Source organism: Polypterus senegalus, chromosome 12 (genome assembly GCF_016835505.1).
Source record: "Polypterus senegalus isolate Bchr_013 chromosome 12, ASM1683550v1, whole genome shotgun sequence".
NCBI classification, from domain to species: domain Eukaryota; kingdom Metazoa; phylum Chordata; class Cladistia; order Polypteriformes; family Polypteridae; genus Polypterus; species Polypterus senegalus.
This window is the reverse complement of record NC_053165.1, coordinates 145,912,900-146,057,078: the sequence shown is the minus strand read 5'-3', so window position 1 is coordinate 146,057,078 and position 144,179 is coordinate 145,912,900. Positions and strand designations below refer to the sequence as shown.

At 39.2% G+C, this 144,179-nt stretch overlaps 1 protein-coding gene across 2 annotated transcripts; it reads right to left on the bottom strand.

Annotated features, from left to right (window-relative positions):
* Positions 1-65,858: 65,858 nt before the first annotated feature.
* aldh1a2 (aldehyde dehydrogenase 1 family, member A2) lies at positions 65,859-134,705 on the bottom strand. 2 transcript variants are annotated; one of them, XM_039770230.1, is made up of 13 exons: positions 134,600-134,705; positions 102,961-103,065; positions 101,434-101,574; positions 100,191-100,320; positions 93,290-93,351; positions 88,201-88,329; positions 87,907-88,020; positions 79,356-79,458; positions 74,899-75,083; positions 72,242-72,406; positions 71,062-71,219; positions 68,585-68,659; positions 65,859-66,594 (listed from the first exon to the last, which is right to left on the bottom strand). In XM_039770230.1, exons 3-13 carry the CDS (start codon positions 101,506-101,508, stop codon positions 66,522-66,524), a joined length of 1,269 nt encoding a protein of 422 aa, XP_039626164.1. In that variant the 5' UTR covers positions 101,509-101,574; positions 102,961-103,065; positions 134,600-134,705; the 3' UTR covers positions 65,859-66,521. The 2 variants fall into 2 exon arrangements, with proteins under 2 accessions (XP_039626164.1, XP_039626163.1); XM_039770229.1 differs by lacking the exon at positions 134,600-134,705 and adding an exon at positions 133,652-134,098.
* Positions 134,706-144,179: the final 9,474 nt, after the last annotated feature.

Here is a 144,179-nt window from a genome sequence, read left to right as displayed (position 1 = left end):
AAACTCATCCACCTTTGCCAACTCTACTCCTTACTTCCTCACCATTCCACTGACCTCCCTCTCATTTACACACATGTATTCTGTCTTGTTCATTCCTCTCCTCTCTAGAGCATATCTCCACCTCTCCAGGGTCTCCTCAACCTGCTCCCTACTATCGCTACAGATCACAATGTCATCAGAAACATCATAGTCCACGCGGACTCCTGTCTAATCTCGTTTGTCAACCTGTCCCTCACCATTGCAAATAAGAAAGGGTTCAGAGCAGATCCCTGATGTAATCCCACCCCCAGCTTGAATGCAACTACTACCGCAGACCTTACCACTGTCACACCTCCCTCGTACATATCCTGTACAACTCTTACATACTTCTCTGCCACTCCCGACTTCCTCATACAATACCACAACTCCTCTCGAGGCACCCTGTCATATGCTTTCTCCAGGTCCACAAAGGCACGATGCAACTCCTTCTGACCTTCTCTATACTTCTCTATCAATACCCTCAGAGCAAACATTGCATCTGTGGTGCTCTTTCTTGGCATGAAACCATACTGCTGCTCACTAATCATCACCTCACTTCTTAACCTAGCTTCCACTACTCTTTCCCATAACTTCATGCTGCGGCTCATCAATTTTATCCTCCTGTAGTTACTACAGTCCTGCACATCCCCCTTATTCGTAAATACTGTAGCTGCACCAGTACACTTCTTCTTCAGTCCTCAGGCATCCTCTCACTTTCCAAGATTCCATTAAACAATCTGGTTAAAAACTCCACTGCCATCTCTCCTAAACACCTCCATGCTTCCACAGGTATGTCATCTGGACCAACGGCCTTTCCATTCTTCATCCTCTTCATAGCTGTCCTTACTTCCTCCTTGCTAATCCGTTGCACTTCCTGATTCACTATCTCCACATCATCCAACCTCTTCTCTCTCTCGTTCTCTTCATTCATCAGCCTCACAAAGTACTCTTTTCATCTGCTCAACACATTCTCCTCGCTTGTGAGTACGTTTCCATCTTATTCTTTATTACCCTAACCTGCTGCACATCTTTCCCAGCTTGGTCCCTCTGTCTAGCCAATCGGTACAGGTCCTTTTCTCCCTCCTTAGTGTCCAACCTATCTTACCACTCATCATACACCTTTTCTTTAGCCTTCGCCATCTCTCTCTTCACCTTGCCTTATCTCCTTGTACTCTTGTCTACTTTCTGCATCTCTCTGACTATCCCACTTCTTCTTTGCCATCCTCTTCCTCTGTATACTCTCCTGTATTTCCTCATTCCACCACCAGGTTTCCTTTTCCTCCTTCCTCTGTCCAGATGTCACGCCAAGCACCCTTCTTGCTGTCACCCTTACTACATCTGCTGTAGTTTCCCAACTGTCTGGTAACTCTTCACTACCAACCAGTGCTTGTCTCACCTCCGCCCTAAACTCAATCTTGCAGTCTTCCTTTTTCAACTTCCACCATTTGATCCTTGGCTCTGCCCTCACTCTCTTCCTCTTCTTGATCTCCAACGTCATCCTACAGACCACCATCCTATGCTGCTTAACTACACTTTCCCCTGCCACCACTTTGCAGTCTTCAATCTCCTTCAGATTGACTCTTCTGCATAGGATGTAATCTACCTGTGTGCATCTTCCTCCACTCTTGTATGTAACCGTATGTTCCTCCCTCTTCTTAAAATATGTATTCACCACAGCCATGTCCATCCTTTTGGCAAAATCCACTATCCTCTGACCTTCTTCATTTCTCTCCTTGACACCATACCTACCCATCACCTCCTCGTCTCTTCTGTTCCTTTCACTAACATGTCTATTGAAATCTGCTCCAATCACCATTTTCTGTCCCTTGGATACACTGTTCATCACTTCATCCAACTCACTCCAAAGATCTTCTTTCTCATCCATTGCACACCCAAATTGCAGGGCATATGCACTAACAACATTCATCATCACACCTCCAATTTCCAGCTTCATAATCATTACTCTGTCTGACACTCTTTTCACCACCAAAACATTCTTGACATACTGTTCCTTCAGAATAACTCCTACTCCATTTCTCCTCCTACCCACACCATGATAGAACAATTTGAATCCACCTCCAATCCACCTGGCCTTACTCCCCTTCCATTTAGTCTCTTGCACACACAATATATCAGCCTTCCTTCTCTCCATCATATCTGCTAACTCAATCCCCTTACTAGTCATACTGCCAACATTCACAATTCCTACCCTCAGTTCCACTCTCTTTACTTTCCTCCTCACCTCCTGCCTCCGGACATGTCTCCCCCCTCTTCTTCTTCGGCCAACAGTAGCCCAATTTCCGCCAGCACCCTGTTAGCTAAAAGTACTGGTGGCGGTCGTTGTTAACCCGGGGCTCAACCGATCAGGTATGGAAATTTGTATTGTTGTCCGCATATTGATTTGGCAAAATTACACACCGGATGCCTTTCCTGACGTAACCCTCCCCATTTATCCAGGCTTGGGACTGGCACGAAGAAACACACTGGTTTGTGCATCCCCTGTCGCTGGGTTAGATTCATAGATGTACACAAATCATTATTAAGAAGTTAGAATTTAACCACACTAGATGTAGTAATTATTGTGTAAATATTAGATATAAATAGACAGGCATCCTATAATACTTGGTAACTCCTTGTTGTTTAAGTACATTTATACTCTATTTCAGAACTCTTTAATATAAAATACTTTCAAGTAGTTTTATAAACAATGTTTTATGTTTCATTGTCATTTTCAATGTTTCAAAGCACTTTGAGCTACTTTTTTATGAAAATGTGCTATATAAATAAATGTTGTTGTTGTTGTTATGAGTAGCAGCTCATACATGTTTTGAACATTGAATGAGCTGATAATCTACACAGTATCCATCCATCCATTACCAAATCCTCATCACCCTGTTCATTCCTGCAAGAACCAGAGCTCATCCCAGCATTAGTGGACAACAGGCAGAGACCAGCCCATGATGGGATGTCAGTCTAATTCATGAAACAGTCACCATCACTCCCACATTCATTCATATGGGTCCAGCTTCTGATCAGCAGTTGTCCCAATATAAATGTCTTCAGGATCTAACATGACACCTGGAGTAGATTGAGGAGGGGAGGGGGTTAACAGGACACAGCAGTAGGGTTCAAATTAACAAATAGTAATTTCAAGGGATAACTTTTACTGGGTCATCACATTTTTTCTGCTCAGTCTGCTGCATCTGAAGGTCGATCAAGTCCATTCTTTCACTCCTTTGCATCCTGTGCATACTAACATTCCTGTTTTTTTTCTGAATGATGCAATCTTTAATTGTCAATATATAAAATACTGTCATCTTTGCCTGTAGGAGCAGTTGATCAGAACACATAAAGGGGAAGCTTCGAGTTGTCAATTTACTGAACATTGCACTAAACTGGTTTTATACTTACTATATTACATGTAAAAATATTAATTCTGTGACAGTGAAATACAGCTCCTCTTCTTGGGTTTACTTATCAAGATAAATTATTTCCTGATATGATGTCAGAAGAGTGACCATAGCATTGCTTTTACCAAGAACACAGGATAGAGCCAAACCCTCAAGCATTAAGTTAACAAGGCTGGTGTTTAACCGACTAGTTTTCTGGCAGAAACATACTCCCTAGAGCAGTTGTAACAGACTGCCTGAGAGAAAGAACGAAAGAAAGACAGAAAGAAAGACTTCAAGAGACACTTGGGCACGTGTTTTAAACACAAGATGCTAGATCTGCTAGGCAGCAGCACTAATTTCAACACACCATATAGGAAACAGTAACACTTGTTTACAAAAGCTGGTGATACACTCAGAAAAGTTCTATCTGGGTCTATGTTGGTTTTCAGAGAGAGTATTGTTTTCACTGTCATGCCAGACATACAGGTTACTGGGTAATTTGAAACTGATCCAAGGTGAGCAAGTATACTTGTATGAGTGAGAGTGTTTTGAAATTGACTGGCCTATTCAAGTTGGATGTCTGTCTTACACCTTTTATTGCTGGATTCCAGCTGTCTGTAATAAAAAAGTAAATTCAGAAAAAGGATGGTGATAAATTCTGGTAGGAGATGGTAAGGGCTACACAAACATAATCCTTCTTTTCACATAATAGAGCGGCAAAGTAAATATTAACATTATTTTTGTCCAAGTCACTTCACTGTATTTTCCACACTACATGGTGTTTGGACAAGTCTCTCATTTCTCTATGTTGAAAAATCTAGGATCACAGAATATTTATCAAGTAAAGAATGTCTTACATTAACCTGCACTCTTAACATATGGAATTAAAACCCTTCACACATAATGAATCATCTCTTTCTAAACATTTCAATGTTGCCTTTCAACTACTGGACTATGATTTATAATATGCTCTGTTCAAGTGCAGTGGACTGGTGTTGATTTCTTTTAGATTGTCAGGTGTCTGGAAGGAAAAATAAAAAGGAGCAAAGAAATAGCAATCCACCAAAAAGTAAATGCTGATACACCCCTAAAGGTGCTATTTTTATGCAGTTTAAGAAAAATGTCACATTGAAATTATACACCCACCATCTGTTACAAATCCAATCTATTTTAGGGTGACTGGGGTTATGACGTCCATAACCAGGTCGCATCACATGCAAAGCAGGAACCAACTCAATACCATACTTATTACATAGCACACTCATGTACACAAATGAGTGTGCTATGTTTGTCTCAAAGTAAACTAAATATCACATATTGAGGAGATTGGGCAACATGCACAGTGCACACAGACAGTGACAATGCCATGATTTGAATTTCAGACTTGGGAGTTATGAAGTACTAGTCCTAATCACATGCCACTGAGGTTACAGCACTGGATATAAACACATGCTATTTGTCCATTATATAAAACTTTTCATGTTATAAATCAGGTTTTAGGTGCATGTGGTGGTGAAGAATGAAAGTCATATGAGACACGTTGAGTCAGAAACACATTACTAAGTTGTTTCTGCCAGTTGTGATAATGTGATATTATTTTTTCTTAACTAATGTCCGTATTTTTATTGTTATCCATCCATGTTTCTTTTAAGCCCACTTATTCAAAGCAGGGTCATGGGGAAGCTGGATGTTATCCCAGCCAGCGTTGGGTGCAATACACAGGCAATCCATTGGAAGGGCACCAACCCATCACCAGCAAACACACAGCAGGTGGCCAATTTACCATTGCCAGTCCACCTAATTTGCATGTCTCTGGACTGTGGGTGGAAAGCAGAGCACCCAGAGGAATCTCAAACGGGCACAGGGAGAACATGCAAACACCACGCAAGGAGAGCTTGTGAGCTGAATCCCAGTCTTCTTGTTATGAGGCAGCTACACTACCATTTGTGTATTTCTTTTCATGAACGGTGCCATTTTGGATCTATACTCAGTTAAATATCTCAACTAGTACAAGGTATTGGAATTGTTTGTATGTGAATGAGAATGAAGGGTGTACTCAAACTAGTAATTTGTTCCGTGCCCGAGCACATTTGTCTGCAGGTAACCCCCCACCCCCAAAGTCTAGTTCGTTTGGCTAGTGTGATCGTTCCAAGCTTGGGACAGCAGTAAAGTGCCCTGGCCAGCTTGGATGAGGTATGCCCAGGCACAGTTCAGTAGGATTTTGGGAACAGTGTGATCACTAAATGTGCCAGAGCATGGGACGCCGATATGATGTCAATGATGCGACAAGTCTTATTACTAGGTAAGTATTGCAATTCTCATTTCATTCGATACCATTTGAGTTAAAAACAGGTTCTTACTTTCACCTTACAAATGAACGTGAATGCCAAAAGGGACTCAGCTCTGTTGGGCCCTTGAGCAAGGCCCTTAACCTGCAATTGCTGAGAGCTTTGCGTAGTGAAAAAAGTGCCATATAAATGCAAAGAATTATTATTATTATTATTAATTGGCAAGAAAAGCTGCAAATGCTTCCCTTGACATCATTTACCTCTGTAAAAATCTTCAAGTATATGCAGCATTAACAGCAAAACATTGCACTGCACACTCAATCTGTAAGAGAGTAGAACATTATCCTGCCCTACACGACTCTAGAAAAACACAGAATAAGAAAAATAATTTTGACCTGTATTCTGTCACTCCATGTTCAGATCTTGTTTTGGCTTTACACTAAGTCGCATAGTGATAATGAAAGCGTGCCCGGGCCCAAAAAGTTAAATCACAGCGTAAGTGCAGGCCAGTGGGACGGGGGAAGCAATTGTGCTCAGGCACAGTATAGAACAAACGCGCCTAGTATGAGTACATCCTGAGAGACAGTTTCTTATTTCCAGTGTTAACCAGACAGCACTTCGAACAGAACTGTTTAGTTGTGAACAGACATACAGTGTGAAGGTGGTAGAAATGGAGCCTCAACCACTAGAAGTCCTCACTCTATACACCTTGATGTTTCTGTATTGTTCATCATATGTGCATGGAGCATTTTTATGAGACCTGCAAAAACTTTAATGAATCTGCTTTAGGTGCTTTGACATCACTATATTACTTCCTTAACAACTTTTTTCTGACTTTAGCAAATGTGAAAATATCACTCTGAAAAATTAAAAATGCCCAAGGGTTATACGTGCCCTGATGGTATTACTTGATATTTTTGCTGAATGTGATAGATTCACTTCCATGCCTGCAAAAACTTCCACTTGTATGACTTTTTTAATGCAAATTGAGTTTGCATCTTCAATGTCAGTTTGCAACTTTTCTCACACAACTTCACTATGAATGATAACAAAAGATGGCTGTACATTCTGCCCACTTTAGCACTTTCTCTGCTTTTTTTCTGCCTCATGGACAAATGCTAGCTTGATCCAAAGTGCTCCACTGTATCTTTCTCCTGACCTTGCCTTTAGTGTTATTGATAAGCTGTGTGTTTTTCTTGGCCTCTGCTGCTTGCTCATAGTTAAACTTTAACTATTTGCTGCCATTAAGCACAGGTGAGCTCAATCTGCAGACTCAGTATATTCATACACACAGATAACCTGTCTTTTCTTTACAAGAATTATTTACTTAATGAAAAGGAAACTGTTCAGATTACTGATTTTGAGTTGTGTATCTATCTTCTATATTAAATAATAGATGAAATTCATTAATATATGTCTCATATGGCATAACCTGTCTTCTTGTAGGCCTAGAGAATTCCTACTACCCTACCTATCATCCGTCACTGTCCTTCTAAAACATTACTTTCATAAAGCAGAAGGCAGGCACCTTCTCTTGGGTGTGTTCAAGTATCATGGGAAATGTCAAAAATGCTGTCCTTCTAGGGCGCATATCACTAGGGAAATTTACTTGCAGGAATCCAGACTAAGCCCTCTTTTAACACATATATAGAACTCAAAATTCAGTTTGATTTATTCTTATGAGATACAACTAATTGCAATACTAGGTCGGCAGAAGACTTGGGTGTGTGGCTTAAGAATGGATTAAAAAATGTTAAGTAGCATTTGTATGATATTCAGCTTCCTTTGATCTTGGCTTAAAATGAAGAGTTATAGTGATAAGCAGACTTGGCAACAGATTCAGGGTGAAATCACAGTCTTATGCGATGTAGGTTCCATTCTCTTATTATTATGTGTGGGGTCTCATAGGCACAATATAAGTGCCACCACCTTTAAGGCAGCACGCTGTTACTAGTCTCTGTTTACATTATATAGCAAAAAGCTGAAGGAGGCAAGCATCTGTCCTAGATACTGCTCATCTTGAAAGGAACACAACATGTGTTCATCTGGTCTTCTGCCATAAGGAGAAACTGGATATATTAATGTAGTAATAAAATATACTTCACATACATCTTTTAATTTTATTGTGTTGAGGGAATCTAATTCCTTGGACCTTGCTAGATATAAATTAAACCCACATTATTTAGTAAATTGTCATGTACACAGTGGTGTTGGCAGGAGAACCAGACTGCAGAGTAAATGCTTAATGTGGCACATCTAGAGAGTGAAAGAACTAGCCAAGATGATGCAATAAAGTATTTCAAGTGTCTCTAGTTGAAGAACATGCCTAGGAAAGGTGGTTGAAATGTATTGATGAAAACTGCTCATGATTTGTACCTGTTAGAAAATATTTAACACATACTTATTGTTTCAATCTGTCTCAGTACACAAGCCTGGCATCACACAGGGATTTTTAAAGAAAAACGGTCAGGGGCAGATCACACCTAACTGCTGTGGGCCCACTACATGATTCAATTCAGTCCAATTCTCTTCAGTTTATTTTTCTATAGCACTCTTCACTGAGTGCTAGGACAGGGTACTGTGACAGGTTCGCAGGTAAAATGAAAATACAAACTTTACTAGTTGCATAGTAAATACATAAAGACATGAAGTAGCATAAAACTGATTAACATAATGGAGCCCAGCACTATCTTTATTTTAATTAATTGCTGAAGTGTGGCTGGTTAACAGTAGCCAAGAGGAATGGAAAAACTCCAGTTAGCAGCAGCCCTGGAGAAAATAAACCTCTGGAGGATCCACTGTCAATTGCAAGAGAGAAAATCAAAGACAAAGTCAGACACAGTCAGAGTCCTGGTGAACTCAGCCAACCAACCACCCACCCTCTTCTGGACATTCTGTAATAGAGTCAATGCTGGGCCATCTAATCTGAAGGAAGAATTGTTCTGTCTGTTGATTCCAGGGCTCTCAGTATCTCAGGTGTATTTTCCTTAAGTAAGAAAATACCATGGCAGTTGCAGGATGGCAAACAGTAACACAGAATAGAGGAGGGTTACCAACAATTCATAATTATTTTAATGCTTATACTGTATTTTTGTACAAATGACTAGCAAACAGAGATACATTATGCACAAGTAATCAGCTGTTTTTATGAGGGTATGTGATACTAAAGTAGCGAGTCTACAACCTTCATTTAAAAGCTGAGACTAAAGGGGTTTAAGCAGACAGATCATTGCACAGCTTTGTGACCCTGTAATGAAAGACTCAACCTTCTACTCTTATTTTATTAATCACTGAAATTCTATTAATCCCTCAGACTGTTGCAATCTTAATATGTGCTCTGGTTTGTAATAATTAGTTCGGATAAGTAAGCAGGGTCTGATGATTTTAAAATTAGCTCTAAGCTTAACTGGAAGCCAGTGTAATAACTTAGAAACTGAAGTTCTGTGGTCACACTTTCTAGTTTTTGTAATGATTCTTGATGCAGCAGTTTGAATTAACTGAGAGCTGAACAATTTGAACAGATAATAAACTGCCCTGTAGGGGACATATAGATCATCCATCCATCCATCCATTATCCAACCCGCTATATCCTAACTACAGGGTCACAGGGGTCTGCTGGAGCCAATCCCAGTCAACGCAGGGCACAAGGTAGGAAAGAAACTCCGTGCAGGGTGCCAGCCCACCGCAGGGCGCACACACACACACACCCACCCACACACCAAGCACACGCTAGGGACAATTTAGAATCACCAATGTACCTAACCTGCATATCTTTGGACTGTGGGAGGAAACAGGAGTACCTGGAGGAAACCCACACAGACACGGGGAGAACATGCAAACTCCACGGAGGGAGGACCCAGGAAGCAAACCGGGTCTCCTAACTGCGAGGCAGCAGCGCTACCCACTGCCATATAGAGCAGCAGGTTATAAATAGTTTATGTAAAGCTAAAAAAGCATTCAAAATAAAGTCCTTTCACATTTCCGATTAGAGAAACACCATTTGCCACCAGGGGCTCCCATGAAAGAGCAGCTGTGTGTCTCTAAAATGGTGTTCTTTTCTCTGTGAATTGACCACATTAGTTTCTACATATCTGTGCACCTTAAGGCAACAAAGCAGGTGGCTTTGTACAAAGGTCATCTCATTCTCACTAAAACATCCATATTGTTGTTTATCAGTGGCTAGTAATTTAAAGAAAAGGAGAACTAACTTCCAAACTTGTAACACGAATTTCACTTTGTCTGCCATTCACTTTCTTACATGTCTGCTGTTTTACAAGGTAGTCTCCCTCAGTAAATTATTAATTTAAGTGCCATTATGAAGCAACATAAAAGTCAAAAACATGGTACAGTTTAAACTTTAGGCTGTTACCAGTAAGTACTATATAAGTACTTAACTAGATGGACATGATGTAATGTTCCTAACTCTCTGGTTATTCTAGTACCTTTGACTACTTCATATTACAGTTTTTCTCAAATGCTAAAACACATTTCACAAACGTTTCCTCCATGTTCCCCAATGTCTAAACACAACACCTTTTTCTAAAGCTACATAAACACAACCACACCTTCTCACTTCAAAACTCAAACTTTCACACCAAAAGAGCAGCTCGAAGCTTTCAAAAATGTAAACACTATACACATCATTACACACTACAGCAAAACAATTGAAAACACAATGCTCAATTTGTGAGAAGGTTCTTTGTTTCATAACTGCCAATGCATATTTTTAGAAACTTTACAGTAACGGATCTTCTTAGATCTCTGCAGAAGATTAGGCATTTAGATTTGTGAGTTTCATATGAAGAGTATAAATCTATAGAAAATTCTGCATGTACACTACTGTAACACAACTCGATGCAAAAACAGAATCTATTGCACACAACAGTACTCTTAAAAACATGATCAGGGTGTGAAGTTTTTTTATTTACTTTATTCACACCACAATCACTGTGCGGCATCATGTCGCTGAGTTGCATCGGGCCACATCACCTCATCCACATCGCAGGCTATATTGTCTCTTGCCAGGCACTGCGGGAAAAACGCCCTGGAATGGCGAATCCATCCTTGGAAGGCCTCCACTGGGATGTCAACACAGGCCAGCTCCATTGCCCTTAGGAGGTTCTCTCTAGTGTATGGTTGTCTGTCATAAGCCTTCCATCTCCACGATGAGAAGAACTCCTCTATAGGGTTCAGGAAAGGGGAGTAGGGTGGCAGACAGACATTTAAAAAGTGGTTACTGTTGGTGGTGAACCACTCTCTGATTTGGTTTGTTCTGTGGAAGCGGACATTGCCCCAAATGATCACATAAATGTGATGTGTGGGCCCAGGATGGTGTTGTTAGCGGTCCAGGAGGATGTCTTTTAGCTCCTCTAGGAAGGTGAGGAGACGTTGGGTGTTGTAAGACCCAAGGACAGCATGCCGGTGGACAAGCCCCTCCGAACCCATGGCCGCACAAAGAGTAGTATTACCCCCCCGTTGGCCAGGAACCTCAGTGATGGCTCTTTGGCCAATGATGTTACGGCCTCTTTGCCTTCGTTTCTGCAGGTTGAAGCCAGCCTCATCCAGGAAGAGGTACTCATGAGGTCTGGCCATCGCGTCCAACTGTAATATCCTCTGTGAAAATGTGAAAGTGCACAGGTGTTCAGAACAACAGTCAATCAGGTAGCACAGTATTGTCCAGAAGTAATGTAGGCCACTGAGCAACACAGTATGTCCACTAACTGTACTGTGAACATGGATGTATACTTAGTTGCACATACTTGTAACGTAGGTCTTTGTGTCGCGCAGAGTTGCACTCAAAGGGAACCCTATAGACCTGTTTTCCTCCGCATCTTTTAGCCAGAGAACTCGGTCTATTGTGGCCAAGCTGACATCATCAATGCTCTCAAAGTTGACATTATCGGCAATGACTTTGTCTCTTATCTCCCGGTGTCTGATGAGGTTGTTCTCACGAACCATATCCACAATGAGGGTTTCTTATGCAGCTGTAAATATGGCAACCCTCCCACCTCTATGTGGCATTCTTTCAACTCTAAAGAAAGAAACATGTGTTGTCAATTGACATGTTTTACAATAACTGATTTGAAACCAATAGACTACTTTCACAGGCTTGTAAAACTGTATTGTGACAAAGAAAGCAATAGAGTACAATACCTGTTGTGTTGTCTGAATGCCCTGATAATGGTGGCCACAGTGAACCTACTCAGGTTTGGACGGACTCTTAGTTCTGCTTCAGCCATTGTCATGCCATGGACAATGACATGGTCAATAACTGTTGCTTGCATCTCATCCGTAATGATGGTGCGAGGTTGTCTTGCTTTCCCTCCTGGACCTTCTCCTTTCCCTTGTTGGCCTCCTCCTCTTCCTCGTTGGCCTGCTCCTCTTCCTCCTCTGATTTGAACTCCTCTTGCTCGTTGGCCTGCTCCTCCTCTGATTTGAACTCCTCTTCCTCGTTGGCCTGCTCCTCTTCTTCCATGGCCAGCTCTTCTCCCTCCTCTGACTCGAATTCCTCTTCCCCTGACTCTGCCTTCATCCATTGTGTTTGTTTGGAATCTTCAGCAAACTGTGCACTCTGAACTTGCTTTTATACATGCGGTCACAGCATTAGCAACAAGTGTCTTCAATTTTGAGTCGTTGTGTGTAATGAATGATGCCAGGTGTGTTCATTGTGTTCAAATATTGTTGACTGTGGCAAGCATTTTGCATCACATGAGCTTTCATTTGAGAATATGAGCAGAGTTCTTTTGCAACTTGTGTTTTAGCAAGGAAAAATGTGTTTAGATTTGTGAGAACGGAGGATTGTGTTCTGTGAATTGTGTCTTCATGTGAAATGTGTTTATGATATTGGAGAATGATGGCTAGATTTAGTAAATGTGTTTAGACAACTGGTCATTTGGTTTAGAGGATTGGCTTTTGTGTTTTAGCATTTGAGAAAAACTGTAATGTTTTCCCATTTTTGCTCCCTTTTGGTGGATAAAGGAATATTTTTTTAAATCAACTTGTGGCAGAATGGCTAGCACTGCTTCCTCATAGATCTAGCATCATTGGTTTGAATCCTGTGCCTGATCATTATCTGTAAGGATTTGCAACATTCTCCCAGTGTTTTTTTTTACATTTTCTTCTGACTCCACTGTTTTTTCTCCCTCACCCAAAAAGACATGGTGGATTGGCTGATTGATGATTTCTGATTTATTGATATGTGTCAGTAGACTCTCTGGTGGACTGGTGATCTGTCTAGGGTTAGTTCTTAAGCCCTGCATCCTTAACTTGAGATTATAATGTATGTTAGATGGAAGTTTATAATTGTTTGTGTACTTATTAGTTCCATGTTAATTTCTAATTAAACTTTAAAGGCAATAAAAATAATTAGGTTTTATTGAAAGAGGTAAATAAACATTTAGATATGAAAAACACTTTTTTATCTGGATTCCCTGTCCTAGGTAAAGTGGGTTCAATAATAATGGATGGAATTTGGATATAAAACAAATATTAACAAAGCAGCACAGTTGAAAAGAGGAATTTAACCTGATGAAGAGATAAGTAGGCATACTGAAAACAAAGATGTTACAGCCCTCCGGGGACTGGATGTGATGCAATCCATCCATCCATCCATTATCCAACCCTCTATATCCTAACTTCAGGGTCACGGGGGTCTGCTGGAGCCAATCCCAGCCAACACAGGGCCCAAGGCAGGAAACAGACCCTGGGCAGGGCGCCAACCCACCACAGATATGATGCAATACTAAGGGAAAAACATTACTCTGTCTATAGAAGATGCTGGGTGTCATGAATATACGGTGTTGTACACAGCTTCTTCTTTGAAAGATGACTTAATGTGACAGCAAAGAGAAAGTCTAATTGACTGGTGGTTATGTTGAGACATAGAAAGCAAAATGCTACTTTGTATAGGTTAAACAAGCTTCTCAAAGAAATCTTTAGGAAAGATTTTAAAGACACCTGTCAACAACCATGGAATATGTAATTAATTGGATTATATATGGATGACCCACTACTATCTGCCTAACAAAACCAGCATCCAGATTAAGACCACCACAGGTCCCTGGGTGTCCAAGCTTAAATAGTCCCCATGACCTCACCTCACTACCCCCATCAGGCTCACACATTATGAACATCACATATGCCAACGATAGATAGATGTTTGACTCCCTCAATCCAATTTTGAATGGCAGGGAGCTAGAGATAATGTACGGAAAATCACATATTTATTCGTATATCCTTGTACTGAGTTCTGCCTTCAACATATTTCTGAATAGTCCTTAGGGAGTGTTTGTAATGCCATGGGTCCTACTAATTTGATCTGACGCAGAACATACATGCTTATGACTTCATCTGATGTAAAACAGAGCCATAACAGCTACATTCTTGCACATTAAGGGGATGACTGAGAATTTAAAAAATGTCATTCTGAATTGCTGTACTTCAGCCACGCTGTTCAGAAGCAAAATCATCCTTTACAAGAAGTGACAAAGAAAACAGGAATGGTGTGTGCAGTATTAATACAAAAAGAAATATGACTGCAATGAATTGCGGTATTGAGTGGTGAGTTGAATCTAACAGAGAACTGTGAAACCTAAAAGGAGGTGGTGCACTCAGAAAATAAAAAAGGAAATTAAATCCCTGAGGAAATAAGGCTCACAAGACCAGAGGCACTGGTTTGTGGAGCTTTCATCAGAGTGATTAAACCATGTAAGGTTGAGAGGTTGAATTTCTTTTGATTTAATTGGTGAAATTGTGTGAGGTGAATTGCAGCTTCTCTTTACTTTTTTTCTTACAACAGTCTCGTCAATCTTGTACAAATATATCTAGAAATGTCAGTGGAGGTTTATATGTATATACAATGTAATGTACAAGTGAAACATTATTGCCATGCAGTACCTTTGCATAGAGGTTGTCTTGGTGTAAATTTAAATAATTTTAAATAATAATAGTAACATATATTTTACACAATATATACTCTATATATGTATATCAAATATAGGACACATTACACTGGAAATACTGCAAGTTATGCATCAGTATTTTTAACATAGCACATGCAGCAGTATTCATAAACCTGCATACTTCAGGATTGCTGGGACGAGGAGCCACAGTATATATGAAAGTACTCTATTCTGTATATATTACCCAATACTGCAGAAGCATCAACATTCTTGTTTATGTGTATATCTGTACAGTATGCAGTATACACATTTTTGTTGAGGGGAGGACTTGTAATAAGTTGTTGCTGAAATTCGGTGGGTTTCTACTTTCTAGTTCAAAAAAAAGAAGCTTCCATTAAAGTAAGTTCAGGGTAGGTTATCTCAAAACCAGACATTACTACAGCACCAAATTTGAGAAGTCGCCTTTAGTGGAAAAAACAAAATGTAGGCAGAATGTGGACCATGGCAGGAAGAAAACATGCCTATTAGATACTGATACTTTAAGCCATACTCCTATAGTGACACCTGGATTTGTTATAACTGTCTCCCTACTGGTAAAGATATTAACAGTTAATGCAGAAGCAAGATGTAGCAATTTTTGGTATAGAAAGAAATGCATTTAGGTGAGAGAACAGATAGTGTATATATGATGTGTTTGAAAGCCACCAAATAGATGGACATCTCCAAATTTTAGAGAGGTCAAATCATATTTACAATAGTAAGGTCTGAGATAAATAATTGATTGTTTTAATTCTTCTTTTACTGTAGGAAGCTTCAGGTAATTTAATGAAAGCTCTTACTTTGTACGTTTTTCATATGTTATACATTAGTGTAAAATGCAAAGTAACACCAAGGAACAAAATCAACAACATGCATATGCAGTATTCATTGGACCACTATCAGTTGTGCTTAATCCAGTTTAGAGTTGTGGGTAATGCAGCTTATCCTAGAAATAAAAAAATAATGCACTAACGCACCAACCCATTGCAGAGCCCATTCAAATAAGATGCATACACTCACTTTTACCAATTTAGAGTAACCATTTCACGTATCACACAACCTTTGTGATGTAAAAATAATAATAATTTATTACATTTATATAGCGCTTTTCTCACTACTTAAAGTGCTTAACGTGGGAAACTGGGATATCCAGAGAAAAAAATAATGTAAACAAAGGGAGAATGTGCAAACTACAAACAGACCATGAGTGGGCTGAAATTCAAAACCTGGATTCTAAAGGTGTAAAGAAGTAACATTATCTACTGTGCCATTGTCTTATCCACTGAGCATATATATTATTGTATATTTCCAACTGTCTTTATCAAAAGTGACTTACAAGGTAAAGATACATTACAATTGATTTACACATACTGTACATTTTGCACCGGCTGATTAAGTGACTTGCTAAACATAAAACAGTGAATCAAAAGAAGGTGTTGTATAGAATATGTACATTATTATTCATTATACAAAGTCACAGTCTCACATGTGTACTGGGTAATAATTACTGTTTCATTCGTCCAATTTGTAAACCAGCATTATCTAGAACAGGATCATAATAGTTATATATTTATTATATATACATATACTGTAAATGTAATTATATAAATATCTACTGTATGTATAAAATGGGATTTGAAAGCTTTATTTTTTAAAGCTACATATCTGGTCAGTAAATGTTTCTTTGCAGTTCATAATGCTATATGACATTACAAATTAGCACTAATGCAATAAAAATAACAAGAATGTTCTGAATATTCAAAATAAGTGGCCTTTCTTCAATTGCAATACTGAATCATTTCACTTTCTTACACTGCTGTTTAATGTTTTTGAATAGCCATGTGGTAATTTCTTTCAAGTGTCTGGCAGGATTGGTCATAGCTCTCCTGTTGAGTTTGTTTTTTTTTTGTTCTTTTCTCTGTCCTGGTGATCCTACACAGAATAGAGTGTGCAGAAGCCTGTATTCTGATGTGATCAATCTATAAAGGCTCCATCTCCACACTTAGAAGGGGGTCTAAATTATGTCTGCAATGTATTGGGTCATTAACATACTAAAAAGATGAAGTTCTTAGTCAATATGTCATTTTCTTAAAGGTAGAGTATGATGCATCAAAATCATTTTAAATTTTTCTCAACAGTCATTATTCTATTGATTTTGATTAAACCACTTACAGCGTGGGATGAAATGAAACCCCAACCCTTGACTAGGATAGCAGTCAGGCAGCAATGTGTTCTTCTGAAATACTGATGTGCTTGTGACCCAAACAATTTCACTTTGTATTCATTGATTTATGACCTTTTGCATGCTGAAATCTAATTTGCTTTGTTGCCTGTCTGTAAGTATGGCTTCTTAGCTGCATTCATTGGATTTCTTTCTGTGCCTTCAGGAACCTATCTTTTGAATACCATTCATCAGATTAGGACAGCTTTTTTGGGTATGTCATTGCATATTCTACCTTCAGCTTAGCTAATTTTTTCAAATTTCTATATTTAAATTTTGAATGGCACATCCTGAAAATCAAGTTTATCAATATACCTAGTTATTTGTTAAATTGCACCACAAGCCCACTTGCCTCATCTTATCCCTACTTTATTAATTTCAATCAGGTGTGCAACTGGTGGAATTTAACATATACATGGAATGACTGGAGTGCCTTGAGAGAAAGTTTCAGAATCAAACCTCAGAAAATATCAAAACAATTTTGGAAAACATAAGCAATTGGTGTATACATGAATTACATGAATATTATACCATATACTGTATAAATCTATATATATATATATATGTCTAATAATATTTATGGTTCTATATATACATACTGTATATATGGAAGGATATTATTTCATGTCATATTTAATGTCAGGATTCCAGAATGTGATACCAGTTTGATTCCCAGTTATGTCTATATCTGAGTGTGTATGCTTTCCCACTGTCTTTATTGGTTGTTGTTTGGGTATTTCTGTTTTCCCCTGCATCCCAAGTATGTGCAGAAGAGATTATTTGGAATTTCTAAATTGGCCTGATATAAGTGTGTGTGGCTTGTATAAAACAATATGCCCTGTAGTGAACTAATTGCCTTTTATTTTAAGCAAATTTCCTGTGTTACAAATGGCTGAAAAGTCCTGTAACATGTTAATCACACTTATTATTAAACATGAAAGTATGCTTTTATAGAATTAGTGATAGTGAGTATAAAACAGAAGCAAAGGACATTCATTTTATTGTATATAAAGAAATTGTGTATGGTAGTGTAGTATCTAAGGCTGTTTCCTGCCTTGTGCATGCTGGAATAGGCTGCTTGCACTCACAATCCTTACCTGGATTAAACAGACTAGAAAACAAATGAAAGAAAATTAATAATATCTCATTCCATTACTCAGAAACTACATGGAAAGTCTTGCTTATAATAAATGTACTGACCAATTAAACACTTTAGTGCGTAATTAATTAACTAACTGGTGTACTGTATGTGTATACATTGTATATGTGTGTATGCATATACTTTGAAAGATGCATATACATTTTTATACTTGTCTGTAAGTATACTGTATAATACATATGTATGTATGGAGAACATTTGCAGTGTTTTCATAAAAATTCTCTTCCAGTCCCTTTATGATTTCATCAGTAAGACAGGACCTAATTGAGTCACTTTCGCACAGCTCAGCTATACAAGCACAGTGCTGTCATCACCTGCGGTTACAGGGCTCAACCACATCTGGCTTCTATTACCATTAGACAAGGTGCTTTTTTTGGTACTTTAATCTCTGGTGCATTTTTCTTAAGTAAACTAGAAGAACAAATTATCATGTGAGCTGTGCTGAGTAAAAGTGATTTCAAACGTCAGTAAGATTACAGTGCATTTTCTCCAAAGGACTTTTCATTATTTTTTGCTGCTTTGAAGGATTTGCAGTTTACAAAAATACATTGAATGTAGTATCAAGAAATATATATATATATGTATATAATTATTAAGAGTGAAAATTTTTAAATTAATTGTGATAGTATGCTAATTATAGAAATCTCTAAAGAAGACTTTAGAACTGAAATGTTTACTTATGCTTTGCTGTTGATTTTCATTGATCACCACAGCCACAGATCTAGACTAGTCAACTATATTGAAAAGTTGTTATCCAGATACACACAAAAATCAAAGTTGTTCATTCCATAACTCAAAGTTTTACTGAGGTGTACAAGTCTGAAATATATGGTGTACACTTAGCCTGGGGACGTGCTTATCCCCACTCTGCTGTCTTCTCCTTTAGGGCAAGTGAGCGTCAAACAGAATCAGCTAATTTAGTCACCAAGTTCATATATGCTAATTGATATTGCACCCTTTTTGGCTGTAGATCAACAAACTTTCATCATTCTCAGTTTGCCCTGGGCTACATTGTTCATTAGATACTTGCAAATGAACAGCATGCTCAAGCCTAAAATACTAGCTTAGGCTACTTAGTTTTAATAATGTGGTGGCTACTTTTGTCCAACCTTTCCCATTTGACAAAAATGCAAAGAGTAACTAGGAGCACAAGGTCCTTAACCACAAAGTCTAAATAACCAAGATTTTATCTGTCAATACATCTTTGTCCCTAGTGTGTGCTTGGTGTGTGGGTGTATGTGTGTGCCCTGCGGTAGGCTGCCGCCCTGCCCGGGGTTTGTTCCTGCCTTGTGCCCTGTGCTGGCTGGGATTGGCTCCAGCAGACCCCCGTGACCCTGTGTTAGGATATAGCGGGTTGGAAAATGACTGACTGACTGACATCTATAGTCGGACCCTCTTAATCCAGTTTAGAGTTGTGCAGACCAGCGTATATCCTGGCAATACTCGAAACGGTAAGCTAAATAACCCTTATTTTAGCAGGATGAAGGTTAAACATTGGAATGAAAAAGAATAAGAGTCATAAGTTTTTTGGTTTTAGCTGTAACTTATATGGCTCAAAAACATGTGTGCCATAAGGTTATTTTACTCTGAACTAAGAGATTGTTTGACCCTGAGCAAGACTCTTAACCCACTTATGTTCAACAGCAAAAATCAATGTAAACAATTGTACAGTGTAAAGTTCCATGGAACTGTGTTTACCGTAGAGAGGTGGTATATAAAATAATGATTGCTTTTTTTGTTTAAGATGCTCAATTTGTTTTTCTTTACAAATCATGACCACCAGGGAAAGCATTAACATAAGCTTGAGGGTGAAGCTTAGCAGTCAGTGAATGATGAATAAAAATAGTGTGAAATCATTAGATCATCTTAGGGATAAGAAACCAGGAGCGAAGTATGCAGTTAGAGAAAGTCACAAATAATGTGACCTTAAGCCAAACATTCTTATTATATGTAGTGTCTTTCCTAGCTAAAACCATCTCAGTTATTTGTAGGTGGTAAGTTTATGACTTATACAGTAGTAGAACAGGGTGTTGGCAGTGGAAATTGAACCTGAAATCCTTTTCAATAAAAACCATCCTGAGGTGATTTTTAGGTACGGTGACTGCATTGTTTCCTCACAGATTCAGGGAATGGAATTCAGTTACCAAATGAACGTTTGCACATCTCACCTTTGTTCAGATAGGTTTTCTTTGGATGCTTCTCTAACACCTCCAGTGTTAATTGACAACCCAGTATTAGTGATTGTAAATTTTTGCCTTTATCCTTGATTTCTGTTTTTTCGGTAGATGCTGGGTCTCCTTCACCCTGGATGGGTGAATGGTTCATTTGTTATTTTTTTTTTTGTTTGTGGTATCAGTCCATATATGTATCACACATGCACTTATGATCCAGAATATTATGACCGCTTGTCTAATATGCCAATGTTACTCTTTGTGCCGCCAGAACAGCTCTGACCTGTCAAACGGACTCTGTAAGACCTCAGAAGGTGTCCTATGGTAACTGGTACCAGAATGTTAGCAGCAGATCCTCAAACTCCTGTAAGTTCTGAGGTGGAGCCACCATGGATCAGACACATCCCACAGATACTTGATAAGATTAAGATCTGGGAAATTTAGAGCATAGGGCAACGCCTTCAACTCTTCATCTTGTTCCTCAAACCATTCTTGAACAATTTGTGCTGTGCAGCAGGGCACATTACCCTCCTGAAAGATGCCTCTTGTATCGAGATATACCGTTGCCTTGAAGGAGTCAATATCGTTTGCAACAACATTTAGCTAAGTGGTTCATGTCAAATTAAAGCCCACATAAATATCCAGACACAGTGTCTCTTAGGAGAATATTGTCCAAATCATCATACTTCTCCACCAGTTTGTCTTCTTTCCACTGGGCATTACTGTGCCATTTCTCTCCAAGGTAAGCAATGCACACATACCTGGCTGTCCACATGATAAAATTGAAAACAAACCAGGCAAACTTCTTCCATTGATTCAAAGTCAGTGATTAAATGGTGGACATAGGTTAGCATGGACTGGCCTACATCTATACAGTCACATGCGCATCAAGGTTTGATGTACTGTATACACATTACTCCTGAAAGCATCGTTAAAATTATCTGTGATTTCCAGTGTTGATCACCATAGAGCCCTATTATATCAGAAATGCATATCAAAAAATACAAAGTTTAAACTTTTTCTTGTTAATTACTACAAAATACACAGGGTGAGAAACATAAAACAAAATACTGTATATAATAAACCAACACATTTTCCTTTATTTCATGTTTATATGTACAGTATGCAATACTGATTTGGTATAACATATACTGATTTATGTTATTTGAGCCCAAATAAATGCTTTGTTAACAAGCATGAGCTTTGTATTTTTTTAACCTATTTTTATTTGGTTATTTATGAGACGTTTTTATCTAAATCAGTTATAAACTGAATGCAGTTTTGATCGTTGGGCTGTGTATGCATTTAAGATTAATTTCTTTAGCTGAAAGTGCAGCCTAGTGGTTAAGTCACTGGATTGTGTCCTACAAAGATTTGGGTGCTAGAGCTCCAACAATAAAAACATTTTTGAATAGTCTACTTGGCTTTGGGAATGTGTTCCATACGCAAAGCCTTTTTACCATTTAGAGTTTGTTTATTTATGTTGTATTAGTGTATTTGTGTCGTTTTTAACACTCATGGCTCCACATTGCACGACATTGTGTTCTTTAAGACATTTTGATCCCAGACTCATTTAATCAGAGGGATTGTTCTTTTGCTAATTTCAATAAATCTCACTGATGATTTCTTTTTTTTCCTTCCTTCTTCCATGACAAGAAAAACACAAATATTATCCACACGCACGTCAAAGTGAAAACATTTTGCTCAGGGCTGAATAAGAGCCCATAGTTTAAATGAGAAAAAGGTGCATAAATGTTTTGGGCAGTATCTGTGTCCCCTATCGCCGGCAGTCGCGCAGCTGTTCACTCGACTTATTTGTTCTACAGCGCTTCTTAACTGTATCCTCCCTTGTGTATTTAAGGAAGCTGTAATGTCATGCAATTGGGCCCATATTATTTTTGTCTGAATCCCTAAGAGTGATGTAAGAGGAAAAAGGAAACTAGCTAACTCCCAACCAGCAGAGCAAAGGTCACATTAGTGTTGGCAGCGTCCCAGTCTGACTTCAGCCTTCCCTACTTTTGCTCAAAAATCAGTTACACCCACATTAGAGAAGATGTGCTTCCTGTTTTATATTGTTTTTATTTGCAATAATTTATTAGCAATGACTAATGATTCTCAGTGGAGCTGATCACATTTCATATAATCAAACAAAGTGCTTGAATAATGCAAAAGTTACAGACTGCTGAAATAAAAATATACAAAAAATGTGATTTTATGTGTAAAAAAGTATGCACTTTCCTGTTCCTTTCTTGTACCAAGATCCACTAGATGGCTAGTGGAAAGTAGTCCTTTTGATGGGGGGAGTTGCAGGGCTAGGTACCCATAGGTATAAGGCATGGGTATTACCTGGAGGTGGCACCAGTCCATCACAGAACAAGCCATAGGCCTTTGGACAGTCAAATTGTGTTAAGTATTAGCTTAGGAAATTAGGAAATTAGCTTTGCAAATGTGCACAATGTACCTGTGAGGTAGTAAATCAATTAAATTATCCATTATCACTACCTGCTTTTTTTCAATTCAGAGTCACTGTAGTCGGAAATACATTAGAATAGAGCCCTGAGACATCATTTGTGTTTGACTATGCCAGGATGTTGAAATGTCATGGATTCAGGTACATATGTAGTTGAATTTACCACTGACCTATGCTGATGTGAGAGTGATTAAATAACTTGATGAAATAATCAAGTTGTTTGGTTGTATCTGTTAGCAGTAAACTGCAGAGCAGTTAGCACATGTATATCATGAGTTAGGGTTGGTACACACAGTACAGTATGCAGCATAGTAGCAGTATGGTCAAATGAAAAAGGAAGATAAAACATGGAAGACATGACTGTCGGTTGTTATTAGAAACTAATAAGTCATCTATTTTTATAGCATCTTTCCATAATAAATATTACATTACCAGCATAGTACAGTATTGGTCTGTATAATCATTATTAATCTGTTGATCCATTAGTTAGTTTAATAATAACATATGAGAATAGACCATTCAATCTGTTAAGCCTGTTTGTTGAGCTAGTAGCTAAGCCGACCCAATACCTCAACCAGAATCTTTTTAAAGGTTGTCAAGATTTCTGCTTCAACTATTTGTCTTGGTAGTTAGTTCCAGAGACCCACAACTCTTTGTGTAACAAAGTGCTCTTTGGCTTAAGTTTTAAATGCACTTCCCATTAATTTCCACTGATGTCCAACCTTAAGCTGAAAGAATGTTGCTGGATCTACTTTATTAGTGCCTTTGAGGATTTTAAATACCTGGATTAGGTCCCCATGCTGCCTTTTCTGCTCGAGACTAAACAGTTTTAATTCGCTGAGTCTGTCACAGTAGGACATGTCCTTAAGTCCTGGGATGTATGTGGTTGCTCTTCTCTGCACAGCTTCAAGTGCTGATTTGTCTTTCTTGTATCATGGTGACCAGAACTGCACACAACGCTCCAGATGTGAAGATGTGGGAAAATCTTTCACATTGTGTTACTTTCCTCTTTGTTAAACTTGCTTAGACAATCGTCGTTGATGTGATCGACTTTTATTGATTGAGTTATTTAACTGTCATTCTCAAAGACACAAACTGTAAACTTGTAAACAAACTCACCTTACATTGATGGGAGTCATGATTTATAATTACATTGATCAAAGTATTATATTGACATTTTACTAAAGGGGTCTAGATGCAACACTTGTCTTGGACTAACATGGGCAGAATTATAAAGACCAGTTGTAAAATCAAAGTGTAGGATTTGTTCATATTGTTTGAATTCCCACATGGGACATTTTATTGTTTTTAATAAAAAGATTTAACGTAAACTGATAGTGACTCTTGTTTCTTCCGCGCAGTCGACTCAAGCTAATACTGTGCAGTATTAAGCACAAGGCAGGTACCAACTTTTGAACAAGATGTATGTCAATCAAGGGGCCTATTGGTAAATGGAATTGGTCTTTAAATGTGAACAGTTGGGCGGCACGGAGGCGCAGTGGTAGTGCTGCTGCCTTGCAGTTAGGAGACCTGGGTTCGCTTCCCGGGTGGAGTTTGCATGTTCTTCATGTGTCTGCGTGGGTTTCCCCCGGGCGCTCCGGTTTCCTCCCACAGTCCAAAGACATGCAGTTTAGGTGGATTGCCGATTCTAAATTGGCCGTAGTGTATGCTTGGTGTTTGTGTGTATCCTGCGGTGGGTTGGCATCCCGCCCAGGATTGGTTCCTGCCTTGTGCCCTGTGTTGACTGGGATTGGATCCAAGAGACCCCCGTAACCCTGTGTTCCGATTCAGCGGGTTGGAAAATGGATGGATGGATGTGATCAGTTACTATTTGCCCGGGTATCATTTAACCTAAAGAGTATTGGTTTGCATGTGCAAACTATATTTATTTGGCAATATATTGTCACAAGCAAACAGAATTGGTTTGTGCATATTTAATACTGATTTATACATTTATAATTCACATGCACATAATATTTGTCTCTAAGCACAGTATTGCAGTAATATTAGTGGTACTCCAGCGTATCTTTCCAGTACAGTATAACTGTGTCAATGTTTCTACTATGCGAATGCTTGAAAGTTAGGTGACTTGGTTGATGTTTCTCACAGTTAGTGGTGCAACCATTCAGCACAACCTTTATTCTCATAAGCCTTGGCTTGAACCTTTGTTGTTGCTACTGGGATAGCCTGTTACACCTTATAATGCTGAACAGGAGGGAGCAGGTATAAAACACTGATTGATGTAAAAATAGGAATATAGTATGTACACAATCCCTGATTTTTATTTCTGTCTTTTGGGAAATCAAGAGCTCTATTGCAGAGGCAGTAGGGATTCACCTTTCTCAGGAACTACAATATACTGGCACTGTTTGCAGCATTATCAGAGGTCAGCGTGACAAATTAAAAAATACTGTGCGCACATAGAAAGTGTGTCTTATTTAAGAAAGAGAATAAAGCAGTCATTGCAAACAGTAAATTAGGAATGCACAAATTTGCTAGTAGCTTCCCTGAATAGAGTTTTCTTGATTTTAGAAAAAAAATGTTCCTCTTGGACATGAAATAACAACTATAATTATAAATATCATGGGTGCAAACAGGAAATCATTTTATATGGCTTAGCTAGTGTGTAGTATTCTGATTTAGTCAAAATGTGTCTGTTTCCTAATTTGTATTATTAAAAAACAAAAAAATGTATTTGACTGCAGTACTTGAAATATTTTAATAAGTGGCGCAAGTATTCTTTTGCAGTTCACTTGCTTCAGTTCAGTTTGCCATTATTCTTCCAGGTTGTAATCTTTCATTATTGGTGCAGAGACAGAGAAACAGTCTGAGAGTGTACCACTTCAATCCCCTTCCACTTGAGCTAGCTTGGTCACAGCAATAAAGACTAATGACAGCAATAGTTACAAGATGAAATCTGAGTCCAGATTTATAGACATAAGGCAGTAGTAAGGAAGCAAAGAAATATCCGCTAGGCATCAAGACAGAGACAGACACACAGACTCAACAAGAGAAATGTTTTTTGGGAATTAAGGATAAAAAGGATACACACAATAAATTTCATGAACTCATACATGTGAGAAATTTAGCATTAAAGATAAAATTCTCAAATTCAAGAAAAAGGGAAAGTTTATCTGCTTCTGAAGGCTCAACCATTCCAGAACCATCCACTGGCATGTTATGAGTATAACCAAAGTCATTAGAACAATTCAGCCAACTATTGAAGCACCTGGTAAGATGTTCAGCAGCAACATCACCAAAAAGATTTCCTGCATGCTCATTAATCTGCCAAAACATATAATGTTCACATTACGTTAAGCTCACTATGTTAAATTATACCAGTGTGTATCTTCACGTGATGAAGGATATATAACAGTATGTAAATGTCTTTCAATCTGTATTTGAGACTTGATTTCTTTGGTGGTTGTGCTTTCATAGAAATGATGCAGGAAAGGTAAACTGAAGATTTTGAGATTAGGCAAAAATAGGTATTAAAAGCAAAATGCCTGGTCGAAATAAAGTTAAGTATATTTTAAGAGTGCCATGATTTAGTTACTGCGATAGACCTCAAAGTTTAAGTATCGGCTACTTCAGCTTATACATGGAAGAAGTTTATTAGAACATTGCAAAAAATTGACAAGGATGGGCCACTTAGCCCAACATATCTCCACCTGATTCCTCTAAAGCAACATCAAATTGAATAATGTCTCTAGAATCCTACTGTCCATCACAGTACTTGGGAGCTTATTCCATATGTCTATAGTTATCTGTGTGAATAAGATGCTCCCATGATTTGCGTGAAGTTTGCCTTTAACAAGTTTCCAACTGTACCCCCCCGTGTTCTTGTTTAATTAATTTTACAGCTTAACAACAAGCTGCTTCTGAACCCAGACACAGGGGATGCACAAACCAGTGTGTTTCTTCATGCCGGTCCAAAGCCCGGGTAAATGGAGAGGGTTACATCAGGAAGGGCATCCGGTGTAAAATTTTGCCAAATCGATATGCGGACAACAATACAAATTTACATACCGGATCGGTCGAGCCCCAGGTTAACAACGACCTCCACCAGTACTGTTAGCCAACAGGGTGCTGGCCGAAATTGGGCTACTGTTGGCTGAAGAAGGAGAAGAAGAGAGGGGAGAAATGTCTGGAGGCAGGAGGAGAGGAGGAAAGTAAAGAGAGTGGAACTGAGGATAAGAACTTTGAATGTTGGCAGTGTGACTGGTAAAGGGAGAGAGATAGAGAGAAGGAGAGAATGATGGAGAGAAGGAAGGTTGATATATTGTGCGTGCAAGAGACTAAATGGAAGGGGAGTAAGGCCAGGTGGATCGGAGGTGAATTCAAATTGTTCTATCATGGTGTGGATGGGAGGAGAAATGGGGTAGGAGTTATTCTGAAGGAACAGTATGTCAAGAGTGTTTTAGAGGTGAAAAGAGTGTCAGGCAGAGTAATGATTATGAAGCTAGAAACTGGAGGTGTGATGATGAATGTTGTTAGTGCATATGCACTGCAAGTTGGGTGTGCAATGGGTGAGAGAGAAGATTTTTGGAGTGAGTTGGATGAAGTGATGAACAGTGTACCTAAAGGACAGAAAGTGGTGATTGGAGTGGATTTCAATGGGCATGTTGGTGAAGGGAACAGTGGAGACGAGGAGGTGATGGGTAGGTATGGTGTCAAGGAGAGGAATGAAGAAGGTCAGAGGATAGTGGATTTTGCCAAATGGTTGGACATGGCTGTGGTGAATACATATTTTAAGAAGAGGGAGGAACATAGGGTTACGTACAAGAGTAGAGGAAGATGCACACAGGTAGATTAGATCCTATGCAGAAGAGTTGATCTGAAGCAGATTGAAGACTGCAAAGTGTTGGCAGGGGAAAGTGTAATTAAGCAGCATAGGATGGTGGTCTGTAGGATGACGGTCTGTAGGATGACGTTGGAAATCAAGAAGAGGAAGAGAGTGAGGGCAGAGCCAAGGATCAAATGGTAGAAGTTGAAAAAGGAAGACTGTAAGGTTGAGTTTAGGGAGGAGGTGAGACAGGCACTGGGTGGCAGTGAAGAGTTACCAGACAGCTGGGAAAGGGAAACTACAGCAGATGTAGTAAGGGTAACAGCAAGAAGGGTGCTTTGCGTGACATCTGGAAAGAGGAAGGAGGAAAAGGAAACCTGATTGTGGAATGAGGAAATACAGGAGAGTATACAGAGGAAGAGGATGGCAAAGAAGAAGTGGGATAGTCAGAGAGATGCAGAAAGTAGACAAGAGTACAAGGAGATAAGGTGTAGGTGAAGAGAGAGGTGGCGAAGGCTAAAGAAAATGTGTATGATGAGTTGTATGAGAGGTTGTACACTAAGGAGGGAGAAAAGGACCTGTACCGATTGGCGAGACAGAGAGACCGAGCTGGAAAAGATGTTCAGCAGGTTAGGGTAATAAAGGATAAAGATGGAAACGTACTCGCAAGCGAGGAGAATATGTTGAGCAGATGGAAAGAGTACTTTGAGAGGCTGATGAATGAAGAGAACAAGAGAGAGAAGAGGTTGGATGATGTGGAGGTAGTGAATCAGGAAGTGCCACGGATTATCAAGGAGGAAGTAAGGACAGCTATGAAGAGGATGGAAAATGGAAAGGCCTTTGGTCCAGATGACATACCTATGGAAGCATGGAGGTGTTTAGGAGAGATGGCAGTGGAGTTTTTAATCAGATTGATTTAATAATATTTTGGAAAGTGAGAGGATGCCTGAGGAGTGGAGAAGAAGTGTACTGGTGCAGATATTTACGAATAAGGGTGGTGTGCAGGACTGTAGTATCTACAGGAGGATAAAATTGATGAGCCACACCGTAAAGTTATGGGAAAGAGTAGTGGAAGCTAGGTTAAGATGTGAGGTGATGATTAGTGAGAAGCAGTATGGTTTCATGCCAAGAAAGAGAACCACAGATGGCTGGGAATACAAGGAGTTTCATTGCGTCTTTGTGGACCTGGAGAAAGCATATGACAGGGTGCCTTGAGAGGAGCAGAGGTACTGTATGAGGAAGTCGGGAGTGGCAGAGAAGTACGTAAGAGCTGTACAGGATATGTACGAGGGAAGTGTGACAGCGGTGAGGTCTGCGGTGGGAGTGACGGATGCATTCAACGTGGAGGTGGGATTACATCAGGGATCAGCTCTGAGCCCTTTCTTATTTTTAATGGTGATGGACAGGTTGACAGATGAGATTAGATAAGAGTCTACGTGGACTATGATGTTTGCTGATAACATTGTGATCTGTAGCGATAGTAGGGAGCAGGTTGAGGAGACCCTGGAGAGGTGGAGATATGCTCTAGAGAGGAGAGGAATGAAGGTCAGTAGGAACAAGACATAATATATGTGTGTAAATGAGAGGGAGGTCAGTGGAATGGTGAGGATGCAGGGAGTAGAGTTGGTGAAGGTGGATGAGTTTAAATACTTGGGATCAACAGTACAGAGTAATGGGGATTGTGGAAGAGAGGAGAAAAAGAGAGTACAGGCAGGGTGGAATGGGTGGAGAAGTGTGTCAGGAGTGATTTGTGACAGATGCGTATCAGCAAGAGTGAAAGGGAAGGTCTACAGGATGGTAGTGAGACCAGCTGTTATATGGGTTGGAGACGGTGGCACTGATCAGAGAGCAGGAGACAGAGCTGGAGGTAGCAGAGTTAAAGGTGCTAAGATTTACATTGGGTGTGACAAGGATGGATAGGATTAGGAATGAGTACATTAGAGGGTCAGTTCAAGTTGCAAGGTTGGGAGACAAAGTCAGAGAGGCGAGATTGAGTTGGTTTGGACATGTACAGAGGAGAGATGCTGGGTATATTGGGAGAAGGATGCTAAGGATAGAGCTGCCAGGGAAGAGGAAAAGAGAAAGGCCTGTGAAGGTTTATGGATGTGGTGAGAGAGGACATGCAGGTGATGGGTGTGACAGAACAAGATGCAGAGGACAGAAAGATATGGAAGAAGATGATCCGCTGTGGCAACCCCTAACAGGAGCAGCCGAAAGAAGAAGAGGAAGAAGAAGAAGAACAAGTTGCTTCTGAAAGTCAGACCTACAAATACAAATCTATCTGTTTTAAGAAGAAGTAGAAGAGGAAGAAGAACAACAACAATATACAAGAGTGATAGTCTTCCTCAGCCGACTGTAGTAACTTCCTCTACATTTTTTCCTGGAGTGTGTGTGTCCAAATTAAGTGGCTTGTTTAGTCAGCCTTTTTTAAGGGATGAAAGCCTCTAGCTCCATATCACTAATAAAACTCAATGCCCTACTGCACCTGCTACAGACGGTAATTGATTCCTTATGTGTCCACTTGGTGGAAGTAGATGGCCTTGCAGATTAGTGCTTCAGGAGCCAAGGCGCTAACACACAAATGTTTTTTTTTGTTGTTGTTTTCTCTTACATACCACCATTTACGCAGTACTGACTGGTAGGTGTACATTTTCTGCCAGTCTCCCTTAATTGTATCACTCAATCCATTTTAAGATGTAATTCTCAGTTTTGTAATAAGGTTTTTTTTAACACTATCCCATTTTAAAGGCAACATAAAGGATGAAGTTTATTGAATTATATTTCAGAGACAAAAGAGTGCTCTTCTTTATGATCTCCTTGAGGCATGCAGGATAAGGCCTCAAAAGGTGGAAAACAAGTGAGGATTGGGAATAAACAATTTCGTGCAACAGAAACATAAATTATTTGCAGCTGGCTTTTTTTTGGTTCTAGGAAATCCTAATCATTTTTACAAAGCTTTAGATGTTTTAGCTTCACAAATGCTGGCTAATGCACAGCAGGCTTTGCCACACAATTAGCTGGTATTCATTAACAGCGCACATTTGTTCTCGTTTGGCAAAGCATTAGTTGTCTGAATATTGTTCCTTTTGCAGGATCAAGGTCAACCATTCCCTTATTGCCGTCTTCCTTATAGTGTATTGTTCCTTTTACAAGATCAAGGTCGGCCATTCTCATATTGCCATCTCGGGCAAAAAGGACAGGTCTTGAGAAAGGTTTGATATTTGGTATATTCACATGAGGTACGAATGGTCCAAAATCCAGAGTTATGGCACTGATAATTTCACTGGCTATCAACCATTCTGATGGGTCATTAAATGGCCAGGAAGAGTAAATGAAGTAAAATGTTAATGTAGGAAGTGTTGTCACTATTGACGTAAATTGAATTGACAGTAGGTGACATGTTGGGTGGTGCTGCTGCCTTAACAGCTCCAGAGTCCTAGGAATCCTAGCATAGTCACTGTGTGTGTGTGTGTGTGTGAAATTTACTGGTTCTCCTGATTTTCTCCAGTTACCCTGGCTTTCTTCTTGCATCCTAATGATATGCATGTTATGTTAATTGGCCAAGTGCAAGTGAGCTCTGCAATGGACCGATGCCATATTCAAGCTGCCTTTCACCTGATGCTAATGGCGTAGGCTCTCACTCCCCATAACACTGGACTGGGTTAGATAGGTTTGACCATATTATGTTATTGGTAGAAACATAAGAATGGCAGGATGTTTAATAAATGTATTTAAAGGCAAAAATAACTGTGAAGTGCAATATCCCTACTGGAATTTGTTGCTGTTGATTTTTACCTGACTGTTAATGACATTGACATTTTGCCTTTTGGAATGTGTACCTTAAGTATGTATTTGTACCTGCTTGCCTTGGCTTCTGTCTTGCCTGCTTATCCAGTGCTGTACCCCAACTTATTTCTCGCTGACAGCATGACTTTACAGTGCAGCATGCTGTGTTGTAGTCCAATGGTTTGTTTTTTTCTGCAAGAGATAGAACAGCTTAAACAGCCTGGGAATAAAGTGTGTATGTATTTGGTGTAGTGAAAGATTACAAAGCCTCTTTATAACAGCAGGATGACTATGTTTTGTGTTATTTTTAAGCATTTTTATTATTTAACGTTTTTGTTTTACTTTGTGTATTGTTTTGCTGCCAGTCTTTCTTTGTTCCATAGATTAAACCGGCCACAGCATCATTCCATCATGGGGACATGGTTTTGTAATATGGTGGACACTGTCACTTGATTCAGCAAGTGACATCACTTTGACCATTTTCTAACCTATTAAAAGAGGCCTACAAATATGTTGATAGAGTCAATTGTTCTGATTTTGTTGGGAAAACCCAACATATGATGGTGCTGTTTTAAGAGTTGAGTGACAGTTCAGAGCAGTTTTAAGTCAAATGTAGGATGTAAAGGCATTGCATAATATTTGAGTGATCATCAAGGAGATCCATGACATTAAACACAGTGTCTAAAGGTGCTATATAATATTTAAGTGACTGTCATGGATTGCCATAATATTATACACAGGGCGAATAGGCATTATATAATGACTGAGTGACAGTCAAAGAACACCATTAAGTCATTTTCATCATCCTTCGAGAGCAACTTCTCCCAGCCATCCAAAAACAGTTTGTTGATGAACGATGCCTTTTCCAGCATGACTGAGCACCGTGCCATAAGATAAAAGTGATAACTAAGTGCTCGGGACAAAACACCGAAATTTTGGGTCCGTGGCCAAGAAACTCCCCAGACCTTAATCCCATTGAGAACTTGTGGTCAATCCTCGTGAGGTAGGTAAACAAACAAAAACCCACAAATTCTGACAAACTCAAAGCATTGATTATGCAAGAATGGGCTGAGACCAGTCAAGATTTGGCCCAGAAGTTGATTGATAGCATGCCAGGGCAAATTGCAGAAGTCTTGAAAAAGAAGGACCAACACTGCAAATACTGACTCTTTGCATAAACCTAATGTAATCTATATATATAATTCACTAAGGGCACGCAAGACAGCAAGCACAAGCAAAACAGAGAGCCACGCCTGCCAAGTCTAAGACCACGGGATACGCACGACAGAGCCCTGCCCGCCAACTTTAACCTTCCTCTCATGTCATGGGATATGCACGACAGAGCCCCGCCCACCAACTGTAACCCTCCTCCTGTGTCCACCGTCGCTCTCGAGGCATGTGCACTGCCTGCTCATATGTCCGCATGCAACAACTCACCAAACACAGCCTCAGTCACTTTCATCTGTGCTACAGTCCACATGAGAGAGACACACACACACACAAGTGTGCGCAAGAGAGAGAGAGACACACACACACAGGTTCGCGAGGGAGGGAGCGAGAGAGACACACACACACAGGTGCGCGCGCGCAAGAGAGAGAGACACACACAGGTGCGTGAGAGAGAGAGACACACACACACACACACACACACAGACACAGGCGTGCGCGTGCATTGTTGCAATGTTACTTTTCTTGGTTGTTTATTAAATTACGGATTTTTCAAATGTTCATTTTTTTCCCTGTGCTTAAAACTCATTAAAAAAGTGTTTTTAGCCAGCGGTTCATAGCGCTATAGCGCAAACTCTTGCAGTGTTAGTTTTCTCTATTGTTCAAGGTTTTCTCAGTGTTATTCAATGTTTTTACATTTAGTTTACTATTACGCTGTGCATTCTATGGTATTATTAACTATATTTGTGCTTAAAAACTTAAAAAAATATACATTTACATAAAGTTCGTACAGTCTGGAACGGATTAATTGTATTTACATACAGTCCTATGGGGGAAATTACTTCGGTTCACGACTAAATCCGTTTACAACCAGAGTTTTGGAACGCATTATGGTCGTGAACCGAGGTTCCACTGTATATATAATCGACCAAGTTGCCAGACCATAGGGTACGCACGACAGAGCCCCGCCCCCCAACTCTCACCCTCCTCCCGTGTCCACCCTCGCTCTCGAGGCATGCACGCTGTTTGCTCATGTGCCCACCCCCAACACGTCACCAAACACATCCTCACACACATCTGTGCTACAGTCCACATGCAGCTGTGACCCACGTTGACTGTTCACGTTGATAATGCTATGCCGCGGGTTGGCTAGTTGTAAATCAAACCATTTAAAACTTATGAAATGCTTGTAAATATGCTTCAGTATATCATAGAAACATCTGAAAAAAATATTTAAAAACATTGAAGCAGCCAACTTCGTGAAACGTAATACTTGTGTCATTCTCAAAACTTTTGGCCACGACTGTATAGTTCAGAGACAAGTCACCAAGTCCCATTAAGTCTTACGCAGCATCCCACCCTGACCCCAAGTTGTACAGTCTGTACTTTTTATGATGGTGATCCTGATATGAGGCACTGAAAGGGTTAAAATGATTTTTGTTCTCTTGATTATTCTGCATGAATTTCCTGGCATTAATAAGCCATAATAAGACTATTAGATGTGGAATGCACAGCACACTAGAAACTCTATACTGTTTGTACTGTTTTTGTTCTTATTCCCTGAGGGAATGTCAGGTGATTAACAAGAAAAAAAAAAGAATTTTCTAATTGAGTCGATTGATAGGCTGCCTGAAAAATCTAGACAAGGACATTGTCAAATTAAAAACAATTTGGAGCTTGTTAGGCCTTTAAAAATCCAAGGTAAATAAAACTGTTAATTTTCTCCTTTTGCCATTGGCTGCTGCCTCCAGCCAGAATTCATTTCAGTTGCCACATGCTGAGTGGCTGGGCAGGCAGGTAGGTCCCACAATGACATTTGACAGGTATTTGTTTTTTATTTATTTATTCAGCTGTTGCACTTTTGTGAAGAATCTTTAAAAAATCTCAAGAACACATTATACTTAGTGTGACATTTCTATAAAGTGTGCTCTGCCAGGTGTTCAGTGACTCAGTGAACTGGCACACTTGTGATTGTATATAGCAGCTTTCAAATTGAGCACCATATTCTATCCATTCACAACTACAGCATCTACAATATTAGCCTTGTCTGAAAGGGTGACTCACTCTTTGACACAATCAGAGGTGACAATACTGTCAATCCTATAATCATATAGAGGACCTTTTAATTAAGCATCATTCCAATGTGTTTTATAATGAGCAAGTAAGGTGATACATTTCAGGGCGTCAGCACAAGGAACCAAATTGGCAAACCTTTGATTTTCTATAGTGGTGTTCATAATGAACACCATCCCATAGTGTTTTATTGTTTTAATATCTACAGTCTGAGCTCTGACAGGTGAGATGGCTAACTCAGGATTAAACTGAATGTTAGTTACGAGGAGAACCTGGCAGACTTGACATTTTAAATAGAGACTTTCATAGCTCGCACATCTTACCAAAATACTGCTGTTACAGTATTATCACTGTGAGCAATATGCAGTGAAATGAAAGACTCATACATTCCGGTTCTTTGACCTCTGGGCTATATCTCAGTCCTAGGAATAAAAGTACTTGAGTTTGAAAGTGTAAGTGTGGGCCTGTATTAGAAGCACTCACTCACAGAGCCTTGAGAGGCTCACTCTGAATCTGTGATATGATTTCGGTTCTGCCCAAATGAACAGTCTTGGTTAAATATATCTTAACAATTCAACTTGATGAGCTGTTGCCTCTACTAAATCATAAATGAAATCATCCTGGTGATCTTGTTTCTCTTCCCTTTTAGATAAATATTCTGTTACCAAACCGCAAGTGTATAATTTGTCATATTTTGATACTAAGTTTCAAATGATTTCCATACTCCAATTGTCTGCAGCAAACCCTAGAAAGAAGCTGCTGAAATTCAGTTTGTTATCCCTAAGGCCATGCAAAATATAAGTAAATAATTATGTGGCGTGGAATGACCAGTAAAGAAAACTGACCTTCTTGGAAGATTTCCCACTCAGTTTTTCAATTAAGAGACTAAGGTAAAGAAAGCTTTTTGGGAGCATCTAGTCTTTGGGTTCAACATTTGAACCAAAAGTAAGTGATCTCCTCTTTTTAATGTTCTTGTTTAGCTCATTTATGGATGTGTCTCACTCTGCACATCCAGACTACTATATGTTTTCTGTCTAGATCTTTAAATTCAATTGCTTTATTTTTCTCCACCTTGATAATTAGTGTCCACTATGAAAGCATGACTAGTAGATTAATGAAGTGATTCAGAGATTGCTGTTTATCTGGTTCATTAACAAACTCATCAGTTATTTATTCATTTATTATTTTAATTATTCCTTTACATAAGTTATCCAACTCATAAACTGATTGATTAGGTAGACAAGTTGTTTAGTTAATTAAGTAATTAAATGTTTGGTGGGATGATTTCATGTTCATGTGTGTATTGGTTAACTGATCAGTACATGACTTGCATGATCTGTCTGAATGTGTGATGAATGGATGGATGGAAGGCCTGATAATTTAATCATGGATGATTAACTGATGATTGAGTGGGTCATTGTATTTGGATTGATTAATTGATTGACTGGTCAGTATATTTATTGGCTCTTTGGTCAATTGAATAATTTAACGCTTGATAAATGAAATGATTTATTAGCTGATTGACTACAGACTGATTTTGTAATTGGTAGGCTAGTTTCATTTTTTTGAATAATTAAAGTTGAAATTGTTTATGGTTTTATTGATTGACTAGCGACTGGGAGCCCGATTGAATCGGGCTACAAATTCTACGTTTGTAAAATCCATACTTTCTCTGCAAAGAATTTGTTTTTTTAAGTCCTTGAAATGATTTTGTTATCATGGCACTGATTTGTGCTTAAAATAGACCTTTTCGGCCGATGTAATGAAGAGCTTCCTGTTTAAATGGGGCTGCGAGACATAAACTCAGCTCTTCGGTGCACCTCATTTGATTTTTTCTGGCAAACGAATTTTCAAAACAAACGGTATTTTACAACTCTAATCAGAGTCGGAGTAATAATTATGTTGGCATGGTCATTTTAGATCTGAGATCGGCTAAAATTTAAACAATGAAGATTGTTAATACCCAGCCGTCATTACTCAGTTTGCCAATAGATGTCAGAAGGATGGATGCCAAAACAGAATTGCCCAAAGATATATTTCGACGTACCAAGCAAATGGCGATATGTTCTAAATTATTTACGGTTCCGGAGCTGTCGAAGGGTTTAAGTCAGTCGATAATGTTAGTCCTGGAAAGTACGCCCCACCAAACCAACGTTCCAAAAACCAACTGAATTTACTGTTATCTGCTCGAACCAACACCGACTTGCTATACTCGGCATTCGAACATTCTTAGCCAATCATGCAATACTGCTTCTGCGTTTGTCACGTTATGTTCTAACTACAGAGACAGAGTCCCATTGCATGGTTCTAACTTGTATTGAGTCGAGGTATTGATGCGAACACCATACATACGGGGTATTGACACGAACACCATACATACAGATAGTATCAAATTATATATAAGGATTGATGGTTGTATTTTTGTACTTTAGTTGATTAGTTCACTTTTTTAGGTTAATTGAATGATGATTTGTTTATTAATTGATTGAATGTTTGAATGTAATCCTTTTATTAATCCATTGATCCACGGGTTAAGTAACTGATGATTGACTGAATGCTTGGCTGATTGATGAATTGATGAATCAGCCTGGTTGCTGCCCTGAAACAACCAATGCCAACCAACCTCATACATATGCCATCCCGATGCTTCAAAACTTCATTGGCTGGTAGAGCAGCCTTCATCCTAATGCACTCAATCCCTGCATTCAAGACTGTCTGGCAGCACTCCGCAACTGAGAGTGTAAGGTCATGCTTGGCATTATAGTCCCTCATCTTCTGCGTTCTTGAGGTCAAAGAAAAGGTGTGAGGTGTCTGAGTGTATAGCCCGTTTGTAGCATGTGTAAAGACATGATTGCTGTTACAATAAACAGTACAGGCCATATGAAAAGGGGTTCAGCCAGTTACTTTACCAACAGTCTATCCACCATGTACAGTACCATGAAGTCTGCCAACACTGCATTGCCTCAAAATAAGTGAATCATGGGATGATCCAGGCCACTGAGCCATGACATTTGTCAGTCTCATCTGGGCATTACAGATGACTTGTGTGTTAATGGAATGTCACTATTTATGGTTAACAAAAGCCTCTTCATTCTTCCTGTATGTCCTTATTACGATATGAGTGCAGCAAAGTGCTCCGATTACGTTAGCAGAACTGGAGACTGCTGCATATTGCCTTCGTATGTTGGCAGAAGCATGTTATGTTTTAAATATGTTCACCTACACAATAAGAAAACTGGACGTAGTTCCTTGCTTTTCAGTTAATTGCCTCCAGCACAGCGGGCATGATGGAGTGAAGCTTGGCTGAGATATTTCTGACCTATCAGTCAGTTCTTCGAGAAATGACCATAGGTAGCCGAAATCAACTGATAAAAAAAACCACAAAAGTACTTCAGTGCAAATACACAGAATGTTCCCTCTTTAAAGGAACTAGAGAATCATCATATTCATCACTTTTTGGGTTTAATATTTTTGCCAAATCAATACACATTCTAATAACGGCTCAGTAATATGAATTATTATACATGTGAGATCTCATTTCTTTGGTTTGATCAACATTGCCATCATTTCCCAGTTTCTTCAAAATGTTGTATATGGATGGATCGGAGTTTCCATATATATGCGTAAGATCTCCTGTTAAATTTTTAAAAATCCAGACGTTTGCTTGGGTAGATGCGTATGCACCTTACACACCTCTTTTTGTGAGTACACAAGTTTTATAAAACTGATCCCTGACCTGGATTTGAACCCATAACTCTTGCTTTGTGAGACAGCAGCTGACTACAGCTCCCCTGCCTTCATCTGATTTGTGCAGTCACTTGAGTCTTGATTGTAGCCTGGGCATGAAACTGTTAAAATCTTCCCAGTAGCTCCACATGGACAGCCCACTCATCCTCTTCAGGCCTCATGTAATTGTAGCCTCCCACTGAGCTTCAGCCAGGCGCCTCCAGCAGGGAACTTGGTGTGCAGTGTGTGGGCAGAAGTCCTGCATATAGGAGGATGAAGCAGGTGAGCCATCCAGTGAAACTCTACCATCCAATGACTTACAGTCATGCAGACATTGTTTTAGTATATAGCACCTTACATGTACACCACACTGTCATATTTATTGACTACTAGAGTCCCTTCATATTCTTTTTTGCATTTATGGTATTTTACTTATGTTTCTACTGTCAGCAATTCATTTTAGTTTGTAAGAGAAATTTTGTGAAATATACTATTTAAAAGATTTTTTATTTTTGTACTGCTGCTACTGCTTGCAATGTTCTAATCAGGCATGTCATGCTGTTTTTGTAACCTTGCTTGCATTTATAAGGCACAGAATGTTGCTGCTTCCTGCCAAAGATGCATCATGGGTCCTGCATGTACAAGTGTGGATGTGTGTCTGCATCAGTGGGCTTTACAATGTTCTGCTCTGTCCAGTGTTGGTTCCCACCCTCTGCAAAGTGCTGCTAGAATAAGACCGCAGCTTTCATAATCCCTTACCTGTATTACAAGGATAGCTGCCTGGATGTCAATATGTTATATAGCATCCACATACTCGAGACAAGAGGGCGCTCACACCATTATCCTGCTTTAGTGTGACAGCAGCCCATTAATGCTGGATTTATTAACAGTGGAAAGAGCAAAACTATACTTCACCTGGGAAAACAAAAAAAGTAGAAAAAATCAGAGGAATATTTAATATTTAAACACAGAGAAAGTGAAATATAACCATCCTAAACAGGACTTGAAATTAAACAGGCACGTATATTGATTTCAGTTGAGCCTCCTTGTTGGTAAAGTGGTCCTGTTACTGACACTATGTGACCTCAAACAAACCACATCACTTCCCTGTGCTTCAAATGAGAAAAAAATCAAATGTCGCATGTTGCCTTGGATAAAGGCCTTGGCCACATAAGTGAATGTAAATATTTTAGAACAGCGTCCTCTTGTTAGCTGCTACTTCATCTGCCTTTCTCATTTCTACTCTCAGTGTTCACTAGTGACACTTGACTTGATGGCATTTCTGTTGTCATAATGCTATCCCTTCTGACCCAGGGACAAGAATTTTGAATGAATGTGTCATCGCCAATGGCACACTAAACGTCACAGCTCTGTTGTATTCATCTACTATAATTTCATTGGTTGTTTGAAGCACTAAAAGTGATTCAGGGTGGCAAAAGGAGATTGAAATTGTATAGGTTGGGATTTTGTGTTTCTCTTCCTCACTCCCAGTTAGATTTTGCTTTATGTAAGTATACCTTATTCTGACACTTCAAAAACCTATTAAGAAAAAGCATAGTTTGATGTATATTTCTCAGGTTGGATGGGTGAATGAGTGGCACAGTGGTTAGTGCTGTGGCATCAATAATCACTCAGAGACCTGGATGTCAGTTGCAGCCTGGTCACTCTCTGTGTAGTTTGTATGTTTCCCCGCTGTCTGCATGTGTATTTTATCCAGATGCTCTAAATTTTTTTCCCTACATCCTAATGACTTGACTGCTGTTTCTTAAAGTTACACAATGGGTCAGTTGCTAGCACTGCTGGTTCACAGCTCTAAGGAGATGGGTTCAAACTTGGCCCAGTCATTTTATATGTGAAGTTTATATTCCTCCTCGACCCTGAGCATTGATATAGTAGATTTGCTTATTTACATTTGCTTATTCTTGACACATTTCACATGCATGAGTTTATGGAGCTTGTTCAAAACAGTGAATTGGACTCGGCATTACTCTTCCTAAAGGTCTCTTCCACTGGATATTGTTAATTAAGCTTGTCTTACAGATTCTACAAATGAAGCCTAACACATCCAAGCAATTCTTAGTTCAAAGGCAAAACGTAAGCCTGGTGGGAGCAGTGCTTTAAATCTGGCTGGTACTCAAGTCAAAGTGTTTAAATAAAATAAAAAGCTCCCCTGTCAAGGAAGCAGGAGTCATGCCGCTCAGTCAGGTCCTTTCCCATGCTCCCCGGTCAGTTTGTCCGCATTTGAAGTGCAAAGTGAGAGATGTGATTCATCTTGGCTATTGGCTTTAGAAAGTGGAATGACAATACGCTTTGTGTTTGTCAGTGCTGGATAAAGTATAGGTGACTGGGGGGTGGGGTGTGCACAAAGAAAAACATTTCCAGTACACGATGCTGCAAAGCAGCGTTTTGTTTTCACAGGGTTTTCCTGTGAATTTTCGTTATAGAACTTGATTGCAGAATAACAATTTGTCATTTGCTTTTCCTAAGCAGCTTCAGATGTTTCTCTATGTGTGGTAACAACGGGAAGAATTCACGTGTGGCCTGCTGCGGCAAGCTGTCACTTTGGCACAACGTCTCTTAAAACTGCAGTAAGACGCTATTGGATTGGATCTTTCGACAGATAGCGATGAATGGAGCTCGCCCCCACGCACTCATGCCACTCTGGCAGATTCCAGTTCTCCTGGTGGGGTTATATGAAGAATGATCAGGAAAAATATTTTAATCTCTTAAAACGTTGTAACTGTCTTTAAGTCAGCTACAAAGAGAACAGCATAATGCCAGTGGAGCAGGGTTAGTTACAATTAAAGATATACACTCAGCGGCCCTAATAAAAGTCTCAAATGACTCACTAATGGCTGCAGATGCTGGCAAGTGCTCTCTACTGATATTGCTTGATCTTAGTTCATCTTTTGATACTGTTGACCAGAAGATCCTTTTTGACAGGTTGTCCCACTGTGTAGGTATCACTGGCTCAGCTTTAGCCTGGTTTTCATCCTATTTAGCTGATAGGAGTTTTTCAGTTTGTGTGGACGAGTTCACGTCAGTTAGTGCTATGCTGTCTTGTGGGGTGCCTCAGGGTTCTGTCCTTAGGCCTATTCTTTTTTTGTTATATATGCTACCATTAGTTCATATTATCAGTTCTTTGAAGGATGCTTCTTATCATTTCTATGCTGATGACATCCAGCTCTATTGTTCTTTTACGGAGCCAACAACTATACAAGTTTGCTTGCTTTTCTTGTTGATTGTCTGATGGAGATTAATAAATAGCTCTTAGCCAACAACTTAAAGCTAAACTTCTAATATTTGCCCCTCCTGACCTATAGACAGCAATTAGCCAAATGCTTGCATCTCTCTAAGCAACTTAGGTGTTGTTTTTGCTCAATCCCTGAATTTCAATGACTATGTGAGGTCTCATAGTCGCTCCTGTTTTTTTCATTTCAGAATCTTACCCATATTAACAACTGTTGATTCTAAGGCCGAGATGGAAATGATTATTCATGCTTTTATCTCATCACACATTAATTTTTGTAACTCTCTTTTTACCTGTCTAAACAAAACTGGTTTAACTAGCATTCAAACCATTCAAAATGCTGCTGCTAGGCTTTTAACACACTCCCACAAGTGGACTCTCATTACTCCTATCTTATTCTCTTTGCATTGGCTTCCAGTAAAATTCAGGATACAATGTAACATACTCTTACTCACTTAACAGAGTACTGTATGGTCAGGCTCCATATATATTGTGGATCTCCTACACCATTACATGACTAGTTGAGCCCTGAGAGCCAGCCAACAAGGCCTACTTTCCTTCCTCAGCTCCAGGCTAAAGACGCGTGTGGATTGAGCATTTCAGTCTGTTGCTCCCAGTCGTCCTCCTGCACTGAGATCATTGCAATCGGTTGAACATTTAAAATCCAGCTTAAGAATAACCTTTTTAGACAATCTTTTGGGTAGTTTTTTTAAGTATATTTTTACTTTATTTTTTATAATAAACTTTATTTCATTGTACAGCATTTTGAGAAAATCGTTTTATAAATGCATTTTACTTACTGACTTACTTTATTAGGTACACCTTGCTAGCACCAGGTGGAACCCTCTTTTTCCTCCAGAACTGCCATAATACTTCATGGCATAGATTCAACAAGGTTCTATCAGGGATTTTGGTCCATATTGAAATAATAGCATCACTTAGTTGCTGTAGATTTGTCAGCTGCACATCCATGATGCAACACTCCCATTCTACCACATCCTAAAGGTGCTCTGTTGGATTGAGATCTGGTGACTATGAATGCCATTTGAGTACAGTGAATTTATTGTCTGGTTCAAGAAACTAGTTTGAGTCAGACCAGGCAACATTTTCCCAATCTTCTGTTGTCCAATTTTAGTGAGCCCTTGGAAATTGTAGCCTCAGTTGCCTGTTTATAGCTGACAGGAGTGGCACCCAGTGTGGTCTTCTGCTTCTGTAGCTCACCTGCTTCAAGGTTTGACGTGTTGTGCATTTAGAGATGCTCTTCTGCATACCTCAGGTGTAACGAGTGCTTATTTGAATTACTGTTGCCTTTCTGTCAGCTCAAACCAGTCTGATTATTCTCATCTGACCTCTGGCATCAGCAAGGCATTTTCACCCAGAGAACTAACGCTTACTGGACATGTTCCCTTTTTCAGACCATTCTCTATAAACCCTAGAGAAGGTTGTGCATGAAAACCCCAGTATATCAACAGTTCTTGAAAAACTCAGACCAACCTGTCTGGCACCAACAAGTCACTTATATCACATTTCATCTACATTCTGATGGTTCGTTTGAACTTCAGCAGGTCGTCTTGACAATGTCTACATTCTGAAATGCATTGAGTTGCTGTCATGTGATTGGCTGATTAGATATTTGTGTTAACAAGCAGTTGAACAGATATACCTAATAAAGTGGCCATAGAGTGTACTGCAGGCATATGTGAGTATAGCCTCACACAAGTAAGCTAAATTAAGAATATCTGAAAATAATGTCCATAGTATATGTACAGTATGTATTCCCATTTCCTATATATACTGAAAGCATAAAAAACAGTCACACCTCCATTGTGTTCAGTACCCAGGCCATTCACTGTCTATATAGACTTTGCGGTTGTGGATTTCCTACCACGTTCCTAAGACCTAAAGGCCATGTCACATTGTGCAGCTTTTCCCACAATTTTCAGTTGTAGCCTTAACTTACATAATCTTCACAAATCAGAGACAAGTTAGTAACACACTTCCATGAAATCAGTCACATAATGTGACATGTCCAGTAAATCACTCCAACTACTATGCAGCTCGCTTCAACAAAATCAAGAGAGCTTGAAAGTGTGGGAGCCAACCTTATTATGAGGGGCAAATTGTTCCACAATTTAGGACCAGCCACTACAAAGGCATGATCACCCCTTAGCTTCAACCGTGTGCGTGGGACAATAAGCAACAGCTGATCTGAAGACCTCAGCTGCCTGGCTGATGAATATGGAACAATAAGATCAACTAAGTACAGTGGAGCTGACCCATGTAGGGCTTTAAAAACAAACACTAAAATCTTAAAATTCACCCTGTAACTAGTAGGGTATATACCCTGCGATGCACTGGTACCCTGTCAAGGGTATGTTTTTGTCTTGCACTTCACCCTTGTTGGAATAGTTTCCACTTCCTTTAGACCCTGCTCTGGATAATTGGGTTTGGGAGGTGGATAAATTCCTTTCTATGAGACAGAATGTGAGACAGACAAAGAAAATCAGTAATGAGACATAATATCTATAGTCAAAGGTTACCAGAAAGCACTTATTCCTGTCTGCAGGAGCAATGTCCCATGAAATAAAATCTCAGTGGACACCAGAGCAGCAGAGAGAGAGAGGCCACAGCGGACAGAATTTGGCTGGGTCTCTGGCCTTTGGCACTCCTTTTGACTGCAATTTACTTTTGGCCCCTCCTCTCCATGTCTGTTGCTATGCAACATGAATCACCTGATGGGAGTGGCAATAGAAATGAAAAAAGGGAGTTTGATTGAGGCTGTTTGCTCTAGTTGTCGAGCTCTCCTAGTGCTTTTGTATCTTGATTCTTGTTCTTTTTCACCTTTTCCTGTTTTTGGATGTTATCTTTGCTGTGCATTTTTGATACATTTGATTGTTCTATTCTGCTCAATTTTGTTTTTTAAATCATGGACTTTGGAAATAAATTAACATATTTTTTATAATATGCCATCTCATTTCAGCTCATACAAATCCTGCCTGTCATGCTTTTTACATGGCAGCATGCTGCGCTGCTGATGCACACTCTCCTGTGTGTCTGGTTCATCTTCTGACAACAGTAAGATACCAGAAGACCTCTAGACTGAATGGTGACAGCATCTGTTCCATAGCTGTAAAAGAAAAGACTATTCCTTTAAGGAAGATGCCATTGTGGATGGATAGACAGTCTGCATTTATCTTCTGGGCCAGCAGGTGGTAGCAGATTGTTTAAGTTGGCACAGGTGGGACTCTCCTACTTGAGATGCACAGAAGGCAGCACAGTCATTTCCCCAGACACCTATGCCTTTAATGGTTATGTTGGTGCTGGGAGAGCAGAGGTGACTGGAGGGAGTTCTAGTGATGACAGTGCAAACAGTAACCCTGGAAGTGTCACTGAGAATGGGTTTTTGAAAGCCACTCCTTGCCAGAGCATGGCGCCCGGAAGAGGTTTATGTCAGAATTTTGAAAATGTCTCACTTCTGATTTTAGGTTTATTTGTCTTTCTTTTGTTCTCCTTCCTTTTTCCTAATTTGTTTTTATTAGTAGTAGTCTAGGTTGTTTGTTAATTAAGAGAAAAAATGCTTATATGACTGTGCTCTTTGACCTCTATAGGTTTTGAAATGTGGATTGTAAATTTTGGCTTTTGTTGTTAATTTACTTGCTGTGTTTGTTTTTTTAGGCTACATCCCTCAGGTACTCCAGTTGACGATGACACAGAGTAGCAGTTGTTTTGAGTAGAGTCCATCCATTATCCAACCTGCTATATCCTAACTACAGGGTCACAGGAGTCTGCAGGAGCCAATCCCAGCTAACACAAGAAACAAACCCCGGGCAGAGTGCCAGCCCACTGCAGGGCACGCACACACACACATACACCAAGGACAATTTAGAATCGCCAATGCACCTGGACTGTGGGAGGAAACCCATGCAGACACAGGGAGAACATGCAAACTCCATGCAGGGAGGACCCGGGAAGTGAACCCGTCCTAACTGCGAGGCGGCAGGATTACCCACTGCGCCACCGTGCCGCCCAATTTGAGTAGAGTCAAAATGAATAATAAAAAATAACTAGCCTAGGTCAAAACCAGAAAGACAAGAATCATAAGTAGGGTTTTGTAGTGAGAATGTCAGAAACCACAATAGCGAAAGGCATTAGATGCCTAAAGTTTAACCAAGAGTGAGTAAAGAGTTCCAAACCCCAAATTCTTTTAAATATTCACGTAATAACACTAGGTATTAGATTGCATCCACAGTCTTGGATGATGAATGCTTTGTACTGCAGGTTTATAAGTCATAGGCTGATGATGTCATTCTGTGTAACTTCCTGGAGAATTTACCCCAATTACGGGTACTTGAAATAGTGGCACTCATAACAAAAAGAAGATGATGTCATAGAAGAAAGCATTTCATTTTTAACATAATTAAAAACGTGTCTCATACAAAAACCAACGTAATGACCAGATTGCTTTATGTCTAAAACTTCCTAAACAAAATCAATTATTTTTAGAGGAGAGTGCCAGCTCATGACACTACAATCATTAAGAATACAGTTACCAGAGGGCTATTTAAATAACCTGTTAGTTTTATTAACTGTGTTCTTTGGCTGTCTTTGAGTTTCATATGTATTGTGGTTTTTGATCATTTTATGGCTTTTTAATTTTTTTTTTTTTTATAGGTTTTGGAATTTGAATCGTGAATTCTGGATTATTTTTTGGTTGCATTTTTTTAATTAATTTGGAATTTAATATTTGACCTTTCCAAGTGGAAATGTACATAATAATTAAACATTATGTGTGGGTTAGGTCTTTTGATTGCTATGGCCTCTCCTTTCTGGCCTCCCATTACAGCAATTTAGGTTGTAGGCTGACTGCTAGATTGGAGAAAAGGTCAAAGACAAGAAAAAGTGACAAATGACAGCTAAGAAATCAGAAAGTTATGGAATGCTTGAAGGGAGAGAATGTGGGTGAGCCACCATATCCATCAGTCAGTGGATTGAGCCTGTGTAAGGAAGACCAAAAAGGACAGCAGGTTTCACTTAATCTTACTTACTGTTTTTGATATTTTGTATCTGCTTTTTGTTTAGGCCTGCTTTGTGCATCCTTTCAGAGGATTGTTCCTGGCTGAGGTGACCTCTTTATGGATTGTGCTTTTTGTCCATAACACATATAATCATATTGATTGGTTACTCGTAACTTATCTTGTTATGAGTAAATCCTGTCATGGCCATCCTTGTCCATTTTGGGTTTCTGCCCTACACTTGCTACTGCTACCAGAATAATTTTGTTATGGAAAATGCTGGCTGTGAAATTGTATGCCAGAGTAAATTGAAAGTATAAATATTTAATTTAGAAAAATGGCTACTCATCATACACTGTGGTTCATCACACCTTCTCCCATTATTATTATATAGTTCCTGTACAGAAAATCTCAAAAATGGATACAGGCCTCAGAAGACAACCTGCTTACTTTTCAGGATTTGGTTCACTGAACAGGCCTCATTTGATGGAGCCTAGACCCAAACTTAATTGGCAGGCTCCAGCCTACACAGACACAAAAATGGGGCTAGGGCTTTTAAACAGTAAAATCTCAAAATGTCCCAAAATGGAGAAGAGGAAAACTGGTAAACCTCTGATCCAAGACAACCTAAACATTCATATTTAAAGATTTATGAAACGTAATTCAAAATGAGAACAAGAAAAGCAAGGAAGGACAGAAAAATAACAAAAATAAGTAAAGGCAAAGCCTAAAGGAAACAAATCCAAATATCACAAATCAAATACAAGAGCAGGGATCAAAAGCAGGAATCCAAAATCAGAAGCACAAATCACAAAAAAACAGGGATGCAATGCCGAAGATGTTAATCCCTCTTCAGTTGTGGATTAAGTACTACTGAGGCCAGGACTCTAACTGTCTGATTAGGTGGCCTTACCTATTTATGCTCCACATACAAGAGGCAGAGCAGATAACAAAAATCATAATATTACATAAATACAAAGAGAAAACAAAACATAATTAACACTATGCATAAATTTATATTTAAATAATTACAAAAAGACAAATAACCAAAAAAGTAAACTTGAGCCAGGGCAACAACCTTGTCTGTGCAGTAACACCCATCATTTCATCTCCATTACCTTTTTACCCTGACATTTCCTCTAAAAGTGAAGCTAATGTTACACCTCCTGTACTTCTCCAAATTAACTAGCTAGCAAATCAAAATATAAGTAAGATGATTAAGAGATTTTATTTCAACAACAACAACAATAAACATTTATTTATATAGCACATTTTCACACAAACAGTAGCTCAAAGTGCTTTACATAATAAAGAATATAAAAATAAAAGACACAATAAGAAAATAAAATAAGTCAACATTAATTAACATAGAATAAGAGTAAGGTCCAATGGCCAGGGGGGACAGAAAAAACAAAAAAAAAACTCCAGACGGCTGGAGAAAAAAATAAAATCTGTAGGGATTCCAGACCATGAGACCACCCAGTCCCCTCTGGACAAAGTCCCCTCTTCTAGACTTCTAGACCAGGGATCTCAAACTCCAGTCCTGGAGGGCTGCAGGTTTTCATTCTAACCCTTGTCTTAATTAGTGACCTGTTTTTGGTGCTAATGAAATTTTTTGAATTAATTTTAATTGACTTGTTTTTAAAGATTTGTTCCCTGGAATTTCTACATCGTTGCTTCATTTCTTTCCTTAAACAGAAATGAAATGTTGAAGTGAGTGAGCCAACAGAAGACCAACTGTGTCAGGGCATCAAACTCAAACCAATTTCACCCCAACCAGTTACTTAATTAGGCTCCGAGGCTTGTTGTTAATTAAACTCGTTCTTTAATACCATGGCTTGTTGCTGCGCTCACTGAGAAATAGCATACATTTTCAAAATTGTTGATTTTTTCTTTACTTTTGTAAGAGCACTGTTAAAATGTTTTGGGGACCTTAGCAAATCAACATTCCTGAGACCTCCACCTTTTTTTATTTTCAGATATTGCATGATGGTCACAGTTTGCTGGTTATGCTTAGTTCATTTCATATCTCATTGTCTGGCTGCTAATTAAGGAAAAAGAAACAATTATTGGGTCTGAGTCTTCAAGAGAAAGTCAGTTAAAATGAATTCATAAGAAATTAACTAGCAGCAAAAACAGGTCACTAATTAAGAAAAGGGTTAGAATGAAAACTTGCGGCCATATGTGGCCCTCCAGGACTGGAATTTGAGATCTCTGTTCTTCATACACATAAATATGAAAGTAAATGAATAAAAGAGTTCTTGAAGACCACCGTAATGTAATGACTATGATTGCTTGCAGGCAGTAGAGGCAGGAATTTGAGGGATGTCTTGAATGATGCTTGGCACATGTCATGCTTGGACTCCAACTGCCTTTGTCTTCACACTGAGCAACACTGAAAATACAGATAGGGAGTGATGGGTTATTAGGACCAAGGTGTGAAAAAGTTATCTTTGTAACAGCTAAGTACACGTCTCTTTTTAGCACCTAAATTTAGGAACATTTTGATTGCTCTGGAAATTGATAGGGGTGTGCTTTTCTGTTTCAACATCCAAATTAAGGGTTAAAGGATTTTGAGTCCACTAATCATTTGTAATTCATCCTGAACATTCTGTTTATCATAAGAGACCATGAGATACTCCAGAAGCCTCAAAATATCACTTTGAATTCAATCTGGGACTGTCTGACTTCAACAAGCCTTGGCCTTGGGAAGCAAAGTTTCTATTATGCAGCTCTCTGATCAGAGAGAAAGAGCAGACACTCTGCACCCCCTGTGGGGTTACTGCTAGTGATGCAGCCTTACTGACAGGCAGAGCTTGACTTTCATACATATGATCTGTCTGTGTCTCCATTTTCCAAACCTACATTTTCAATTTGAGGGTTGAGGGATGATGTGGTCTGTTCCTGGCACTGACAGACTCATCACAGCAAACGTCTCAGGATGACACATCAGTCACTTGTAATACATCCTCAGACTGTGCAATTCAGAATGCAAAGTAAGCCTAAACCTGTTGCAAAAAATTAAAAGCTGTGGGAAGATGAATGTGCAGACCTCACACATACAGAGACCCACATTACTGGAGCAGCAAGGCAGCAGATGTTATCACTGTTGACATGATGAAGCTGATGTCACATTACATGACTTCTGGTCATGTGGTACTGACTGCAGTTGCTGATCTCATTGCTAGACTGTGTCAATTTAAACAACTAAAAATCGCTGGCGATGTAAGTAAGATACGAGACACCAGACAGAGCTTCTCTTCCGGATTGTGAAGTCCAAAGCCCCCCTGTGTTCCATATTTCTTGTTGTTGCATTATTTGCATTGTACTTCCAGATGATTGTCAGTTCTCATACACACAAGCCACCCGATGGCTAAAGTTGGAGCGAGTCAAGGGGCTTATCACATTACATGACTGGCTTCATGCCTTCAACTCCCTAAAATTATGTAAATGAAGGCTACAACTGAAAATTACTGGAAAAGTCACACAATGTGACATGGCCTTAAGCAGTATAACACAATTTAAATGTATTATGTGAAAATGAAGTGCCAGGAGAAAGCTGCAAGAGCCTTATTAAGTGCTTACCGGCTTTGAGGGACATACAATAAGAGGAATGCAGCATGCCACTAGCATATGAGGTCATGAAAGTCACTGTCCCAATAAAAATGACATTGTTTTGTAACTAAAGAGATCCGATTCTCATTTTAGGACTTTCTATGTAGACCTGACTATCTCAAAAACCTTTGACTCTTGCACTATTAATTTACACATGCCAGGCAGTCACAGAGATCAGCCATACCTGTGGTCACTGTTAGGTTGACTGCTTCTATGTTTAACATCTCTCTTCGCTTCTCTTATCTATAGACCCCAAATAGTTTATTAGAAAGAGATCAAGATGAAGCAGAGAAGTAGGCTCAAAAGTGTATTCATTCCATATAGAATAGCATTGTGCAAACAACAGCTCATAATGTGTCAAAAGACGAAGCAAGGCAAGTGAATGGGACAATTCATAACTGTACAACCTGGATGGGTAGCAGCTCTTCTTGCTACAAGTCTAGGCACCTATTGTGCTTAAATTTCTGGTCTGTCTTTCAATATTGAGAGAGAGAGAGAGAGGGAGACAACCAGCTGCCCTATTTTTCTTCCTTACTGAACACCTTGGACCAGCAGGGTGTCATGGTTTAGAAGCCAGCTCCTTTCCGGTGTTCTGGACTCATGTGTCTGGACCAGTCCCGACTATACACATCCTATGTTCTCGAGCCTTCTACCAATCAGCGTTTCACCCGTAGCCATGGGCTGGGATAAAATATTCTTTTTGTCTTACAGCCCCCAACACGTGGTTAATGTGTCAGTTTAGATGACCCCAAACTAATTTTTTTAACTGTTTCAGACTTGTTATGCAGTGAGCAGAGAACACAAGCAACTTCTTTTTATACATTAACTAACAATTTACAGTGCAAAGTTTTCTTTAAAACCTTAAGGTTTTTCTGTAGTACATAGTTTATCGCTGTAAACATACCAATGAAATAATCTGTTACAATTTGAAAGAAGACCCTTACAAATCTAGGAAATTTGAGGATTTGTTAAAACGTTTGTTGTCCATTGATTTTTCATGCTTTTGAGTTATTTTCCAGTTCTTCTCAACTTTGTTTATTTCCTTCTGGGTTTGTCTTGTCTCCTTTTTCAGCATTGGGGTGTTTATACGTGTTCCTAGCTTGTTTAGATAGGTGCTCATGTCTGACTTGATTAAGTCAGTTGAGCAAAGCAAGTCCTTGCAGGCTCTACTGGAAGGCTCCCATCATAAAATTGTGATGCCCAGGGAAGCACTCGGCCCTGTTAGTGTTCATAATGTCATGTCTTGTTTTCTGCGAGGCATCTTGTCAACCCAGCAGCATGTTTAGTGCAAACTGAAAACTTTTTTTTCCCCATTCCTTCTGTGTTATGACAATTACAACAGAGAACTGGGCCCAAGAGTAGTGGGCCACATATATCCAAGTTCTCAAAGCCCCAAAAGGTTTGGGTGTAGCAGTCTGTGCAGCACACTAGGCTTACATCATTTAAGACATGCACATTCCTTCCACTTACTGACTGCCCATCATATATATTTGCCTTTTCTCAGTCAAGGCTAATCTTCCAGGAAACAAATTCACCTGCCTGCTACAATACCCACACAAACATCGTGAAAACATAAAAAAGGGCACAGAAAAGACACCCCAGCTAGGACTCGGACTGGGTTTGCGGACACTGTAAGTCAACTGCGTGATCTGCCAAACAAAATCAAGTTTGAAAAATGGATGGACATCGATCCTGTGACAGCACACAAATGGCACAGCTCAAGCCCACCCACCTGCTAGCTTATTCCGCTGTATTCACACTGCAGCCTTTGTCTCACTAAAAAAGAATTTTTTGTTGTCTTTCAATTCTTCGATTGATATAACAAAAGGAGAGTAGGAGCTTGGATAGTTCCTCATTTTTGTGGTTTTCAGCCCCTAATGAGTAATTTTTATTTGATTTTCGAATGTACAAACGAATCCCCTAACCAAAAAAAAAAAAAACCACTTACATTGAGCTCATAATGTAGATGAGACTGACGAATTAGAGATGAAGAAGAGGGAAAAAACTAAAATAAACAAACTTAAGTCTCCGTGGTGCCTAGAGGAAATTCTCTCCAATGCTCCGGCAGATTTCCTGCACTTCTGACATTCTTGAGATGAGTGGGGGAATTCCGAGAAGATGTGGAATTTGCTTTTTCCGTTAGTGTTGGCTCTATCTAGTGTCGTAGGTCCTAGCTTCATTAATGTGGTAATCCAAGTGACTTCAGCCGCTGAGTCACACTACACTGTGAGAAGTATAGGACCAGTGCAGGAGAAAGTGGTCAGCCCCTGTGTGGGTACCCCTAAACGACACACCTGAGGCAAATAGATCATGAAACAGCTTAAGTAACAAAATCAGAAAACGATTGCCATGCATCCCACTCCTCACTCAGCTTGGCTCACCTTGGCTACATAATTTGCATTTATATGAAAGAGCAATGGCCAGGCGGTATGCCACATGAGGGCACCATATTCACTCTGCTTATCTGCATTCACAGTACATTCATCCATCTTTCCATTCATTAACCATTTTCTCAATCTGGTTTATTCAGAAATGGGTCAAGAGGAGCAAAGCTGCTGTGAGAGCAGTCAGTATTGAATGGGATGTCAATCCGTTCTACCTCACACAAATTTAAGTTTCATAATAACCTAACACAAACATTTTGGGAAATGATGAAGAATTCAGAGTAACTACTGAATATACATACAAACATACAGTGGCGGGCGGCACAGTGGCGCAGTGGGTAGCACTGCTGCCTCGCAGTTAGGAGACTCGAGTTCGCTTCCAGGGTCCTCCCTGCGTGGAGTTTGCATCTTCTCCTCATGTCTGCGTGGGTTTCCTCCCACAGTCCAAAGACATGCAGGTTAGGTGCATTGGCAATTCTAAATTGTCCCTAGTGTGTGCTTAGTGAGTGGGTGTGTTTGTGTGTGTCCTGCGGTGGGCTGGCGCCCTGCCCGGGGTTTGTTTCCTGCCTTGCACCCTGTGTTGGCTGTGATTGGCTCCAGCAGACCCTGTAATTAGGATATAGCAGGTTGGATAATGGATGGATGGACATACAGTGGCTATTAGAGGGAGTCTCAGAACTCCAGACCCTTGACACAACTACACAAACACAAGTCTCAGGCTCAAATGACCTTTTTATTTGAAGACAGCATCTGTAAATGCTGGAATATATTTTCTAATTGGAATGTATTTTGTGAAAAGGTACACTGCATTTTTCACTCCAACAGATGCTGTATCAAAAAAATTAGCAGTGCTGTAGAGAATCCTGCAGCAAACAATATAAATGAGGCAACAGATGAACTGACACAATAACTTAATAAAGGAGAATTTAAACAGATTTCAAAAAGAACGTTAGAGGGAGAACCAATCTCATTAGAGTTCATTGGACTCCTCTGGTATATGTACAGTATGTGTGCATATATTAATGTGTCTATTAGATAGATAGATAGATAGATAGATAGATAGATAGATAGATAGATAGATAGAGTAGATACTTTATTAATCCCAAGGGGAAATTCACAAATTTTGTGGGGAACAGCCCGGACACAGACAGGTAGACATGATTATATGCACCAGAACACGTTTATTTACACTATGTACAAATCAGTGACACACACAACCCAGTGCCACAGCACCAATCACCCCCAAGTCCAGGCCTCACAATGCCTCTCTTCTGGTCCGCCTCCAGCTCTGTCCTCTTCCACCCGACTCCAGCCAATGAATAAAGAGAGGCGGCCCCTTTTATCTCCACCCAGATGTGCTCCAGGTGCCTCACAATTAGTTTCCACCAACACTCCCCAGTGTGGCAGAAGTACCGGCTGCCGATCCGGGAGCACTCCGGGTGTCTCTGGTCTTGTTCCCCCCAGCACTTCCAGGTATGGCGGAAGTGCTGAGGGCCAGGGCTCCTCAGACATTCAGGCACGCCCTGGCGGTGACCACGGGCCCCTATAGGGTTGAACTTCTAAGCTCTGTTCCCGTGGTCCCCAAAGCCACCAGGGCGGTCGCCCTTCAAAAATCTCTAAGGCAGGGGTAGGCAGTGTTTGTCCTGGAGGGCCGCAGTGTTTGTAGGTTTTTGGTCCAACCCAGTTTCTTAATAATAAGTCAATCATTGCTAATTAAGTACTTATTGCTCAAGTGTCATTTTTCTGCTTCATGTTAGTGGTCTTGCTTGTTAAGGTTCCCCCCCCTTAATTGTTTATTTCAGTCCTAAACAGCAGCATTCAGTGTTTTTTAATGGCTCCTTATTAGCAATAAGATGAAAATGACAAAGGGGCCAGCAGTTCTTTATCTAACTGGTTTCCATTTACACCAGTGTGGATTCATCCTGCATTATTTGGTATAATAAAACACTTAATAGAAAAGTGTGACAGACTGAAAATGATCCTTTTTAAGCTTCAAATCATTTGGATGATTTCCTTGGAAAGGAAAGAAAAATTACAGTATAAGAACATTACATTGCCAACTAACATGCCATAAAAATAAAATAAGGTCTGAGATTGGAAATCATTGGTGTCTAATTAAGCAATTGGGTTGGAACGAAAACCTGCAGGCATGGTGGCCGTCCAGGACCAACATAGACTACCCCTGCTCTAAGGCATCAATGAAAGTCATTCCTGTAGATTTTGTACACGAGAACACCTAGTGAAGACTAAATGAAAGGACATTCAAGATGGAAATCAACAAGCATTTCTTCCCACAAAACATATCTACAGCAAATGACTAAGTAATGCAGATAAAGCAGAGCACAAGTCTTGAGATCTGTCTATTATGAAAGGAAATCCTAAAACAAGACTTTCTCTGAGATAATTTCAACTCCCGCAAGAGAGAGTTTCACTTCTCGCAAGACGAGTCTTTTTGCCAAGAGATTTTGAAAAGTCCCGCCCTCCTCTAAAGCATTTGCAACCACGCCCACGGTCCACTGTCTTCTCATTCGTGTAAATGCTATTGTCAGACACAGTTCCTATCTATCTATCTACTCTCTCAGCTCCAAGCAGGGTCGGAAATAAAAGACAAAGAGTAGAAGACAAAGTAAAACGTCATAAAGAGGTTAAAAAAAAATGATGGAGCAATGCACATGCAGATCAGGTTAGAGATTATGAAAGTACTAGAATTCGAAAGTTTCCAAAAACTGAGAGTAAAGGTCGCATTAGTGCTAGCAAACTGAAATTATTACTCCGTGAAATAACAGAACAGCGAAAAGAGATTGGATAGAGGGGACTGGGCGGTCTCTTGGTCTGGAATCCCTGCAGATTTTATTTTTTTTCTTGTTTTTTCTGTCCACCCTGGTCATCGGACCCTACTTATTCTATGTTAATTAATGTTGACTTATTTTTATTTTTTATTGTGTCTTCTATTTCTCTATTCTTCATTTTGTAAAGCACTTTGAGCTACATTTTTTCTTGTATGAAAATGTGCTATATAAATAAATGTTGTTGTTGTATATGGACATAGGTGATATGACAGAAGTATGTAGAAATTGTTCAGCTTTAAACTTTAAGTCGGAGACTTGTTGATCGTCTAATTCGTGTTGCCATCAGGGAAAAGTAGTGTTTCTTCCTATAATGAAGAGGCGTATCTGCAAGAATTAAAACATTTGCTGTTTAGTGAAAGTGAAATCCACATACACGAGTGGCAGAGACATGAAGTGGAGGCCACTAGTCTTTATAAAAAAAACATCCAGATGGGATCTTTGCTTAGCTAATATCTGATTGTGTCTTGGGAACTGCAGGTCTGACATTGTGTTCAGCAATACAGGAGCGCCGCAGGGGACTGTACTTTCTCCGGTCCTGTTCAGCCTATATACATTGGACTTCCAATACGACTCGGAGTCCTGCCACGTGCAAAAGTTCGCTGATGACACTGCTATGGTGGGCTGCATCAGGAGTGGGCAGGAGGAGGAGTACAGGAAGCTAATCAAAGACTTTATTAAATGGTGCGACTCAAACCACTTACACCTGAACACCAGCAAGACCAAGGAGGTGGTGGTGGATTTTAGGAGGCCTAGGACCCTCATGGACCCCGTGATCATCAGAGGTGACTGTGCAGAGGGTGCAGACCTATAAATACCTGGGAGTGCAGCTGGATGACAAATTGGACTGGACTGCCAATACTGATGCTCTGTGTAAGAAAGGTCAGCGCCAACTATACTTTCTGAGAAGGTTGGCATCCTTCAACATCTGCAGTAAGATGCTGCAGATGTTCTACCAGACGGTTGTGGCGAGGGCCCTCTTCTACGCGGTGGTGTGCTGGGGTGGCAGCATAAAAAAGAAAGACGCCTCACGCCTGGAAAAACTTGTTAAGAAGGCAGGCTCTATTGTAGGATTAAAGTTGGACAGTTTAACATCTGTGGCAGAGCGATGGGCACTAAGCAAACTCCTGTCAATCATGAAGAATCCACTGCATCCACTGAACAGGATCATCTCCAGACAGAGGAGTAGCTTCAGTGACAGACTTTTGTCACCGTCCTGCTCTACTGACAGACTGAGGAGATCGCTCCTCCCCGACACTATGCGACTCTTCAATTCCAACCGGGGGAGTAAATGCTAACATTAATTTTATTTTTATTTTTTTCATTTTTTTCATTTTTTCATTTTTATTACTATTTAATTTAATATTGTTTCTTTGTATCAGTATGCTGCTGCTGGATTATGTGAATTTCCCCTTGGGATTAATAATAAAGTATCTATCTATCTATCTATCTATCTATCTATCTATCTATCTATCTATCTATCTATCTATCTATCTATCTATCTATCTATCTATTTTGTATATTATATAGTGCCTTTTCTATCTATCTATCTATCTATCTATCTATCTATCTATCTATCTATCTATTATATAGTGCCTTTTCTATCTATCTATCTATTGATTTATCCAAACGAGGACTAAGTGCTGTCCTCTTGTGTGTTCTACAAAGGAAATAACACTTTAATTATACTTCAGAAAACGACTGGCCTCATACGCACCATACACCAGAGCAGGGCTTCCATAAATATGAATCACTCCCATGAGTAGGGGGCACACAGCTCCAGTAACTATCTGTGTAGAATTTACACGTTCTGCTGGTGTCTGGGTGAGATTTCCTCCCATATCCCAAAGACTGGCATTAAATTGGACTGGAGTAGGCATTCATGATTGGCTCTCACCTTGTGCTTGACTTTGTGCAGATTGTTTCACAGCACCACATAATTCAGAATTGGACCAAGTGGGTTAGAAAAATGGATGGATAAATATATAGATGGAAGGATTTATTATTTCATACACTGCCTTTTCAAGATGAGCACCCTTTATTACCTTTAAAATATTAGGGACTTCATGAAATTTGGAGTTAAAATGTACAGTAGAATTATTGACACTGTACAGACAATAAAGGCAGTTAGTGTATCATTTTATAGAATAGAACTAGCCATTCCCCACAGCTCACTCCACGAAGTAGTGAAACAAAACAAGCTTTAAAAATGTGGAGGCACATGAAGGCAAGTTACGCCCCAAAACACAGAGATAAACCGACTCTCCACTCCTGACGTCACGCTTCCCCCTCCTTTCGGCCCGCAGCCTCTGTCTCAGATTAGTGTGAATACACAGTGCATCCGGAAAGTATTCACAACGTATCACTTTTTTCCACATTTTGTTATGTTACAGCCTTATTCCAAAATGGATTAAATTCATTTTTTTCCTCAGAATTCTACACACAACACCCCATAATTACAACGTGAAAAAAGTTTACTTGAGGTTTTTGCAAATTTATTAAAAATAAAAAAAAACATAAGTATTCACAGCCTTTGACGTGAAGCTCAAAATTGAGCTCAGGTGCATCCTGTGTCCCCTGATCATCCTTGAGATGTTTAATTGGAGTCCACCTGTGGTAAATTCAGTTGATGTGACATGATTTGGAAAGGCACACACCTGTCTATAGAAGGTCCCACAGTTGACAGTTCATGTCAGAGCACAAACCAAGCATGAAGTCAAAGGAATTGTCTGTAGACCTCCGAGACAGGATTGTCTTGAGACACAAATCTGGGGAAGGTTACAGAAAAAGTTCTGCTGCTTTGAAGGTCCCAATGAGCACAGTGGCCTCCATCATCCGTAAGTGGAAGAAGTTCAAAACCACCAGGACTCTTCCTAGAGCTGGTCGGCCATCTAAACTGAGCGATCGGGGGAGAAGGGCCTTAGTCAGGGAGGTGACCAAGAACCTGATGGTCACTGTGTCAGAGCTCCAGAGGTCCTCTGTGGAGAGAGGAGAACCTTCTAGAAGGACAACCATCTCTGCAGCAATCCACCAGTCAGGCCTGTATGGTAGAGTGGCCAGACGGAAGCCACTCCTTAGTAAAAGGTACATGGCAGCCCACCTGGAGTTTGCCAAAAGGCACCTGAAGGACTCTCAGACCATGAGAAACAAAATTCTCTGGTCTGATGAGACAAAGATTGAACTCTTTGGTGTGAATGCCGGGTGTCACGTTTGGAGGAAACCAGGCACCGCTCATCACCAGGCCAATATCATCCCTACAGTGAAGCATGGTGGTGGCAGCATCATGCTGTGGGGATGTTTTTCAGCGGCAGGAACTGGGAGACTAGTCAGGATAAAGGGAAAGATGACTGCAGCAATGTACAGAGACATCCTGGATGAAAACCTGCTCCAGAGCTCTTGACCTCAGACTGGAGTGACGGTTCATCTTTCAGCAGGACAACGACCCTAAGCACACAGCCAAGATATCAAAGGAGTGGCTTCAGGACAACTCTGTGAATGTCCTTGAGTGGCCCAGCCAGAGCCCAGACTTGAATCCGATTGAACATCTCTGGAGAGATCTTAAAATGGCTGTGCACCGACGCTTCCCATCCAACCTGATGGAGCTTGAGAGGTGCTGCAAAGAGCAATGGGCGAAACTGGCCAAGGATAGGTGTGCCAAGCTTGTGGCATCATATTCAAAAAGACTTGAGGCTGGAATTGCTGCCAAAGGTGCATCAACAAAGTATTGAGCAAAGGCTGTGAATACTTATGTACATGTGATTTCTCAGTTTTTTTATTTTTAATAAATTTGCCAAAACCTCAAGTAAACTTTTTTCACGTTATCATTATGGGGTGTTGTGTGTAGAATTCTGAGGGAAAAAATAAATGTAATCAATTTAGGAATAAGACTGTAACATAACAAAATGTGGAAAAAGTGATGCGCTGTGAATACTTTCTGGATGCACTGTATCCTGCAAGCGAACTATGATTCTTAGCACGATGTCAGGAGTTGCAAAATCAACCGCAATGTTCAAGCAAATTATAGAAAAAAAAACAATCTAAATCCGTTAAGTAGTTCTGTCGTGAAAAACGGACAGACAGACAGATGTTGGATTTTATATATATATAGAGATGAGTTAATAAACTTTGATATACTATTTGTATTTTCCTTTAAACAGCTGTCTGTTATATAGTGCCTTTCACATCTATCTATCTATCTATCTATCTATCTATCTATCTATCTATCTATCTATCTATCTACTCAGAAGGCTCCCAGTCCAGTGTTTGTGTGGTGCGTTCACACCCATTGCTCCATGCACTGTGCTGCACACAATATGAGCGAGAGATGTTGGTCACTAGGGGGTGCTTTTGAGTCTTCCACAAACCCAAAATGATCCCAAAGTGTAGAAAGTGAACAGGTTTTGTTACAAAAAGTTAAATTTAATTTGTATTCTGAAGAAATGTTTCATTTTTCATTTACAACAAATAATAACTTCTTCAGTTAAATCACTTACCAGCTTTATTGGTGCAAACGCGTATGAAAGTATGTTTAAATGAAGATAAACCAGAAGTTCTTTAAATGTGTGGTGATGCTGTAAGTTGTAAGACAGTACAGTAAGTGCAGTTAACTCGAAAGGTGTGACTTTTAGTTTAGACAAATTCATCCGAACTGTAGGCGTTATCTTTATATATGTTTTAGCTTTCTAAAGCTTAGGAATGTTGCAAAGTTATGGTGGCTTTTAAAGTGCACTGTCTTCAAATGTCTGATCATGCATTTGTATCAAACTTGGGGTGAACAGTCGCTTGCTGTTTGAGAATACTGGGCTTGTGTTCGTGCCGCTGCTACTGCTGCTGCTGTTGTTGCTGCTGACATCTTTTTAAAATCCCTGTCATAGATGAGCTCTTGGTTGATTGTGCTATTTATTTTTCTTAAATCTTCTCCAAATTCTTTCCAGTCTTGGGGTCTATAGAGGCACTTGGGCTGCCTTGGAGTGGATGCTTTGTCACAGATGATCTTATCCATCCTTTTATTCTTACCTTAATCCTACTATACTGGGGCCTTGAGGTTAAAATAATTATATACCCGGGTCCCTGAGGTTAAGCGTAGGTTGTATTGTAGAATTTTGTTAGGTTCTGATGTAATAGTAAAGAGCCCGATTTTCCAAAAAAATATAAAAACATTTTATGAACAGAACAAGTGTACCCATGCATGCCTTCGGGCAAATATCCCCTACCCTAATGCCTAACCCTAATTCTTTCAACTTAAAGGTGAATCTCATCCTAGAGGACATCCTCGTGGACACCAGTGGGAATTAAGCAGAAGAGCATTTAAAACCGAAGGCAGGAGGTACTTCTTTACACAAAGAGTTGTGGGTACAAACTACCGAGACTTGAAGTCAAGCAGAAACTTTGACAACCTCTGAGAAAAATCTGAAGGAGTTGTGGGGAGAGCTTAGCAATTAGCTAGACAAACAGACTTGATGGCCTGAATGGTCTCCTGTTGTTTGTCAAATTTCTTACACTGTTAAGAAAAAATTCAATTAAATTTTGAATGTCATCATAACATATATAACACATATTACATGCCAAGTTTGTAAACGCCCACAGAAGCCCCTATGTCTGCCATTATCACAGCGAAACAGAACACATGGCATAAGTGGTCTGCACTACTTCTGCCATTCCAACAGTGGGGCACCCAGGCTTTATCACTGGTTTTTCTGACTTGACTGGATCTGCTCCTAAACATCTGCTTGTGTTCTTCTTAGAAAAGTAAAGGTGATAAAACATTAAAGTAGTGCTCAATTCCTAAAAGTATCTCAGGTTAGACAACAAAATACAAAAGTGGGTTCTCAGGCAACTTGCCCATGAGAGTGGTGATGAACTATCTGTCTGGTTATCAAAGTCTGGTTGGCAGACACGTGAAGAAAAGGCAGTTTTCTTTGTTTGTAGTTTCTCTGCTCTTTTTCTCCATTAATCCCTTTGCAGTTCCCTACACCAGGGCTCTTGGCCTCTCCAAACTGCCCTGTTATGCAAGAGGGGCCCTGGCATTTCACTTTTGTCAGCGGTCGCAGAATAATTCAAGAAAAACTGCGGTTTATCCCACATCTTCCAAAGGACCGTAGCCCCCAGAGTATGAGCCCTGGAAGGCGTCCTTCTCTTCACTCTTAGCTGTCACTTGAGAGAGCTGCCATTTTTTTTCTGTTGTTGTTGTTTTTAATTTTGCTTATGCTTGTCTAGTTTCATGTTCATCTTGTTCACTGATATTAAACTGCATTGGCTGAGCTGCTTGCCAGCTGCTAACTGGTCCAAGAGCTTCAAAGAGTGGCCAAATGTGAAACTCCATCAGCTGGCCAAACTTTTCAGGAAATGATTTTTCCTTTTTGAGTAAAACATGCGGCCCTCCAGCTGATTTAACCCCTGCAAGCTCCTCAGTGCTGGTGATGTGCGTAAATAGGAGGGCACCCATCAAATCCAGTATAGTACATTTTAGAATATATGGCATTTGTTTTATTCTAAAGTGTAAAAAGACAGAAACAGAATATACAAAGTCAAATTTTAACCCTAACCCTTTCTGAATCTGTTAAATATGACATCCAAAGTTCAGTATATAATAACCTTTTTGGCACTCCGAATAAGAATAGATGCACTGTTTATCTATCTATTAGTTATATAGTGCCTTTCATATCTATCTATCTATCTATCTATCTATCTATCTATCTATCTATTATATAGCACCTTTTGTTTTTCTATCTATCTATCTATCTATCTATCTATCTATCTATCTATCTATCTATCTATCTATCTATCTATCTATCTGTTATATAGCACCTTTTCTTTTTCTATCTGTCTATCTATCCTAGCTGATATTCGGTTCTTGTTGTTGTCTCGTTGGTCAGCTGTAAAGGGCTCATTGACTTTGATGATCCTTCTCTCCAGATCCTTATCTCCACATGACTGGCTCAGAGCATTTCCAAAACAGTAAGGCTTGTGGTTTAATTCCTACTGACAGCAGTCCAAGGAGGGAAAAATTACAAACCACTGACATCTAAGACATGTCAATGTGAGAAGTCAATGAAGGCTATCCAGATAAGGACGAACCAACAGAAGGACTACTTTTAATGATGGTTACAGGAGTAATGTGCCAAGACACACTGTGCATTGTTGCAGGCCAGTTGGAGTGTCCATACTAACCCCTTTCTACTGTTAAAATTGCCTACAATGGAAATGCAAATATTGGAACCAATGGAAGAAGGTGATGTGGTCCGTGAATCTCATTTTCTTTTGCATCATTTCGATAGCTGGGTATATGTATTATATATCATTTACTACACTGTGAGAGGAGGACTAGCCAGTGGAGTGAGCGTGATGCTTTCAGCAATGTTCTGCTGGGAAAACTCGGTATCCAGGTGGATGTTAACTTGATGCCTACCACCTACAGTACCTAAACATTATTGTAGACCAGGCACAGCTCTTTGTAGCAATGATATTCAGTATAATCCACTCTGCTGCACTGCACAGATTATTCAGAAATGATTGGAGAAACATAATGAAATGGTGTTTCCCAGGCCTCCATATTCCCCAGTACCTCAATTCATTGTAGCCTTTGTGAGATGTGTTGGAATAACTAGTCCAATCCATGGTGGCTCCTTCTTGTAACTTACAGGTGTTTGAGGATCTGCTTGTAATGTCCTGGTACCAGATATCACAGGACCCCTTCAGTGGTCTTGCAGAGTTCATACTTTGGCAGGTCGGAGCTGCTTTGGCGGCATACAGTTAGGCAGATCATGATGTTTTGGCTCACACGTGTACTGGTATATTGTCAGAAACGAGAGCCTGAGGAGGGTGTTACAGGTCTTGCTGAGGGGAAACAAAGGGGAATAATAAAGGGTGACGCGCAGCCACTAAGTCAGTTTCCACCTGAGATCACTTCCTCTTCAGCCCCACAAGCCCTGCTCCTTCTGCTCTGCCAACTAAGCAACAGCTGGAAGTTGCCCCTCATTTGGAACCCTCATTCTTTGCAGAATGGAGTGGCACCACAGAGAAACATCATTTTTGAAGCTATTATAAGGTGCCAGCATTCTTTTGTAAATTCTCTAAAAGTGATTGGCATGGACGTTATAATGGGTATCCCCTGAAGCCCCAAATCTATAATAAATATATATGTGTGTGTGTGTGTGTGTGTGTGTGTACTGTATGTATGTGTGTATATATTCATAGAAATATATTACTGCTTTAGGGGCAGTGACATGGCACGGTTTTTGTTGTTTCTGCCTCACAGGTTTGAGTCCCGTGTCCGGGCACCATCTGTGTAAAGCTGGCATGTGTTCATTGTGTTTGTGTGGGTTGGGTTAATCGGTGATGCAGGTTTGAGCCTGTGTGAGAGTCGATGTGGCCTGGGGAGGGTTGGTTCCATGTCCATGTCTAGTTTGTTAGGAGGGACCTCAACGGGAAAAAGAAAAACACTGGGATGAAATGATTATACCAGGGGTTTCGGAGGAGAAATGAAAAGGTAATTACATTTGTCTACAAGTCTGTCTTGTGCTGGGGGTCTCTGTGTGTCATTATTGAAGGGGCACAAGTAACTGCATGTATTACCACATTTAGTATATCATTTTTTAAAGTTGTGTTACTGCTGCTTTACTTTATGTACATCCACCAAAAATGCTTGCAGTTTCTTAAACCAAGTCAATTCTCACATGTTTCCATTTAAGGTTTATTTAAATAATATCTTGCAAAATGTTTCATGTCATAAAGATGGAGGGCAACATTTTATTTTTCAATACTTTGCAACAATCTGAATTTCCACAGGTACACAAAAAGCTCTCATGCTCTTGTCAAGTGTCCATCCAACCTTCTTCTGTCCCGTCTTGGTGATGACGAGTGTGTCTGAGCCATCAGCGCAGGGTACAGGGCACAGGTTTATGCTGAGCAGAAAGGGAAGGGATCTTAGTTTAGGGTGCACTCACGTCGGGATACTTTAAAAGTCATCGTCATCCTGACAGCAGGAGAAACTGAAGTCCAAACATGAAAACTTCTCAAGCAACTGGAAACTGAGCCAGGATGAAAGTGCTGTGAGGTGGCAAAGTTGTGTCTTTGTGTGATCCATTGCAGAAAAGTGTGAGTGAACGTAACAGTGTTTTTGAGGAACGGGCAGATGCTCATTATGTAAAGCATTATACAGAACACACACACTGATTTAGGATGTGGGTCATTTATAATAGTGGCCAGAGTGTGGCACCTCCAATTACAAGGGGACAGATTCAGTCCCCATCCTGGCACCTTGTGTTACCTGTTCATGGAAAACAAAAACACTCATACTGTGTGTACGGACAACAAGGAGCTGTAGCGGGTAGATGCAGTGTCCTGGGTTTAAATCCCTTGTCCATTCATTGCGTGTATGGGGTCTCCACGTTCCTTCTGTGTGTATGTGCTGTTTTTGTCTCCAGGTGCTCTGGCTTCTCTTACTTATCCCAAAAACTGGCAGGTTCAGGTTACTTGATGGCTCTAAATTGTCCCACTGTGAACCAGTGTGGGTGTATGCATGAGTGGGCTCTGGCATGGACTAGTGCCCCACGATTCTCAGTTGGGTTAAGATTTTTGAGAACGTTATGTGAATTGAATGTGAATAGTGCTGGGTGGTTTCTGTGCCAGGTTTTATATAATTTATATAGAGAAAGCTTTTATTGTTTGTATAGGCAGCATTGTCTTGAGACTAAGGAGCCGGACAGATTAGCGGTACAAGATGGCAGGTTGGCTTTAATTAAACTAAAGTATAAAGAAAAGCTCTGAGGGAGCCATCACAATAATAGACTATATATAAAATATAAATTAAAGGAGTTTCTCAGAGATCATGTTTGGGAGCCCCTTTTAATGTAGCTGCACTGTACCTTTATATTTATTTTTTTGATGTTGATAATTCTTTTGTATTCATGCCAGGTAAATGAGAATAATATTCACAGAGACACACACACACACACATCCACACATACACACGTGCGTGTCCTTGAGCCATTCTTCTGGTCTCCATACAAAAGACATGTTCCAGTCGAAACAACCATGACAAAATTAAAAGCAGCTGGCAGAAAATAAAGAAATAATAGAAAACTCAAACAAGTACCAAGTCAACTTTGAACTGGCAATAGCTCACTTTGTGAATGAAATAATATCCTCTGGGGAGGGCGGGAGGGCGTTACTTGCATAACATGCTAGTTAAGTAATACTGAGCAAGGGGCCGGGCATCTCATGCTAGTTAATAATGAACACATAATGCCCGGCTCAGGGGTCTGCACTGCTAGCAGCTAGCTTGGTCTTCAAGTGAAGGTTACTCGTTTGCTGTTTTTGGTTTACGGCTTTCTAAATATTAAGAGGGCATTTAATGCCAGCTGACGCCCTTCAAGTGGCCAATCAGATGCCAGCATCTGGACTAACGGGTAATGAGTTACTTTGCTAATCCCATTGAATCCTCTATTATAATGTATCCCTTTTACACACTTAAAATGACAATTTTCTCACATCCTATTTACTCCACATAAACACATTTTTAAGTATTTCAAGAGGAAAATAAAAACAGCATTCATCTGCTTTTGTAAGTTTTAATGAAAAAAAATCTATAGAAAATATTTTTTATATCTTGATACTTCTTATACTTTCATGGCATATAATAGTATTTACAGGGTTTCAAGTGGACGGCAATGCAAAACAATCTGCGGATCAAATAAAAGATGCCCTTCTGTTTTACATGTTCATAAAGGAAAGGTCCCAAAATGTCATTTTATACATTATCTAAAACACTATGAATTAAAATATTAATGAAAAACAGCATACAGTGTAAGTGATCACAGGAAAATCATTTTTAAATCTAAAATTCATATGTTAAGTAAGGGTTTTTGTCTGCAGCTAAACCAGCTAATCAAAATCATGTTTATTAAAAAGAGGTAAGGATAGATGAAAAGTAAGGTCACATCAGAATATGGTATTTACAGGTTTAAATACTTCTTGCCCATCCCACTACCTGCATAATTAACAAAGATGACACAGGAGGCCTGGAGGGCATACTGTGGCACAGGTAGAGATGGGCGGCTGTAGTGGTTTGTGTTAGAGGTTCAGTTGACAGCAGAGATGTGACATCTTGTTGACTCCTGCGCCTCAGTAATTTCCCAGAGTGCTTTATTCTGTTATTAAAAGGTCAAAGGATGCGCTCTCTATGACGTTGTCAATGTCAGCAGAATAATAAAGGCGCCTAAGAGTTTTTCTGTGGGATCTTCATTGTGACAGTTTTGACTTCTGAATACTCCCTCAGTCCATACTCTCCCCTAAAAAGCATAAAATAAAAAATGCATTAATAAAAGTAACACATTGCACAAGTGACCAGTACTTGGGATCACTTCTGTTTCAGCCACTAAACGTAGTATTACATTGCACTTATCAGGGCTTACAGCTTCTTTAAGAAACCACTCTCTATTTAACAGTGCCTGATATTTATCTATCTATCTATCTATCTATCTATCTATAGTGCCTTATCTATCTATCTATCTATAGTGCCTTATCTATCTATCTATCTATCTATCTATCTATCTATCTATTATATAGTGCCTTATCTATCTATCTATCTATAGTGCCTTATCTATCTATCTATTATATAGTGCCTTATCTATCTATCTATTATATAGTGCCTTATCTATCTATCTATTATATAGTGCATTATCTATCTATCTATCTATCTATCTATCTATCTATCTATCTATCCACCTCCCATATTCTGACCACATGTTGTCTTGAGCTGTAATCCACTCATGGATTTTATTTCGTACCTCATGCTATGCTGTATAGGCAGCTTTCTGTCAATAATAAAAATTGCTTAACACATGCAGTAAAAAGATCACCCTGTAAATATACCATGTATAAAAATGTATAATTTTCTTGTGTGGTTGGAAATGGCTTGAGAAATACATCCAGATGGCTTAAACATACCCCTGTAGTGAACTGAGAATATTGTGTTGAAATCTGCGGCTACCTTTAGGTGCCATTAGGCTGTCTGATTCGCTCGAATCCTGGAAACGGCCCAGATGCATACAGCTATTGAATAAATGTCTTTCTTTTTCAGTCCTTGTGTAACGTTATGTGTACTGCAGAGTGTGTTTTTAGCGTGCCTAGTATTGCTGATACTATATAAACTAAAGACCAGAAATATTTCTTAACCCTAAATGACCCATTTTTTAGTGGGTTGATTGTCTTGAGATAGTCATGCTTTTAATATTATGCTTTTTATCAAAGAAATACAAAAATCCCAAAGTTATTTCTACAATACAATCATACATGATGTTATGAGCTTCAGTTGCTAGATTTGTAATTAGCTGTAAAGCCCCTGGGCTGCAGTTCCATCAACATACTTTATTGGTGATACTTTATAAATCTTCATGACTTCGAGTGTCAATAGAACAAATGCTGGTTTCTTTAAAGGTCCTTAAAACACACTTTTAAACACCCTTATGCACAGCCTCATACTGTTCTGCTGTCTGACATTTTATTTTTCCTTATAACAAAAATCTTTTGAAATTATTTTCTGGGAATATGAGTTTCAGTAATATGAGAGTTTGTTTATTATTATTGGAAAAGCTAAAAGAATCAAACAAAACTTTGAGCTCCCAGAAGCTTAAAAATATAACTTTAAGTTGTAACATGAAGTTTTCAGTTTTAAAAAATGGATTTTCTTAACTATGAAATTCTAAGCAAGGAATGTTCTCATCACTGTCATCTCCAACCAATCAAAGCAAGAGCTTTTTCCTCATGAAGCGCATGAGCCATTTCTGCTATCTGTAATCCTTGTCTTTCTTCTCAAAGTGGATGTCACCAGGACAGTTGCACCTATGTACATTGCCATAATGAAGGCAACAATGGGATTTAGGAACAAACTCTGAAAACGTAATTCTGTACAAAATGTAAATCAGGTGTTACTCAAGTGCAGCAGGTACCAGAGCTGGTCCTGCCAAGCACAGGCACGACAGGTCAATATTGGGAACTTAGCTCTGGGGCTTCGAAGTAGTGACACATCTGCTTAAAATCAGCAGGTATTTAGTTTGTTTACTGGAGCCCACACTAATCTCCTGTACTTCTGCCTCATTGGGAAATTAAACCCATGGCTGATGTTTGCAGCAGGAGGAATGCACAGATGTGCACATCTTACCTCAGACACTTTAAGCAAATATATATACAAAAAAGGGCCAGCAACACAAGAGATGGCATAAATGTTATTCTTTGAAAAACTGCCAGAAGTAACAAAAAAGAGACTGGAATGTTACTTACATTTCTCTTCCATTGCCAGACATTTTAAAGCCTCCAAACGGGCTTTGAACATTAAGGGCGTTGTAACAGTTTATCCTAAAAAACATTGAAAAAAAAGACACATGGAATCCCTTAAACTGCTGGTCCTGGAAGGCTTGTTGAACATTGATCAAATCTATATTTTCATTTTACAGTTTTCATTTGTTTGTTTAACAGGGTAGATTTACACCAATAATCTCTGCATCAGAAACTGGACCAGCAGGTACCAACCCGGGACGGGGTGCCCGACCTTCACAGAGCACACTTACACTGGCTAAATTCACATGCAGCAGTTCACCTGGTACTATGACTTTGGACGATGGATGGAAATGGGAGCCTTCAGGGAGGAACCATAAGGATGGAGGGAGCACAGACAAACTTAAAGGTAATACATATATATATATATACTGTATATATATCAAGATTTTCCTTTCATTGAAAATTCAACCATTTTTCTTTATGTTTTAAAAATGAAGACCTTGATAAAACATGAATTCTCAAACAAGAACATAGGTTCTTCTTTACACAAATTTTACACTAATTTTCTTTACACAAATCACCATAGACAAATTATTTACCAAGTGGTGTGGTAGACAGTAGGACTTTAGGGGCCTTCATATCTTGAGTTGATGTTATGTTGCAGAAGTTAGGTGAACTAACAGCAGACTCTGATCAGCAGAGTCTTGGGGCTGATTCTACTTTTCTCACCAAAGTTGTTCTAATGTTTCAACACTCTTGGTGGGGTACCAACACCATTTCTAAATGAAATTTTCTACACTTCAAATTTCCATCCATCCATCCATTTGTATACCACACAAATAAGGTATCAAGGACTGCTAGGGGTGGGGGCAGCAAATAAATTTTGGAACAAAATTAGCCTGTGGCAGAGATAGGTTCAACATTGTGGATTTACATACTGGACAAATGCACACAATTATTTAGCCTTATAAACAGCATTAGATATATATAGTATGTGTATATACACTCACTTTGCAAATTATTAAGAACATCTGCGCACCTGGTTATTCATGCAATTATGTAATCAGCCAATCATGTGGCAGCAGTGCAATGTATAAAATCCTGCAGGTACAGGTCAGGAGATTCACTTAATGTTCACTTTAAACACCAGAATGAGGAAAAATGTGAACTGAGTGATTTTGATTCTCTAACTGTTGATCTCCTGGGATTTTCACACACAGCAGTCTCCAGAGATTACTCAAAATGGTGAGAAAAGAATCCAGTGAATTGATGAAAGAAGTCAGAGGAGAGTGGCCAAACTGGTTTGAGCTCACAGAAAGACTACGGTATCTTAAATAACCAGTCTGTACAATTGTTGTGAGCAAAGCAAATCTCAGAATGCACAACACGTCAAGCCTTGAGTTTGGATGGGCTACAACGGCAGAAGACCACATCAGGTTCCACTCCTGTTAGCCAAGAACCAAAAGCTAAGACGACGGTGGGCAAAACTGGACAGCTGAAGACTGGGAAAACATAGTCTGGTCTAATGAATCTCAAATTCTTCTGTGGTGCACAGATGGTGCTCCCTTTGCACCCAACATGCCTTTCATTAGTACTCCTGGCTGATGGGGTGGTTTATGGTGTGGAGAATGTTCTCTTGGTACATTTTGGGCCCGCTAATACCAATCAATCATTGCTTACGTCCCTTCATGGACACAATTCATCCATCTTCTAATGACTACTTCCAGCATGATAATGTACCATGTCACAAAGCAAAACTGATGTTAGACTGCTTTCATAAACATGACAATAAGTTAAGTGTTCTTCATCAGCCTTCCCAGTCACCGGATTTGAATCCAATAAAACACCTTTGGGATGTGGTGGAGGTGATGATTCGCAGCATGAATGTGTAGCTGACAAACCTGCAGAAACTGCATGCTGCATTCATGTCAACATGGAACAGAATTGCACAGGAATGTTTCCAGCATCTTGTGGAAACCATACCATGAAGAAATGCGGCTGTTTTAAGAGCAAGGTGAGGCCCTACCAAGTATTGTAATATTCATAACAATTTGTTCAGTGAGTGTACACATACAGGGAAAGTATAATACATAGATAAATGTTCATAGAGATGCACAGTATATATATATGAAATGCTTGCATACCACATGTAGGCCCCTCCACAACATCAAATAGACTATGAATGTCTATGTGCAGGTTTATTATACTGTATATGGATGTAACAAGTACAGTATGTTCTACAATACATGTATTCTCTCAGTGAGGCCCTGGTTGATATTCCTGCTACAAAATCTTTAATGGACCCTATTTTATTCCCATGTTGGTCACAGTTCTTGTAATGTTAGCTTATTCTTCCTTTGTGCAAGTAATAGTCTAATCAGATTCAGAAAATGGAAAGACTGAAGGATATTAATAACTAAAAACCCTACAGGTGTTACCGTGTCTGCTTATTCTTAACTAGGTGGTTAGACATGACATACCATACTGTACCAGCTTGCATGGCTGTTGACACAGTCATAGCCTTGTTAATATCCTTCGTGAAGACTGCGGCAACAAGACCATAATCTGAGTTGTTGGCTCTCTCAATTGCTTCATCCATGGTTTTGAACTTCATTATTTGTTGAACAGGTCCAAAAATCTGTCATGAAAACAGAAGTACGAAGTTACATAAGTTGTTAACAGACATACTGTATCATTTCAACAGATTCATCGTTTTATATTTATGTTGTGTTTTACAGGCTGTGTACATAACACACCTCAGAGTGTAAATGATATCATGGGAGTTGGGCTGAATGAACCACTCATTTTTTTTCATTTCCATTGTGCAACTCTTAACTAGAAGAAGTAAAGGTTATGTCACAAACAAAAGAAAAAGGCCAGGAAAGGTAATTTAATAAAGATCTAGGAATATCGCAGTTCTTTTCCAAAAGGTCCACTGGAATTTTAATGATCACAGAGAGTGAAGATCTCAAATTATCCTCCCCACCCCTTAAATATGGCACTTCCAGTAATATAACCTCCACCCGGATTGGGACATAAAAATTAAATTTGTTGTGCAAAAAGGAAAACACCCCATTCTGGCACACCAATAATTTTTATGACATTGTGTGTTTTCACTACAGTCTTATAGGGCCAGATGTGCTTAGTTTCAGAAAGAACAAGTGAAAGAAAGAAGAGGTGGCTACTCTCGATTCTCTGCTACACAGAAACAAAATCATCTGCTGTTTTCACTTTTAAGAATTTGTAAATAAGTTTAGGCATCTTAAGGTTTTTGGAAAAATGAATAGAGTTGCATATTACAAATCCAAGGACTTTCTTCTTTCACTAGGTGTGAATGTGTCACTCACCAAATCATTAAATTGTCTGATAGAGCAATCCTTCATAGTCTGAAATGAAAGTGATCGCTTTTCTTTGGCAGGGAATAAGATATTTAATAAGTTTTGAAACAGAAATGCATGTAGTATGATTTAAATATCTCCTTCATTTATGTCTTGATGAACAGAACTAGACTTTTTATGAGACAGCCAGTCAAGATGGTATCTCTTTAATTGTTTTTTTTATGACCATTACTGGATTGTTTGCTTCTCTTTATACTCTCCTACCACCTGAAAGAATCAATATGAGCCATAACCAGGCTTTGACATGTGGTGTGATTCTTACCTCTTCCTTTGCAATCCTCATTTCATCCTTCACATTGGAGAAAACAGTCGGCTCGATGAAGAACCCTTTCCTTCCTAAGGGCTTTCCGCCACATTCCAGTTTTGCTCCCTCAGTAATTCCACTCTGGATGAGCTCCAGGATCCGAGTGTACTGCTCTTTATTGATCTGTAGGGAAAATGGGAGATTGTAGGAATTTGGAAATGTTCATTTTTAACAAAAGTAATAGACAAAAAGTCAGAAATGGGATATAGACAACATGTGCGGAAAACAATATAAGGAAAATCCATTTTCAGAGAGGCATACAAACATTATTTATTGAAGATCACAGAGTTTTAAAAGGTGTGATGTGAAGCAGATGACTAGAAGACCAGTTTTAATGTTCGCTTGGGTCACACAGTCCTCACTTGCATTATCTAAGTAGTTTTGCGGATGGAGGAACACACAAATCACATCCTAATTCTAAGCAGCACTTTTATGTTAGATATTTGTGTGAATGGAGAAACTTGTGGAACGTGGCCTTCCAATGCAGAAGCTCATGGACTGCAGCTGGTTTTGAATCCACACGCTAAAATCTTCAGTGCTAAAAGTCGGATTCACAAGCAGAGTAAATGAGAAGTGAGGTGTTAGTAAAATAAGCACAATCATTGCTGGAAATGGAGTAGAGAAGGAAACAAAATGACGTCTCTTATTTCACCATGTTGGCTTTGGCTGACTTATACACAAAGGCGGCTTCAATATTTTGGAGCCACAATGGTGCCAGATGCTTGCCTTCCCATTTAGAAACCTCAAAATAATGAGGTTGACTGTGGCACGTATCTGCCTAACTCTTTAAAGGATAAAAATGTCAGGCCATGCTCAGACTTCTCCAAAATCCTAGAAAGCTGATCCATATTGGAATTACCAAGTGCAAAACTTAAAATATTGATGTTATTGTAACTGTTTTTACTTCTGGCAAAGGTGGCAATCAGACCTGCATGTTTCAAAGTCCTAATCACTACAGACACAATCAGATAAATATCTTCTAGGATTAAATTCACGGCCATCCATTCAACCATTTGCTCTTTTCTGACTTGTTATATTGATATAATAAGCCTTTAATATGACATATGTGAAAGTCTCCAAAGGGATAAAGAATGGTCATGATCAAACTTTCAGTGTTTATGTGTTATTTCTTAATAATTTTGTGCATTATAGTTGAAGATTTGTACAAGTACTTTGAGAGTATGTGTTCACAAAGAGCACCATACAAAAATAAATTGAATTGAAACAAATGATATTAACCATCTGTACTGTACTTGTAAGAGGCCGTGTCCCCCATTGGCAGATTCATTACTCTGGGAAGCAGTTAAACTTTCAGTTTTGCTGTCTTGATCACTGCAATGTTACACATGTAAAAGGGTGCCAGGTTGTAGCCGAAAGGGAGCTCTTTATTGTAGAAATTGGACCCTTTATTGCCTGGTCTTTGAAACAGATAGGAGGAAAGGAGTGTAGCTGTGCCAGGGCCATAGTAAGATTACCACAACACACGAGTAGTTAGAAAGTTGTAAACAGTTACCTTGTGGGTAATCAAAAATAAAAGGATGGTAGGGGATGAAGGCTAGCCTCTGTAGCCAATGAGCAACTCCTCGCTACCAGTTAATAGTGGGCAGGTGACTTGGGTTGTCCACTCCTTTACGGGAGACCTGGGATTGTAGGGGTCTCTGGAGCCAGTTAGATAAAGTGGGGATGAAATTCCAGACCTGGAACTGGAAGGTTGCATGTTGACATGGTCTCAAGTGACATAACTAAGAGATGCTAGAGGTGGTACAGACGAGGAGGGGAGGGGTTGTAGGTTGAAAACTGCATGGCTCAGAGGACAGCCCATCCAGACATGGGCATAACATGCAGACTCTACAAAAACTTCAACCAACCATGGGGTTTGACCCTTAGATGCTAGTTTTTAAAAACCAGATACATTTAAATTTCATTTGGCAGTGATTCAGAAAACAACAAAGAACAGCTGACACCCTACAAACGGGTTGGTCATAAAAAACAGTTCAGCTCAGAAAAATCTTTAATGTCTTATTGTATCATTCCTAGGACTTGATTAAGAACACGGAAAACATAAAAAAGCAAACATCTTACAAATAAGGAAACTGATTGAAATCAAAAATGTTTTTCTAAATAGGCTGGTAGCTTAGAATCTAATATTAGAAGGTGATTTTAAGGCAATTTTTAGATGCAGTAATATAGAGTAGCCTTCTGTTTGATATTTCTGAGATCAAAGAAGATGTTAGAGATATTGCAGGAATTTAATTACCATGTTAATATAAACATGAAACTGATAAGATGGTTCCTGAGCAACAGTAGAATCAAGACATCTCCTTAAAGCCTGTTAAAGTTATTAAACAGTTGGACTGAGATTTTGTCTGCACATGCAGAACAACAGAGAACTGACAAGGTGTATGGCCAAAAGTCGCAGCTTATTTCCGATAAAACAGGATCTATGGGAGACATGATGCCGTATTCAGTAGTTATTTAATTCCATAACAATCTATGCCAGAGCAGCCATACTTAAAATATTACAAAGTCAAAATTTTCATTATCAAAGCAGGAAATTCATTATATACAATACAAAGAAAATCTACAAAACATAACATGTTATCACTAATTGTTACCTGTGGTCCCTGTTCAGTGCTGGGGTCAAAGGGACTTCCTACTACTCTCCTCTTTGCTCGCTCAACACTTTTCCGAACAAATTCATCATAAATGGCCTCCTCCACATATATTCGTGAGCCTGCTGTACAGCACTGGCCTTGATTAAAGAACACCCCCTGGTGAGCCTGCTCCACCGCATAGTCCACTGTAAAGAAGGTCAGGTACAGACTGTTAGGAAGTCTTTAGAGCAGAAGCTTTACTGGCTACCTATAGTGCAGGTATTAGTTGCCTACTGCTGTGTAACACAAACAAAGCCTTTATTACGCTCTTGTTACACAGCACTAAGATGCACCTTAGGTAGTAGATTGCTCATGAACACCCAAAAGAACATGGACAAACCTGGCATAGTTTTTATTTTAACAATCATGCAGAATGGAGTTAATTGATACTGGCTTTGTAAAGACAACTGTCAAAAGTCATACATTCAGGGTGAACATTTCATTAGATCAGCTGACAAAATATCCAGCTGTTGGAAGACCAGTAACAACACTGCAGACTGCATGTATATAAGACCAGTTTGAGGCACTGGCACAGTTTATCTTTTAATAGAACTGATTTAAATGCTGATGTTGATCAATATGGTCCAGTGTCTCTGAAATTTAGATTTACTTTTTATTTTTCCATAGAGTGCATGAAATGGGCAATTTGTTGCTGCTAGAAAACCAGTTTTACTTAAAACTGGAGTAAACTCCATTCATCCATTCATCTGTTATCCAATCCATGTAATTGTGAGACTATAGCCTCTCCCAGTAATACAACGTGCAAGTAAGGAAGCAGCGCTGGACAAGGTTCCAGTCTTAGACACTGAAAATGTATACTTGCCAAGTAACCTGTCTGAGAAATGTACAGAGTATATATATATATAGTGAATTACATTTTGAGTTCAGAAACAAGACTTTGCTTCCATTATGCTAAAAGAATTGGATTTTGTATACTTAAGGGCTCATGAGCCCAGCATATGGTAGTTGTGAATATTACGGAGAGGAAGACCTGCTTTAGTGAAACACTCCCTAATCCACACTTTTTAATTACATGCCTTCCCCTGGTCATTGCATTGTCTCCTATTTTGTATAATGTGTTGAAGGTGCAAATGGATGATGCTTGCTTTTAATGGGCAGCAGGTTGTTTTGGATGGGTGTCTGTGTGGAGGAAGGAAAGAGTGAAAACTACAATGTTTTAACTGAATCATAAGAGGTTTCAATTGTTTTAACAGTATTCATGGAACATACAACACAGCGTCACAGACAGTAGGAAGTTAGCCCAGTAGGAACTGGTGCATAGCAGAAATCAGGCCTACTGTTAGTGCCTGTTTCATGTCGCTATATATTTAGCCCAAACCAAGATGTGAATATAACTCCACTTCATGGTTAAACCTTATTGAGAACAGGCTATTTGTGAAAAAGGAAAGCTTGCTTTAACAAGACTGATTGTTGGACAGTGAGAGGAGGAGGTTAGGAGCTTGTTCTGATAGCACATTACCACAGCCACCACATGATGAACTGGATTGGGCCCTGAGTGCAGTGGGTGACACCATAGCACCACACTGGAACAGTGTGTGGTTTCTTACAGTGGCTGGAGTGCCAATCCTGCCACCAGCCCTCAAGTTTTCCCTGTAAATTGGAGGACCTGTTTGTAGGGCCGGATGTAGATTAACGTCATACTTGGGACGAAACAATTGCAGGTTAAGGGCCTTGCTGAAGGGCTGAATGGAGTAGAGTCACTTCTGGTGTTTATGGGATTTGAACTGGCAACCTTCTGATTGCCGGCACAGATCCCTAGCCTCAAGGCCACCACCCCACCCCTTAGAATGAGAAGACATAGTTAAATCAGCAAAAGAAGGATCAGTAAACCTCTGGCAGTACAGGCAATGAAGATAAAAACACAATCATCAAGCTCAAAATCTAACAAGCCCTATCCAATCAAAATTGTTAGGTAATGTGTGATCAGATACAATAGCAAAGGTAAAAAATGTAGAAATACAGAGATGAGGATGTGAGTAAAGTGAGTTTGAAGATGAAGAGCCTATACCCTAGAAAAGAACTGGAATGGCTATAGGTGACTACTAGACAACTGTCAGTTTAAAGCAGCATAAACAACACATGGTGGTTGTTGCCATTGAAAAATGACATGTTTAAGGCACAGCCATGGCATATCGGAATGTGCAGAATGACAAGAGCACATTCAAAAACTGTTCTCACACTAAATCAACCTGACAGTATTCGCTTGAACCATAGAAGGAGAACAGATATATAGGAAGTATAGATTGGGAAAACTTGGCAAATTCCAGTAGAAGACACCAGAATTCCAAGACTGAATGAGGATACAGGCACTGTGATGCTGACGATCCTACACTCTTTGTTATTATACCACCTTAATCTCTTAACATGCAGGTAGGAATTTCACGATAGTCTGTGCTTGTGACAATAATGACTCTGCAAACCTATATTTTCCTTAATAATGAGAAATTGTTGTGTAGCTTTTATTATTAATAATAAATATCCATCTTTTTGTCTGTTTTTACACTTCATTACAATGTTCTCGGTTTCTAAACTGTTCACATATCCAGTCTGTTTATTTGCCTACATTTTCTTTGTTTCTTATTATTCCATTATGTGTCCCTGGCACCAGTGAGAATTTCACTTACTGTAAGTGTCACCCCTTTCTTTTGTGTGGCCTCACTCAGAGCTACTGGATGCAAATTCCAGCTGTTAGATTCAGAGTGGGGAATACAGCCATCTCATCAAGTCAAGCCTGAGGAGAACATCCCCTAGTGACCACTTGGGCTTCTGCTGATGAGGGCATCTTGTTTTTGAAGCTGGCCGTGTCCATTACAGACTTGCTGCAGGTTCCTTGAATTATGTTCTCTTAATGCCAATAAACCCTAATCATGCTGTTATTCCAGTCTTGTTAAACGGTTAGCTCTTGTTGGTGACATTTAAACAATTTTAATTTCTGCCTCAAGATTCACAGATGAAATATGCATGAAGCCCCTTTGACAGTGTTTGATTTATTAGATACTTGTTGATAACCATGCAGATGTTGGACACCCCCATGCATAGGCCCTTATAACATTGGCATTCACTTCAACACAGTTTATATGACTGCTGAAATGGGTTGCCCTGCAAGCAGGTGATTCATGAGGCAAAAATTGCATTGCGTCAGTATATGACAGAAAATGGACCCAGCACAATCTGTATGTCAATAAAAGAACCAGACTGTTAACTGGACAACCCCTCATGTGCCAGTGCGAGAACACTGACAACCAAAAGGTGTTATGAAAAATTTAAAGAATGACCCAGGTCACAACTAATCTGTGGATACTGATGTAAGAGAAAGAGCTTGGGAGATTTAAAGAAAAACGGTGGCGTAAAGGGGGCAAAGTAGCATTCTTTGTATATGATTCAAACAGTTAATAAACCAAAAGGTGTACAATGTAGGCCTGCTGTTGGGTTAGAACTGTCTTAACACTAAAATGAACCTGATAAGATCATTCTGAGCAAGAGGAGATCAAGATATCTTGTTAGCAAGTGAAAGACATTAAACAGTCAGACCAAAGTCTGATTTGTCTGTACATAGAGATTAACAAAAAATGACAGGAGGCCCAGTGACCTCCCTCAGATCAGCTGGTCCTGGCGATGGTTCCTACTGGAAACATATGGGTGCCATTTGTATATTGTAGAAGGCAGGCAGAATGAAAAACCATTGAGTGCTCTGGGCCATTTGATAGAGAACTAGAGTTCAAGAATACAAAGGTACCTTTGGACAGCTGAGGCAACTCTGGTGGTTTTACTCCAGGGCTTTCAGAAAAATCTTTTTAAAGTAATTGCTATTTAAGTAACCTGTGGGCAACAATTAAAGACCCCTCGCTGCCAACAGCTCATTTAAGTTTGAGTAGAGAGGTGAATCAGAGCAACGGCTGAAATGAAAGGGCGGTAGTGGGGAATGAGAGTGGAGAGACCAAATTCCTGCAGACACTGTGTATTTTTTGGGATAGCGGGCAGATAGAGTTGCTCAGAAAAGATTGAGTTTAATTTAATTTAAACAAAACAACTTAATATATGTAACTTTTGGAAATTTATCCATCTGGCCATCCATACACTGATTACTTCAGGGTTGTTGAGAATTTTCAATTATCTTGGCAACACTAGGCACAAAGCAAATGAGGGATCGCAAGCCTATGATGCACCCATTGATTGGCCTTATTTGTCACCAGTCAACTTAACTCCATGTCACAGTTCACATGAATGCAAAGTGAACATGCAAACTCCACATCAAACTAAACGTGGAACTGGGATCCAAGTGCCATTAGATTGCAAAGTTACCCACCAAGCCAATGTTTTGTATTCTTTTAAAGATTGATAAAGTTAATTTTGTCTATTTATTTATTCTTTACAAATTTTCCAAAGAAAATACTTACAGTCAGCATCTGCAAAAATAATATTAGGACTTTTGCCTCCCAGCTCGAGGGTGACTCTCTTTAAATTACTCCTACCAGCTGCTTCTTGGATCAACTTTCCAACCTTAAATGAAAAAACAGAATCATAATGTAACATAACATTCACTTAAAAATACTCAGGGTGTTAGAAGACCAGTGCTTACCCTGGCTGAGTTGGGCATAATTCAGAAATCAATCCTGGAGGGGGCACCAGTCTGTCACATAGCCCACTTACACATACTCCTACCAAGGGCCAATTTAGAACCAGCAGTTGACCAAATGAGTATGTGTTTGGAGTGTAGGAGTAAAATTAAAACTAGAGTACCCTGAGAAAAACACAACAGACATTGGGAGAATGTGTAACTCAGTACAGACCATGACCAAGCCAAGATCTGAACGCAGGGTTGAGGAGCTATAAGCCAGCAGTGCTAACCACTGTGCCACCATGCTGCCAAAAGATATACATGATTCTATTAATTTCAACTTTCTGAATCAGTGGCATGGGACCAGTAAGCAGCTTAGCTGAAAAACCTGTTGAAATGTGCAGTTGACTCGTCAGCCACTCTGTGCTCAAAAGAAGGCAAATGAGACAGGGCTTTGAATGCGTGTCAGTGGAAATGTTATTTAAATTTGAAAATATTTTTTTCAAATATTTTGCTGCTCATCAGAAACTCTGGGAAGGGGTTGGCAAAGCCTTTCTTAATTTCAGTAGATGGATTTTTCCCAGCTTTCACTAATTCCAGTTGGCTGATTAACTGGCAGGAATGTTGGCATGGGAAAGCTCTATTCCTACCTTAGCTATTATCCTGAGAGGCCTCTTTATTCACTTTTTGTCTTAACTTCAATCAAGCAATATCATGAAAGCCAATACTGGAATTCATACAGAATAAGCCGTACGCTCCCTGTTACCTAAATGCAAGGCACTATATACAATACTCTTGTAGCTCAAAAGTCTCACAATAAGCTTCAGCTTTGAAAGGCCCTCGCTGAAATCCTGTAGTGCCTGATGATCCTTTTGTTCGCACATTGCCAACTATTATTCGATCAGAACAATAAATTACCGTATTGAGTGAGTATGTCTGTGTATGTGCCCTGCAAAGCTGTAGCACCCCCGCCAATCTCTGTGTGATTCCAAATTGGATAAATAGGTTACAAATGGATAGACAGATTCTTCTTCAGCTAATCTCTCTATTATATAAGAAAATACACAGATGCGACGAGACTTTTTAGCCTGGGACAAGACATGACTTTTTCAGAGAGATACTTTAAAGTACTGCGAGATGAGACTTTGTGCCAAGAGATTTAACCACGCCCGGGACCAGAAATAAAAGACAAAAAGTAGATTGCAAAGTAGAATGTTGTAAAGAGGTTCAAAAACGTTGGCGTGAAACACATGCAGAGCAGGTTTGAGATAATGAAAGTACTAAAATTTGAAAGTCTCAGAAAAATGATAGTAAAGATCGCATTAGCGCAATCAAACAGAAATTATTACTTGGTGAAATAACAGAACAGCAAAAAAAAAAAGAACGAATATATTGTTCGGATTTGAACTTTAGGTTGGAGATTTGTAGATCATCTAATTCGTGTTGCCATCAGGGAAAAGTAGTGTTTCTTCCCAATGAAGAGGCCTATCTGCGAGAATTAAAAGATTTGTTGTTTGGTGAAAGTGAAATCCACATATGTAAGCGGCAGAGACACAAAGTGGCTGATGCGTATCGCAGGCCCTTTGGGCTGGCGAGCGAAGCGAGCAGGAGGCAAAGCCCCCAAGTTGTTAAATAAAAGCACATACATGGTGCACAAGTTCTTCCATTCATTTTCTGAACCAGATGATCCTGATGAGGGTCACGAGCAATCACAGCCTACCACAGTAGGTCAGTTTGCTAAGTTAGAAGGTAGAAAAACAACGAACAGTGAAAGGCACTATACAGAGTACTGCTTGGTGAGTGATTACTTAAACTTCCCATGTGTTCAGTGCACTACAGTTTTCACTTAGCATTTTTAATATTATTTAGTTAAGGTTGTTTGAATTTAATGGTTGTTGGATACATAGGTTAGTATAGGCTGTGCACTTTTTTATTAGTTCCTCATTTCCAGAGATTAAATAAATTTACATTTTGTATTACTCATTGTTCGGATGTCACTGTTATCCAAGGCAGTTTAAAACATCAAGATACATGACGACTGTTTAAATGGCTCAGGGTCATACAGTGAGGGGGGAACTGAACCATCAGCTTTGTGGATTTAAAGAACAGTGTCTTAGCCAAAAGACTAAGAATAAAGGTATATATTTCATGCATTCTCTAATCCACATATTGAAATCAATATAGCATGATGTTGTGGGGAGTTGTAAAGTGCCATTGTGAGAAATATAAAAATAAGATTGATTTAATGTAATATTGCTTTTTTCTTTTAGAAAATGGTTTACTATAAAAAAAACATATAACAAAATCTGAATATTTATTATGAGGCCAGAATAACTGTCTCCTAGCTTCAGAGTCTCGGGTTCTGATCCTGGCCTGTTAATTATGTATGTGGAGTTTGGGTTTGTTTTTTTTATTTATATCAGCTTCTCCTCAAAGACATGCAAGTTGCTAAATCAGCCCAGGATGGATCTGCTCATAAGTGACACTTGAAATGGACTGGCATCCCACCCAAGGTTGTTGTTCCTAATGTCCTAATGGACACTGTTTGATGAAAAAAGCCAGACAAGAAAATCAACATATAGAGAACATTAAGTATTGTAAAGTCAAATTTGATCTCACTTTTATTTGTAATTTATTTTTGATTGGGCTTTTCCTTGCTACCAGTAATAATTCAGAGTATAATGTTTTCAAATCCAGCAAGCTGACAGTCTTTCAAAATAATGCAAGTCTGCATTTATCTCACTTAGGAAATGAAAAGAAACAGCCTGCTGAGTAAATTGGGATGAGTGGTACGACAGCTGTCCAGCAGCAAACATTTGTTTGGCATGAATCATCCCACAGCTCTCCTGTAGTTTGCTTTGATGGTCCCTCTTGTATCTATTTGACTAATGATGAGATCATGGCGTGCAAGCTCTGATAAAATAAAGAAAACATGCTGCCACCTGATCTGGAGCTGCACCCTGTGGCACTTGGTGCACCACCCTGCCCCAGTGCCCGTCCCCAATCCACCCAATATAAAAAGTGGACAATGTACTTTTCCATAAACAAAACCTTTGTGACTCACTGTCTGTCTATTTAAGAGCTCCGGTGTTTCAGATACTGTGTAACTTAATTGACTCCAGATTAGGAGCTGGGACGAACAACAAGAAAACACACTTTTTGAAAGGAAATGTTTCTTAACCACTTATCATAAACGAAAAGGTTTTAGATTTTCAAGTGGCATGAAAAGAAGCCATAAAAAGCCTAAAAATAACTCACTACCTCCACTGTCCCGGCTTTCATAGTATACAACAGGCAGAGTTCCTCGAGGTTCAGTGTGATGGCACCAGTTTACGACATCTCATGGCCTGCTTCACTCTACTTGTTTAAAGGATTCTTTCATTCCAGGAAGCTTCAGTGAGCTAATCTGATTTTAGTGCATAAAGTTCTCCCTTCATCCCTCACTATTCTGCAAAACTGTAGTTTGATGTTTACCCTCAAAAAGCACAAAGTACCCAGAAAAAAAAAATATGTGGAGACAAATACTAAAGAGGCATGGTTAAGTAAACCTGTCATGCTGGCCATTACTCTCTGGGAAGCTTTTACTTTGTTAAAGCACTTACTTTTTGTGAACATGGCACATTCTATACAGTACATACAATTATACTGCCAAACAGTTTAATATTTTCAGGATAACCTACATAGGGAACTGGAGCCTAACCCACCAGCACTGGGCGAAATACAAGAATGAGACCTGAACAGGGTACCAGTCAAAGTGAAAATGCCAGTGAATGCCACTCATACACCTTTAAGGATGTGGGAGGGAAGCTAGAGTAGCTATGCAGACTCAGAGAGAACTTGCAAACTCCACGCAATTCACAGTGACTGGCTTTAAAGAAAAATATACTGTATTTCACTTAATACAAGCTTTTTGTGTGTTTTATAGATTTGATTGAGGTTTACTACACATGGGGTATGGGCATTGCAGCAGAAATATTTGCAGCCAGATGCTCTTCTTGATGCTGACTACCATTAGTGATCTCTTACACCACGCGAGAGAGAAACAGGCCTTATTTTTACCCCAAGTGACTGGGGTGTTATTATAAATCTGCTGCATAATAATATTGCCAGTTAGTCCCTATCTTTCAAGTACTTAACCAGTTCTGCTTTTAAAGTGGTAGGTGTCCAAATGGGTTCCATACAATCTCGTTTGAAGCATATACTTTTTTCTTATTTATAACATGTGTTTCCAAGAGTATCCTAATACTGGCACAATATGTCTTTACAACACATGAAGGTGCCCTATAATAATATAACACTCTTATACCTGCTTAATTGAATTCAGTTCAATTCTGGAGCCAATCCTAGCAGCATCAGGTGTACAGCAGGAATCCAGCCATCACAGAACTGTCTCACACACACACACAGGACCAGTTGGGAATTGCCAGTTACCTAACCTGCGTGTTTGGTGTGGAAGACGTAGCAGGAACATGGAAACTCTGTTTAGGTATTAAAACCCAGCACAATGCATCTGTGAGGCAGCAGTGCTAAACATTGTGCCACCCTCTCCTCATATAGTGAAGTTTCTTTTTTGCTGTTAGTAGCCATATCAGAAATTAGCTGTGGGGCTGATTTATTTTTTTAAATTACAGTGTTTTACTTTCTAATGGTCACAGTGAAAAGCATAATAAAAAAGCAATGACTTAGTTTTTTTCTTATTGACCACTGATTTCACCTACAATTAGTCTTTGTTAAACGCATTGTTTTTAAAAAAAACTGTGCTTGTATTATAGTGACACAAATTAAACTCACTACATAATAGAACCTCTGTTTTTTAAACTAGCTTACAACCACACCTGAAAGTAGCTTGATAATACCTTTGATGTTTAAATAACATTATCTGCTATATGGTGGTAGTGTTTAAAAGCACTGTGTATTGACAATCGGCTCATGGCCATACCTGGAATTGACCTTTGTAATTCACTTTAAGTGTTATTTTTATTCTTCAATGGTCCACATGAAAAGCACTATATATATTACTCCTCAGGGATTAATACAGTGTACCAAATACCAATATATATATATATATATATATATATATATATATATATATATATATAATTATAATATATATAATAGTAAGTGTAATTATTCTTATTAGCTTGTTACCTAATCTATGATTAGTCTTTCAAAAGTATGTTGCATTTTGAAGCACATTGCTTGCTTTATATCAGTCAGAAGGATAAACAACAATACTGTACAGTGTGTCTGTATTTGACACTAGCCTGGGAGCACAGCTGAAATTAGTGTTTTTAATGTTATGGCTTTTGTAAAGTATACATTTGTGAAAGAAACTATATAAAGTAACATTTCAGTTATTTTCATTAAACCACAATCTCACCTAGAATTATTTATTGTAAAAAAAGTTTGCTTTTCAAAGCAGTTTGATTCATTTGTCGTGTTGTACATGTAAGGTACTACATAAAACAATGCCTATATTCTTCAAACTAGCTCAAGACTACACCTGGTATTGACCTCTGTAATGACAAATGTGAAAGCCACTTTATATTAACTGTTACCTCATGTTAAGGCATTTTGCTGGCTTTATAGTGTTTAAAAGGAATAGTACTATATAGGATAAAGTATGTACTTTTGACACTAGCCAATGGCTGTGCCTTGAATTATTCTTTATAAAGCTGTTACTTGTGATGACAGCATGCTAGTTTTGTATTTTTAGCATTAAACCCACTATATACTATAATGGTTCTGTGCTTCTCATTATTAAATCAATCCATGTAATTTATGAGACCCACTGTATACAAAATAAAAACAGATTGCTGGCTTTCTAGATTGTTCGTTGATTAATTGATTACTACAGTCAACATTAGTTGCTCCTACATATTTCTAAATATGAAAAGTAAACTGCAAATCTGAAACGAAAAACTCAGTCGAGTTTGCATACACAGAGCTCAGCCCAGCACAATTCAGCTCTACCCTAAATCAGTGCCTCAGTAAAGGTACGTCTCACAGCAGACAATCTGCTTATGACTGATCTTTTTCTGTAATAACTACAATGTTGGCTTTAACCAGAATGCCTAAAAACTACTTCATTTAAAGCTCCTTCCTGTTGGGGCACTCGTAAGGAGCAGCAGCTCCCTGTAATCTGCCTGTCCTTGGCATTGTGACTTTCGGGTTTTTCATTAACATGTTTTCTCTACAAACTCTCGGGGCTGCAGGCTGGTGGGGCCCTGTGTGACAGTGAGGTAAAGGTCCAGGGTTACACTGATATCATTCACCATTCATGGAACGGCATGGGATGATAATGAACTTGGCGCACACAAGCAGAAACTTGAAAGGGACGCTATCATCCAGGGGAAGCTGAGTTATAATTTGTGACCTGGTGTTTATAGATCAGGAAACAGTTTATGGTCGCTTTACGCTAAGAGTTTCGTCTGTTTTTGTTTAGCCTCATGCAAAGCTGCTTTTAATTCCCTGTGTTTCCTCCAGTCGTAGATTTTCTTGTTTTGTTTTCCCTCTTTTACAGTTATGTAAATGAATCTCTTCTCCCTCGTGCTAAATTATTTAACTGTATTGAAGACAACAGTTCACATATTCAAGCACTCTGTCAAATATTTATAACACAAGAAGTGCCTGTGGAGGATTAGATAGTTGTGGAGACGTTTTAAGAAACCAGCGAATCAATCTTTACTTTATATAGCTACTTTCACGGTTACAGAGGAGCACAAGAGAAGGCAAAAACTGAGCAGGGGAGAGGATGTGAAAAAGTAGGGTGGTGTAGCATCTTCAGCTGCCAGTGAATCATATCTGCTTGGGTTTACTATATTATGCACATATACAGTATGTGAGCATGTTTGTGCCATGCATGGTACAGAATATTATTAAAAGTCTTTTATAAATATTTTCCACCCCTGTAGGGCAGAGGACAAAGGTGTGAGGATTCATTAGGATGGCGTCTTTTAGTCACATGCATTTCTGCATCAGTGCATTACAACAGCTCAGACCAGTCAGATGTATGTTGTTGTAATATAACATACCTTAACACTTTTAAAATTACTTAATCCAACTCAGGGTCACGGGTAGTCAAAGCCTATCATGGCAGCACTGGGTACGATATGTGCAATATATACAATATATACACCAGTCCATCACAAGGCCCACTCAGACACACACCCACATCCGCACTCTCAATTGATGATTAAACTAACCTGCTAATCTCTTTGGGATCTCAGAAGAAAATCAGAGTACCTAGAGGAAAATCTGTATAGACATGCAGAGAATGTGCAAGCACTACATTTTCTTCCTGTATCTGCACAACCTTACTTTTGGACACTCTGGTTTTTACCTCTCACATCCCCATGTGATTTGGGTTAACTGATAATACTACATCAGACCTGTGTGAGTTTATGAGTGAATGAGCCCTGTGATGGACTAGCACTCTGTCCAGGGCTGATTCCAGCTTTGTGCCTGATGCAGCTGAGATTGACTCCTTTGTGTCCCTGTATTGGATTAAGCAGTTTTGAGAATATTATGTTATGTTGCTGATCTCTGTTAATGAAAATACAATCTCTAACTAGAAATCTTTAAATCTTGCAATTTAAGATTACACAAAACATTAATGATATTTTATAGACACCAAGGCTCAATTTCCTAGCACTTATTGTGCTAAGGAGTGTTTTGACTTTGACTACCTGTCCTGCAACTCAGGTTGAAGTGTTAAAAACGTGATTTAATTAATAAAATCAAGGCCTTATATCAACTTTCATAGCTGCTAGATAGTCACTTATACTGTGAGGAGACCAAGGCCATGTTCCTGCCACTCACCATTTTACAAAACATTTTGACTCGTGTCTTGACAATGATATAGTCTGCTCTCTTTCAGAAAATGAAAAATCCAACTTAACTTGATCATTCACTTATACCTGCCAGTGTATCCTTCTTCCATCCATTATCAATCTTTATCACATCCATTCACTCTGACTCAACTGCTTTGCTCTGCTGGCAAAATTCATTGTCATAGTGGCATCAGTATCTAAAATCTATAAGCACTTAGTCTCAGTCTGAACTGTGGTTGCAATTTAGATTTGAAGACAGAAGCTTAAAGACTGTCTTTTGACAATGTTTATCATGAAAGGATTGAAGTTCATAACCAGGTGTAAACCATTGTCTGATATATGGCCTTGTAATGATTCTGCTGGAGCAAAATATGGTACCAACACCACCTAGTGTACCCTCTAGTTTCCATGGATTTAATGCAAACTCAATATTTGGTTCAAGTTACTTTAATTAGTATTACCATCTAGCAGCTTTATGTGTAGATTGAAAGTTATAATCCACCTGCTTGCAAATGGATGCTTGCTTATTGCAGGTGCAGTTTATCTGTGGCCTTTTACCTCAGTTGATCCTGTGAAAGCCACTTTGTCGATGCCCATGTGGGAAGCTATGGCTGCGCCGGCTGTGGGCCCGTATCCAGGCAAAATATTGACGACTCCAGGTGGAAACCCAGCCTGCGGAAACAAAGTTAGAGGAAATAGAAAACTTGCAAAAAGTGCCAAGCTAAACCACAGCATAATGTATTCTGAATTAGACTTCTCCTCATGGGACGGCAGAGATGAGCCGAAAAGGAAAGGGAAAAGAAAATCTAAATAAATAAAAAAAGCAGCAGTGAGCATGAAAGCAGAAGTTACCTCTTTGATGAGGGCTCCCATGTAGAGACCGCTCAGTGGTGTTTGTTCAGCGGGTTTGACAACCACAGTGTTTCCACAGCAAAGGGCTGGGGCGATCTTCCAGGCCATCATCAGCAACGGGAAGTTCCACTGTGGAAAGAAAAGGCAAAGCAAAGGCTTGGCAGGGTTGCACCATCTATACCCCATTCCATTCTTTAGGAAGCACCCACTCTCCAGTCTACACTGTTTAGAGCTCTCTTATCCTGTTTATCTGAACTTGCTCATATTCCGGCAATAGCGTGCCTCTTTCTGCTAGCCTCACACTTGTCTCGTTAACTCCTAAGGATTCAGCTCATGACAGTAAGTGCTCCGATGGACCACAGCTGCAAGACGTGATTCTTGTTTTCACATACTGCCTCATGTGACACCTGGCTTAATCAATGAGGGCTCAGCTTCTATCCCACAGGGTGGCTGCTAAGTCCCACAAAACTTGTTTAAGTCCAGAGGCTAATGCGGACCTGGCTGCAAATCAAACCACAGACTTCAATAAGCCTGTGCAACCTTCTCATGAATTTGAAAGCCAAGCAGTGAATATTCTGGAGCTTTCTGGCTTGCAATGCCATCTCTCAATAGAGTGCACTGCCAGCCGCATTCTTCAGGGTTTAGCTGATAACATATTGCTATTCAAAGAATTATCAGTTAATTTACAAAGCTAGACCTGTGGAAATATTTAACTCCTATGCCCCCACACCTGATGGAAGGGCAAAATAAATGTTAAAGGTACACAGGACATAGGTTGAAGAAACCAAGAGTCTGGTGCCATCATCTACTTGGAGTCCTGGCTGGATTTTCAGGGAAGACAAAAACCAAGATCTACAGTACAAATATGAGGACCTTTGAAAGAAACAGCAGAGATTGCCATGTCACTACAAACACTACCTCAAATATATGCCCCATACATCGAGAATATAGAAAGGTAATCTCAACACAATTTAATAACAAATCACAGAGCAACATAACCCTCTATATGGCATGTGTGCTTTGATGAACTCTTAAGTTCTGCTCATTCACTTCAGCACTCTAGTCTGAATTACTCACAACTTTCTTCCTGATTCATCTCATGACCACGTCATATCCATCTGCACCAGGAACACTTATACAGATATAAGAGTGGTGAGCCTACTGGTTTATATTCAACCAGGACATCCATATGCTTTAAACCATGATAATATGTCCTCTGTAATTGTGCTGAATGGTGGGAGTTCAATTGGGTGAAGACCCATGTAAACATTTTTCGTACATTTGAGGAATTAGCAAGTGCTCATCAGTGACAGCTTTGACCCAATGTCAAATGTTTCTCTTCTGCCCAGTGTTTTTTTTTTTAAGTTTTATTAATTTTATTGCAATCCATACAAATCAATCAATTTTTTACAAAAAAAAAAGGGGGTTAAGGACAAATCGATCCCCATCCCTGAGAGAGAGAGCAAGGCAAACGGCGTGAAATTTAAGGCTTGTAAACATGCCTAAATTAATAAATTTGATAAGCCAATAGAGATGAATGCAGAAGACAAAGAAATCTGGAAATAATTTCTTCCTCTGTGCTTTAAGAGCTTATTTGAAAATATTACTGATTAGATCCTGCCATGTTTGAAAACTTCTGTCCAGTGTTTAATTGCTAAAGTACATTTCAGCCATCCAAAGTTATGTTTAGCTATAGTATACAGGTTGCCAACTATAAAACTAATTATTTTATTTTTAATATTTAACAATCTAACTTTTCATGTGTGGTTGCAGGTTGAAGGGTTCAAGAATGTCTTTTATTTTAAGAAGCCCTCTAAGTGTCCTTATAGGCCATTCACGCGTTCATTTAATCCAAAGGTCAGTTATAAGAAGCCCTGTTTTTGGTGTCTTCCATCTAAGTTTTTTATCATATTGATACTTCAGACCAAGTACCAGTTTATTATGCCTGTTACCAGTGTTCTTCTAATAGAAACGTAGAGGCATCATGTCTGAGGTCAGATAATGGAAAAGTAACCTATACATACTTTGAAGAACTTTCACTCTCATAACCTTCAAAAACTCATCCTAATAGTGTGGTCCCATGAAATTGAAAAGAAGAAGTGGATGGTGGTAAATTATTATCCTCAAACTACATATAATATGGTGATATTATCCACTATAGTAGAGCACTTGTCATTTTCTCGTGAGCTAATGTAAATAAATTTAGAAAATGCTGTGAGTTCCAGGGGCACATTCGGTTACTTAGCACAAGACTACAAGATGAGCCCAAGGGGGAACTATGGTGGACCCAAGGCAGCAAGTCCTTTGTAAAACTTCATTAAACCCCAAGAGACTATTAAAAAGCCACAGCTAAATGTATTGAGCACTTTTGGTCACTTCATCGTTTAGCTATCTTTTTCTCGAAAAATGAAAGTTCCTAAAAGAATGGTGCAGAGGAGAGTAAGAGCTGAGATTTACGAGTCCTGCAAATGACCCTTTTCAATCAGATGTCATAAAAAGGGAATATTTTTTTAAGATCCGATTGAACGTGCTGTATTAGTATATGACGTTTTTACTATTCTGTTGCTCCCAGATTTTATCCATGCTCATTTTTTAACTCCATTAATCAATCCCTTCATACTTTTTCAGATCTATCTCACTTACACATTTCCATTCACAAATGGGAATAGTTAGTCATAAATCAGCCTAACTTGCACATCTTTGGATGTGGGTGCCAAGTGAAGCATCCTGTAAATTACAATAAAGACATGGAAAGTATGTGCAAATTCCACTTAGACAATGCCCAGGCCAGGATCTGAAACCAGATGCCTGGAGCACTGAGGTGGCACTAACTACTGTGTTGCTGTGCAGCCCTTAACGTATACATTAATGCACTCTGGTGGGAAATGAAGCCCTCCACAGGAAACACTCCTCAAATGACTCATAGTAACTTTACAATTGTCAACTATCCTAGCATATATGATGCACCTGAATAAAAAAACACACAGAACTGGAGAGGACATGAAAACTGAAAATGCAGACTGACTAATTCAGGTATCAAAGCCAGGTCTCTAGTGCTGTGACAACACAATGTTAAGCAATGTATTTTATCATACATAAATATATATAATCTGTGACAAAAAATACCTGAACCTGGCCATAGTGCTCCATTTTATGCAAAACTGTCATGAAGAATCAAAATATGTATGTGAATATGCTGCATATATATTACAAATGCTACCACATTTTAGTCTATAAAAAGACTATAACTAAAGACCTCGCTGAGTCATGGTAATGTCTACGTAACAAGAATGCCATGAATACATGGTGCTTTTGTGAGGCCAGTGTTGTTTTAAGTATGTAACAACAATATAATGCTACTAGTGAAGATGCAGTGGAGTTTGGAGATTTCCACACCTTCTGGGAACATTCTAGGATGCTCAGTTGACCAGCTGATCATGTGAAAAGCCAGCATCTACATCAATGGTTTCCATTATCTATAGAGATGAGACCGTCCTCCGTGGATCAATAGATGATACCTCAGATCAAGGACCTACAGTTAACAGAGGTTACTACCAGAGACATAGACAATAGTGCATTCCAGGCAACGTTCTTGACTGGTATACTACTAGTGTAAAAAAACATTTCCTGCAATAGGTGTCAGCTCTGTTGCTTGTTAAAAGTGTAACCATGTAAAATACATTGACTGGATCTCTAACGTATTACATGACCATTTGTGCTAGGCCTGATTGATACCATTTCCCAAAAGGACAATGACACATGTAAATTCGATAATTGCTTCTGCTTACAAATATTTGTTGTCACAGAATGTAGAAGGTATTGTGGTTACTCCACAATTTCCATGATATCATGGTGACCAATAATATCTTAAAAAGACTGAGATTGTTGCATTGTGTAAAAGTCTAAATAGTATGGCTCAAGTTCACTCTGGATTTGCCAGTACATATTTTCTTAACCTGCATTTTTTCATAGGTAAATTGTCTGCTTATCTGGTAAAAGTGCTCTTCAGGAACCTCTACCCACAAAACTTCTCTTTCCAATGAACTTACAATACTTGACATATTGGCCTACCTAACTGAATGTGCCAGAGCTCTTCATATAGTGTTGCTCACGCCAGCCCCGGCCATTAGTATACATCTGAAGACTAAAAACTTTAATTTGAAGAAACTACACCTCAGTAAGCCCTAGTGACTGCCTGCCAGTCCAGACTTAGGACAAGGCTGCAAGATGAGCCCAAGGTGGAACAGTAGTGGACCCAAGGCAGGTCTTTTGTAAAACTCCATTAATCTCGCAGAGGCTCGATTATAAAACCACAGCTAAATGTATTGAGCTTGTCCCCCTCATGCCCCAGCAATGGTCACAGTTGTACTTTACTCATTCTCTTAATTAACCTTTGCTGTGCTTTACCAGAAGCCCTGAACACATATTTTTCCAAACCTCAATTTTAATTGTACACATTTTCATAAGTTATTCTCACTAATTTTTTAAACATTACAAAAAATACATGATTACATTTTTATGGTCTTCTGTAAAATAACACACATTTGAAAAATAAATAAAATCACACATAAGCCAAATCAAAGGTTAGAACGTAGCGAACTTTAGTATGCAGCTTGAAATAAAAAGCATTTCCAAATTGCTGACATTAGAAGTTTTATTAATGCCAAGATGAAATGCCTTTTACCTTACTTGGGAAGTGTGTTTGTCCATAATGGGCTCACCAGTCTGTAATAATATTTCTTTGTCAGCCTTACTCGCTGTGCTCTATTAGGAGGCCTTTTTTATTATCACTGTCACTGAACTCTAACAAGAGAAGCAGAGCTGCTTGAAGCAATGGTGTCTGACGCGTTACATTACACAAGCATCCACAGTTTGCCTACAACAGCGATTTATTGCATGTGTGTCTGTAAAGAGAGCTAAAGCTGTCCAGATCTCAAAGAAACCTACTCTGTGTATTTTAACAAAGGGAGGTGCCTATTTTTTTCATTTTTTCTTGGAAAACTTGCAGCTGTGCGAGCAAAGTTTTCTTTATCTTTGTAAAGAACTGATTTCAATGAAAAATAAACTCCCAGCTCTATTGGATACTCACAGGGATGATCTGTCCGCAGACTCCAATGGGTTCATGTCTTGTGAATGTAAAATAATCTCCATCTGTTAAGAAGAACATGACTGTTATTATTGTTCATCAGTTGACTTGCACTTGGCAACACATGAAGAGAAATTGGGTTCTGGAGGAGTCTGAGAACAAGCGCCTCGTTTACGGCCATGGAGCACAGGGCTGCAGCATGACTCTGGCCTGAAGAAACTTTAACAAGAAGTCCCCAGAACTTTAAAGAACAACATTAAAAGTTCACCCTTAAAAGTCCACTTCTATAATGTCCCCACAACTCAAATACATAAAAGAAATATACAGGTGATGTTACAGTCTTATTTTTATTATCTTAGTCTTGAAACATGCAATATAAAAATGACAGGTCAGTTTTTGTTTTTAGTCATATTCAAACTTTAGATGAAATATCAAGTTATTTTTAGATATCTGTCCCTCATTTTCCCTTTCTTTAAATGTTTAGAATATATATTACATATCATGGTTTTACCTTTAGTTGCAAATATTTACCCCTCCATACGTGCTCACCATGTAGGCAAGATATAATGTCCTTAGTTTTTAACACATAATTAATATATACTATAGATGACAACACATTATTAATGTTAGTAGTGCATTATCTCCCAACTTAAACAGCATATAAATGACACATCATGCAACAAGCATACAACTTGTCCGTCGTGTTCCTTTTTGGTCTTCACATATCCAGCATGCAAGTGAAATATCACATTCTTATTTGTAATCTGCTCCTAACATTCTCTCAACCCACATGTTTAATATACAAAGTACATGGAAACTCGTGTCCTTATTTTTTGTAATCTGTTGAATTCCCACTTATATAGCATGTAAATGATGCACTGTGCACTGAACTTAGTTTTCTGTTTTGTATGTAACCATTTCCCTCATGTTCAATATGCAGATGACATTTCATGTTTTAAACTTTTTGTGTGCACAACATGTAGATTGCATGCAATGTTTTTATTTTTAGTGACATGTTCATCATATTTTACCATGTGGTTAAGATTATATATTAATGTATGACATATGCATGAGCTGACTTTTTTTTAGCAACTGGCCACTCTGTCTATCCTCAATATATATTCCACTTGTTGTATGTATGCACAGCACACTGGTCACTGCCTCTTCTCATCTGCGAGTACAAGTATAACACACAACGACTGAACAAAAGGGCCAGCACATAAAGAAGACAATGGCACACAACAGAGCCATCAGGGTGCAACTCATGAACTGCAATGGCTCTTTGCTGTGCAGATTCTAACTTATTCTGTCACCTGTCAATTATCCTTTGTGTAAGGAAACTTCTTTAGGGCACTTATCTATTTTAAAATTATAATTGAATCATTCACCTACTCTTTAAGGTAAGAGGGTGAGAACCAGAAGATGCAGGTCTACAACACACGTAGCATGACGCATGCTTAGTAAAGTCTGTTATCACATCTTTGGTATTTCTCACATATGCCGTTTAATTTTAGCCATGCTCTTCACCTACATTTTTCAACTTCCCTCTGCTCTCATTTTGAGCAGCCTGGCAACTTGAAATTATTGGGCAGTCAGGTCATGAATAGGGGTGCAAATTTACTATTCAGCTATTGAGTTTGTAAACACTTGGCCACTTTGTTTCCATTCATGGTTCCTTATTTACTATCAGTAACATTAACACAATCATGTTTTTTTTTTTTTTGTCCTCATAATGTTTCAAGAACTGAGAACATAAGTTAACAGATGTAAAGAGTACATCTGCATGTTGCATGTTGGTCAGACGTGCAAGTAAGAATTTCACTATACTCTGTACACATTACATTACTGCTGCTGTTACTACTGATTACTACTACAACCAAGCCTAATCTTTGCAGGTTTTTCCATTCACATCACTGTATAGTCCACACTTACAAATTACTGAGCTTTCAATGTGTTGGCAATGTGGGTTGACAAAAAAAATAATAGAGACTTATATAAAATGAGCTCTGTTTAATGTATTGTTCTTGATTGTTGTGTAGGGTGCCATATTAAATCAAGGTTGCAAGTATGGGTTTCGGCTCTTTAGAAAAACTTCCTTAAAAGCAGAAGGTGAAGTTTTTCCATATTTGGGCTGACAAAAGTTTAAACGCACTTTGATCATGAGCTATGAAGTGAAGGTGATGTTATAACCTCAGACCTCCCATTTAGACCAACACAAAATGAAACAAAGGCATAAAGGATGAAGAGTTTATGTACAAAGAGGAAAAAAAAAAAAAACAAAACAAAGAAAAAGAAAATCACATCCCTCTGGATTTCCTGAAGATTTGCCACTTGTGTATAGTGCATAGTGTCTATCCTCACAAAAGACAAAATGTGCTAATGTCTAATTGGGCAATTAGTCACTTTAATCCAACTTTTATCTCTGCATGGAAGCTGAGTTGTCTCGTTCAAGCTATGAGATCCACAGTTTCTTGAGACACCACCTTTGCACTGGTGTCCAATAAGCCCAGGAGGCACCCTGTGGTCCTGCTTTTCAAATCGCTAAATCAGTCATAAGTAAAAGTCGCCATTCGTTGTCAAAGAGCAGCTCCAGCACTCTCCGGGGAATCAGAGCAGCTGGTTTGGAGTCTGGCGGATTGGGGAGGTGTGGGGGCTAATAGCAATTAGATTTATAACTCTTACTGACACTGCACATGTTAGCTTCCCTTCTCACTTTTGTTTTCTTAAAACCTTTAGCTTGGAAATGCGAAGCGGGAACAAATTCCTCCACTCAACTCTTTAGTTTTTTTGTTTATGTTAAATGTAAGACCTTGCACGTCGCAGGCTGCTGGGAATTAAGAATATTTAGCATGATACTTACAACATTATACGGTACCAGACTGGAAGGAAAATTCAACTCTGTACCAATGGCAAATGTTTCACTCTATTTCTGACCTCATCCAGTGTCCACTAGCCTGAACTCAAAAGCACTGTATATCATAGTTTCTTTTTTATTTGGAAATTTCAAGAAAATTTATTATGATGTTTTGTAACATGTTTCAGATTATCTGTACTGTATACTGGGCTGGATTGGCATCTGATCTTCATTGCCACTGGAATAGGCACCAGCTCTCAGCATCCCTGCCTTGGAACAAGATGGTTTAGAAAATGGGCACAGTGGTCAATATTTATTTTTATACTGGAATTTTAAGTATAATAACTTAACATATTTAATATAATATACAATTTTAGGATACACTCCAAGGTGTTATTGTTAATTTTTAAAGTTCTTAATGGCTTTGCACCTTCTTATATAGTGTTGTATTGCTGATCTCATCAAGTTCACTCAGGTCTTCACATTAGTGTCTGCTCTTTGTGTCTCGAGCCAGGTTGAAATGTAAATGTAACTGAGCTTTTAAAATCATGGACACTAGACTTTAGAATAGCATACCCTTTGAAATAAGATCTGTAACATCAGTCCAAGCTTAAGACTCAACTTTTTGCAATAGCTTCTGAATAAGGACAAATTGTCTTAAAGTTGTTGAGTGGTATGCAATGACAAGCACTGTCTGTGTTGAAATGTTATGTTCTGATCATTTGCGGAGTTTAGATTTTATGTTCTTTTAATGTGATACAGCACTTCATATGATACTCGTGTTTTTAGATTATATGCATTATAAATAAAAATATTCTTTACTTACTCAAATATATTTTCATTTATATTAATTACATAAAACCAATTATGGAAAAAAAATCACTCCATCTTTTTGATAAATCCGGTTATCCTAATCAAAATTGTGCGAAAAACTCTTGATGCTGTGTACACTATGGACATAGATAATGTACAAAGGAAAATGTCCAAACATACAGTATATACAGGGTTTATACCATTCAATCATTTTGTAATATTGGATAATCCAAGAACTCGTGGTCAGAAAACTGATCTCCAGAGGGTAACAAACTATTAGAGGGGAATACTTATTCTCACGTAATAATTTCCATATTAATGTTTGCTTTTTAGAATCATGAAGCTGTTGAGCTTATCATTACAATAAAGGGTGTCGTAGCAACACAGTTTATAAGCGCTGCTGCCTCATAGACCTGTTCTTGGTTCAGGATTGCATGTTGATTCATTGCATTTGTGTTGAGTTTGCATGTGTTCACCATGTGTCTGTGGGTTTTCTTCCACAAGCTCCAAGTTTCCTTCCCAAATATTCATGTGTTACATTGATTGGTGACTGTAAATTTGCCTGGTGCTAATGGAGATGTTTGCACAATTGGACCCCATGTCTTGTTCAGGGTTATTTCCTGCCTTGCACCCGAAGCTCGCAGGATAGATTCTGTCTCAACCTCAACCTTGAATTGGATTTAGCTGGCTTGAGAGTGTCACGTTACTTAACCTGTCTATCAACTTCACCTGCCTCTTCAAAAGTAACTGGCTACAGCAAAAACAAATATAAAGTCGGGAGCCATTGCAGAGGGGTTTTATCTAAGTATTAATTGATCTGTCAATTTATAATTCATTCTTATCCAGTCCTTGATTATAGGAAGTCTGGAAATGATGGTAACCCATTGCAGTGTAAAATACATTCACATGCACTTATACTTTTTTATACTTCTTAGAGATTTATACTGAACTACATATCAAAATCATGAAAAATGTATTTAATTTCTGTACAGCTTAAAACATATGCAATACATAGGACTAAGTATGATTTAGGGTTTCATACTATGTATAAGACAATACGCATAATGATAATTTTCATTTTTGAAAGGTTACCAACTTACTGTAGCGCAGCACATAAAAATCGTATGCTACTGACTTACTCTGCTAGTGTGGCCTTTAGTGGTTTCGGTTAGTTCCTGCCTTGTGCCAAGTAGTCCAGTCATGTTTGGAAAACGGATAGATAGATGAATGTATTGCAATTATCTAATGCACATTTGGGTAATTACTTTCCCTTCAGAAATTCTCCATAAATACAATTTCACAGGTCTGTTGCACATACTGGGTATTTTTTAAAATGAAACAAAGTAATAACATTACATTCTTAAACCCATTTAATCCAGTTGAGGGTTGTGGAGGATCTGTAGGCTATCCTAGCAGCACTTGGTACAAGGCAGGAAAGGGTCCTGAAAAAGGCACCTCATGTGCACAGCCAATAAAAGGGGGATAATTCGGATTCGGGATTGCTAGTCAAACTAATTAGAAGCAAAACGCATGCAGACATGGGGACAATCTGCAAACTCCACGTGGACAATTCGTGCAGGATTCAAACCCAGGAAGCTGAATTTAAGTAATTATATAATGAGAAAGATCAGACTGTATCATTAATATAAAATAATTTACATTGACTTAACAATATATCAACAAGATTAAAAATTCCAAAACAATATTTGATCAATTGTATTATTAAAGTAAATGTCTACCAAATACATTCCCGTTGATTTTTCTTTACCCACTCTGTCCTATGTAAGTATATGGGGAGTGTTTCCTATCCCAGAAAACTAAATGCCCATTTCATCATACATACATTCTCAAATCTATTAATTCAGTACAGAGGCCAATGTCTGCCCAAGCGGCCCAGGAGCAAGATGTGGCAGTCTGTTGCAGGTCTGCTTCATGCTCACACACACACTGGGGCCAATTTAGTTTGCCAGACTAATTTACATATCCTTGAGGATGTGAGAGAAAAACCTGAATACTTGAGGAAGAAAACAATACAGATATAGGGAGAACAAGCAGTCTTTACAAAGATAACAACCAGGAGTATAGTTTGAGTCCAGAATGCAAGACTTGTAAAGCAGCGGCTCCTGGTACCACAAGATTGTGCTGAAATTAACTTTAGTTTGATGTACGTTATGACTTACGATTAGTACTTTATGTTGACTCTTAGCCATCAGTTCTTAAAAATTACTATACTACTCAAGCAAGCTCACATTTCAGAACATTTTTGTTTGCCATATTTGAAGGAAGTACAGCAGTAATTCTGTGTCTTTCTCCTGCTATGGATATCTCGAATATTGTTTGCTTAATCTTGACTTTGTAAACCACTTTTTGTTAGTGCTTACATCAAACAATGAATTACTAAACTGTGAAATGGGCTGGTTGCTTTTCTGCTTCCTTTTGCACAGAGCAGACCATAACATAACAAAATGCTTTCATCCCTAAATCAAAACTCAGCCCAGGCTTAGAGCTCCCCAGGTGCTGCTTTGCACCACAGGTCATTCTACATGCTTACAGTTGTTATGATGTTTGTTTTCTATCTCCCCATTCCACTATCTTTCTCATTGTTTTAAACAGCCTGTCTATGTATAACCTCAGTCTGTTCTCTTTACATCTCCTGTTAACTGGAGCTTCATTAAATGCTGCTGTTTCTATCTCATGACATGGACAACACATCTGTGTCAGTCACCTTTCCAGATGTGAACCCTACTGTATGAGCCAGTAGCCTCCTGGTTTATGTGGATCAGGCCAGGGATGAACTGTCAATGGCTCCATGAATTGACACCAATTTCACCCTGTCTCACATAAAGCTGTAGTCTGTTTATTCATTTTGTTTGCCCCTAGAAGCTGCATCTCTCACACCATCCACATATAACCTAAATAATTGTTACACCTTTAACTAAAAATTAGGAATACTAGCTTATAACATGAGCTTTGTGAACTTCTTTGGTTTAAAGATTACTCATACTGGTATTACTTTTTTCACCCCACAAGATGCAATCTGCTGTTTTAAGTCAGTGTATTTTATTCAGCAGGCTAGTTCAAAACAAAATGGTAGGGTGATAACTGTTAATAATGGATGCCAATAAGGCACAGCAGTTTTAATTTATATTTATGATACACATATTCATGATACAGTAATAGAAAAGATTTTACATGTATATCTCTTCTGAGACCTTACACTGCATTTTGATAACATACCTACTGGAATTGTTGTTCCATGGATCTTGTCTGCCCAGCCAGCAAAGTATCTTAACGTTTTAATTACCCCCAAAAGATCCACATAGTAGGACTGGAGAAAAGGTTTCCCACTGTTCAGTGATTCCAGAGACTGAAATGAGAAGGTGTGGAAAAAAATAAGAGACGGGTGCACATAAAGACGAATTATGTGCTGTGCTGGGAATGATTGATATCCAGCATAAGACAAACATCTGTAGCCTGGCTCATCTGGATGTATCAAATTCTAGGCTAGTGAGGCCACTATGCTTTATGTCCTGTCAGTACGGGTGTTATGGAAAGACACAAAGGCACGAATATACAGTAACATAATTCAACAAATATTTTTACTAATTACAGTAGAGGTTAAGGGTTATCAGGTGAAGATTATAAAGTGTGCATATCTCACAAAATTAAATTCCACAGTGTCTGGACTTCAGCCTGGTAAAATTTATACTTTGTGTGTGTGGCTATATATGTATATAAAACAGAGCAGAGGGAATATCAACATTTCACTGTCAGTTAGGAAGATGCTGTCGAACATTTGTGCAGTGTACATTTTTCATAAGACTGCATCTTCCAGTATAAACGTTCTGTGCAATATAAACTTACTTTTTTTAGAGTAATTGTTATATTTTAAAATATTGACATTAAGTGATAGATAGATAGATAGATAGATAGATAGATAGATAGATAGATAGATAGATAGGGCAATATACAGTATGAATAAAGTATATAAGTATATTCCCTAAGTCACGTTACACAGAACAGGCATAAATTCAGAATATGCCTAGTTAGTGTAGTCACAGGGCACACTACCACAAACTCCAACATTTAGTTATTACAGGCCAGTTTAGAGTCAGTAAACAACCTAACAAGTAGTTTAGTGGTTAGCACTCATGTCTCACAGCTTAAAGGTTCACTTTTGCTCCCAGTTAATGGCTACATACGTTTTACCCTTTTTTGGTATTCCCCAGGGCTCATATTTCCACAACGATGTGTAGGTTGGGATGACTGAAAACTCTAAAGTGACCTAGTGTGTTAGTAGGTATACTGTAGATGGGTACGTGGGTGAGCCCTGAGATGGACAGGCAGTTCTTGCCCAGCCAAAAAAAATGTATATCTATATACTTGTTGGAGATGACAAATAGCAAATAGGGTCAATATCTATAATGTAGTGTATTTATTTTTTTGCTTCTTTGCCTGTATGCATTAGCCACCCACTTACAGCGAGGAGTGTCCTGTCTCTCTCCACTAAATCTGCCAGCTTATCCAGCAGTCGTCCCCTCTCTGAGGCATCCATTCTTCTCCACACAGAGCCCAATGAAAAAGCCAAGCGAGCTGCTTGTACTGCCTTGTCAACGTCTGCCTGCAAAAAAAGAAAAAGGACATCAGGGACAGGTTTACTATTCACCTTCATTTTGTTAAGGTGTGTGCTTGCTCCCCTAGTCCTTAATTTGCCAGACAAGCCCCCTGTTGTGACTGTTAGCATTGGTTTCTTGAATCCTTACCTTCAAACAATAACAGAAAATATGCCAACATGTTTCTAGAAAAATAAATTGTATTCCTGAAAAGTAATACATTTTTACAGTTTCACAAATCAATCTTAACTTAGCCTTAACCACTGCAGGTGTGTTAAGCCACTTGCTTAGGATCAGCAGGTGGCTGAATGAAATGGCAGCCTTGCTGTTTAAAGTCCAGTTATTTGACCACTATACCAACCTGCCTGCATAACACTGAGTGTACAGAATAGCTTTCAGCGTGAACACTCTCAAAGTGTTTAGTATTAAAGAAGTAAAATATTGTGTGGAACATTCAGAGAATAACAAAATAAATACTATTAGAACATCACTTTTGATTTGTTTGCTATCTGTTGCTGTATTCACTGTCTAGTTTAAGAGTCCTTTATGTTGCATGACCAGATGCCCTTATTTCCTGAGACAGTTATGTGTGTCAGCCCCAGTTTCAGTGCCCCCACGTATTCTGAAACAATCTTTATTTGCCCTGTACACATGACTAATTTCTCATTTAAGTGACTTATTAAAATATTCTTGCAATATAATTAATCACCAATCACATCAGTTCTCTTTGAAACATATACAAGCTCTGTCGTCTCATGTGCCCTATGTTTGTGGCACTTAAACATATGTTAACACATGGCAGGACACACTGGTTACGTAAGTGGTGTACACTTCCTGCGAAGAAGTGAAAAATACAAGTAAACTAACTGATCACCACCCTCATCCTCGAAATGAGTGATAACCCCCCATCCCTTCACTTGGACACTCTATGCAAAAGCTCACATTTTGTGATTTTAATTAGAATATCTTTAATTTTACTGTTTATTGATTAAAGTTCCTACTGTATAGCTGAAACCACTTGAGTGAAGGGTGATTCATTGCCTTTTTGCACCACCACCTGTGTTTGCTATCCAAGTCCACCCAGCTCCATGGAACCCCACTATTTGGACCTTTCTGTCCACGTCTTTAAGTGCCATTATCTGCAGACATATCTGCTTTTCTCTTAATAGAGTATGTAACACTTTATTTTGATACTTTTCATTTCAACTCTTTGATGAAGTGCTCTGTTGGATTTTTAATGGATGGTCTGTTTCTACCACAATTGCACCTGAGATCTGATTCGTTGCTTTTGTTAAGTGTATTGAGATGGTTTTCATGATGAAAAGGTGCCATAATAAAGGCTAAATCATTTATTAAAAGGCACAGCATGGCAAGCACAGAATTTTATTTTTTACCTTATCAGCCTCTTGGACTTCACAGATTTTGTCTCCTGTGGCTGGATTATACACTGGGAATGTTTTACCGCTGACCGATGTTTGCCACTCATTGTTGATAAAAATCTGAAAAGACAGAAGCACCACATAATTCACATATATTCTTAATTTGTAATGAAAATAAAGGAAAGTAGTTCTGGTGAATGATCATTTTCTACAGAGAACAATGGAGAAAATCTGGGTGGGAAGAAGGGCATTGGGCAGGTGGCTATAAATTTAAATGAAACCCTGGATACACAGAGGACATAAAGAGAAAGATAAACATCATTTTCCATCAACTTAAGTGATCCATTAGGTTGTTTGCTCTTCCGTTGTTGTCTTCTGGATTCAGTGCTTAAGTGCAAACACGTTCTGACATATGAAATGAGAAATCCTTACGCATGGCCACTCAGCTGGCTCTCCTTCATGGAAATTTGAACAGTTTCCAGCAAGTCATGTCTTATGGCAGATAAATTGTTCCTCTCAAAGTGTTTCCATGTAGCGTGCAGGAGTTGTGGCAATTAATTTGGGAGAGGAGGAGGTGATACTTACTTTGAGATCTCTTTTCTATGTGCTTTGTCTTCAACTGTATGTAGTGCTTATTCCTGGAACACTTGTGTTTGTTTTACTTCAAATATTGTAGTTGTGTTATGTGAGAAAAACCTGATAGTTTGTTAATGGGACAGTGAAAAAAATAAATTAGTTCAAATTGCCTTCTATTTGAAAGTCAAATGTGAATGTTGTGTACTAAAATATATGTTTATATAGAAACACACATTTATATATGTATATATACACACACACACACACACACACACACTGTTTTTCTTTCAAGAAGCTAAGGGGCTCTTTTGTATTCTTTAAAGTCCTGCAGCGTTAAACTGCCTTACACCCTACCATGTATGGTCCAGGCCTCTAGGATGACACCAAAATAATAAAACTGCAGAACGCTAGTGACCTGTTCTTTCTCAAACTTTCCTCTTGCTCATCTGCTCCAGTGCCTCCGTTTCTTTTACTACAAACCCTGTTGCTTTTACAGGTCTGCATGTCGCTACTTTTAATGCAAAATCCCAATGCTTAGGACCAAACAGATCCTTTTGTTTGTTGCCTGATGTCATTTGTGGGCCCCAGGTTGAAACATCTGTGCTGTAGCAACTCTGTGCTTTGTTATATGATAGGTCATAATGTACTGGATAGATCCTTTAAATAATGTCTCATCAAAAAAATATTTTTTTTAGGAAATCTTCTGTTGCAATTGCAGTAAATACATAGTGCAACTCCAAATCTGTAACATATGGGCAGGGTACTTTCAGCAAATAATCCTGTTAAGGATTATGCACATTTATATTTTTAACATTTTAAAATAAACAAACAAATAAGTAAAAAAAGGCTGAATAAGTAAATAAAAACTGTAATAAGTACATACATGGGGGATATTAAAGTCAGTAATGAACCTAGTATGAAAAGCCAAACACAGAATGTAAAATCTACAGGATTGGATTGGCTTTTAAACTCTGGAGTTATGAGGCAGTGCAGCAGAGCCAGTGTAAGTGTGCTAAATAAAATGTAATTAATTAATAATTTAATTAGCTAGTTGCTTAATTAACAAAGAGGTATATGTCCGTACTGAAATAAATGTAAGTAAGGAATAAACAAACAAACACATACTTAATTGATTGATTAACTAAGTAATCAGTTTTTTGTATTTAATTAATTGGTTAATAACTTCATAGCTACATACATGTAACACAACACAACATAAGAATTTTTGATATTTATGTATTAATTCATTTGATTATCATCAGGCCATGATTGCACTTTCATAGTGAAAAGCTTATTAGTCATCTGTCTGATCATGAAATGTGCTATAAGCTGCTGTTCTTTACTTTTAAATTAAATTAACAGACCTATTATGTAAACAAATAAAAGAAATAGACCCGAATTAAACATTTCAACTGCATTTCTATTTGAGGCACTTGATTAACTGAGTGACATTTAACTATTCCTTTATGTGTGAAGTTTTTTTTTCTTTGCAGTGGACGAGTTGTTACCCGACCAAAACTGCACCAGCACTGATTAAGTGTGAGTCGTGCAGAAATTGTACTGAGATACCTAAAGATGCAGGTCTAATTGATCTATTTCATCTTCTTTTGTGATGCTCTCCCCAACTAAAATGTATTGAATTGTACTGTAATTAGTTATCTCTTGTTTACTTGCTGCACTATATGCTCATTCGTAAATAATTAATTAGCCTGTCAGTGTACAATGAAGACACGTTAATTTCACAGCCAGACAATACCTTATATCCTAAGTAACATTCAGCGCTGGTCTATTGGAAGCAATCATAGTACAGATTAATGAATTTTGGAATCTTTCATCAACCAAACTGTCTCTTTAGCAGTCTGGTAAATACTAACTATTGAATCTCTAAGCTGTTATGCCAATTGTAACATGGTATGGTATTGTTGGTATTTTGGCAAACATAAGCAGGTCTGTTCACTGGCTTAGAATCAATGGGCCAATGTGCAAAGGGTACTGGAGGGACATGAAAAAAAGATAAGATGTTAAGGGGACATAAGAGGAAGCAAATATGTATCTATGACAGGTTAATAGTCTTGAGGAAACTCATTTTTTAAAGGGAAATAAGAACTAGATTAATTTGCATTACCCATTTTATATTGAATGTGCTCATTATACTTTATAAAGCATGCAGATATTAATTAGATATTCAGGATCATGTTGATGAGATGTAAATAATTTATACTGTGACAGCTTTTATCACCAGTTGCCAATCTTCCAAATAGGGAAATAATCTCAATGTCATAATGTTTAGCCAAATGAAAAATAGACAGTTGTGTGTTGAGGCCTTATTCTCAAGCTTGGAAGGTAGATATAGAAAGTGGAAAGAATGGAGAACATGAGCAGCTTACAAGATCTACACTATGTCTCACTGAGCAGATACAGACTTTCTAACAGCTATGGTGTTCTGACACATCACTGCAGGATTGCCCTGTTGCATATCTGAATAGTGGATTGCCTCCATTTAGTATAGGTGTTCACTCAGTGTTAATCCCTTTAATTTGGGAAAGAAAAAAAGGCAACATTGTATACCTCATGAGAACATCTTGAAATAAAGCACAGTGGCCCCCACTGGTGTCATTAGGTATTACCTCGGCAAGCCTAGGGCTGCCCAGACATCCTAACACAATTCTCAAGACACCAATAAACGTGTTCCTCCAGCCCTCAACTGGAAAAGCGGTCAGAACATGGAGAGATAGAATACGCAGCTAATTTTGAGTTAAGTGATTAGTCTAGTCAGCTGCCCTTCCAAATTCAGATTGTAGTCACCACCTACTAAGGACTCTGATTAAACAGCACACAGATGTTGGATGAAAGCAGGAATGAGAATAAAAAGAAACCTGTAAGTGCCAAGCAAATGGCCTGTATTGTGAAACAAGAAGGTCTCGAGCCGAGCATGCTGGCTTCAAGATTAAAAACGGTCTGAAACAGGTGTTAGGGAGCATTGTCACATGACCACTAGAAGCACGTGGTGTGAAAGCCTGTTCCTCTCTGGAGGGGTCCTCCAGACAGACGGCGCAAGTGGGAAATCTCACAGGCAGATTGACACCTCACACACACACACACCCATCTCGCAACTCTCTGCTGATTTTATTAGATCGTAAAACATGCGCCTCACTTGGCTTTGTCATGTGTTAAAAGAGTGAGTCTATATAGGGGACAAGGCGTTAATGAAGTACTTCATGTGGCCTTTAAATGAAGCGAGGCTGCACATCACTGGTTTATTGCTCCTTTCACGTGAAAGAGGAAAAAAAACTAATTATTTGGGTGTTTTGTTTTCTCTTTATTATTGTAATACTCTGTTTTTGCTTGCATCCAATTTAGTAAATCAACAATTTTGAAAAAAAAATTATTGGATTGACACAATATGCATGAAACACAGTGTCGTGACAATTCTCACAAAGCTGCAGAGCAACAGTTTGTTTGAAGTGGAAATACATAAAAAATGGGATCTTTAAGTTGTAGAGATCATTCTGGTTTGCTGGGAGTAAAGACACTTGCAACAGGGGACACTTGGAATATCTGTACATGACTCTATTACTTACTGAAAACTCAACAATCACGTTCATTATGTGGGCAAGACACACTGTCATTAAGGTGAAGAACAAGTCATTGTTCCATATTTGCAATTAAGTTAGCTCCAACATTAATCTATTTGCTTTCCAAAGCCTGTGTGTCATAAAAAAAGCCATGGGAAAAAGAGACGTTCCTTCCAGCATAGACAAAAAAATCTGGAGCCAACACGAGATGTTTCGCTATTCTATCACCAGACATGTTCTCTTTCACCCTCACACTCAATTATACAATTTGGAGTCATTAATTAAGGTGATATGCACATGGGTGGGATGTGTAAGGAAATCGGAACATCCAAAGATAATCCATATGGACATAGCGAGAATGCACTCTAAACAGCACCAGGATGACACCCATGGACATCAGAGCAGAACTTTACAGCAATCCTTTTATTAATGATATAAAGTAATATTCTGAAACCTGCAAAAATGCAAATCAGGATTACGAAGAGTCAGAACTTTTCCTGGCAGCACAGGCAGGCACAAGGCAGGAAAAGCAGAATTAGAGAGAGAGAATCAGTTCAGGCACATGCTCACATTCACACAGGACAAATTGGAAATCAACTGAACTTAACCAGCATGTCTTTTCTGAAGTGGAAAGAAAACCAGGGTACGAAAACCTTTTACAAACTGACAAATATGCCTTCCATTTGTCTTGTTATCGCTGATTATTTTTCAAATGACATGAAGACATTTAGTAATATTTAGCCAGGAGACTGATTCTATAAACCTAAATTTGTTTCCTTATTTGCGGTATGTCTTAGTGATATACAGCAAGTGAGACACGATGTTGAGATACACCAGAACCTGCTGTTCCCCAGCATCAGAATGTAACCTGAAAATTTCAAAACTGCTCCTTTTTTAACAGACATATTCTTCTAATAGGACACCCTTTAGTTTTCGAATGCTTACCTCTTTTTAGATTGTGTTTTTCACTTTAGATCTTTCATTTCATTGCTATGTAATTACATGGTCATTAGAGACACTCTGAAATGTGGTCCAGTAAATGATCATATGGCCATTAGAGACACCTTGTAAAGTGGTCTTGTAAACAGTTTTAAGTTGACAGTAAACCATAAACAAAAAGGATGTCATCATGAGTTACAACTCTGTCTTGTCATGGCCTCCTTTAAAGAGTCTTCTTCAACAGTAAAATGAGCAACAATGTTGAACTACATATGTATTATACATACTAGGGCAATGGTGTTCTACAGTATCTTTACTGACTTTGAATTGTTGTACTTGTTCATTGTGTACTTTTATACTGCTGGGTCTTGTTTTAGTTTTGCAGGTTAAAACCAAATCATTAATAGCTACCTATTTCATAGTCTTAAGGTGTTCTGTAAAGTGAACCCATTTATTTCTTTCTTTGCACCTAATGAAAGATAAGGATTGAACTCATTAAAGACATAACATTAAAAATCAGTTTATGAACCACTTTAACAGTGAAATGTTACATGAAAACGTCTCTAATTGAGACAGATCCTTTAAGTTCATTTAACTACTGTATATACTGTAAACAAGTAGCTTGTTGAAATGAAGACCTTTGATTACTTACTACCAGAGGACACTGTGAACGTCTGACTGTGATTCACTATTTCATTTCCTTCGTTGTCATGCTCTAACATAGCAGAGGTTCAGTAGTTGGTGGCGATCTGAAGGTATGTAGGTCCAGTAAAATAAAACTGACATACATACTGCACATATTCACATATCGCTGTTGTTCTAACTCCTTTATACCCAGTTTAATTCTTTGTGACTATCTGTTCTACACTTTTAACAGAGCACATAATTGCTGTTGTAATAAAGGTTATAACCAAGTCATTAATATGTAATTACACAACAGTTAGAAATGCTCCATGATGTGATCATATTTGCTGTTACATTCCACAACTTTTGAATGTGCTTGTCCAGTTTAGTGCCGCAGGGAGCTGTTTCCTATCCTAATAGCACTGGATGCAAGGCCAAAACAATCCTAGACAGACCACCAATCCATCGCACAGCATATTGATACACACCCTGACTGCGCCAGGTCAGCCTTGCTAATTAACCCTAACTACAAAGGATATGAAACAAAAAATGGAGTACATAGCACTCAATATAGACAGATGAGGAATGTGAAAACTCTACAAAAAGTGCAAAGTAACAAACCACCATAACACCAAAATCATAGAGTTACCGATACCGGATCAGCGTATATATATATATTCATTTTAAAACGCTACTTGAAAATGTTTTTTGCCTTCATTTCTGTCTGGAGGTATACCAATAGCCATATGTAATCAAGATCTTCGAATATGCAAAGTCAAGGGAACAAGGGGACACCAGAATGTGATTCTCTATAAAATTTCTTTATTTAGGATTCTTGCAGATGTTCAAGTACTACCCAGTAGTTGGTGAAATAGTGACTGTAATTTCCTCCCATGCCTCTTAAATGTGTAAAATGATAAAATGACACTGACACATGTATGCACATATTTCGGTTGTTACACAACATTCAGTTGTGCTTTATGTGATTGTGCACAGTTTTCATTATTTAATCATATAATAATTATGAGATGTTTTATACAGTGATCTTGTTTATTGTTTACATTCAAACTAACAAGCAACAGATGTAGAAAACTGCTACAGAAATTATAGCTTTCGGGTAAAGCTAGTCAAGGTTTTTCAGTGAGTTGTTCCTACTATTTGTTTATGTAGTTCTGGTGTGAAAGCCAGAGGGCGCCATTAACATCACTGTTTGCTTATGTTTGCCTCACACCAAGGTCCAGCTGTTACAATCCTAATAGTTTCACAAAATGCACATGGCATGTACCATGGCATTACTTCATGAGTATAATGTAAACACACGAGAATCTAGGAGTCTGAGGGGACTTCTCCGGCTACTAAATCCTTTGTCGGCAACTGGGCTCTGAGTGGCTCCAGCTGAAGCCCTGGAGGTGTGCACCTTTCCAAGTGTTACCAAAGCCTCTTCATTTTTATATAAACTTCAAGTTTTAAGCACATTTTAATTGGTAGTAAAATGCAGACTATTTACTTTATCCAAGGGATAAAATGCCAGCACTCCTGGAAACGGTTCAAGAGTAAATCCCTCATCTGGCCAGTTTACAAGAAAGCCCATACTCTCAAATAACTCACTCTTGAAAGTCGGAGGTGTTTTGTATCAGCTAGTACCACTCGGAGAGGCATTTCTACTGCCGGGACTCAGATTCCATTCCAATTAATTGCAGTTAGGCAGGCCACTTCCAACTGACACGCATACATAGCCCATTTAGCACTTTAACTGGCTATCACCTGCTCGCTAAATATATACATTTAGTCCATTTAATCTGACTCTCATTAAGGGCACTTCATAAAAATGCCAAGGCCAAGACAACTGATGACACACTGCAAAAACAGAAAACCCCGCAGGGCACTAAATTAGATTTTAATTTATAGAGGCCACTGTCGTGGAGCACTTTAAATCAGAGGAGCCCTCTGACAGCCAGAGCGGCGGAGTAAGAATGTAATCCCTGGGTAGCTTTATGCCATACGTAACCCCTCTCACACTGCTAGAGGGGGAAAAAAGTCAGAGGACTGAGTGTCTACCTAAATCATGCCCAAAAACAGACATCGCTTGGAGGGCTCATTGTTCCTGTGCTGCTCTCAATGTCTTACCTTTGCTCTTCCCAGAGAGAAATTTGATTAAAGCTCAAAGACTCTACAATAAATCAGGGCCTCAAAATTAAACTGTGCTCTTCTACACAAAATGAAAATGTAAAAATGCTTACATGCGGAATTTAAATGGGGACCCCGTTTCGGTCTGTTTAATCATTTGCAAGTGCATAACCTTGCTGCCGAGGAGAAACTTTCCAGTCTGTCCTCCTTACTTGCAAAAGATGCTGATGTCGCAGAAATGTCTATCAAGGAAAGGATCCTGCCAGCTAGAGGGTGCCATTAATATCTCCATTAATGGTGCTATCTCTTTTATTTGTAAAAAAGACAAAAATCTTTACTGCTGTTCAAACTATTCAATATAATTAATGGTAAATCATAATCTCCATGCATGCTCAATAATCCAGTTAAGGAAATTCTAGGAAGTTGATTCTGTTCATCTGGACATAGTTTTTTTTCTGATATGTTTCATCACTCATCCAAGTGACTTCCTCAGTCTCAGCTGACTGCAGGTTTCTCCAACCTTATAAACGGTACCTTTGCTCTAGTGACCGAACTAGCACCATTGACTAACAATGGGCCATGTGATCAATGATATGCAAATTGTCCATTGATCAATGGCCATGAGTACCATTCACAGACAGTTGAGGAATGGCTGCAATCACCGCATTGTAAGATGGTGAAAGATGTACCCTTAAGCCCCCTCCTCAGTTCAGAGATGGTCGTTCCTTTTTCACCTAAATGGCCTCGCTCAAACCAGTGCTCCTCTCTGTCCAGGATGTGCACATCTTCATCACTGAAAGAGTGACCACTGTCTTATAGAGGACAATAGACTGCGGAGTCCTGGCCTGAGGAGGTAGCTCTTCTGTGTATGATTCACAGCAATCCTCTTGGCACTTAACTGCGTAAACTATATTACTCTGTGTGTGCCGGGGCACAATATATAGATTTTTAGGTAAATCATAATATTATAGCCTCACCTGCAAAATGAAGAGCTACTGAGGAACAGTGTAGTGTAGTAATCTGGAGTTAACAGTGTATAAAGCACAGTCATGGAATAGTCATCTTTAATGACCATCCATGCTAAGGGAATGATAAAGAGTACTGGGGTATAAAGTGTGTGATAATCCGTGGAAACAATTCAGAGTCACAGTCTGGATGGAAATGATGCAGGGTGTCAGTCCAGAGTGTCTGTCTATGACAGTGTTCTAGGGTGATGACTTGTAAAGGTGGTCAAGCACAAGCTGGAAAATGGCCTAGACTGGCCATCCAGAATCTTCCATCTTTTCTCTTGCTTTCTGCATTAACTCTTATAAATAGACACTGCTGCCCTCTGCCCATACGTCTCTTAACAGCTCCTCTGTTTTAGAAGTCTGTTGTTCTTCTTTATTGATGCCATCTATGTTCCTCTTAATGTGTACCAATGCTGCCCTCTTATTACACATGTACGTGCCTATACATTGGCTATGGGGTTCATTTTTTCCTACACATGAATTATCAGTCAACTTAAAACTGTTCTAGCGTCAATGACCATGAGTGAGTGCATGAATGAGGCCTGTGGTGTACTGGCACACAATTCAGGATTGTTTCCTGTCCTTCACCTAAATCTTCTGGAATAGGCACCCGCTCTCCGACCCTATTAATGAGTAAGTGGGCTGCAAAATGAATGAACAGGTAAGTTGTCTGTTTGATATTATAATACAGTTTACTTTGTTAAGCAATTTGTGATGATGTGCTATGTTATATTGAGTAAAAGATTGATTGATAGATTGTTTTTAATTGACAGATCGTTTTCCATTTTTAGTGACAGACGGGGGTAATGAAAGATCATATTTGCTTGAAATAATACTCTGAGGTAACAGTCTAAGATGACAGTTGAGAAAATCAACCCACAGTGACAAGAGATAGTAATTCAAAGTAGCACTGTGTAGATTAATCCAAAGTAATGGTAACAGTTGGGAGAAGATGTGAGCTGAATCAGCTGGAGTCAGAATATAGGACTATTGTCTGGAGTATCAGTTTGTTGTAGAAATCAGCATTAACCAACTATGGTAAGAATCCAAAGTAACATTCAGGCATTAGCTTCATTGTTTGTAGTAACCTTTAAGAACAGTCTGTAGAATTAGTGTGTACTATGCAGCAATGCTGGAATAAATTAAAAGTCTAAAGTAACAGTTTGGAGTTAAAGTCTAAGGTGACTGCCTAGAGTATCCATTTATAGTGAAGATCTCTGGTCATAATCTGATCCATCATATCGGTTTAACCATGAGTCAATAAGTGGAAAACTTAAAGTAACAGTGAAAAAAAGTATCTGATGTACTGATGAAAATTAATAGTCTGAAATAATAATCTGGAGTGACATTTTGCTGTGAATGTCTACAGTATCAGACTGGCAGTCAGTGGTCTAGAGTACCAGTGCATAACACCTGTGTAGAGTCCACACACAGTATAGAGTGATAGTCGGGAGGGAGATTCCAGAATTACAACTAGACATCTAGTGCTTACCATTCAGCGATACAATCAGGAGAGATGCTCTTTCATAATGGCTTATATAAACAGTCTGAAGTAGTGGCCATGGGTGCTCGTCTAAAGTATCTGTCAGGGCACTCTAACAATGTAGTTACAGGGAATCTATAACAATGAATAGTGAATAACTGCTATGTCACTCTGCAGAAATCTATGGCTCATAGTTTTAGGTATTTGTCTCCTGATGTCAGAAACTCAGTGAGCCTCTTTTCTGTTTCACTATGATTAAAGGTATAAATCAACATGGGGTCCCTTTTCTGGAGCTAGTAGTGATTTACTATCATAACCAAGGATCTCTGGATCTGTGTGATCTTCTGGGTAAGCAGCTAACCATGAACTAGGAAGGGAGTGAAGTCTGATTCCACCCAGTTGTCTCTAAATAGTCCACTTCATAGCCCTATTACAAAATTTAATAGATGTATAGGATCTTCATGTCAACAAGAACACACTTTATAATCATTGATTTATACTTATTGAACCTGGGAGGCATGGCACTTCATAGATGCAGTGTCTTGGGTCCACCTCTTGTGCCTGGCCCTTGTCTGTGTGGACTTTGCACATTCTTCCACCGTCTACACTGGTTTTCTTTCTGAGCTCTGGCTTTCCTACCACATCCCCAGAGACCTGCTGGTCAGCATAACTTGCTACTCCAGACTGAGTCTATGTGCATCCAGGGATGTCTCCTGCTTTGCAGCCAGTGCTGCCTGGATATGCTTAGTCTTCCTGCAACCCAGATTGAATTGAGCCTGTTTGAGATTAAGTTATAGACGTCTTTCAGTTACTGACAGGTTTCTGAAATTGATACCAGCAAATGTCAGTAACACTTGAGGTGCCAACTTCGCAGACAGAGCGCATAGTCTTTAAAAAAAATAGTAAGGTGGAAACAATGTTGATGTTTGCATTTTAGCAAGACAGTTTCTAACGGATAGTCGTACACGGGATGAATGGGAATTTAAGCTGACTGTCCTGTTTCCAGTCATGACATATTCAGCTCTGGAGCACGAAAGCCGCTTCAGCACAGAATGTTCTGTCATCCGAACGCTTTGCAGCACACCGCATAGTCAGCGCGAAAATTCGTAGCCTTTGCTGAGACCTTAAAATCTTACCAACACAATTAATTTTATCGTGTTGTTAAAGAGTGGATAAAGTTTATATCCGTAATAAAAGAATTAATCAGTCTTTCTGTGTGGCAACTTAAGTCGGAAGCCCCACACGCAGTAAAGAAGAGAACTGCCGTGAAGCCCCTTTGATGTGAGCCACATTCGGAGGTCAGACAGAAGGTGTAGATCGCCGTACCACCCAGCCATGCTGTAACAGCGAACATCTCGGCTTTGGAAGTTAGACTAAATCGGGCTCGACCGGTGGTTTATGCTTTTAAAGTTTCGTCATTATGCATGCATCCATCAACAGAGCATTTTAAAAGCAGCCAGCTACCTTACAAGAACAGCAAACAAGACCTTTGTTCCATTCATAACAGGCTACATTGACTAAACAAACGAAACTCGCAGTGCGCTCGGAAACCATGCTTTTCAAGCCACGAATGTTCCTAAATCCTAGCATACTGAATTTTTCGGATCCCTTCCGTTGCCTAGCAGTTCTAACTATATTTCATGTAATTCAATTTAAAAATGTGCCCCTAGATGAACTGTTGTATCGTCTATTGCCCCCAATCCTTTAAGGATTGCCTTGCTCTCCATAACCCTAAAGTGCAAGATCAGGCTAGAAAATAGGAGAGATGGGCATTTCCAAAGACAGATGAAAAGCGAAAAGTGGCAACAGCTGCATGAAGCAAAAGTTGTTTTGATTGATACCAAGTGACAAATTAGCTTGGACTGGTGACCGAATTCATCGAGTCGTTTCCAGCTTCAGGAGACAGCGCTCGATGAAAGAAGATGTCAGTTAGGTATTATTTTGTATGGGAACTGACGTTGTGCACACTATCTGAAAAGGACTTTATTGCAAATGGACATTAACGGATTTACTTGCAGATATTATTTTATAATTAAGTCAACTAGATGGGGACGCTGTATGAATAAACATTAATGTCTACTTTCCACAGTGTTTTGTTTGACATCGGGTAATGGAAGGACATAAACACTTGTAAAGATTGACTGTACGCGTCGATAGACATTTTATACTTTAAACATGATGCAATGAATTGCAAAGATACTCTAACAAATACCAGTGCAAACGTTGGAAAGGCATGGCAAGCAGTGTGAAGTAAAGGCTTTGAACTTCATATCCTGAGATTGTGGGTTAAAATGTCGCTACTGACATCGTTTGATCTTCAATTTCACCTGCTTGCGATCCAACTAAAAACAAACAAACAATTGTATCTCAAATGCTGTCAGTCGCCTTGAATAAAGACGTCAGCCAAGTAATAAATTAATAATAATGCATTGGTCCCATAAAACATAGTTAACGGACTGACTGATGATGACCATCATTCAGGAGAATTACCTCTGCACAGGGCGGCACTGGGTGGTGACGTTTGCGCTTTCTGCCCGTGTTTGCGTGATACCCCGGTTTTCCTCCCCCATCTCAATGCTTCCAAACTTCTCCATTATAAATGACGGCTGGTGTGTGTCCAAACTTTTTTTGTGACAACTTAATGCGAATCTTGCCCTAAACAGATGTTAAGTAGTGATGTTGGCGCTATTAGACAGGGCGGCTTTGCAGGTGGCACTGTGACGCATCACCGCCATATTGCGCTCGGATATCCCGCAGGCTCCCAGTAGTATAAAGTCTGGGACTCGAGGTTTGATTAATTTCTTTGGTAGGCAGTTTATTGAATCAACGGATGGAGGTGTAAAGACGCTTTTGAACATAAAGCTAAGAAATGACGTTATACTTTGCTATGTATGATAAAATAATGGACCGAGTATAAACGTGCAATATAAGGATTCGTATATGATTTAATAAAGGTGCTTTTTGACACCGTGAAAAGCAGTATCGACATAAAAATGGGTCAATTGGTTTTAGCGTCCCATCAAAATTGCCCTGGATGGATGCTAAGCCCTTTGTGTTGAGATTACTTTTAGCGGTGATGTTTGTTCAGTTTTTGTCTTGTGAAGATTTCCTCGGAGGAGCGGCCCCTAAGTTGAACTGACGGTCCTATTGTTATTCTGTGAATGACACCAGTGCAGTTGTGTAAGTACACCTGATCGATTTTACGATCTTGAATAGAAAATATAGATAACTAACCATTTAAATTTAAGTATTTCCACTTTAAGAGTGTTAATAAAACAGACTAATTGTACAGGTGCTGAGGGATGGAGGATCAATCCGGAGGAGACCTGTCTGGGGTGAACGTCATATTTGTATGTCAAGATACATGCACATCTTGCTAGTAAATCTCACTTTTGTTTTTAATTGATTGCAGCTGCATCACCTCCCATGGACTGTTCAAGCAGAGCCCCTTTGCCGGGATGCAGATGTCTATTGCGATGTGACAATTCCCTAAACCTTACATTTCGGACCGTTCCTGGAATTTAATAATTAAACACAGGGGGGATTGGTTGAGTTGGTTATTTTTCAGCTCGGTAAAGTGTCTGCAGCACTTCCACTCCGCGCACAGCTGCAGATGTGCTATGCTTTCCTCACTTTCGCGGCTGGGGTTTGCTAATTGTTGCTTCTCCCACTTGTCGGCGCTCGCCTAGCGCCGGGTTTATTTCTGAAGATGCGCTTGCACAGCTACGCGAAGTGCTGCTATTTATGAAGATTCGCTTTTCTATTTTGATATCTTCTCAAAAATGCGCATTTTCTAAATTGGAAAAACAATACCACCCCCAAAGGAGAGATGTTTTCGGACGAATTGAAAAACGACACTGAATTGAAGTGAGTCGCTGATTTAGTGGCGTTCTGCAAAGCTGATCCGTTTTTCATATGCTTCATCTTCCTTTGAGACTCTCAGGATTGTGAAGCTGAGGGCACAGGATGCCAAAGTATTTATTACAGCGGAGCACATCTGTTCCCCCTACCTCCCCCCTTCAAGCCGTCCTACCCTCGTCTCTTCTCAGGACTACAAGGCACTGGAGCTGGGGGAGCGGGGGAGGTTGTCTGCTGGACGACGAGCTTATAGAATTTGTAATGATACCCTTATAATTCATTTCAGAGTACAGAAAAATCAGAGGTGAAGATTCCTGAGACTTAAGTGAACACCTCTGCTGGAGTCTGGTTATGACGCTTCCTTTCTTTTCCAGCTCTAACCATCTCTTTAGTGATCTCTAATTATTCTGAGCGTGATTGCTAATAAACTTGTTCAGAAAACGCACGCACCTTAAGACGTTTGCTAAATTTCATTAACAGCTCTCCATCAATTTTACATATACAGAGACTTTTAGGTTCCAAATGAGGTTCTGAGCAGATCACTAGCCTTTGATTCAGGAATACATGAAGCTAACTAGGGCAACGTTTCACTTATCCATCTATCTGTCCAGCTGTCTGTCCGTCAATCCATTGATTCTATCTATTATGAATCCCTTCACTTCAGACCAGAGTCAAGGAGAACTAACTTGTATTGGACACTTTAGTCTTTCCCGAGGCACACTCAAAGAAGACCCGGTCAGAATTCATCCAACTAACTGTGTGTCTTTGGACTGTGAGGATATCGGAGTAGCTAGAGGAACACCGCACAAGGGAATTTTCCAGTTGAGGGTGGAACTGGGTTCCAATGCAACGTCCATAACATTAATGCTGCTAGTATAGTAGTGTATGGAATCAAGCAATCAATCCAATATTTTCTGAACATGGCCACTTATGCCAAAACATAGGCTATATGGTATGTTAATATTGTGCTTTATTAAGGTAAATGTTTACTAGTGCTCTATAAAACTAAATATATACAAATGAAATGAACTTGTAGTAAAATTAACCAATCCATTTTCAAAACTGATTATCTGATCTAGGGTGAAGGGGATCAATATCTTTTCTTGATAGCGCTGAGTGAAAAGCTGGAACCATCCTTGGATGAGGCACCAAACTATACTGGACACATTAACAAGGACAACACACTCTCAGTAATATCAGACCTGTTTAAAGTTACATATCAGCTTGGCAGCAACGATTGTGACTGTGCCTAGAAATTTAACTCAATTTTTGATTTCAAAAAAATTGTTGCTTTCCAATGGGCATCATTGATCACTTTTATTATATACAGTACTAGCTGTGTAAGTGCGTACTGTAAAAAGCCCAGGGTCCTAGAAACTATTGAAATCATCAGAAAAAAAATTGAAATGTAGAGATATCAGGTAATGAAAGGAACTACAATGGGTATCTCTCTCCTCGGAGGATTCATTTTGCCAATGTGCTCGTCTCACTTATGTATTAGCGGCTAAGTGAGTGACTCTTTCTTCGGAGGTTTCGTTTTGCCAACATGCTGGCCTTGCTTGCATATCCTCGGAGGTGGAGCCCTTACTCCGACTCCACCTCTCACTTCCGGGCCGGACAGACAGACACACACACACTTCCACGTGTAGACGTTTATATATAAGATAGCAACTTGAACCTGAAGCACTTCCAGAAGGTGCATTACTAAGTTCATAGATTACATAGAAAAATTCAAATTCTACATTTAATAATAAGATTTGGACTTGAGGAGGTGGGGCTTGTGAAGTTGCCCAAATGCATATTCAAATTATATTTCCAACAGTGTAGGGCAGGATGCTCAAAATATTTGCATTTTCTTTATTAATACTTACTCTTTGTAGCTTAACATTAACACTATTAATATATACAAACATACACACACAAAAAAACAAAGACAATTTTGAACTTTCTTGATTCTGTTTAGTTTTAGTTAAGTCATTTAAGTTGTATGCATGCAGTAGACCATGGTTCAAAACTGGTCCATGTACTGTTACTGTGCAGTTTGCATACCCCCTCCAATTCTGTATCCATATCTTTGTACAGATATACCAGTTCTCTTCCACATTCCATGGAGGTACAGATATGAATGACTGGGCATATTAAAATGTCCCAGTGTGCAAGTAGTTATTTGTATGATGGTGCCCATTGATTGACTGGCACAATATCTATTGTTGGTCCCTGTCTTGCTTACATTAATAACTCTCTTGAGTGTGTTCTATATTAAACAGAGATGAATTTCTTTGAGAAGCTCCTTGTTATGTTAGTTCATTCATTTTCAGTTTAGGTGTCTTGGTGCACTGGGTGTGAGTCAGAAACCAGCCCTGGATGGGGTGCAACACAGAGAGCTCTTATGCATACAACCACACTCACTCATTTAGAATGAATTTAGAATTAGCAGCAGTTAAATGAATATGTACATGCAGTATTGGCGGATACCCCTACAGACAGGCGCAGAATTGGCAAACTACACACAGAAAGTGCCCAAGCCAGGAATCACACCCAGGACTATGGATCAGTGAAGTAGAAGATTGCTACCAGATTGCTGCCTGATGATTGTGCCCAGTAATAATAGTGCTTTATAAAGTTGTGATTCCATTGTTATAAAGCATTGCCAATCAACTGAAGGTTAGTGGACTGACAAGTTTTACTTTATCAAATATCTTAATCTGTAATGAACATAAATAAGACCTGCCTGAAGTCCAGACATTTGAGGTTAACGGCCCCATTGGAGTTTTGGGAGATGGGGGCTATTTACATCTGCAGTCTTGATAACAAATAAACATAAAATAATTTTGAATAAGCAGTGATCTATGGAAGCAAACATTCTTTTACACAGGGGTCAAGGTTCCATGAGGCCATTAAAAAGAATCTCAGGAAAGTTACAACCAGGTTGTAAAAGGGTCTTATTTACTTTCATCTCTTAAAGCATGTTGATAAATGTCATTAACTACACTCAGAGACAGTAGATGGTGTTCAGATGGACCATTTGACCTTTCTAATTTGCAATGAACCTAATACAGATACTTGATTGATTTTATAAATATATTTGATATGTCATTAAATTTGAACAGTTGGGTCGGTTCTTTATCTCAATTGGCCTTTTATATAATATAGTGCCTTTCATTTTTAGCACCACCCCCAGAATGCTGCACATATAATTGTTGATGATAGAATATACCAGTTTAGTTTAAGCATCAGTTTGGCCCATAGGAAGGTTATTGAACTAGAGTATATCGCACCAAAGTTGCAAAAATAAGAAAATGAAAAGATTAACAATGAATAGTGCCCTGTGCCTGGGCTACAACAAAACTCATTTTTCTTTAGCACAAGCCTCACTAATTTTCCTCAGCCATCAAATTCTCTTCTAGTTGAAGTGATGGTGTAAACTCTGGCATAGTAAATACAATTGGAATGGGCTCTACCTGCCTGGATGACCAGTAAGGTGAAATTAAAGTCAAAGATCATTTTACACAAGATGGGAAGTGGTCTCCTCCAAAACAGGTATTAAAATGTGCATCGCTGTCCCAGTCAGCAGAAGACTAAAAGGCATACTGTATATGGTATCCATCATATATAAAACCAATGAACTTGTAATTTTGTAAAATCAAAATAATGAATATGCCTAACATTGTTAGTGATGTTTTTTAATATGTAAACATTCAGAACCTGTCATTTCTATTCTGGGCACAAGGCACAAATTGGCCTTAAACTGTATACCAGTCTATCACAGGGCACGGACACAGCTACAGCTACACTTAGTCACACAGCACCAATCGGTTTTATGACAAGAGAGCTAAGGTACCTACATGGACACAAGAAAAACACCCCAATCCCATTACATGCTGTGGATGATCAAGGAATCAAACAGAGTAGGTGTCTCACTGCACCATCCTTCATCCATCCATTTTCTAACCCGCTGAATCCGAATACAGGGTCACGGGGGTCTGCTGGAGCCAATCCCAGCCAACACAGGGCACAAGGCAGGAACCAATCCTGGGCAGGGTGCCAACCCACCACAGGACACACACAAACACACCCACACACCAAGCACACACTAGGGCCAATGTAGTCCTGCTGTCTTTAATATATGATGATACCTACAGTGTAAAAGTTCAAAGGTGTCCTAGAGAAAGAGCTCATATACACTGTGTGTGCTTTTAGGAAGAATGTATGGGTTGCATATTTAAGATGATATTAATACCATTAACAAAGTGACGACAAATGTACTTAAAATCAAGCTAGCACATTCATTTATAACACCTTTTATTATCAGCTGCATTGTTAGGCACATATTGTGTTGGGATGTGTAAGCAATTAAGCAGCTTAGCTTGGTTTGTAAGCCAGAGGTCTTTAAATAGATAATACCAAAGGAAGTCTTGATAATTTCAGGTGAATTGTACTGAATTTTATGAGCACATATTATTTTATATGTTTAATGTATACTATTCTCAGTATATGTCACTTTATTGTTTAATATAAGCCCCCGAAACAATGTATTGAAATAAGTGGGTTTGTAAAAAAGAGTGAATGAATATTTTATACCATAAGAGGGTATTGTAGTACAGCAGAGAGAGTTGTTGCTCCACATCTCCAGTGGTCTACTTTCTGTCTGTGAGGGGTTTTCACATTCTTCCTGTGCTTGCATTAATTTTTTTCCCAGTACTCCCAATAGTCTGGTGTCTACTCTCACTCCATAGGTTTGCTTGTTAGACTAAAAATTCAAAATTAGCCCAGTATGAGACTACCAGGAGGGTATACACAGTATGTGAAAAAAATTAATAGATTTTATGTAATTTTTTGGACCCGTTTGTCCCAGGCCAGGGTCATATATTTATTCATTTTCAAAAAAATACATGCTGACTTCTGTATATTTGAAATGAATTAAAGTGGTGAGTTAAAATGCATGGATGAATGTATTATTCCCATCCATCCATTATCCAACCCGCTATGTCCTAACTACAGGGTCACGGGGGTCTGCTGGAGCCAATCCCAGCCAACATAGGGCGCAAGGCAGGGCGCCAGCCCATCGCAGTGAATGTATTATTATTATTATTATTATTCAGTGTATTTTCTTTGATAGGCCCATTGGTACTGTCTATACTGGGCCTAGGTCAAGACATAGGGCAGTTCTATGTGGTGTGCATACATGTACACACCAGTCAGCCACAACAATAAAACCACTGACAGGTAACAAGAATAACATTGATTATCTTGTCACAATGCCACCTATCTAGGACTGAGATATATTAAGCAGCAAGTGAACTGTCAGTTCTTGAAGGTGATATGTTGGATGCAGGAAAAATGGGCGTATGTAAAAATCTGAGCAACCTTGACAAAGGCCAAATTGTAATGGCTTGGTGACTGGGTCAGAGCATCTCCAAAACAGCAGGTCTTGCGGGATGTTCCCAGTATGCAGTGGTTAGTGCCTTTCCAAATGTGATCCAAGGAAAGACAACTGATGAACCAGTGACATAGTCATGGGTGCCCAAGACTCAGTGATGCACATGTGGAGCAAAGGCTAGCCCTTCTGGTCTGATCCCACAGAAGAGCTTGTATAGCACAGAATGCTGAAAAACTTCATGCTGGTCATGAGAGAAAGGTGTCAGAACAAACAATGCATCACAGCTTGCTCTGTATGGTTCTGCGTAGGCCATCAGACCCATTAGAGTGCCAATGCTGACCCCTGTCTACTGCTGAAAGTGCCAACAGTGGGCATGTGAACATCAGTACTGGACCATGAAGCAATGGAAGAAGGTGGCCTGATCTGATGAATCATGTTTTTTTTCAGATCATGTGGATGGCAAGGTGGGTGTGCATTGTTTACTTGAGGAAGAGATGGTAAGATATTGCACTATGGGAAGATGGTGGACACAGTGTGATGCTCTGGACAATGTTCTGCTAGAAACAGTCATGGTATTCATGTGGGTGTTACTTTGACAAGTACCACCTACCTAAAGATTGTTTCAGACCACACACACCCCTATATGGTAATGGTATTCCCTGTAGGAAGTGGCCTATTTCAGCAGGAGAATGTACCCTGCCACACTTTAAAAATTGCTCTGCTATACTTTGAGGAACATGATAAGTGTTCAAAGTGTTTACTTGGCCTCCAAATTCCCTATAATCTCAATCCAATAGAGCATCTGAAGGAAGTGCTGGAAATACAAGTCTGATCTATGGAGGTCCTACCTCTCACCTTATAGGACACAAAGGATCTGCTGCCAGATAGCATGGGGCAGCTTTAGTGGTCTTGTGGAGTTCATGCCTCTGCAGGTCACAGCTGTTTTGGTGGCACAAGGGGGTATGGGGGGTTTAATCTACACAATATTAGGCAGGTGATTTTAACATTGTGGTTTATGGGTGGTTGTTTTAGAGGATGATGCTTGTGTTAAAGAATTTCCTCACTCTGTCACATGCACTTAAAATGGATGCTTTCTGTTGTTTTATATATGTGTACTTGTATATAATGTAATGTCTGTAGGCTTTTGTGTATTGTATATAGGATGACAATGAGCAGAATGATCACTAGTGGTGTATCTCTTGTGTCATCATTATCATAATCATATTATTATTATTATATTAAGACAACATATAAGGTCATTTTAAAAGTTAATACTGGATCATTTATGCAATTGTAACCCATAAATGCTTATATAATAGGTGTTTGATACTTAATTACTTATTTAAATAAATTTGTTTTACAGTTAAACTACTTTACTGTTCAGTTTCATTCTTTGTGTAACAAATACAGGGCCCACGTGTTGCATTATATTTCTGTACAAAATGTGAATTAATAAACAAATGTATTAACCTATTAGGTAAATGATTACTTTTCACATGGTTCATTTTCTTTTACTCTGTGTACCAGAAAAATAAATAAGTAAAGTGATATACTTTATGCACAAATCAAGCAATATAGTTAATACATTTGAAAATAGCAATGCATATACACAGACACTAACAGAATGTGCATAAAATCAACTATATGAATGCAATAGGTGATATTATATGCAGACATACTGTAGATGCTACATGGCCTTTTGTCCCCTCATACTGGTGCAGCACAGTTTTTTGTATTACAAAAGGTAGAGCAATGGCAGCTCAATGGATTCATTCATTTAAGGTCAGGCATTAGGTCAGTTATAAGAATCAAACGTCCAGTCTTCAGATTTCTTACAATGCCCTTCTATAACAAATGCCATGCTATGACACTTCAAATAAAGCAACTCACAAATTCTAAGTGCCTAAAACAAAGCTGTTTCTCAACTGGATTTACCAGATTCTCTTTTTTTACAGTGCTTTTCTATTCTACACTGTGCAGTGCATGTACAGCACTGGTCTCTCCGTAATTCTACAAGGTGAACACTGGGGTGGGGTGGGGGGCTTACGTGATGATGGAACAGACAACTGTGTGGTTTATAGTTCAGCTCTTTAGCCACAAATGGGTCATACTGCCTTGTTTGAAATATATTTTGAATCATTAAAAAACATGCCAATTAACAGTTATGTTTTGTTTTATATTTGATGATTTTATTGGTATGAGTCGATCCTAAATATTAAGTTTGAATGCAATATTGCAATATAGTCAATGATATGCCAAGTTTGCAAATATCACCATTGTAAGAAAAATATAAATTATATATAATGAGATGGATTTACTGTGGCTTCTGCACAGGTGCCCATGTGTACACAGTACTGTAAAGAGATAAAAGTAATAATCTGTCTTATTATCATCTTACTGCAGTGTAAAACATTGAGAGATGCACATATTAAATTGCTTGGTGTCTGCCTTTGGCTGCTATACTGTGTTGGAGCCTAAGCAGTATGGTATAAAATATCAAATGTGTGTCCAGTTCTGTTGGTGCTCTTTTAATCTGTTTGTAAACAAAATAAACAAACTGTTTTGTGCTTGATTTTGCCATAATGTGACTTTAAGGAATAGACTAGTAAACCACTGTTAATCAAAACTACAAAAATGACAAGAGGAGAAGCCCCCAGATTTAATTGGTGTAGATTTGCCCCTTATTAAACTTCATATTTGTGCTACTCTCTTGAGATTCACATGTTAATTATGTAAAAGTGCCAATCTGAGTGGAGGGCATGGCCTGGCTGATGGCCTAACTGTTCAAAGAGCTACTTAATGATGGACTACATATCACGGAAATGCACCTTGATGTAGAAAAGGTTACACGGAGTTTGAGACTGTGTAATAGATAATTGATAGAGTTTTGGTTATCCTCTTGAATCTACCTCAGAGAGGATCTATAAAAGAAAAAAGTTAATTATATAACTTGGTGCAGTGTGTTGGCTGCAATGCATGTGCTAACAGATATTATAAAATAAACACATAAGCACATCAACCAAATGACGGGCCGACCTGGATTGCTGTAAACCATAAATAGCTCTCATTTTTCACATTAAAGCAGCATCTTCTAAGTAAAGTTCCATTGTTAAAGGATGTTTTTCTAAATTAAGGATTTTAGTATCTTAACGCAGGGCTGTGTACAAATGGAACTGTGGCATCAACTGGTTGCAAGTGATAAATGGCTGAGAGCAAAGTGATTTGTTAAGACACAGACAGCTTTCAGTAATGCTAACATTGCGTTCCCACGTGACTTGCTTGGCCAGTTCAGCACATTCCTGACTCATCACTTGAAGCCTCCTACCAGATTACTTAAACAAAAACAAAAAAAAAAACTTTTTGAAATATTACTCTTTATGAGTTCATCATAAATCGTCCTCTGTACGTCAACTGCCTACTGATCTCTGGTGCTCTGGTGACTTTCTTATTCAGTCCCAGAAGGAAGCACATGATCAAACATGGGAAATTGAGGGAATGTCAGCTTCATTAGCGCCGAGAACCATTTTTTTGAGCTGACCACTCTCCCTGGCATGATAAATCACTTGGAGTATCCCTACCTTGGCACGTTTGATCTTATCTCACAGCAAGACTTAGTTTTGAAGTGAGGAACTCCAGAACTTTCAGGTCACTGACAAATAGCAGAGACATACTGACCCACAATGGGGTTGTGACTGGATATTAGACCCAAGTGGCCACTAATAAGCTTCTGAAAAATGCTTTCAATCATTGAATTTCTTTAAAGATCAGTGGAAACAAATCATCTACAACCAAGTTAGTGACTCCAGCGCATGCAAAGTAATTCCAGCAAGCAGCTGCTGAGCACGTAGTACAACCAAGTTGGGGGTTGTAAGGTTTTGAGGTTTGAGAAACTTTTGCAAAAATATTTCTTACAAAAGAAGAGAACAATATGTCATATAAAACATATCCAATATGGCAAAGTGCAGTCTGTCTACTAAGTAATACGTAAACATCCAGGGCCTGCCACTGCTATGCTGGGCACCAGGCAGGACTAAGCCTCTAACAGTTTTATGCAATCTTTTTTTTTTTTTAATTTTTAAACTTAATTCACTGTAGAGATGTGTGTCTTATTGCTGACTCTAATCTGCTGAGATTTTTGTGGGTGAGTTGAGAAGTCCTAGTGATAAATAAGGTAGGAGTTTCACCAGCATAGCAGCACAATTGTGTGTTTGTGTAAAGCTGCAAATAGATGTGTAGGAGGAAGTGAATGCCAGTGTGTTTTCACAGTACGTCCCTGCATGTCTGCAAAAATGTTTAGCACAAAATACTACAAAACTAATTGGAGGCCTTGCCACATAATAAAATCAGGCAACTTCATTTTATTCTGACAATGTTGTGGAACAATAGGTGCACGTAGGTGCTTGCAGTGAAGGCATTTGAGTGCATGCTCTTAAAACCAATTTGGAACTTTACTGTGTTGTGTGGCTCCTTAAAAAACCATTGCTTGACAAAAATATTTAATTCTGTGAAGATTTCTTTGCATATTAAATTGGTTCTTTGGACTTTGAAAAGGTTTCTAATATACAGTATGGACAAAATATAAATCTTTAATGTAGAGTAGGCTGCCTAGCAGGATACCAGCAGATCAAGAAAACCTAAGCAGCAAGAGTCAGGAACCCACTGGTATTTCACAAATCTGTTATCATCTCTTCGTGGTTATTTATGACAGCTATAAATAGATAAAAGTTCTTTCTGGACCCTTTTTATGGATGGTTCTTTTGGGAACCAAAGACAGTTCCCCTATGGCATGGCTCAGAATAACCACTTAGGCAAACTTATTTTTGAGAGTGTACATGGTTGTGATTACAGAATGTATGTTTTTAATGCCATAGGTGAGTTTACTTATCTGCAGGGTGTAAAGGAGTGAAGAGTATTAGTGCACTTGTGAAGTATGCAGGTATGCTTGAAAATGCGAATGGTCATGTGTGCAGGGTGTGTGAACGCATGTATTAAATACACATGTGACTGAGTAGGTGCAGGCTTCTGAGCCTAGACCATGAAAATACAAGAGTATACGAAAACACTAAAAAAGCATAAAAGTGGCAACATGTGTCTTTGTATGTGTTGTTATGAGTATGTCATGGAGTAGTAAGGACAAAACTTCGGGTAAAAACTGAAAATTGAAATAAAGTGTGCGCACCACCTACTTTATCCGAATAACTGAGTGAGGCTGCATGCATTTTCATGAGAAGCCTTTAAAACAGACAAGCAGAGACAAATGCTGTATGTGAAAAACGGGCCAAAACTTCATATATTTTGTATATGAATACATCTGTCTGCGCTGGGCTGGTGCCCTGCCCAGGGTTTGTATCCTGCCTTGCGCCCTGTGTTGGCTGGGATTGGCTCCAGCAGACCACTGTGACCCTGTAGTTAGGATATAGCAGGTTGGATAATGGATGGATGGATATATTTGTTGTACACACTCTTAAAAATACTGGTTCTTTAATGGCACTTTATGGTTTCTTTATGGGTCTTATTGCTTGACAGAGCACCATTTTATTTTCGGATGGGTTCTTTGCTTTGAAAAACTTCCTAATACTTAACAAATTAGTTACTGTACATATACAGCAAGAGTCCATTTTAAAGCACAACCCATTTGAATTTCACAACTCTGTTACCATCTATTCATGTTTTTTACTTTATGGAACCTGTTACGGATCTAAATAAATAAAGTTCTTTCTGTTACCTTCATTTGGATAAGCCTTTTGGGAATCAAAACTGGTTCACCTATGGCATCAGTCTGAAGAACCACTCTGGCTCCTTTATTTTTGTAGCATTCACCTATAGTGCGCATGTGTCTATAGATAGTCAACAGATTGTTGATTTATGTTTTTTGTTTTTTCTCAGAATGATTATTCGAATAAAATGCTGCAGGCATACCTAATTTAGCAGAGTAAAAGTGTGCAATGCGATCCATTGTGATAATCCAGTGCGAGGACACACTGAACAAACGAGAGCATAGAGAGGCACTTCACATGTTCACGCCCAACCAGACACTTCTTTATTTTAGGTTGTGCAAGCCAAATATTAAAGTCAGTTACCATAAACAGAAAAGTGCATCTGAATTCCGAAGAAGATGAAATAAATCATGTTCACTTTGAAATTAACTTCGAGAAGCCAGCAGGCATTGAGGGTCACCTCAGTTGAAGTGAAGAGCAGAGAATCTAAAATATCTAGTAATTTCTAAATTTAGTGATTTCTTTTCTTGGATCACTGTTCTTGGCATAGTATTGTACTTTGTAGTATGAAACTGCTAGCATAATTTCAGTCTCTGGCTATGTGGAGTCTAAACACTCTTGCCATGTCTGGGTGGGTTTTGGTACATTAGGTTGAATGGCCATAATTTGTTATGTTTGTATGAGTGGCTCCTGTAGTCGACTGACTGGAGCCTGCCTTGTGCTTGATGTTGTCCAGCTCCCTCACAATCTTGAAATGGATTAAATTGGTTTAAGAATGTTAAGTAAGAATATTTGTTTTATTTTAATTTACATGAAATTAAAAATCATGATGTGATTTCCAATAAATTGTTAAGTATCAAAGATTTGCTGTTGAATACTGTTCTTTACCACGAGGAGGAAACATCTCAACCACAATTTACATAATCTTTTACACTACTGCTATTCCATGATTTTAGACCTACCTAAAAAGTTACAACCAGAATAATCGACCAGTTAGTCAATCTTTTTGCAGTTCAAGTACTTTCACTTAACACTTTATAAAAGAAAATAGGAGCACAAAATTGCCACAGCAGCATGAAGATTTTGCATTGATTTTAGTTGCTTGCATTGCATGTAGGGCAAAGGAGGGTTTGTGATACCTTGCCATGCAGCAGAAAATTAATAACACATAAGTTCACCTTGGTAGCACTGGTGGGAAGACAGGAGTGATGAATAAGGCTTTGAATGGTCTCTGCAGGCAGACGGAATTCATCCCACAGAGTTCCTTGTGCCACACATAAGGTACAAACCTGGACCTGGAGGGCGTAAATCAAATGCCATCTAAACAGCCGCTAATGCATTCAAATTGAATACGTGTCTTTGTTTCTCCCTGTGTGTATCCTCTAGGCTCAGTCGGAGGCCATGTAATGCTAATAGTATGTGGGGGAAGCCTGCAGATCGCCTGCTGGGTATAAGACAGGATTTATAGTCAAGGTGCTGAACTCATTGACACTTAATGACTAAACGGTTGGAACCAGCAGCTAAACGTTAATCTGAAAAAATCTTCATCCAGACTGTGTAAACGCCTTTCACTGTAGTGGGGCATTGTAACCAGTGTATTGATTACACAAAACACAGCCAGTCAACAAATCAAGTGTCTTCTCTAAGCAACTCTAAAGATGCACTGGGAAAGAGTCATTTACCCCAGCCCTGCTTGCTTTCTTCCTCTGGAAAGTGGATTAACACCAACCCGCCATTCTCACAAACACCCACAGAGGCTTAATGTTGTTATACAAGGTTCACTTCATTCATTTTCCCTGAAGAGCATTAAAAAAAAACAGCTGAAGGAAGAGTCTACAAAGCAATTCTAATTGCAAAGACTAGGTGAGGAAGGACAAAACTTTAAGTTTGTGCTTGCTGTATCTGAAAGAAAATGCACTAGTTATTGCCAAAATGTGCCAGCTAATCTAAAGAGAGGTTTTCATGTTTAATGTGTGATTTGACAATTTACTTTACGAAAGTGCCAGACATGGCTAACTCCCTAATTTTCTCAGAATAAGCTTGCATTGTCAATGTGCTAATATGAATAGCCAAACTTTCAGATTGCTGTAGGGTGGGTCAAAGTAGGGTTGTATAAAAGGTAAAGAACACATGTTACTTGACCTAGATGTGTTCAATTCTGAGGAAAAAGAAGACAATCAGGCCATCTTCATTTAAATTTACCTTTTAGTTGGCTTTTCATTGCTGCAAATGACCTGATAAAAAGGCTTACTTTAGAGTAGTTAACTACTGGAATATTGTGCTAAAATAGGTAGATAGATAGATCTTTTGTAATAGTTTAGATAGATAGATAGATATTTTGTAATAGTTTAGATAGATAGATAGATAGATAGATAGATAGATAGATAGATAGATAGATAGATAGATCTTTTGTAATAGTTGCATACAATTTGCTTAAGCATACATAAACCTTAAATTACCAATCTGCAATGATACAGATACTGAATTCAGTAATAATATACAAAAATGGACAGCTAAAAAGGTTTGCTTATGTGCAACCTTGGCAGCATGTTAGTGTTAGTGTAGATATTTATATTTTCTAAACCCACTTTCTTCTATTGAGGGCCTACCTCTGTTTATTAGTGATGCTGCAATCCATCTGTCCCATTTGTATTGTATAATTTATTGCATCACTCCAATTGTCATTTTTCAATTTAGAGTGGCATTGACCAATGGAAGTGGCCATCCCAAGTTCAGCAGACAGCACTCACACAAATACACACACACCCATACAAAACACATTCATCGGTTTCACTAGGACATGTCATAACTTTTAGAAGAAGTTGAAGACCTGGGAGGAAACCCACCTAAAAACTTGAGAGTATGACATGTGGAATCAGTGATGAGGTAATACTATCTAACACCTTGGACCTTGCAGATGTTCATTACCAATATTGAAATGTCAATTTACTAGATAAGAAGCAGGTTAAACGACCAGTTGTGCCTTATAACAGGAAGGTCCTCAGTCTCTGAGCGGCTGTTTTAGGCAGAAATTGCAAAAAAAAAATAAAATAAATAAGAGGTCCAAAGAAACTCCTTTTGTGATAGCTTTCATGAAGGTAGTGGTTTACGGAATTATTAAATAATTCATATTACTTCCTTTCCACGTTACTGTACACAATTAAACTTTATCAACTAACCCAAACCTGATTTAAAAAACAGCATATTTAACCGTGATTTGCTTACAGGTGACAGAAATCTGTAGTCAAAATGCTATTTAATTAAATAGACTGTATATGCAAGGTTTTATTCCTGAAACAAGTCTTAGTTTTCTAGAAAACGTCAATGCTGTATATTTTAACACTTACAGTACATATAATGAATGCTAAAATCAAGGCGTTTTGAAAGATGTCACTGAAGGAGAACTGGAAGAACAGTCGCATAAGAGACAGACATGTAAGTAAGAATTTCACTGTACTCGCACTTATTCGTGTTTGTTCTTTTCAGTGACTTTCCAAATTCCAAACATGTGCTGCTTACGTTGATTGGACACACTAATTTGTTCAGCTATGAGGAAGAGAAGCGGTGTGCATGATTCTGATAAAACATACCACTTACCTTATTTTCAGCAGAACTACAGTACCTCCGAATTCAGGTATATAATACAGGCTACACGTTGTATATGTGTATGAACTTGGCGTTTATTATCGGTTTACAGGGCTATTATTATCACGCGTCCAGCTTGATTCCTAAATCTAAACTGAGACTATGCACAATATTAGTGAATGAATCAGTTAGGTCAGAGTGCTAATTGTATATAGATCTCGAATCGATCGATTACGCAAGAACTGTGAAAAAAAAATAAGTATGGACATTTAAGTATGAAATAACTATGAAAATATATCTTTGTACTGTATGATGATGTTCACAAAGCTGGCTGACTAGCAGCTCAATCTCGTCTTTCATCTGCTGCCCATTTCTGATCGTTTCATTTATTACATTCATTATTCAGAAATCCACCTGCATCTAAAACTACGTCTGTTGACTTTATGACTAGCATTTAAAGAGACCAGAGGCCTCTGCAGTAAATACTCCCTTGTCGCGAAAAGCCCATCTGTGGCCTCATTTTATTAATATTGAGAGTTTATGTTACTATACACAACAGTATAGCAGTCCAAAGTGAATGGAATGAACACGCTCGGAGTTATTAAGAAGATCATCATCCAGAAAGTCACGTTTATTGCATATCGCAGAAATTAAAAAAGGTAACGACAGACTTGATATCGGGAAATATCTACACTATAAAACATTCTGTAGACACTTCAGTGGTCAGCAAGTAGGCTCGATCGCCTTTCTGTTCCAATTATAAGTGGTTGTGATTTCTGCTTCCTAGTGAAGTAAAGCCTAACTGTGTAACGGCTAATGCAAAAAAGGTTTCAATAATGGTCGTGTTTGAAATTAAGAAGTATACTAATTATAGTATACAATAGCAATAAGGACTTAGATGAGTTAAGTCTGATGCATTCTTTGAAGCATGCATCTTTTTTCAGCCACTCACCCATTTGCCATACCAGATAAAAGCAACCTTGTAGGTATCTATCATATAGTGCTCTTCAGTTCTATCTGTCTAAAAACAAAATTCGCAATTAGAAAAATGAAAATTTGTCACCTTGTAAATGACTTTAGTCATCCCTTATTTCTTCCCATATTTCTGAAATTTGCCTTCAGTTAAACTGTTTCATAAGATGCAGGAGTCTACAAAATATGCATATAAGGCGTCTTTCATATCATTGCTTTTTTTTAATTTTGAATTTAATTTATGATACATTAAGATGTTGACTTTGTACATTGTACATTTAAACCTTTAATAATAAATAAATCAACATGGTTCGTACGTTTACTATACAAGTTTAACAGTGTGCCCGAAAAACAGCTATCCATACATCCATTCAAACATCCATCCTTTTTAATACCCCACTTAAACTGATTACACAGCAAGGGGCGGACACAGCTTATTCCAGCACACAAACCATTGAGCCAGTCCACCTTAGGTCACATTTACGCGCGCACGCAGACATATCAGGTCAGTTTAGGGTGTCTAAGTAATCTAGCACTCAAATCTGGGGTTTTCTCTACTTTCTTTCAGTTAGATAGATAGATAGATAGATAGATAGATAGATAGATAGATAGATAGATAGATAGATAGATAGATAGATAGATAGAGCGTCAGGAAATCTCAATGCAAGTTGGTAAACAGCTTGACAGTTCATACTCTTAAGCCTCTGTGTTTTCTGGGATCAGCAAACACTTTTGCCTTATCGAGCACGCATTGTGGCACTACACACACAACTCCAATAAAAGTAGTAAAAAGTAATAAATACAACACAAGAAAATGTTGAGAGGCAGAACTGAAAGTAAGTTGGAGTACACCGACTAACCTTTGTATACTTGATCTCCAAGTTGGCCACTGGCGAAGGCATGAGGTGGAGCGATGCCATGAGAGCTGCCGGGTCTGTCTTGACTTCCCCAGGGAGTTCAATTTTACTGGAAGTCATTGTGCCAAAGCTGCCTTTCTGATTTAGATCTGACCTGGGATTTTTATACGAGATTTCTGATTAGAGTTTTGGGCTTCTTCCTGTGTATATAGCCAGGTGCCAGCCTCAGTCCATTTTTATTGGGTCTCAGCTGAGAGGCAGGGGGCTGGACCATCCTCCCAGGAATGATATAATTAAAATTTCACATTTACATAAACCCTTCACCACAGCCCCGCTAGCAGTACAAGAAAACTAAACTAAAACACGTAGTCCCTCTGGATGATCTGGCAGTATTCACAAAGGGAAACCGTATCTTTTTTTTTGTTTTGTTTGTTTAACTTAAGCCATCTCTTATATGCATACAACCCGCTAAATACAGCACAGTATTAATCAAAAGAAAAAAGCGCTTGTCTAAAACCACTGTGGGTTTACACGTTTTAATTAAAGCCGAATTAACAGAGAGGTGTCACCTACACCTTGTCGGCAGGGCAAGTTTCTAATCATTACCAGACGGCTGCTTTTTGCAAAGCGGCCGCCGACGTTTAAACCGTGAACTTAATTAGACATGAGCTGTTAAATAAGCGCATTTTGATATTTGATCTCGATGCTGTGTATTCCGCTCTGAAAGACTTTTTAGTGGATTAGTTTTGAACCATTTTCTCTGCTAGTGCTATACTTGGTAATGCAGGTAATGCACGCTGCTTCAAAAATATAGCATATTAAATAAAACAGTGTTACTATAAGTAAAACAAACTGATTTTACTGCAGAATGGCAAACAAGTCTCCCAACACGCCTCCTGAAGATTAACCCTTCCCAAAAGACGCCGAGTCCAGCATGTGTGTAGTACTTACTTATCCGTCTGAGATCTGCTCGCTTCAGCAAGCGAAGGGAGGCTCTGGAGTCTCAGATCCACTTGCGCAATGCTTCCCGCACTGTACTGGGACTGTTCGGCATCCTCTCCGTCACGCCGCCAAAGGTCCATCTGGCTGCTTCGAAGTATGGCCAAATGCTTCCTGGCGAATATTTTTAACGGTCGTAAATTCTATCCTAAAATCCTTTTACACAAAGAGTAACGGCATATTATTTACATTCAACACATACAGAGATCATTCTGCTGCTTTTATCTGAAGCAGCAAAGTACAGATTACAGGTAACAGCACCACAGAGAAACAGCTCTGCACAGTACCTGATGTGAGATAAGATTTGGCGTCTGGAATGTCCAACTGTTTAACTGAAATTCACCGTGGGGCACATAAAGTTACCGGTCTCTTTGCAAAAGCAGCAATGTAACTAACGTTTTGTTAGCTTTTGAAAGCAAACTATGTATTTTCATTCAATTCAATCAATACAGTTTCTTTTTTTAGAATGTTTTTAACAAGCGTTGATATCTAGCTTTTATTCCACTCTTTATTTACGTGGGATGTTTCAAATAATGTGATTTGTTTATCTATAATTCTATACTGAGTAACACATCTGTATTCTGATTAAAAAAAAGCATGTTTAATCAAATAGTGCTAAGATAAGAACAACAGATTAATATTACTGCACAATGCCCAATGAACACATCAGTTCATACGTGACAAAGGTGTTACATTAGATGACAAATAAAACAATGCATTATATTTGTCAGAGTTAACCCATTGATTACAGGAAAGGACACACAAGTGTACGCAAATTCTGTCCTCCACTGCTTAATTTGCATACCTCTTTACGACTCAGTAATCTCATTATCCTGTTTAAAAGACCTGAAACTGTGCAGTATGTATTACGGATAATAATTAGAAATACATTATTTTGAAAAGAATACTGAAGTACACAGATCATGGGACTATAAGGAAAAGATATTGGTATTTTGGCTGCTATTACTAGCTATTACATTTTCAACTATAATTACATTTTAGTATATTTCTTTTTTGTCAAAATATGATATTTACTTAAGTCATTTCACTGACAAGATAATGAAGTAGCACCGACTGGTGCAATTTGTAAATCAATTGTGTAACAGACCCTTGAAATGTTTTTGCTCCGTCGCCACTACCTTTTTTCACAGCATGTGTGACTTTCTGAAAATGTCTGTTTTCTTTTACTTCAAAGGAGATAATTCCGAAAAAGTGACATTGATTAATGCAATCAAAACACTTCTTCACTCGAGTATTTTCTTTCAGACTGGTCTAGAAAGTAGAACTTTAAGCGCTCGCGATCGTGAAATTGTATTCCCGCGTATGCGGCGCCATCTGCTGGATATGTAAAATATCGTCTGCACATTAACTCGTGTATACCCATGCTTAAATTAAAGAGCATGCTGCAGCCAGCTTAGTCTTAATTCAGGCAGTGAAAACTGCGCTAATCCATCATAGAGCACTTACTCGTATTGATGACAATTTTAAGTCTTCAGTTAACTTACAAAACTGAACAGGATTGTCTTAGAGAATGTGGAAGGAAAACCAGACTACCTAGAGGAAAATCCATGCACACTCTATGCATGGTATGACTGGGCACAAGATTGCAATCCAGGACGATCACGAATGGATGGATCATCCATGTACAAACATAGCCATTACATTAAAACCTAACTTCTGAATAAAGGTTAAAATATCCATCCATTATCCAACCTGTTATATCCTAACACAGGGTCTTGGGGGTCTGCTGGAGCCAATCCCAGCCAACACAGGATGCAAGGCAGGGAACAAATCCCGGGCAGGTTGCCAGCCCACCGCAGGACACACACACACACCAAGCACAATTTAGAATCGCCAATGCACCTAACCTGCATGTCTTTGGTCTGTGGGAGGAAACCAACGTACCCATGCAGACACGGGGAGAACATGCAAACTCCACACAGGGAGGACCTGGGAAGTGAAAATATGTTTATACTATTGTTTAAGACAAGATTATTGCCCTCTTGTACCAAATTCATTTTTGTTAGCTCAGCAGTGATTATTATATGACAAAAAAGAACAAAAAAACAGCTGCAAACAATTTTGACATTAGGACAGGCAGAAAGGGTATATAAATAATTCTGTGTTAACATAAGGTAAAGGGATAAAATAAAAAATACAAAAATGGCCATTAACAACTACATTACTTGACCTTGTTGATTTCACTTGTAAACAAGTCAAAATCATTCTACTGTGTACACAGGGTATTTATGAAGTATTAAATGATTCAGCAATTACAGAGAGAGGGGTACTAAAAGGATTAAAAAGGCTAACATAAATTAAATTGCTGCGATAATGTTTACACATTAGTGATTAAAAAAGGTGCTGATTTTCATAAATATGTCCATACATAACATTTTTCATAAATCACTGCCTCCTGGGGAAATTCCTACAGACCATAATATAAAAAGGTGATTGATCCGGCTGCAGGATCTGTATGTCGTTTAGGGTAAAAAGTATCAGGAAATATAATTGTAGTCATTGTTAAAAATTAGCATGAGGGATACATATCAAGTATTAGTGTATTACTAAACAATCAAACAGTCAGCAGAGTTTAGACAGGTTGGAAATCATATTTCAGTAATATGCTAGAATTTTATGAGGAAGCAAAAAAAGAATACAATCAGAGAAATGCATATAATGTTTTTTGTTATGATTTTTCAAATTTGATCAAATTACCAGAAGTTGGAAATCAAAGCTGATTGATGGAAAACTGACCTAAATATAGACAACAACACATTATTAGGAGCCTTTTATTAAATTAGATGTTATTAAAAGTAGAGTCTCTCATGGATCAGTGCTGTGACTGCTGCTCTTTTAAAATCATATACATGATCTTGATAAAAATGTAAATAACAACCTGTTTAAGTTTGCAGATGGTATTAATAACTTTACAGTGGCAGATGCCCTAGAGCTAGCAAAATCACCAAAGATGCACTTGGGCAGAATTTAACTTTGGACAGATATGTGGAAGATTTTTATAAACGTCAAGATTCACATACATCCATCCATCCATTCTCTTCCGCTTATCCGAGGTCGGGTCGCGGGGGCAGCAGCTTAAGCAGAGAGGCCCAGACTTCCCTCTCCCGGCCACTTCTTCCAGCTCTTCCGGGAGAATCCCAAGGCGTTCCCAGGCCAGCCGGGAGACATAGTCCCTCCAGCGTGTCCTGGGTCTTCCCCGGGGCCTCCTCCCGGTTGGACGTGCCCGAACACCTCACCAGGGAGGCGTCCAGGAGGCATCCTGATCAGATGCCCGAGCCACCTCATCTGACTCCTCTCGATGCGGAGGAGCAGCGGCTCTACTCTGAGCCCCTCCCGGATGACTGAGCTTCTCACCCTATCTTTAAGGGAAAGCCCAGACACCCTGCGGAGGAAACTCATTTCAGCCGCTTGTATTCGATCTGTTCTTTCGGTCACTACCCATAGCTCATGACCATAGGTGAGGGTAGGAGGTAGATCGACTGGTAAATTGAGAGCTTTGCCTTACGGCTCAGCTCCTTTTTCACCACGACAGACCGATGCAGAGCCCGCATCACTGCGGATGCCGCACCGATCCGCCTGTCGATCTCACGCTCCATTCTTCCCTCACTCGTGAACAAGACCCGAGATACTTGAACTCCTCCACTTGGGGCAGGATCTCTCCCCCAACCCTGAGAGGGCACTCCACCCTTTTCCGGCTGAGGACCATGCTCTCGGATTTGGAGGTGCTGATTCTCATCCCAGCCGCTTCACACTCAGCTGCGAACCGATCCAGAGAGCTGAAGATCACGGCCTGATGAAGCAAACAGGACAACATCATCTGCAAAAAGCAGTGACCCAATCCTGAGTCCACCAAACCGGACCCCTTCAACACCCTGGCTGCGCCTAGAAATTCTGTCCATAAAAGTTATGAACAGAATCGGTGACAAAGGGCAGCCCTGGCGGAGTCCAACTCTCACTGGAAGCGGGCTCGACTTACTGCGGCAATGCGGACCAAGCTCTGACACGGTTGTACAGAGACCGAACAGCTCTTATCAGGGGTCCGGTACCCCATACTCCCGAGCACCCCCACAGGATTCCCGAGGGACACGGTCGAATGCCTTTTCCAAGTCCACAAAACACATGTAGACCGGTCGGGCAAACTCCCATGCACCCTCCAGGACTCTGCTAAGGGTGAAGAGCTGGTCCACTGTTCCGACCAGGGCGAAAACCACACTGTTCCTCCTGAATCCGAGGTTCACTATCCGGCGGACCCTCCTCTCCAGAACCCCGAATAGACTTTTCCAGGGAGGCTGAGGAGTGTGATCCCTCTATAGTTGGAACACACCCTCCGGTCCCCCTTTTTAAAGAGGGGGACCACCACCCCGGTCTGCCAATCCAGAGGCACTGTCCCGATGTCCATGCGATGTTGCAGAGGCGTGTCAACCAAGACAGTCCTACAACATCCAGAGCCTTAAGGAACTCCGGCGATCTCATCCACCCCGGGGCCCTGCCACCAAGGAGTTTTTTGACCACCTCGGTGACTTCAGTCCCAGAGATGGGAGAGCCCACCTCAGAGTCCCCAGGCTCTGCTTCCTCATGGAAGGCATGTTAGTGGGATTGAGGAGGTCTTGAAGTACTCCTCCCACCGACCCTAGCGTCAGTGAGGTCAGCAGCGCACCATCCCCACTATATACGGTGTTGACACTGCACTGCTTCCCCTCCTGAGGCGCGGACGGTGGACCAGAATCTCCTCGAAGCCGTCCGAAAGTCGTTCTCCATGGCCTCTCAAACTCCTCCCATGCCCGAGTTTTGCCTCAGCAACAACGAAGCCGCGTTCGCTTGGCCTGCGGTACCTATCAGCTGCCTCCAGAGACCCACAGGACAAAAAGTCCTATAGGACTCCTTCTTCAGCTTGACGCATCCCTCACGCCGTGTCCACCAGCGGGTTGGGGATTGCCGCCACGACAGGCACCGACCACCTTGCGGCCACAGCTCCGGTCAGCCGCCTCAACAATAGAGGCACGGAACATGGCCCATTCGACTCAATGTCCCCACCTCCCTCGGGGCGTGGTTGAAGTTCTGCGGAGGTGGGAGTTGAAGCTACTTCTGACAGGGGACTCTGCCAGCCGTTCCCAGCAGACCCTCACAACACGTTTGGGCCTACCAGGTCTGACCGGCATCTTCCCCCACCATCGAAGCCAACTCACCACCAGGTGGTGATCAGTTGACAGCTCCGCCCCTCTCTTCACCCGAGTGTCCAAGACATATGGCGCAAGTCCGGCGACACGACCACAAAGTCGATCATCGACCTGAGGCCTAGGGTGTCCTGGTGCCAAGTGCACATATGAACACCCTTATGCTTGAACATGGTGTTCGTTATGGACAATCCGTGACGAGCACAGAAGTCCAATAACAAAACACCGCTCGGGTTCAGATCGGGGGGCCATTCCTCCCAATCACGCCCTTCCAGGTCTCACTGTCATTGCCCACGTGAGCATTGAAGTCTCCCAGCAAAGCGAGGGAATCCCAGAAGGTATGCCCTCTAGCAACCCTCCAGAGACTCCAAAAGGGTGGATACTCCAAACTGCTGTTCGGGCATACGCACAAACAACAGTCAGGACCCTTCCCCACCCGAAGGCGGAGGGAGGCCACCCTCTCGCCCACGGGGTAAACCCCAATGCACAGGCTCAGTGGGGGCAATAAGTATGCCCACACCTGCTCGGCGCCTCACGGGGCAACTCCAGAGTGGTAGAGAGTCCAGCCCCTCTCAAGGAGATTGGTTCCAGAGTCCAAGCTGTGCGTCGAGGTGAGTCCGACTATATCTAGCCGGAACCTCTCGACCTCGCGCACTAGCTCAGGCTCCTTCCCCTTCAGAGAGTGACATTCCACGTCCCAAGAGCCAGTTTCTGTAGCCGAGGATCAGACCGCCAAGGTCCCGCCTCGCCACCACCCAACTCACATTGCACCCAACCTCCTTGGCCCCTCCCATAGGTGGTGAGCCCATGGGGAGGAGGACCCACGTTACCTCTTCGGGCTGTGCCCGGCCGAGCCCATGGGTGCAGGCCCGGCCACCAGGCGCTCGCCATCAGCCCCACCTCCAGGCCTGGCTCCAGAGGGGGGCCCCGGTGACCAGCGTCGGGCAAGGGAAAGCGTTGTCCAGTTTTATTTTCATTGGAGGTTTATTGAACTGCTCTTTGTCTCATCCCTCACCCAGGACCAGTTTGCCTTGGGTGGCCCTACCAGGGGCATAAAGCCCCGGACAACATAGCTCCTAGGATCATTGGGACACGCAAACCCCTCCACCACGATAAGGTGACGGTTCAAGGAGGAATATACATACAGAAAGTGAAAATATTAGATATAACTGCACAATTGTGTGTAAAACTTGAAGTAGGGCTTTAGGGAAGGACTTGGGAGTCATAGTGGAAGCATCACTTTCTAAATCTGGACAGTACACAGAAGTGATTAAGAAGGCCAAAAGCACAATATGGAGAGTCCAAAAAAGAAATGGTGAGGGAAGAGTAACTAGATATGCAGTGCCCTCCATAATGTCTGTGCCAAAGACACATTTTTCCTTTATTTATCCCGCTGCTCCCCCCATTTCAGGGTACCATAATGTTTGGAGCAATTGGCATGACATGTGTTTTTGATTACTTAAGTGTGTTTCATTGGGGAAGGCACATGTATAAAATGTATTGTCATTTTTACATGGTGTGACTAAAGTGTATGCAAATATCCTTAAATTAAGGTTGGCAATGTTCCCTTAATCACATCTGAATTGTTTCATTTGTAATTTAAACTGTGGAGCAGAGGGATAAATCAAGGGAAAATGTGTCTTTGTCCCATACATTATGGATGGCACTGTATTCTAAGGCAGAAGTGCTGAGGCTATAAGGAAGTACTGAAGAAGTAGAATCTTTTCATTGTAAGCGAATTCAGATCAAGAAATTACAAGATGCAAGTGTTCACAATTATGAAAGGAAATAGTACAGAGTATGACACTTATAAAATAAGCTATTCCACAAGCATTTGAGTGCAGAAATAAAGCTGATCAGGGATACATTTCCCACAAATGTTTATTCACACAGAGAACCACAGATATGTGGAATAAGGAATTGAAAAGTCAAGCAGACTGTATATGACTTTCGGGAACCTTTCAGATGTCAACTTTATCTTCATTTGGAAAAGTTGGGTGAATAGGAATTGATGAGCTACATTGGGCTGAATTGCCTATTGTTACTAAAACTTTCCTTATATTCTGTTGATTTAACAGTAGTCCTAATAATGGAGTTACCTGTTTGTGTAACACTTAGAAATAATTTAAGTAAACTGTTAAGCACCCATTGAAATATTTGAGCAGGTGAACGAAGAATCTATAGTTTAATTTTATGCTGTTTGGAAGCATACTAAAGTTTTTTATAAAATAGGCAACTTATTGTGAAGGGCAAGACATGCCGTCTACCGTACTGTACACTTCTCAAACCCATTTAATCCAATTCAGGCTACAGCAGCTCAGAACGTATCCTGACATGGTGGCCAGTACATAGCAGGGCAAACTCAAACACACACGAATTCACCAGTCAACCCAATTTTCACATCTTTGGTGACACAGGAGGAAAATGTGAGTACATTGAAGAAAACTTGCGGTGGCATGGGGAGATTGTACAAATACCAGGACACACTTTGATCCATGAAAGCTGAGCGCAAGCCACTATGCTACCATGTTCCTGTATGCAATCTAGTTATGCTTTAATATAATTCTGACAAGATTTAATTGCATTTTTTACATAAAAATATGGTTTAGACGTATAATGAACACAGCTACAAATTGCAGAATCTTGTACATCCTGAAAAGTAATCTAAAGTTAAATATCTATATCAGTTATTATTAAATTTCTCATTTTTGTTTTAAATTATAATTTGTTAGATGCACATACTTTGTCTTTTTTATATTTGTTTATTGTTTCGTTTAGTTATTCTTTATGCCTCATGATAACTACAGTACATGGTAATAGCATGAACTTGTATTACAATATTTCATCATAGAATAATGATCAAAGTACTTAGTAATTAAATGATTAGTAATTTTTTATGCAGTGCCATCAAACAGTGTTTGCTAGCTATCTGTTTTTTACTATAAAATTAGCACAAAACTAATTAAAAAAAAAGCAAAAGTCATACCTAGAGCGTAGTTTAAAAACGTGATTTCAACTTGAGGCCAAAACTTGTTACAGACCTTTCCTGTCAGTATTGATCAATCTATCACAGTGCAGGTGAGGTTTTTGAGCATGAAGTGCATTTCAGTTGTGCCATGTCATGTCAACAAGATGTGCATTTCAAGTAAGCCAAAAATTCTAAATTTAAATAAAATGTTGCATGTGCCTGTTTCCATGCACAATGTGAGATGAGTAAAAACTAACCTGGCGTTAAAGCCACCCACATTTTCACGGCAGTCTCCCCCTTTGCATATGCACGTTTCTGCTTGGTTTTGCAAACTGGTGGCACCCAGCATCAAAGCAGTGCTACTGTTTCTGTGTGTGTAGCTGCTCCTGAAAGTTTTCTCCTGGTACAGATGAGACCACGTTCCGACTGATGCTTGAAGAATATTAATTTTCTCTCTCTCTTTTTTATAGCTCTCAAACACAGTGAAAAACTAAAATAAAATAAAGCCAGTTAATTAAACAATAAATTAGTTACACAGGTGTAGGGATAACAAAATTAAAACATAAACACCAGAAATTCAGGAGTCTTTCTTACAGTCTCTCTGATTCCACACTCATTTCCATCTTATTAAAACAAAACATTTTCTTCATCTTAGCGTCCATTAAGTGTCTCACTATGTGCATTTCTGCTCCACCAATGAGCCTGATCACATGACCACAGCACCCTTCCATTCAGACCAACTTTGTATACTTATGTACAAATACATTGAGATCAAAAATAAATAAAATATTTACACTTGAAAAGAAAATATCTACAAAATCAAGCATCAAATTTACATATATATACACACATATATTTTGCGACAGCTATAGTGTTATCTCCCTTTTCTCAGATTCACATCAATAATGTGGGATTTATCAAATATATAAAAATTAATTGCATATCAGTTACGAATTTAAGACACTTGATCTGTAGATATTCTGTAGCAATATAATTGTGCATGCAGTGGCCAAACTATTCCAAATACTATAGCTGCTTTAACATTCTTGATCTCAGTCCACCACTAAGAATATCTTAACCCATTGTATCTGTGTGTGGAATCACAGCTGTACAGCAGCTGATCAGAAAGCTCTACGGTGGGTTGTGTTGAGAGCACAGAGGATTATTAGGATACAGCTTCCAGTTTTGAAGGGCATTTATAGCACATGCTGCCTCAGGAAAACCACCTGCAACTGCATGAATTCCACTCACCCATGCGCACAGTCTATTTGAACTTCTCCCATCCGGCAAACACTTCAGAGGTTTTCCTGCACAGACTAAATTTAATCCCAAGAGCTATAAACGCACTCAATTAATCCGTCAAGTGGTC

Coding starts and splice junctions, on each gene's coding strand:
- aldh1a2 (XM_039770229.1), bottom strand. CDS start 133,768: ATGACTTCCAGTAAAATTGAACTCCCTGGGGAAGTCAAGACAGACCCG. Junction 93,352..100,190: donor TGGAACAACAATTCCAGTAG/GTATGTTATCAA, acceptor TCTTCTTAACAG/ATGGAGATTATTTTACATTC. Junction 88,330..93,289: donor TCTGCGGACAGATCATCCCT/GTGAGTATCCAA, acceptor TTCTTTCCACAG/TGGAACTTCCCGTTGCTGAT.